The 144179-nt window shown below is 34.3% G+C and overlaps 4 protein-coding genes across 24 annotated transcripts; 2 read left to right on the top strand and 2 right to left on the bottom strand.

Moving 5' to 3' along the window:
• The first annotated feature begins 21460 nt into the window (after positions 1 to 21460).
• LOC7461307 (prohibitin-3, mitochondrial) lies at positions 21461 to 24049 on the top strand. Of its 3 annotated transcripts, XM_024588235.2 has the most exons (4): positions 21462 to 21901; positions 22544 to 23075; positions 23686 to 23725; positions 23839 to 24049. In XM_024588235.2, the coding sequence occupies exons 1-2, from the start codon at positions 21590 to 21592 to the stop codon at positions 23069 to 23071; spliced, it is 840 nt and encodes a 279-aa protein (XP_024444003.1). In that variant the 5' UTR covers positions 21462 to 21589; the 3' UTR covers positions 23072 to 23075; positions 23686 to 23725; positions 23839 to 24049. The 3 variants fall into 3 exon arrangements, with proteins under 3 accessions (XP_024444004.1, XP_024444003.1, XP_006373271.1); XM_024588236.2 differs by lacking the exon at positions 23686 to 23725 and having other exon boundaries at positions 21461 to 21901; XM_006373209.3 differs by having other exon boundaries at positions 23686 to 24049.
• An 8364-nt stretch (positions 24050 to 32413) lies between these two features.
• Positions 32414 to 38859, bottom strand: LOC7461308 (cell division cycle protein 27 homolog B). 6 transcript variants are annotated; one of them, XM_052448314.1, is made up of 4 exons: positions 38457 to 38859; positions 37405 to 37514; positions 33473 to 33531; positions 32414 to 32578 (listed from the first exon to the last, which is right to left on the bottom strand). In XM_052448314.1, the coding sequence occupies exons 1-4, from the start codon at positions 38668 to 38670 to the stop codon at positions 32521 to 32523; spliced, it is 441 nt and encodes a 146-aa protein (XP_052304274.1). In that variant the 5' UTR covers positions 38671 to 38859; the 3' UTR covers positions 32414 to 32520. The 6 variants fall into 6 exon arrangements, 5 of the variants coding, with proteins under 5 accessions (XP_052304274.1, XP_024444607.2, XP_024444605.2 ...); XR_002978710.2 differs by lacking the exons at positions 32414 to 32578; positions 33473 to 33531 and adding exons at positions 36347 to 36600; positions 37693 to 37825; XM_024588839.2 differs by lacking the exon at positions 33473 to 33531.
• A 23621-nt stretch (positions 38860 to 62480) lies between these two features.
• Positions 62481 to 72374, top strand: LOC7496638 (serine/threonine-protein kinase STY13). Of its 3 annotated transcripts, none has more exons than XM_024589220.2 (7): positions 62481 to 63000; positions 63135 to 63279; positions 63602 to 63734; positions 63871 to 64066; positions 66776 to 66900; positions 66979 to 67137; positions 71778 to 72374. In XM_024589220.2, exons 2-7 carry the CDS (start codon positions 63152 to 63154, stop codon positions 72090 to 72092), a joined length of 1056 nt encoding a protein of 351 aa, XP_024444988.2. In that variant the 5' UTR covers positions 62481 to 63000; positions 63135 to 63151; the 3' UTR covers positions 72093 to 72374. The 3 variants fall into 3 exon arrangements, with proteins under 3 accessions (XP_024444988.2, XP_052304562.1, XP_024444991.2); XM_052448602.1 differs by having other exon boundaries at positions 63144 to 63279; XM_024589223.2 differs by having other exon boundaries at positions 62481 to 62627.
• Positions 72375 to 101903: 29529 nt separating this feature from the next.
• Positions 101904 to 108296, bottom strand: LOC7461310 (uncharacterized). 12 transcript variants are annotated; one of them, XR_008057829.1, is made up of 17 exons: positions 107942 to 108147; positions 107144 to 107298; positions 106912 to 107023; positions 106638 to 106793; positions 105697 to 105801; positions 105275 to 105358; positions 105083 to 105198; positions 104891 to 104992; positions 104694 to 104807; positions 104535 to 104591; positions 104334 to 104400; positions 104198 to 104251; positions 104038 to 104112; positions 103914 to 103949; positions 103545 to 103726; positions 103320 to 103425; positions 101904 to 102209 (listed from the first exon to the last, which is right to left on the bottom strand). XR_008057829.1 is itself a non-coding variant. In XM_006373214.3 (16 exons), exons 3-16 carry the CDS (start codon positions 107161 to 107163, stop codon positions 103613 to 103615), a joined length of 1212 nt encoding a protein of 403 aa, XP_006373276.1. In that variant the 5' UTR covers positions 107164 to 107298; positions 107942 to 108035; positions 108154 to 108296; the 3' UTR covers positions 103427 to 103612. The 12 variants fall into 12 exon arrangements, 9 of the variants coding, with proteins under 9 accessions (XP_006373276.1, XP_052304739.1, XP_006373275.1 ...); XR_008057828.1 differs by having other exon boundaries at positions 101904 to 102214; XR_008057827.1 differs by lacking the exon at positions 101904 to 102209 and having other exon boundaries at positions 103146 to 103425.
• Between the last annotated feature and the right edge of the window lie 35883 nt (positions 108297 to 144179).

Raw genomic sequence — 144179 nt, forward strand, 5'->3', positions numbered from 1 at the left:
ATATAAACAAAACTTAAGCATTACAAAAATATAAAGAGAGAGCAAGAACATGATCTTGATCTAAAAACCAAGATGCCTAAATGCATGGCAAATGCCTCCTTTTATAGGCCAAAATTTGAAACTATTGATTTGATGACTAATTGTTGAGTGGGTGGCCACATCTTGACTTGGTGACAATCCTTATCTTTTTGTCTGAACAAAACGTCATTGATAACGTCAGAATTTGAACAGATTTTTGTCATGAAAGTTTTAGGAAATTGTCTTAGCTTTCCAACAAAAAAAAAGAATCAGTGCAATCGAACTTCTAGAACTCGAGATATGAACTGAACACTGAACAGTATCTAGGCTGCATGACATATTCCGACTTCTCCGTTGTTGCTAAGATTTGGACTTCCAAACAGCATAATTGAGTCTTTCACTCCCATGAATGTTTTAGGCTCATGTCTTAGCTTTCTAGCCATATAAACCAAATTGAAATTCATCTCCTAGTGTAGTGCAATCAATACTCATGTGATTTCACAATACAACATTATCATAAAAGAGAATATCATATACATATATTCACCACATCATGTTTACATGATCGTACTTTCACATTTGTTTTCCATTTCAATATTCGATAAAAGTCTTTACAAAAGTGTCGAATGACAAATATTCAACTGGTTCGTTCGTTCTTATCAAATACATAACACCTAAATCATATTATTACGTAACACCTTTCAAAATATGTGAACCCGTGGAACGGGCTTTCCTACGCACCTTGATTGTGTGATGTCCCTGTTACAAAAACAACATGGATACAAGAATTGTAAATAATCTAAACATGATAATAAGCAACTAGAAGTAATATTATTGTTACCTTTTGTTATCAACTTAAAATGGGTACATTCATTCTCTTACTTCTCATATGCATTGTACAATTCTTATTATTTCGTTTAGTGTATTATTCTCACTCATATGCCCCGACCTCTCCATAAGAGTTGTGGGGCCGAAGTTTAAACATGGTCGAGGTTAATTACTTCACTTTAACTTAGTCATCCACCTTGAATGTTTTTAGTCATAGCTAATCACAACATCCAAACTCGGTCATCCGTCTCGGATGCTATTAACTAAAACTAATCACAAAATCAAACATGTCATCTCTTATGGATACCATTAGCCCAAACCAATCATCACAATCAACTCGGCCATCCATCTAGGATGTCATTAGCCAAAGCTAAACGTCATATTCAACCCAACCATCCATAGCCAAAGTTAATCATCTAGGATGTCATTAGCTGAAATTAATCATTAAATCATCTTGGTCATCTCCTTAGGATGCCATTAGCCAAAGCTAATCATCAACGCAACCCGACCATCCATCTAGGATGCCATTAGCCGAAACTAATCATCAATTCATCCCAGCCATCATCTTAGGATGCCATTAGCCGAAGGTAATCATCAAACATAGCCCGGCTATCCATCGCAAATGCCATTAGTCGAGGCTAATCATCAATTCATCTCAGCCATCCCCTTAGGATACCATTAGCCGAAGGTAATCATCAACGCAACCCAGCCATCCATCTAGGATGCCATTAGCCGAAGCTAATCACCAATTCATCCCGGCCATCCCCTTAGGATGTCATTAGCCAAAGGTAATCATAATACTCATTCAACATTCTATAACAGTTTAACACTCATTATATCTCAATAGTAAATCATTCATAATACTCGTACAAATGTTTTGTATCAATTTAGTATTCCTTATAACACAATAGTAGATCCTTTATAATACTCCTATGAACATTCCAAAATAGATTAGCATTCATAATAACACAATGATAGACCCTTCGTAATACTCGTACAAACATTCTTTCATTCACTTCTCATATACATTGTACAATCCACATTATTTTGCTAGATGTATTATCCTCATTCATATGACCCAACCTCTCCTTAGAAATGGTGGGGCCGAAGTTTAACCTTCGGTCGGGGTTAATTTTTTTTATATTAAATGTAAGAAATTGTATAGATCAAAAGTGAAACAAAGCTGGAAACCAGCATGTCAGAATATACAAGCATGTACATACAAGCGAACGAAGGGAATAGGCTCCCTTGAACAAACCAAAAAAGGAACATGCTCCCTGAACAAAATGACAAAACCAGCAAGCAACAAAATCTACAAGCAGAACAACCATTGGTTAAACTCCAGCATCCAAGAATGTGATCAGCAACAAACCAATCAGGCAACCAACAACTAAATCTGCAACCACAGCAACTAAGGCCAGCCCCAAGAGGCCTTTCAAAAATAGAACAATTAGCAGAAGACCTGCAGAAATGACAGAAAAATCACCAACAAACCAACACTGCATTAAGTAGCAACCATTCAGCAGCACAACAACCAAAGGCAAAGAACACCAGCAGCCAACATTCCATTGCAAAAGAAGACAAGCATGAAGTCTTTCAACTCCAGCAAACCAAGCGAGACAGTCAGGACAACCTGAGAGAACAAGCTATCCGACCAGCAGATCCGCATACCACCTAACAGCTAGCAACGAACTTCCAGGAAATAGCACCCTAACAAAACAAGCACCAACAAAGCCATCGCCTAGCCAAGCAACAAGCCAGCCTCAACTACAACAGCCAGGAATTGAGCATCAAATAACAATGCACCAGCATAACTAACAAACTCTCAACTCAACCAGCAATGATATGCGAAGCCAACAACCAGGAGAAGACAAGCAGGAACCCTGCACAAAGGAAACCCAGCAACAGGCAGCCCTAGCACAAGGCCAAAGGGAAGCAAATAAAAAGATCCAAAAGCAAGCAAGTAAAGTACCTGCACAAAAGATAGCAACAAAGCAGTAGACTAATCCCAACGTAGTAGGAAGAGCCTACAAAGCAAACAGACAACAAGGCCAGATCAAGCCTAACAAGCAACAAGAAAAAGATCCAGAACCACAGCAAAGGGAAGTAGGGACTTGATCAGCTAGGATCAAGAATAACACAACAAATCCAGCATAAGATACATAATGAGAAAACAGAGGGAACAAGCTCCCTTACAAATATAATGAAACTAAAAGAGGAGATCAAAGAGAAGAGGATGCAGCAGAGTTAACAGAGCTTCTTCGATGCCTGAAATCAGCGGCAGCAGGGTTCTTAGTCCCCGGCTAGCCAATGTCAGTTTCATAGCCACTCTGCTACGAGTGAAATATTGCCTCTTAAGAGGCGCCGCATCTATAGTATGAGCATCAAAGATATGAACAACATTTAGGGAAGCAGGTTGTTTAGCACCAGAGTGCCCTGTTTTTGCAAGTTTGGTTCTCTTGCGCCTAGGGGATACAGGCCTTTCTTCCAAAGACATTGCAACTTCAGTAGTCATTGGATCAATGGATGGGTCATCATGAGGCCTTTCACTATATGGTTGTTGTTTCTCAATCGTAGCAGTATCAGCAAAAGGACTAGAACAGCTAGAGCGAACAAGAGGTTCATGATAGTGCTTTTTACGCTTGTGACCAGTCTCTTTGTTGCAAGTGGAAGCAATATGCCCAAGAACTTTACATTTTTTGCAAAAATGAGGTAGGGCTTCATATATAACCTGCTAAGTTAAGGATGAACCATTGGGTAGGACTAAATTGATAGAGGCAGGCAGGTCGGTAAGCATATCAATCTCTATAAGAACTCTGGCATATGAAAGTCAAGTCATGGAGGCAGTGGGAGCATCACATTAAATGGGTTTCCCAAGCATATTGGCTAGCTTTGAAAGGCAAATTGAAGACCACGGTGAAGAGGTAAGTTAGGAAATCTTACCCAGATTGGCATATGCATCATGTCGGAGGCTGCAAAATCAAAAAACTCTGGCATGATCTTCAGAATAAGCAGCCGGCCAAACACAAAGTAGGGACCTCCACCAAAAACCTCAAGCATTTCCAGTTCCGAAGAGAAAGCAAAAATTAGCCAGCCATAGCCATGCATAGTAAAAGATGTTCTGTGTTTCCAGTAACTGCTAATGAATTTAGTCACGGTTGAAAATCCAGGGAATTTCCCGGCAAAATGACCAATTAAACAGAACCACCATAGTTCTTTGTGGTCACCAAGATCGGTGTCGTGTAAATGACAAGATGTTGAAGATACATAGTTAGTAAAATGCACTAGTGTGTGGGAGACTGCAAGTTCGAAGTACCTAGTGGGTTGCTAGGGGAGACTCTTTGGTGGCTTCTAGAGGGAGCGTTACCGGTCTTCAAAGAAGGAAAATAAGCAGCGCCTACTGAAGGAATAACTTCAGAAGGACGAACAGGGGGGAGACCATGCCCAGAAACTGGAGGAATGGAAGAGTCTGCACTCGATCTCGGGTTAGGTTTTCCATTACTCAAGAATACACCGAGAGGACTAGAGCCAGCAGAGTGGTCATCTGAAGGACGCTAAGGTCTGGTACTACCAGAAGACCTATCATCTCGTCCACAAGAGGCAGGGGAGGAGGGTGGTGGTGCATTAGATGGTTTACTCTGCGCGTTAGACTTTCGACCTTTCGGCGAAACCCTAACCCCATAGGAGGAACCAGCGACATCTACAAAGACCATCGTTGTTCTAGGAGGGGTGGGGGCTCTATTAGGAGACAGGAGGTCACGCAAGACAGGCGAAGAACTACGAGACATAGCCCTTGAAGCACGCGGAGGAGACAAAGGGAGGGAAGATAATCTATAATCTTGTTGAGCAGTCCGCAAGACAGGTCGGGGTTAATTACTTTGCCATAACTTGGTCATCTTCCTTGGATGCTTTTAACCGTAGCTAATCGCAATATCTAAACTCGGTCATCTGTCTCGAATGCCATTAACCAAAACTAATAACCAATCACAACCCGGTCATCCATTTCGGATGCCATTAGTCGAAGCTAATCATCAAGCACAATCGGATGCCATTAGTCGAAGCTAATCAACAATCACAACCCGGTCATCCATCTCGGATGCCATTAGCCGAAGCTAATCATCAAGCACAACCCGATCATCCATCTCGAATGCCATTAGCCAAAGCTAATCAACATTCACAACCCAGTCATCCATCTCGGATGCCATTAGCCGAAGCTAATTATTAATCACAATTAACATTCCATACTCGGTTTGACATTCGTCATCAACCTAATTTGTTGCGATGTCGCGGTCGCACAAATTAATTACCCTAGCTTCAAATACAACACACAAGATAGTATAGAGCAAGCAAGGGGTCGATCTCACGAGGAAGTTTCAAGTCATATTTTTATGTTGTACGTTATGTAATTAGGGGGATTTGGTTTGTGATTATCTAAACTATGGCAGCAATTAAACTAGCAAACAAAATAAATTAAAACCAAAACTTATCAAGAAAACAAATCTTGGTCGCAAGCACACATCCACCAACGGAAATTAGAACTGATCCTTGAAACGAAAATTGCAGTTTATGTTCTGAAATTTTATCTTTTCTTAACGTTGATTAATTAACCGATCCTTGAAATGAAAATTGCAGTTTATGTTCTGAAATTTTATCTTTTCTTAACGTTGATTAATTAACCGATCCTTGAAACGAAAATTGCAGTTTATGTTCTGAAATTTTATCTTTTCTTAACGTTGATTAATTAACGGATCCGCCGTATAACTAATCCTAACCAACAAATAATCAAAGTGTCCGCACTAATGATTCAATTTAACGGCAGCTTTAAGAACTAGATAATTTCATCAAGATTAACATACAAGCTGTCCGCAGCTTGTGTCACTTTGTTCAAATGTTCTCCCTAAGTTCAATAACGTAGTTCCGCCATAATTATCAAGCTTAGTTGCTTCACAAGTTCATATATCACAACTCCAGTTTTGATATTAAACTTAGCAATAGATTGTTCACAACAATAACTTAGAGTCCGCTTTAGCAATCATCAACAACAATCATATGAAATATGCATAGGAAAACAATCATACTTATTCATAACATAAACTGAAAATAAAAGGAAGAATAAATCTCACGGTTCTTGAAATCCGAAGGTCTTTGCGTCTTTGCAACCAAGAAAAGAGCTTAGCCTTGCATAACTATTGAACAACTACTTCTAAAGATTGAAGAGAGCATGATTTTTGGGTTTGTAGAGGAGATAATTTGTGTTTATTCTCTGCTGGCTGCTGCCTCCTTCTGCTCTCCCTCCTTTTCTGCTGGCTGCCAGCCCCTTCTCTCTTTCTTTTTATATGCTAAGAAACCCTAGTCTCTATTTTACAAAATAGTCTTCCCTTAAGTTGGCAATTTACATTTAAGTACTTCAATAACTATTTTCCCTAAAAAGGAGAAATAGCCTTGCATGAAATCTTCAAGCTTTGACTTAGAAGAGCTAAATTGCTGAAATAAAAACTTGGACGCCAGTTTAGATGCTAAGAAACCTGTTTGCTGGCAGAATTCAGTTGCCATCTTTGAAAATTCATATCTCCCTCATATGATATCGTTTTTGGGTGCAATTTGGAGCGTTGATAAGTCTTTAAGTCAGGAATCCAAAAAAATTGAGTTTGCATCAATTGGACTTCTTCAGCTCCAGATATTGAATTTTGAATGGCCAAAGGTCAACATTGGCAGAATGCGAGATTTGACTTTGCAAGATGTGATTTCCATGATCTTTCTCTTTTTATTTTTCTTACATTAACTTTCCAGAAAGGTATGGATGTTAGCTTTTTAGTGCCACTGGAATCACTTCATTTCGACCTCTAGAACTCACGCTCTGCACAAAACATCGACTGAACGTCAAATCTGCCAATTACCTCCAATTTACTCCTTTTTGCATCTTTCATCCAAAAGTGCCTTCAAAACATAAAATAAGGAATATCAAGGCATTATATATATATAACATAGGCTAAACACTAGTTAAATGTGGGTGAAACTTTCGAATAATATGGTTGCATCACAATTTCATAACAGTTTAATTAACATCTCATAGTCGGTTTAATATTCATCGCAACACAATAATATATCCTCCTTAAACAAGTCATTTTAGAACATTAACATTTTCATCATCGTTTCAACATTTGTCAAGAATTCAATCAAACATTTTATCGTTGTTTCATCATTCATCAAGGATTCAATAATATATCATCCATAAGTAAATCATTTCAAAACATTAACATCATACGAGAAAAAGGTGGAAACCACCTACCTGTTCCACCCATGGGGTATCCTTGTCCTGATGAAGGTTTGATCCCAGTCGCACCACCTAAAACATCGATGGCCACAAATCAGTACATTCGTATTCAGTAATTGCACAACTCTTCACCATGCATGTCTCAAGCATACACAAGTTCATATTCAAGTGTTCCACATATTACAACCACATAATGCAATCATTTTAATCATTGGACCCATTTAAATACGTAACTCTGCTGCAGAAGTTAGTTAGCGAAAGCTGGTTTGCTAGTGATACAGATTCATCAGCGGACTGATTTGCTGAAACACAGAATCGTCAGCAAACTGATTCGCTGGCGACACCCTAATATGACAGCGAAAACTGATTCACTACAGACACCACAATTCGGCAGCGACCATTAATTCGCTGCGGACAACACAATTCGACAGTGAAAACTGATTCGCTGGAGACAACACAATTCAGAGCAAACACTGATTCATTGCAGACAACACAATTTTGGCAGCAAACGCTATTTCGCTGAAGACAACACAATTTCAGCAACGAACCCTGATTCACTGCGGACTATACAATTTTGACAGCGAACGCTATTTCGCTGTAGACAATTCGGCAGCGAACACTGATTCGTTATGGACAACACAATTTCGACAGCGAACACTGATTCGCTACAGACGACATAATTTTAGCAGCGAATGCTAGTTCATTATGGACAACACAATTTCAGCAGCGAACACTAGTTTGCTGCAGAGAACACAATTTCAACAGGGAACATTGCTTTTCAGTTCCAACATTACCTTTTCTTAAAACCCAGAAGAATCACACAATTTCAAGCATGAACACATGCATTTCAGTTCCAGCATTACATTTGTTCTTAGAAACCAGCAGAAACACACAATTTCAAGCATGAACACATGCATTTCAGTTCCAGCATTATATTTGTTCTTAGAACCCAGCAGAATCACACAATTTCAAGCATGAACACATGCATTTCAGTTCCAGCATTATATTTATACATTAACACATTTCCACAGAATTTTGTCAAAGATTTATTATAGAAATTACATCACAATTACATGTACGATTATGTTTTTAGCAAGGTCATCCCTCAAGCATTTAGCCACCTAAACTCCTAGTCTGTCCAGCCACCATTATTGCCGGCCAACTAACTAGATTTGCATCTGCAAAACCATCGATCCCCCCATACTGTCTATTCTGGTTATAGGTCCCTCATTCATCCCCTTTATTGTCTTTCTTTTTAGTTTAGTTTCTTTTCCCTGGCAGCTAGTGTAAAATCCTAGCCAATCCCTCATGGTTTTTCTTCTCCCTTTCGGTTCCAAGGCTCAAGAACAGCTAAAGAGAAGATTTGGTTCATACCGTACTGTTTGCAGTGGTTTTAGGAAGGAATTTAACAAGTTTTTCTCCCCCCTTTACTAACGTTTTTTGCTTCTTCTTCCTTTCTGGTTTTGGTTTTCCTTCCCTCCTTCTCTAGCTGTACCAGCTAGCTGTTACACACCCTCTGGTTTCAGCCATGTTCAGTACTCATTAACTCTCCTTTCCTCTCTAGGTTCAAGAGGAATGCATGCAACTAGATTATGTGTTTTTCTCTGGATAGAGGGAAAGGTCTGTTGCAGCTGTTGGGGTCGGTTTTGGGAAGAGAAGGGTCACCTTCTCTCTTCTTCTCAACTCTCTTACTCACTCTTCACTCAAGAGAGCTTGCATGCAGGTGGTCTGGTTGGTTTTTCTTGGGGGCAGAGAGGTTCAATTGCAGTAATGGCTGCAGCTGTTTCTGGGGAGAGGAAGAGTCACCCTTTCTCTCTCTTTGCATTTATAGCCCCTATAAGTGTGATGAGGTGTTTGGGCACTAGACCAAGGCTGTTTTTATCCCTTTTTTAGGTTATCTTGGATTGGTTACTATTCTAATTTTCCCCTAGGATAGGCCGATCCAACACTAATTTTTGTTGGGTTTTACAGTGTAGCTGCCGATTCAGAAATCAACAGCAGTGGTAGAGTCATTTCCAGCTTTAATTTACTCTTTTTTTGGTGTTTACAACTGGTGACATAGAATTCGGCAACAAAACTTATTCGCTGGTGGCATAGGATTCAGCAGCGAAAATTGATTCTCTAACAACTCAGAAATCATCACCGCAATCCAGTCTTATGGTTGGCGCTGAAATCATCAGCGCATATAGGCTACTACTGACTTATAAATTATTGACGAGAATTGAGTCATTACCAACCGAGAAATCATCAACGAAATTTGGTTTTACGGCTGACACTAAAATCGTCAGCGCACATGTCCTACTGTTAATACAAAAATCATTGACGAAAACTGAGTCGCTGTCGACTCAGAAATTGTCAACACAACTCAGTTCTATGGTTGACGCTGAAATCATCAACGCACATATCCTACTATAAACACAAAAATCATTGACAAAAACTGAGTCGTTGTCGACTTAGAAATCATCAACGCAAACTAAGTCTTTGTCGATTTAGAAATTGTCAGTGACAAGGTGAGTCATTTCTGGTTTTGCCTTCTCCCTAGGTTATGCTAAGGTTTACGCTACGTGTTTTTCCTTACACATATTCCAACCTAGCCGAGTATAATCATCACCAACCACACTCCAATCATCATACATCATTACGTAATACAAAAACAACATCTTTATAAGTACATTTACCAAGGTTTCTCCCAAGTCATCACTTCCAAGACCGGCACCTAACATTGCTATAACCATATATTCTTACATTCATAATTGTATTATGGTGATGCATCTACATAACTAATACAATTATTCAACACATAAGGGTTCTATTTCCAATTCATCTCATGTCATTCTAACTATGTTCATCATGTATAGTTTCCTTCATGACTCATTCCCCCTCTTCGTCGAAACCTTGTTGCCCATTACTCACTAGTTTGTACATGCAATTTCATCATATTTTATCATAAGTTTACTCACAAAAACATTTCTCAATGCATACCCATTCCCATGATTCATAAACATACATGTTCATTCATTATACAACAAAACCAAAGCATTAGATCATGATGTAATTTTCATTTCAGCTCCAGCATGATTTTAAGGCTTACTAACAATACAATTTTGCACTTAACATCAATCCAACACATTTTCACATAACTTCATCCACCATATATGCAGAATTTATGTCATTAACATAAGTATAATCACAACAATCATGGCACAACCTCATTCTCATTCACTTGAACCATATTCATGCAAGTTCATTAATCTCATAATAAAATCAAAGCATTAACATTAACATAGATTCTGTTTCAACTCAAATATCATTCTTAGGGTTCAACAAGATCATAATTCTGCACATTCTTAGATTTTATTTTCACATAACTATTCACTCATGCATGCTAAATCCATACATTATCATGAACACGAATTTTTTTACCTCAGCTCATGCACGTTTCCATGAGTTAAAAAAAGGTTACAAATTTCAGGTTTTATCATTTCATTTCATCCTTTTCCATTATTTCCCTTGGCCGACCCTTAATCTAGGTTTTGTTCATCATGTTCATCCATTTCTTTCTGTTAACGTTTCTGGAATAGGTCCCTTATCCAGCTCCTATTCTCCTTAATCTTTCTATTTAGTCCTCTCAAGTAATAGGTGTAAGAACCCTAGCCAAACCCTTGCGGTTTTCTTCTCTTTTCTGTCCTGAAATTCCAAGAAGAAAGTAATGAGGTGATGTTCTTTCCTTACCTCATGATATTAGGTTGTCCTAGGCAGGTTTCGTATGTGGTTCTTCTTCTTCTTCCAGACTATTGGTTTTTCTTTCGTCCTTCTCTAGCTCCACCAGACGACCTCCTTCAGTCCCCTTCCTTCCATGGTTTTGACCATTTATGTTTTTCTTTAACTCCCCTATCTTCTCTAATATTCAAGAGGGGTATATGCAACTAGGTTTAAGGGGTTTCTTTTTGGAAAAGAGGGAGAAGGTTTGCTACATGTAGCTAGCTGGTTTTTGGGAAGAGGGATTGCTACAATCAAGGCTGTTAGCCGACTATTTTTGGGGAAGAGGAAGGGTCACCTTCTCTTCCCCTTGTATTTATACCCCTCGTAAATGAGGTGGGGTGTTTGGGTGCTGGACAAGGTTGTTCATATCCCTCTTTTGGGTTATCTTGGGCAGGTTTTTATTCCAATTCTCCCCTAGGATAGGCCAGCCCTCCTCCTCCAGGATTTTCTCTAAGGTTGGCCAGTTTATATCCTTTAATTCTTCCTAATATTGGTCGGCCAAAAACTAAATTTTTTACTGGGTTTTACAAAACGCATGGATTCGTTAGCGCACACAGTCATCGTTGACTCAGAAATCATCAACAAAAACTAAGTCGCTACCAACTTAGAAATCATCAATGAAAACTGTGCCGCTACCGATTCAAAAATCATCAACAAAACTGCTTCCACGGCTGACACATTGATTCGTCAACGCACGCAGCCCCTATTGACTCAAAAATTGTCAATGAAAACTGAGTCACTGCCAACTCAAAAATCATCAACGAAACTGCTTCCACAACTGACGCATGGATTCGTCAACGCACACAGCCCATGTTGACTTAGAAATCGTCAACGAAAACTAAGTCGCTGCCGACTCAAAAATCATCAATGAAACTACTTCCACATCTGACGCATGGATTCGTCGGCGCATACAGCCCCTGTTGACTCAGAAATCATCAATGAAAACTGAGTCGCGGCCAACTCAGAAATCATCAATGAAAACTGAGTCACGGCCAACTCAGAAATCATCAATGAAAACTCTATCGCTGCCGATTCAGAAATCGGCAACGACGGTGGAGTCATTTCTGGCTTTACCTTCTTTCTTTTTTGGGTGTTTACATGGGATGTGTGTTAATGCAAAATGGGAAGGTAGTTGCTTATGCTTCAAGACAATTAAAAACTCATGAAGTAAACTACCTGGTGCATGATTTAGAGTTGGCAGCAGTAGTCTTTGCATTAAGAATATGGAGACATTACTTGTATGGAGCCCAAGTATAAATTTTTACAAATCATAAGAGTTTGAAGTACTTAATGTCCTAAAATGAATTAAATATACGGTAAAGAAGGTGGATAGAATTGATAAAGGATTATGACTGTGTTATTACTTATCACCCAGGGAAGACAAATATTGTAGCAGATGCCCTAAGCAGAAAGAACAAAGCAGTGATTGGTGGGATGATAATCAATAATGTAAAAGAATTGATAGAGTTAGGGGAATTAAGGACACAAATAGGTGTGGGACTTAATGGATCTTTACTAGCTCAAATGGTATCCCAACCAATGCTATGGGATAAGATCCTAGAAGTTCAGAAGAACGATGCAAGAGCGGAGAAGATAAAGGGTGAGATAAAGCTAAAACAGGAGACCCCATTTTAGTTAAGGGAAGATGGAATCCTAGCTATACAGAAATGGGTTTACATACCAGAGGATAAAGACTTGAAAGAAAACATTTTAAGTGTGAAACCCCCGAATAAATCTACACGGAATGGGAAATAAATATTTATCCAATACAGTAAATTGAATATTTACCTTAACGGGGGTGGTATTGGATTTTTGATATTATTCGGGAAAATTATTTTTATGTACACACCGGTGTAAATATTATGATATAAATGTAAACCTACAAGGATAATGGATTAAATATTACAATGAGCATGTCAAATTTATCTTTACCTTAGAGGAATGATATTGGGTCGAGAAATTTGGACATAAAAGTTTATGTACCGATTTTAAAAAATGGAAACTTGAAAAATACCAGGAAAAAAAAGACTAAAATGAGAAAAAAAATTATATGAAAGAAAACAAATAAATAAAAAATGGTAACATATAATTTAATGAAATTTGAATTCACTAGTTTTAAGTTTGGTATAGACCGGTGTCATGACCCGGGAAATATTACCCGTGAAAAATTAAAGACTTAATGTGTCATGGAAAGTAGGGTGTTACATTAAGGGAAGTGCATGAATCATGGCTCACAGTGCATCCGGGGAGCACAAAAATGTTCATAGATTTAAAAGAATATTATTGGTGGCCAAGGATGAAAAAGGAGATAGCTGAATTTGTGGCCAAGTATACTATTTGTCAGCAAGTCAAAATGGAGCATAAGAGACCCACAGGAGAACTACAACCCCTCCTAAATCCAAAATGGAAATGAGAAAATATTACTATGGATTTTGTGTCTGGACTTCCGAACAGGAAAAAGGGAAATGATGCAGTCTGGGTGATTGTCGATAGATTGACCAAGTCTTCCCTATTTTTACCAATGAAAATGATAGTATCGACTTCATAGAGTTCCAATATCCATAGTGTCGGACCAAGATCCTCAATTTACATCAAGGTTATGGCCTAGCTTACAACAAGCTTTAGGGACTGAACTAAATTTAAGCACAACTTTCCACCCACAGATGGATGGACAGTCCGAGAGAACGATACAAGTGTCAGAAGATTTATTAAGATCGTGCATCTTAGAGTTTGGGGGACAATGGGAAGATCACTTATCATTGGTTGAATTTACTTACAACAACAGCAATCAAGCGACAATTGAGATGGCGCCATATGGAGCCTTATATGGAAGAAAGTATCATACTTGTTAGGGTCTGAATTGGTGCAGGTGACTATAGAAAAAGTGAGAATGATTAAAGATAGAATAAAAGGGGCCCGAATAGACAAAAGAGCTATGTAGACAATAAAAGAAGATCGTTGGAATTTGAAGTTAGAGATCAAGTATACTTGAAGGTTGCCCTATGGAAAAATAATATTTGTTTTGGAATGAAAGACAAATTAGCACCTGGATTTATTGGTCCATTTGAAGTGGTGGAGAGAATCAGACCAATTGCTTATAGATTGGTGTTGCCCCTACATCTATCAAAGATACACAATGTATTTCACGTATCTTTACTTTGAAAGGTAGAAATAGATCCTAGAAGACTTTTGCCACAGATTCCAAGAGAAGTCAAGGAGGACTTGACCTTAGAAATAAAAACAGTAAAGATACTTGATAGGAGTGAAAAGAGGTAAGAAATAAGAAGGTTGCCTTGGTCAAACTTTTATGGAGAAATTCACAAATGGAAGAAGAAACATGGGAAAGAGAGTTAGAAATAAAGAGGAAATGTCCAAACTTATTCGTTGAAATAGGTAAGAAATTTAAATTTCGTGGATGAAATTTTATTAGGAGCGGAGAATGTGAAACCCTGAAAAATGAGTGATTAAAATGAATAGTTAAAAAATAATAATAAAAATAAAAAATAAAACGAGAAAAGTTGGATTTTTGGTGAAAAATAAAATAAAATAAAATAATAAAAAAATCATTTATTGACTACTTTTACGCTATTGAGCATAACACTGAATCCGACCATTATATCAGACTGAAATTTTACGAGGAATCTCATAACATATAGTCCTACATTCGATTATAATTTTAGGGCAATCCAAGTTTGGGAAGATATTTTAAAACTATTAACAGTCAGATAGTAAATAACATAAAATTCATCAATGGCAATTTTGTAAATATTTTGATGAGCTGGCAAAGTTCTAGCAATTTATTCTCCCTTCTTTTGATGCCAGAAACAAAGACATAATAGAGAAATAAACAAAGGAGAGAAAAACACTTAAAACAAAAAAAAAAAACCTTTAAAGATAGTAGAAATTGTGTAAAATTAAGGATCTAAAAGGTGTAAAACACAAATCACTCCCTCAAGTATGGATTTAAGAAGAAACTAAGTGAGGGGTATAAATGCAAGGGGGAAAAGAAGGTGACCCTTCCTCTTCCTAAAAAATAGTCGGCTAGCAGCCTTGGCTATAACAATCCCTCTTCTTAAAAATTGATCAGCTGCATGCAGCAAACCTTCTCCCTCTTTTCCAAAGAGAAACCCATAAACTCAGCTGCATGTACCCCTCTTGATTATTAGAGAAGATAAGAGAGTTAAGGAAAAACATAAATAGCCGAAATCATGGAAGGAAGGGGAGTGAAAGAGGTCGACTGGTGCAGCTGGAGAAGGAAGGAAGAAAAACCGAAAGTGGAGAGGAAGAATAAGAAGAACTACATAAAAAACCTGCCTAGGACAACCTAAAATCATGAGGCAAGGAAAGAACACCACCGATACTTTCTTCTTAGAATTTCAGGACAAAAAATAGAAGAAAACCGCAAGGGTTTGGCTAGGGTTCTTACACCTATTACTTGAGAGGACTAGATAGAAAGATTAAGGAGAATGGGGGCTGGATGGGGGACCTATTCCAGAAATGTTAATAGAAAGAAATGGATGAACACGATGAACAAAACCTAGATTAAGGGGCGGCCAAGGGAAATAATGGAAAAGGATGAAATGAAATGATAAAACCTGAAATTTGTGACCTTGTTTAACTCATGGAAACATGCATGAGCTGCGGTAAAAAATTCATGTTCATGATAATGTATGGATTTATCATGCATGAGTGAAGAGTTGTGTGAAAATAAAATGTAAGAATGTGCAGAATTATGATCTTGTTGAACCCTTAGAATGATATTTGAGCTAAAACAGAACCTATGTTAATGTTAATGCTTTGATTTTATTATGAGATTAATGAACTTGCATGAATATGGTTCAAGTGAATGAGAATGAGGTTGCGGCATGATTGTTGTGATTATACTTATGTTAATGACATAAATTCTGCATATATGGTTGATGAAGTTATGTGAAAATGTGTTGGATTGATGTTAAGTGCAAAATTGTATTGTTAGTAAGCGTTAGAATCACGCTGGAGCTGAAATGAAAATTACATCATGATCTAATGCTTTGGTTTTGTTGTATAATGAATGAACATGTATGTTTATGAATCATGGGAATGGGTATGCATTGAGAAATGTTATTGTGAGTAAACTTATGATAAAATATAATGAAATTGCATGTACAAACTAGGGAGTAATGGGTAGCAAGGTTTCGACCAAGGGGAGGGAATGAGTCATGAAGGAAACTATGCATGATGAACATAGTTAGAATGACATGAGATGAATTGGAAATAGAACCCTTATGTGTTGAATAATTGTATTAGTTGTGTAGGTGCATTACCATGATACAATTGTGAATGTAAGAATGTATTGTTGTAGCAATGCTAGGTGCTGGTCTTAGAAGTGATGACTTGGGAGAAACCTTGGTAAATGTACTTACAAGGATGTTGTTTTTGTGTTGCGTAATGATGTATGATGATTGGAGTGTGGTTGGTGATGATTATACTCGGCTAGGTTGGAATATGTGTAAGGGAAAACGCGTAGCGTAAACCTTATGTGTAGCCTAAGGAGAAGGCAAAACCAAAAATGACTCACCTTGTCGCTGATGATTTCTGAATCGGCAGCGACTTAGTTTGCGGTGATGATTTCCGAGTCGACAATGACTTAGTTTGCGTTGATGATTTCTGAGTCGGCAGTGACTCAGTTTTCATCAACGATTTCTGTGTTTGTAGTAGGATATGTGCGCTGACAATTTCAGCATCAACCGTAGAACTGGGTTGCATTGATGATTTCTGAGTTGGCAGCGACTCAGTTTTCATCAATGATTTCTATTTTAACAGTAGGATATGTGCGCTTACAATTTCAGCGCTAGCCGTAGAACCAGATTTCGTTGATGATTTCTGGGTCGGTAGCGACTCAGTTCTCATCAACGATTTCTAAGTCAACAATAGCCTATATGCGCTGACAATTTCAGCGCCAATCATAGGACTAGATTTCTAAGTCGTCAACAAATCAGTTTTTGTTGTCAAATGTTGTGCCACCAGCGATCAGTTTTCGCTGTTGAATTCTTTATCACCGGCAAATTAGTTTTCGCTGCCGAATCCTGGGTCACCAGAGAATCAGTTTCGCTGTCGAATTCTGCATCACCAGCGAATCAACTTTCGCTAACAATTTTCTACGACAGACTTCCATGTCAGAAATGACGTAAATGCTTGTAATGATTCCATTGTATGATTGTGTAATATGTGGAACACATGAATAAGAACATGTATATTTTTGGAATATGTATGGTGACGAGTTATGTGATTATCAAATGCAAATCTGTTGATTTATGATCATTGATGTGTTAGGTGGTGCGACTGGGATCGAACCTGTTACCATACAATGACACCCCACAAGAGGAACAGGTAGGTGGCTTCCACCCCTTCTAGCATAACGTCAATTCCCTGAAGTGAATTTATTACGAAGGGCCTTTTATTGTGTTATAGCTAGTACTAAACTGTTATGGAATGTTTGTACGGATATCACGAAATGTCTACTATTATGATATAATGGATTGTTAAATTGTTATTTAATGTTTGTATAAGTACTATGAAAGATTTTTATTGTGTTATAATGAATGTTAAACTGTTACATAATGTTTGTACGAATAGATGATTAGAAACCCTTTTTGTTTCCTTAGACATTACTACTTGTAATCAGTAGAGGTTTTACATATGGATAGCAAAAAGAAATTCTAAATTTCAAGTATTAAACTAGATTATTTGGGATTTATTTTTTCCTTGAAAAAAAAACTAAGAGAAAGTGAATTGTGAGAAAACTTGCTACAAAAATTCACAAGTCAAGTAGATTTAAAATTTCAAAAAAAAAATCAGAGACAAATCCTATCAATAATGAGTGATGCTATATTTTAATGATATGTTTTGCTAAAAGTTTTCCATTTAATCACATCAATACGTGTAATAAATATTTTAAGAATTATAGGTAGTTCATTAATAAATGAAAGCATACATCCTAATCTTAAAAATACTACCTTTTATATGATGTAAAAAATAGTTACATTATTCTTGCAATAAGATGTGTTTTATTTTCTTTTCTTTTCTTTCCTTTTTTCTTATACAAGAGGGACGTAAAGCCCAAGCAAAAAGAGACACTAACTACAAGTATGTCACCTATACCTCTACGGAAAGAAATTAATAAGTCTTTAATATGATGGAATTTAAAAGAAACAAGACAAATAATTTCTTAATTTCAAATGAGAAAAAAAAAACCCTAATTTTTCATTTCTATATGATAAGTATTTGGTTATAAATGTGTTCTAAATAAAGGGGTGTTATACATGTACCTAGGTCTTTAATTAGACAATGCCAGGAAACCAATAATAAAATACATTGATCTTCATAGGTGAACTTTGTCATGGATGGTAAATTTTGTTTTAATCTAGAAATTTGTAAATTATTCTAAAAGTAAAGTGCATTTTGGTGTACGAATAATAATTGATATGGTTCAGCAATGAATGTTTTACAAAGGGCTTTCAATTTTGTGTTTGGGTTTGATGAGGAGACTATTCAGTAAAGATTGTATTTTTCTTTGGAATTTAGCTTGTGTTCCATTCAGTCATGATGAATTTTTGGCATGGGATAGTTTTAACCAGCCTTGATTTGTAAATGATGATGGGTTTGGTTCAATCTCTTTGATGGTTCATTCATTCAAATCAGATCGGCCCATGTATAAGTTTGATTTAAGCGGTACAGTAGGCTTGTTGGAAGCTTGTATCAAGTCTAATTTTGGTTATATTAATGAGTATGAATTTGATCCATATAATGAGTATGAATTTGATCCATATAAGGTCCAAAGTTAGCTTGAGTTAATTAAGATGTTAGGATAATTTTTTTACAATAAAACCAAGACAATAAAAATCAATTAAAATAGTTTATTAGTTTCATCTAGATTGTTTGTCATATGACTTGTTGTAGCCAAGTCATCCAATTGGTGAGTTGATTTATAATAAGAAAATAAGTTGGCCAGAGAATGATTCAAATGCATATAAAAAAAGTTTGAGATAAAAAACCTGTCATTATAGGAGTATTTTTTCCTTTTTAACACACTTGGCCAAAAATTTTAGCAACATAGCACAAGCTAAAAAATTATTTGAAAAATAACATAGTTTTAACAAAGACGTGATTATGAATAACAACTCTAATAAAGACGTGATTGAAAATAATAACTTTAACCAAAAAACTCAAACCGCAAACTAACTCTAACTCTAATCCCAACCCCAAATACAAACACTAAACAATATCCGAACTTTAAATCTAAAACAAAACCCTAAACACTAACACTAATTATTTACCCTAAAAACAAACATTAATTAATAGTCATAATAACAAACCTTAACTAAATATAATAAAATCTTTTGGGTTTTTTGGTCTTTTTTTATGTATTTTTGGTTTGTTTAGGCTATCAACTCAATATTTAAAAATAAAATTCAATAAAAACCCATACTAAATAATGAAATTAAAAAATATTAAAAGAAAAAAAAACTAAAAAAAGCTAAAAGATTTTATTATATATAATTAGAAATTGTTTTTAGGGTTAAAGATTTGTGTCAGTGTTTAAGGTTTGTTTTAAAGATTTAGAGTTATGGTTTGAGGTTAAAGTATTGTTTTAGGGTTTGTATTTAGAGTTAATTTACAGTTTGATTTTTTTGTTGTCAAAATTGTTGTTTCCAATCACGTCTTTATTAAAATCATTATTCCCTATCATATCTTTATTGATAATATGTTATTTCTCATTATTTCCTATCACATCTTTGTTAATAATATGTTATTTCCCAAATGTTTTTTTTTACTAGTCCTAGTTTGTCAATGTTTTGGTCAAATTATGCTAATTTTCAACACACAAAAAAAATTCTCATGATAGGTACATGTCATCTTACTAAGAAGAACAACAATTAGATTGCTGTGTTTTAAGATTTTTAAATAACCCATAAAAAACATGAAGGATTGGACATTTGTACATCTTTATTATTTAACATTTTTTTATAATAATCTAGATTTAGATTTTTATCCCGTTAAATTATTTAGGAATAGTGGCTTTATTTCATAAGGCAAGTTACCATCAATTTATCGAATTCCAATGTAGATAGTTAAAATAAAATATAGTAAAGGCAAATATTTAAATAAAAGAAATTAAAGTGAATATAATTATTGAAAAACAATGTAAAGATACTCAAATAAAAAAATAAAAATAAAGATAATCAGAAAATTAAATAAACACCAGCACTAAATTTTTCATTACCTTCACATTTGGAGTGATGCCACAACACCTATCTACAGTTCAATCTCTTTTTCTTAGAATGAATTTATATTCTAATTTTAGAAAGAAGATTTGTAAAGAGATTGTTTTTAGAATAGATACACTCTGTTTATCTCTCGTGATATTGCTGCAAGTTGGATCAATTTTTTTAAAAAAATATATATATAAAATATTTAAATTGTATGTTTTTTTATATTGTTATTATATTCGATACAACAATTCAAATTTCAAAACTCTTGACTTGACTCTTTGTTTAGTCCAAGTTATAAATTAATTTGTGTGAGAATTACTTTGACATGACTTTATCGATTGAACAAGTCCAAAGAAAATAAAAATATGTTAGACCACAAAATCTAAGACCGATAAACTCAATTAAGTTGAATTAATTTTTTTAATTTATTATATGATAAAAATATAAAAATTGATTAATCATCACCCCCAATGCTAAATAATAAAATTATATGAAAACCTTTTATTAAAAATTAAAATTAAAAAAAAAACATAAAAAAAACCCCAAGGGCCTTTTACAACTTGTAGGCTTTAAAGGAGACCTAAAAGCTTGGTGCAATATTTTTTATATATAACGGGGCACGACCTATCATTTTTTGTTTGAAAGCAAATATTATTGCTAGTGGGAATTAAACTTGTAATCTTTAGGCATAGGACATGTATTAACTAACTAAATTACATTACAAAATTATTATAAAATATATATTAATATAATTCATTGTTCATATAAACAATTAAATTATATTAATATATTAAACCAATCTTAATTTTTTTAGTTATATTGATAAACATTACAATTCAATCATCTAAATTGACAATTCAATTGATTGGTGAGTTGAATTTTTTATTTTTATTTATTAATTTAAATTTTTAAGAAATCTCACTTGAAAACTTACACAATGTATATTTTTGCATATGGACTATACTTTTAAAAATATTTAATTGTTCTAGCTTCAATTTTTTTTTTTTGTGTTTTTTGAATTGTTTTGATATCTTAATATAAAAAATACTTTTTTTAAATAAAAAAAATATTATTTTAATATATTTCTAATAAAAAATCACTTTAAAAATATAATCTTTACAACAATTCTAAATAGACTCTTAATAAATTATACCCTATCAGGAAACTCTCAAATTGATAAATTTTTGAAGAGAAAAAAATCGAATTTCTTTCGAAATTTTGAATTGAATATCTTTTATAAAAGCAAATTCAGACAATAGGAGAAAAAAGAAAAATATTACTTTAGCAAGCAACCCAAACAAAATTAACCCGACCTGCCCCGCCCCATTTTATTCTAACGAATCTAACCTCTCCTCTAAGTCACGTCAAAATATCCATCTGTCATAAACCCTAAGACCATCTTCTCTCGAAACCCAAAAAACCCACTTCTCCTCTCTCACAATCACCTTCTTCCACAATGGGTAGCAGCCAAGCAGCGGTTTCCTTTCTTAACAACCTCGCTCGCGCAGCTTTCGGTATCGGCGCCGCCGCTACCGTTCTCAACTCCTCTCTTTACACAGTCGATGGAGGCCAACGCGCTGTTCTCTTTGACAGATTCCGTGGAGTCATTGACACTACCATAGGCGAAGGGACTCATTTTCTTATCCCTTGGCTTCAAAAGCCATTTATCTTTGATATCCGAACACGCCCTCACACTTTCTCTTCTGTCTCTGGTACTAAAGATCTCCAGATGGTCAATCTCACACTCCGTGTTCTCTCTCGTCCCGAGGTAATTCATAAAATCAAAATCATTTTATGTATGTTTTTTCTTTTGATTGAAATGGATGGAAATGGGTATTGCTTGATTCGATGGTTTTTCAAGGGTACTTTTTTGCTGTTTTGCTTTGTTTTTTCAGATGAGCTTTTTCTTCTTTTTTTTGTTGGGTTTGTGTTGATTTAAGCTAGTGAATTAGTTTTACTTGGTTTCGAGATGCATTTAATTGGTTTTAGCTATGCAGCAAAGAAAGGAGATGCATTTAGTCTGTGATTTTATTATTTTCTGTTGGGCAAAGTGTGTTCCAGTGGTATTTAGAGCGGTTTTGTGCTGTTTTTTTAATGTGCTGTATATGATTCTGTTAGCTAGCAAAACTTGGTTTTGAGACGGGTGTATAATTTAGATTGCTAGCAAAAAGAAAGAGGAGATTAATTCAGCTTGTCATTTTATTTGCTCAGTTGAGCTTTTCAATTATCGATTGAGATTTTGGCTTAGAAGCGAAGCATGTGGCTGTGGAAATTGAGGACTGAAGTTTTATATTTTTCACTCATTTCTTCTTCACTATAGTCAGAATTAAGCAGATTCTTAAATGGTGAGTGTGAATGCTTGTATTTTCATTTTGTGAAAATTTGATGGAAGAAAGGTTATTTTGAGCAGGTGTCACGTTTGCCCCATATCTTTCAACGTCTTGGGCTTGAGTATGATGAGAAGGTGCTTCCTTCGATTGGCAATGAGGTCTTGAAGGCTGTTGTTGCACAGTTCAATGCTGACCAGCTCCTCACTGAACGTCCCCATGTGTCAGCTATGGTCCGTGACTCGCTCATCAAGCGTGCAAGAGACTTTGACATTGTGATGGATGATGTGGCTATTACCCACTTGTCTTATGGAGTGGAGTTCTCAAGGGCTGTGGAGCAGAAGCAGGTTGCTCAGCAGGAGGCAGAGAGGTCCAAGTTTGTTGTCATGAAAGCTGACCAGGAGAGAAGGGCTGCAATTATCAGGGCAGAAGGTGAGAGTGATGCTGCTAAGCTGATCTCTGAGGCAACAACAAAGGCTGGTATGGGGTTGATTGAATTGAGAAGGATTGAAGCATCGAGGGAAATTGCTTCAACTCTGGCCAAGTCATCTAATGTGGCATACCTTCCTGGTGGTAACAACATGCTTCTGGCCCTGAATGCAAACCGTTGAATAGGTAATTTCTATATTTTTACCTACATTTGGATGCTTGAATTCGCCTGTGGGAGTTGGATTGACTTTTGGTTTCACCACTAGAATTTATTGGTTGGCAATGGAAATTTTATGCTGCTGCTTGGTGATTAGTATTAATGCTTTTTTATCCCATGTTTGGGTGCTTGAATTTGGCTCTGGGATTGGGATTGATCTTTTCTTTTCACCTCTTGGATTTATGAGTTGGCAATGGAGTTTTGACGCTGCTGCATGGTGTAATTATTATAAATGCTTTCTATCCTTATATTGGAATGATGTTTGGTGTTTGCCATTTGAATTTTTGGGTTGACAATCAAATTTTAGGCTGCTGCTTTGTGATTAGTGTTAAATGCTATGCCATTCCTATCTTTTGCCACCACATTTCACCCTGAAATCCTCAAGTCAACTGGTTTGTGGTTTCATTTAGCTTCCTCATTCCCTTTATTTCCATGTAAAATGTGGATGTCAAATTCCTTTCAAGCTAGTGTTAATAAGGTCATGGATCTCAATCCAAATAATTTTGCCTCTTCACATTGTCATTGACTACATCTACTTATTGTCTTTATAATTCTTGATTTCACTTCTATTTCTTGCAGGGGTTTGGTGTGATGGCATTACCTGATTGTGAATTGCAGGGTAGTACTTTCTTTATTAGTATAAAGTCCAAGCAATTTTGCATCTTCACATTGTCGTTGAATACATCGACTTTTTGTCTTCATAATTCTTGATTTCACATCTATTTTTTGCAGGGGTTTTGGTGTGTTGTGATTTCATTGCCTGATTGTGAATTGCAGGGTAGTATATCTTTTTAGTATAAATCTTTTGATTTTGTAAAGACCATATATCATTTGAATTCGTTTTAAGATCAAAAGTTTAGAGTTCAGGAATTCAGGATCTTATGCTGAAGGGAAGACTTGTGGTTTTTTTGTTATATTATGGCTATGATCAGCTATAGGGTAACTCAAGGTTTTGATTACTAATGTGCTTAAAATACGTGAATGAATGAGGTCCTTGATGGGTGACCATTTTTAATTGTTTAACATGTTTAACATGCGTAGGTGTGTTTGGAAGTGTAATTGCGGTTGCTTTTTAATGTGCTTTTCACTCATAAATGCATTAAAATAATAGTTTTTTAAAAATCATTTTTGATATCAACGTATCAAAACGATCCAAAAACACTAAAAATAAAATATTAATTTTAAGCAAAAAAAAAATTAATTTTTGGAAAGATTGGACCACGTTCCCAAACGGTTTTAATTTGATACAGTGCCCTTTACCATGATACCTCCTCTCCCAAACAGTTTCAATTCCATTTTGGGATATCTGATTAGATACTTGTTTTGATGGAAATATTGGTAACTATTATGGAGAGAGTGAGTAGTCATAAGCAAGGTTGTCAATTCTGTTTTGGCAGGTGTTTTGTTTTTTCAATTGGAACGGAATGTTTCGGCGTGCCGTTTCGGGGTTTTTCGAAGCGTTTCGGCGTGCCGTTTCGGGGTTTTACTGTTTATATATATATATATATATAATTCAACAAATCAAATTCAAATTCAAAATAAATTGATTATAAATTATGCATTACAAAATACAAACACAATGTCAAGCAAACATAATTTTAAAATTTAAAATATTTTTAAATAGTCAAAATTAAATAAAATTTTAATTTAAAGTTTTAAAGTAATTCAACTTAAACAAAATATCAAAATATTATGAAAGTAAAATGTTTTAACAAAAAAAAAATATAAATCAAACATCATTTTCATCATTAACATAGAAAGAAGGATCTTGATCTTCTGATGGTACGTAGGGAAAGTCATCAACTAGACATTTCAATAGTTGATCATTTCCACCAAGCTCATTCTGGTCATCAAAACATGTCTCTTCATCTTCTAAAGTCAAAGTAGACAAATGTGCTTCTATAGTCTTTCAACTTATATCATCTCCATCAAGAAGGCTAGGTTCTTCACAAATCCATTCATTCAATAGATCAATGTTATCGAGGCTAATGAGATCTAAAGCATCCTTTATTTTGCTCAAATTCCTACAAAGTATAAACATGGAAAAAACAACATGAATATAAACCACATATATATCAGTGATAAATTTAATTTTAAAAAATTAATATCATTGTTAATGAAAATAATAATAATCATTTTCAATATTATTATTAATATGATAATATCAATATTTTACCTCTGTTGAATCCTCAAATTATAACGAACAAATACTAGATCACTCAATCTCTTGTGCTCTAGCCTATTGCGCCTTTTAGAATGAATGAATTCAAATATACTCCAATTTCTTTCACACCCAGTTGCACTACAACATTGACTAAGAATTCGAATTGCAAACTTTTGAAGTTCTTGAGTATCATTGCCAAATTGCTCCCACCATGCAACTAGATAAGACAAAAGTTTAATAAATCAGATATTATAAATACAAAACAATATTATATTTAAAAAACAAAATGTTATTACCTGGATTTAACTTTTCTCTTTGACGAATAGCTAGGGGCATGCCAAAATCACCAGTTGCTTTCTTATACTCCTCAAGTTGGCCACTAATTACATCTTGAGTATCACAATCAGGGACTAATCTAATAATTGTGCTAAGCAAACCTCGAGTAACCTCCTTTTGTTTTGAAAAAGAAGGCCTAAAATAGATTCCAGGATTAAGAAAACAACCTGCTGCATGTAATGGACTATGAAGTTGCTTATCCCATCTAGCATCAATTACTCGAATATATGGTCCATATTGAGATACTCTATTTTTCAACCTTGTCTTGATGACTTCTTTTGCTTTATCCATTGCCTCATATAAATAACCCATTGATGGTTTTTCTTCACTATCTGCTAACTGAAGAACTCGCACTAAAGGCTCACTAACTTTGACTATATGTTCACATCGAGATCAAAAGTCTTTATCTTGTAAAATTATGGCAGTTATTTCCTTTCCAACTTTACTTTTACCATGACTTGATTCTACCCATTTCATGCAAGTAAACATTTGTCAAAGCTCTTTCTTAAACTTAAGTAAACATTGGATGCTTAAAAAATGGGTAGCAAACCTTGTAATGCCAGGACGACATAGATCATTTCCATTAGTAAAGTCTTTCCTCATCAAAGCTAAAACCCATGCATGATTATATATAAATTTGGTTATGTTTCTTGCCTTCTTAATGGTTTCATCAATCATCGGAAAATATTTTGGATCGGAAATATTTTCTAACATCAAATCAATGCAATAGGCAGCACAAGGAGACCAAAAGAAAGTGCCATACCTTTGTTGTAAAGCCTTCCCAGCAGCCTTGAATGCAGCCTCATTATCACTAACAAATTGGACAATATTTTCTTGCCCCACTTCTTTGACAACTTCATCAAACATTTCAAGCAATGTCTCTTTATCTTTTCGAAGACCCGAAGTGTCAACTGACTTCAAGAATATGGTACCTCTTGGAGAATAAGCAAGAAAATTCACAATTGGTACATTCCTTCTATTTGACTACCCATCTGCCATAATGGAGCATCCATAAAGTTTCCAATCAGCCTTGATTTCAAAAAGGTATTCATGGACATCATGAACTACATCTTTCAAAAGCGGTCCCCTTAAATCATGATATGATGGTCCTTTAAAACCAAGTCCCATTAATGTTATGGCGTCTATCATTAGTTGATAATAGTATGATTTAGCACCATTAAATGGTACATTAACATCATACCACCATCTTGCCATGACCTTCCTTGCATTATGTTCCTTCTCTTTAGAAGCCATTGCACTTTTAATGCTAGGTTGTGAACTTGGGGTAGTTCGTGGAACGAATGAAGTCATCTTTTTTCTATTTGCACTTGTGCCTTGCATTGTCAATCTCTTATTTACTTTTGAACTGATATTACTTAAAGTAGGATTTGCACTACCACCCTCTTCGACTTCATCATTGGAAAGTGATTGAGAATTTCCAATATCAGTTCTAAGTCTCTTTCTTTTCTCTCTCCATTGTTAAGTCCTCTATCAACTGCTTCATTTGCCATTTCACATCTGGAGGAACCTTTTTACAAGCTTCAACTTGGCCCTTAATACCAGCAAGGTGATACTTCAGACGAGTAATACCACCACCATTGATCCTTTTGCTACAATGAACATATATACTTGAGTTCTTTGCACCAACAACCACTTGCCCATGAGCCCATGCTGGATCATCTGATCTTGCTGGAGCTGAAGCCATAGAAGAAGCACCACTTGATGAGTTTTCAGCCATGTAATTTGATTTAAAAAAAATAAAACACAATTAATTTCAGCTATTACAGTTGGCTTCACAGTTCACACTTTAAATTTATTATTTGATACATTCGGTTTCATATAATAATTATGTATCCTTCCTTATAATTAATTATGGTTTGGTACATTTGGTTTCACAATTAGAATTTATGGTTGGATATTATAATTCTCAAAAAAACTATATAATCCGGTTATGGTCAAATTACTTATATTTTACACATATACATATAATAATTACATAGAAATTAATACAACATAGCAACAAACATATATATACTTTCGGTTTCATATAATAATTATGTATCCTTCCTTATAATTAATCCGGTCATGGTCAATCAAGTTACTTATATTATTAACTACCAGACTTAGCAACCTAGCAATTAATCCGGTTATTTTGTTCTTTGTTTCTTGAATTCTAATCTTGACGTATGCAGTATAATTTATTCCTTTAAATGTAATATTCTTATCTAGGCTTAACTCTGTTTAACTTTAATCTTGATGTATGCAGATTGTGGTATAAATAAAACAGATCATTAACTCTGTTTTATCAATTTCATTTACTTAAAGAGCTCTAACTTGATTTGTATACGCTTGTGCACCGATCATCATCAAACATCAAAGCAGCATTCAATTTCAGATAAAGCTTCAAAGTTCAAACTAGCTAGCCAAGCCCGGTGAAGCAATAAAATGATAAATACAATACAAAGTTACAAACCCAACAGTAAGATTATATACAAAGAAAAAGATTGCATGCGTTTTCCATTTCAGAATATTAAATTAGATACAAAGAAAGACCAAATTAAATACAAAATTTATGAGAAAGGTATTTGGTATTAACGTTCCAGCAGTGTAATAGAACTGAGTTCATGCGTTTTCCATTTCCCATTTGAACTTAAAGAGAGAGAAAAGATTGCACCTTAGCTCTGGAGAGACAATTATTCGAGAAGGAGCGAATGGCCACAATTAGTCCGGTATAAGTCTTCTGGTTCTATGTGATATAATCTTTACGGGGAGGTTAAGAATTCTCTAAAATTCATTGATAATTCTTTTCCAGGTTCCAGGGGGGGCTCCTTCTCTTTTTTGTCGATTGAGCCGCTTCGGTTGGGAAGTCAGGTTGCAGGAGCAGCAGTGCAGTATGCAAGAGCAAGACAGCAACAAAGAAGAGGGAAGATTGGAGGGGGAGTTCGTGAAAGACAAGATGCCGATTGTAATTGTTTTGGTTGGGAACTTGAGAGTTGAGTCTGCGAGGAAGAGAAATTAGGGATTTGGTTTTTAGTTTAGACTTTAGAGAAAAAGAGCATTTATACGTGAGTCGGTGGGTGTAATGTGTAGTGTGTAGTTAATGAAAATGAACCGGGTTCAACTTTGAGTCTTTGACTTTGACTCGGTGGCTTTAACCCGAAACGGAACACATTGAATTCGGCCGGAACGTTCCAGCCAGAATTTGATCGGAAAATCCGGATCAGGCCGAGATTTTAAGCGAGGTGAAAATTTTTCCGTTTTGTTTCGTTTTTTGAACTGGTACGAGATGTTTCGGGCATTCCGGCCGAAACGGAATGGAATTGACAACTTTGGTCACAAGTCTTGGTAGTCTGTTGGTACATAGATGCGAGTGTCTACATAGTTATAGCACCATTACTCGCATTGTGGATTTGGGACTATTCTTTTGCATTGCAGAATAGGTGTTGGTGTGTGAACCATAGGTAATAAATCTGGATTGGCCTGGCGGGTCAACCCGGGATCTGGTCGGCTTGGTGGTTGGACCAGTCAGGGTAAGACAAAAGATCGGTTAGTGTAAAAACCTGGTAAAACCTAGTTGATCCGGTGGGTCGACCCATGACCCGGGCGAACCCGGACAATATCTTTTTTTTTTTCAAATGTGGTTTTTCTCCTAGACCCCTCTTTTTTCATATTTTTAGTTGGTTATCCTTTTCAAAGTTCACTATAAATACTAGAAGAATGTTTTATTTTTTAATGTGGGATTTGAAATCCTTTAGTATATATATTTTATATTCCCAAGAAAAAAATTATTTTTTTAATGTGAGATTTGAAGCCCTTTAGTATATATGTTCTTTGTTCACAAGAAAAAAATTATGTTTTTTCAATATGAGATAAAAAAAACTTTTTGATTTAAATACTTCAACTTAAAATGATAACATAATATCTTTTCAATGTGAGATTTGAAACCCTTTAGTATATACACTCTATATTCACAAGCAAAAAAAAAATTTAATATGAGATTTAAAGCCCTTTATTATATATATTTTATGTTCCCAAGAAAAAAATTATGTTTTCAATGTGGGATTTGAAGCTCTTTAGTATATATACTCTATGTTCACAAGAAAAAAATTATGTTTATTTAATGTGGGATGAAAAAAAATTTTGGTTTAAATACTTCAACTTAAAAGGATAACATAATATCTTTTCAATGTGATATAAATTTTTTTTGATATATTCTTTTAAACTTCATTATTTACAACATATATAGTCTATATTTACATGAATTGTTTCTTAATTTTTTCATGTGAAATATTAAAATTTCAAATATTTTTTTTTAATTTTTCCAGGTTGACCCGTGTAACCTATGACCTGGCTCCTTGACCGGGTCAACTCCTAGATTGGGTTTGATAACTATGGTGTGAATGTGATGCCTTTAAAGACAGTATAAACAATGTTTATCAATACAAGTTACTTGGCTGTCTCTTTTTTCGTTTAAGTGATTTGCCCTTGATTGTTGTTATGAATGTTACTAGGGTGTTCACAATCCTATTTGGTCTAGTTTGGCCTAAAAAAATCCAACCGAATTGGGAAATGATATTTCTTGAAAATATGACCCGAACCGAATTGAAAACCAGTTCGGTTCGATCAAGTTTGGTTTTTTGACATTAAAAATCATAAAACTAAAAAGTGCTTATGAAGTTTTGTTATTTTTAATTTCAGATTTGAAAATGAAAATAATTCCATCCATTTATATCAATTTTTCCATTAGTTGCCTTTAAATTCATTATTGGTTCAACTTTCAGTTTATGTAAATAGAATACATGAATTTTAGTCTTCTTCATTTTAATAAACTAACTTTTTTATTATTTTAATAAAATGACTAATTTTTCATTTTTCAATATGATTTTCTTTTAGTAAGAAAGCACCTTCTAAAATAAGTTGTGTTTGTATGATATAAATGAAAATAATTTTTTTTTTAAGATGTAAACTCTTTTTGTACTATTTAAATATTTATTATTTTAATTAAATAAATGAATATCATATGATTGCAGTATAAATGAAAAAACTTACAAATATTTTTATATATAGAATTTGATTGACACAATTGAAAAAGTTGGCATATATAAAAAATAAAATTCGAAGTTCAATTGAGAAAAACTAAAATTTGGTGCCCCAACATTGCATTTTTTTTTCTTAAGTAAATATCTAAAGTATACATCATAAAAAACAGAGCAATTAATAGAGTGAAAATTTTGAAAAAAAAATGGTGTGATCAAATAAATAAAAAACAAACTATAATTCATATACTATATCACACTCGATGAACTAATATGATAGATAAAGGGTAAATTTTTTTAAAACAATTATCATATAGTTTTATGGTAACTAAAAAACACTAACAAATCTTTAAAAATTCTTGGGTAAGGAACTAATTATACCAAATGTAAAATACAAATCTCCTTATGACATCCTACTTAAGATAAGCTTCTTCGAGTTTGTTTTAAATGATGAAAATACTTATTATGCTTACATGCTAAAAGTTTGTTCAAACTAGTCACGTGTGTTTGTTATTTAAGGTAAAAGATTTTTGGTCTTAGACAATAATTTGACCTAGACGCTCAATCCTTACTCTTGAAATATAAGTATTGGATATGAGAGGATAATAATAGTTGATTAAGCTTTTCTCCATTCTATTTAATCATGTCCAAAATATGTACAAATGTCGTTACTCCTTATTGACGGGCTCTATAGGGTCATGTTGACACAACCCAGGTCTACTCATAATAATAGTGTATCTATTCTGAAACCTGAAAGTTTCTAAACAAACATTGGTAAATTTTAAACAATAATATTTACAAACAGAGATTAAAAGAATATTTACATGATATGTTTATTTTAAAAAAAATATATTGAAAAAATTAAGGGTAAAAAATGATTATGATAGCCACCACTCAACCTCTTTAGAATACTTTTTTCTCTAACTTTGTATAATAAATTTGTAAAGAAAAGAATGTTTTTTTTATGCAAACCTCGTGGATATAAAAATTCAAAAACTCACAGTCAAATAAACATTTATACCAAAATTGTTGCACATATAAGAATGAAATAACCTAAGATAGTATAATTCCCTAACTTAAATAGTCTTATAGTTGAAATTATATTTTAGAAAGGCTAGGATAACAATTAACACCCCTTAGAAATCTCATCTAAACTAGGAGAATCAAATTTGAAATTGATGTCCCTTTGTTTCCTTAATTGGTAAGGACAGTTTAATTTTAGCTTTAAATAATCTTCTCTAAGTAAAGAAGATTGTTGCCCTCGTTAATCTTCCTTATAGGACTAGAGAACTCTTCAAAATAAGTTATTGAATATTCTTGTATTATTAGAAAAAAAATCATTTCCAAATAAGAATTCATAAGTTAAAAGACAACATATAACAAAACTCGTACAACACTTTTTAACATGTATTGTGATACCTTTATGAAATTCAATTGACCTATAACAACTTAATTACTGGGACAACACACCAATTGTAATATAGAAAAAAACATAGTTAATTCTTTAAAAAGAAAACGAATTTATACAGAAATCTATCGAAATTTCTACCGAAATTTTAGCAGAGTTTTCCCTATACCGGGAAGTCCCAAGTTATCGATAACAACCTATTACACTTCTATTAATTATTATCTAATCATGATCCAATCATCCTAAGTCTCAATTCCAACAATCCACATCAACACAATCACAATTTTCTCAAACATTAATATAATATAAATGAAGTATTAAATGACACTAAATAAATAAACAGACTTACATGTAAAATATAAATACATTAAAATATAAATTAAGTTAATACATTCAATTTAAAATATATTAATACAATTTAAGTCACAACAGTTTCTTAAGATACAAAATACATAAACATTCAATTTAAACTAGATAACAAAAGGATAGAAAGATCTAATATTCACTCCTGACATGAGTGTGACGGACCTGAAATAAATATAACATTGGATAATAAATATCATGGAAAAACAATATTAACATTGGTAATTAAGTAATTTATTCAAGACTAAAATTCATTCATACTTCTTAGAACTCCCCACTTGGTCCTTTTAGGATTTCTTTCTCATGAATTCACTAACATTTTTCCATTCCAGTATCAATTTCTTACCAACATCATATATTAATACCAAAGAAAAATTTCTTCAAGAAAGTGCCAATGCCAATTTATTGGTATCATTAATTATTCTTCACTTGATAGCTAATCAAATCTTTTCTTTTCTAAGAATCTTTGGATGGTAATGTCAATACTAATAAATCTTATTAGTATCATTAGTCTTCCATACCGAGACTGACCAATCAAGTTTGTCATGAATGCTGATATCAATGTAACCCATTGATACCATTAATTATTCCTATACCAAATAGTTAATCAAGTTCCAACAATACCTTAAAATATCCTCGGAATTGCTAATGTCAAGGATCCTTGACATCATTAATCTCCATACCAAGAATAGAAAATCAAGTTTTCGTGGAAATGCCGATATCAATGTAGCCCATCGATATCATTAACTATTCTTAACCTGAATAGTTAATCAAGTTCAATATCCTCCATGTTCCATAGTGATCATGCCAAAGTTAACAAACTCTACTAACATTATTAGTCTCTCGTACTTAGGACCAACTAATCAAATCCAAAAAAATACTGATATCAATGGAACATTATCCATTCCTAATCGGGATAGTTAATCAAGTCTGTTTCCATTTCCCAGCCGTTTCATTAGGTGTTTTCTCTTTTTGGAAGCATATGTATATATAATCCAAAAATTAAAAAAAAACCATAATTACATACATTTTAAAAGGATATAGGTATAGAACATCTACCTATTATAGAAGCTTGACTCGCGCTCCCCTACTGTTGTTGTGCAGCTCCTGTGGTCCCTCTTGTATTCACAAGTATTCCACATTATTTCCTATTAAAGTTACATTTCTCATAATAACAATAATAATAACAAATGTTGACCTCCCTTCAACAAATTTTTCTTAACATTTGTGTTTCCCATTACATCCTTTAAGATTTGTTCTTTATTTAATCATAGCTAATATTATAAATTTCAGTTTCGAACACGGCTTATTTTATTTGAACGCTAAGACACAACACTACACATTTTTTGAGGGAAAGAAACCTAATTCTGCCCCTAACGTGTCTAAATTTCTCGTTTTAGTAACTTGTTGAAACTGTTAGTAGGGGTTGCAGCCTAACCTCTTCTTAAAGTTTTACTTATATTTGGAGTTCTAGAACTCCAATTTAAGTGAGGTTAGTCTTGTTGGAAAGCTAACACCTTGGATATAACTTCTATGAAGAAACCTCTCTCAAATTCTATCAATTTGAGGCTCGAATCCTTTTTAGAATCTAGGGAGACGAATCTGTCCAATTTTCATCAAAGGTTTAATTGAACCTTCAAATATCTTCATTTCCCACTCTTCCTCCAAAACAATAATTTCTACATTATATGTATGGTAACCTCACTAAATGTGACCTTCTACAACATACAATATATCCATTATTAACATACAAAATCTCAAAAACTCCTCCCTTTCTTTTAACCTTATATTGACCGAAACTTGGCCTAAGATAACCAAGTCCTTCTCATGCAATAATTATCTCCTTTAACCATTGTTCACATTATAAACAACACATCGCAAGCAATTAACAAGGAAAATCATAAATTCTCCTTTTCCCAATTCCCTCCCCTAATGGCCGGCCACCTATGATTCTTTAACCATTGAATTTTCTTTGATATTTCTACATATTTTAAATTCAAAGCAATCTACAATACTCTAATTAATTTAATTTCACACAATTCTATATTTACCCCAAATTCTCCTAAAAAACCCTAACTTATATTCAAAATTAATACATCAATTTCTAATCGAATTCAAATTGGTTTGCATAATCAAGTTTAGGGCCCCTCACCTAGTGATAAACTGGAATTCGATCCTTAACTAGTCGAAAATTGTTTTACTCCTCCCTTTTTGCACACCAGCTTCACTTGTTTGACTCTTCTCTTCCGCTCCCAATTTCTTCACTTGTTTCTTATTAATTTCCTTGCCTAAAGATGTTTTCCCTACCAATTGATCTAAATATTGTATAAACATAACAAGTTTTAGTGTTTCTCTCTTAATTTTTGGTGGAATTTTTTTTGTCTCTCCTCCCTCTTGTCTCCACTGCAACCAGCCTTAGGAGGAAGAAAAATGGGGTATTTATAGTATTATTTTTCTTAATTACACTTTGGCCTCACTTATTTAAATGTTTTATTTTTGCCCCATTCCTTTTTCTTTTTATAATTGGAGTTATATCTCTCTCTTTTTTTATCTATATTGTTTTCAGTTTAATATACAAGTTTATTTCCGAGGTTTACATGACTTGAAATTGTAACCTAATATAGAACAATACCTTTGGAAACATTTGGTAAAATTTTAGTTTGATCCTATGGTCGGATCAAGAGTTATGTTTGTTAGCATAAAACTGGACAGTAGAAAACATTACGCCAAAATCCAAATTTGATTATTCAACTCTTGCATGGATTGTATCATTTCCTTTCTTTTCAAGAAGATTCAACCTTGAATCACCAATAAGAATAATAGATACTTCATTAGCCTCTTGTTTAAGCCTTTAAAGCTCTTTTCTTGCCAACACTCACCTCCAACAACATTGTATGAAAGCAACAATCCTTCTCTTTCATCTTACATTCTTTTAGCGTTAACACTCCTCTCTTTTTGAAGCTTGCCAATCATTGATTTTTTTTTTTTAACTTATCAATTTCTTATTGCACCACTCTAGCATACAAGATAGGCTTTTGTGTTCTTTAGCTTGAACTTTTATCTATCTGTCTCTATCCCTTGGTGATATAGACCAGCCCACCAACACAAAGGATTCACTAGAGATGCCAATTAGATTAATCATAGGTGTAAATGTCATTTTGTTGGCTTAAATTAGTGAAGATCCTTTTATGATTAGTAAAAAGATAATTTAGCTAAGATAGAAGTTTATCAAGATGAGTTAGCATTATCTTCTCTGTAATTATCTGATTAGTTTAGATTATTTAAGAGACAAGATCAAATAGAGTAGAAAAAATTATCCAAAGATAACTTTATCAGTGTTTTTGTAAAACATGTTAGCAGTCTGTTACCAACGTGACAAACTAGGAAACTTGTAGATTATCCTTATCACATAAGACATGCATATAAGGAAGGTTAAGTCTAAAGAAAGTCTTGTGTTGTGTGCTTCGGAGGAGAGTTTCAGAACATAAAAGCATCAATTATATTGAAGCAAGTGTGCCAACCAGCTAAGGAGATTACACGGAGTTTCGCAGAACATACTCTTGACACACGAGGAGTGTGTAGGAAATTCTCGAGGAGAATTGGTCCTTGAAGAGTTGGAGAGCCTGCAAACTCCTAGGAGGAGTTCCTGTGTGAACTATTAGTAACTGGAGGTTCCAGTTAGGATGACAATAGTGTGAAGATTGTCAGATGTTGTAACGACCTGAAATTTCCATGTAACTTTCATATTTCTAATCATCATGTCTGAGTATAATGAAGTTGTAATAACCTGGCTTTTTTAAAGCCGAAACAACGGTAATTGTTTTTGTTCATCACAATATCATTCTAGAAATTGATAAACCGATTCCATTCATTAACGAGGCACAGTCCATATGTAATAACATCAATCAACCCATAAAAAGTAGTTATCACACATACACCTAACATCATATTTGCATAATTACAAGTTTACATTATATTATATGTACATAGTCATAAGTTTGCATTCATTCCTATACTAATAATAGTCATTAGGAGTTGAAACAAAAGTATCAAATAACAGTTATACATTTAATACATTTTGTTAATACAAAATACATCCTGATCTAAAATGCAACTACATGGTTCTTTGTAAAAGTAGGGTCCCGTGAGATGGGGTTCCTAGGTACCTCATTGGTGTGACATCCCTACTACAATACAAATATTTACAAGAATTATAAACAAATAATGATAAACAAATAAATAGTTAAAGGAAAACAATCAATTCTCGAAACTAACTTATAAAGCGTAAGTTTAAAGCGTAACAATCATAGTTCTTTCATATCTTTGATACAACATAGTACACATGAACGCATCAATTCTCGAAACTAACTTATAACTTTCAAATCTAGCCATCCACTATGGACGTCGTTAGCCGAAGCTAATCATCAAACATAACCGGCCATCCACTTGGGACGCCAATCATCAATCACAACCCGACCATCTGTTTCGGGTGTCATTAGCTAAAGCCAATCATCTATTCATCCCGGCCATCCGCTTAGGATGCCATTAGCCGAAGCTAATCATCAATCACAACCCGACCATCCCTTTAGGATACCATTAGCCAAAGCTAATCATCTATTCATCCTGGCCATCCGCTTCAGATGCCATTAGCCAAAGCTAATCATCAATTTATCCTGACCATTCACTTAGAATGCCATTAATCATCAAACTCAAAATGAACAATTCCCAAACGACTTGGTATTCATACCAACACGATATTATTTCATTCGTAATAAGACATTTCATAAGTTAGCATTATGTAATAGGAAGGTGGAAACCAAGGTTGTCAAAAACGCATTTTTGACACGGCATATAAAATACAAAATAAACTCGGATCGTAAAATCGTAAAATCATAAGGAATTGCATGCATCGAATAAAAACAGTCTGTTTTGTGGATGAAAGGTACTAAAGAAAAGGCAAACAATTTTTATTTAAGAGTTTCAATAGGCACCTCTAAACCAGGTTCATTAGTAGGACATAATGCAGCTTCAACTTCATTTAGAAGATCCATTTGAAAGCATGATATCGCAATCAAGTAGCGGGATTGAGCCATTTGTGTTCCTACAAATAATAACAAAAAGAAAAAAGCTGAAAGATACATGAATACACAATGCTTTTAATAGATCAATAGGAGAGGGAAAAAAAATCCACGACAAGAAAGAAAACAATGACTAAATAAATTAAGATCATCCTAAGTTAACAACTATCTGAAAGCTGAAAACACGAAGAAGCATACTACCTTTTAGAATATGATACGTAGAGTATGCTTAATTATTTTGCAGATAACACCCTGCTAACAATTGCAAATTTGTCCGCATAAACAAATGCAATTATTTTGAAGTCGGGTAAAATTTAGTACAACAAAAAGAAAACTGCATAAACATATAACATTTGTGTCAAAATAGATTATGAAGATAGAGGAACTGTTAAGGGATGAGTGAGAAAGCATATCCTCAAATTTTGAGGAAACATTGTCAAAATGAACATGCAACTAGTTAAGATATTTCGTAAACCAAGACTCCAGGTTTCATCTAGCTATCTTCGTAGTTTGATTCTATAGCAGCAGTGAAGCAAGCAGTGAGTAAACAAATCCAATAAAAATCGTCTTCCGATTAGCCCAAAATTCCATAACTTACAGGTATCAAAACCTTAGCCCTTTTTTAGATAAATTCTACAAATTTAGTTATTTTCAAATGTCAAATTCACATAACACATCAGAATTTCGGACGTTTTTGTTTCAGTGTTTCCCAAAAAAATAATAGGAAAAACTAAAGCCACGTGGAGCTCCAATCAGTCCCGAATCGCCATAAAATTATCAAAAAGAAAAAGAAAGATAATCAATCTTGCTAGTAAGACCCCTAACTGTTCTTGAGAAACCAATAAAAATTACAGACACTGTGTTTGCAACCTGTGAAAGATTATCCCTTCAATTTTCTTGTTGTTTCTTAGAGACTAAACAAAATGGGTCGAAGTTAAGAAAAAAATTGGAGCTTTTTGGGATACCTCGAAAGGGAACTCGGCGCAGAGCCGTTCGCACATGAATATGGCGTTTCGATGCATGAAATGGCGAAGACTGTGGTTTACAGTTTACACAGTCTACTAGTATCGCTTCCATCTCTTCTTCTTCTTTGATTGAAAGAGAGAAAAAAGAGAAAAAAAAAAAGAGGGGTTTTCTGGTTTTTGGAGGTTTCTTGAGGTTCAAAATGGGATGGCACATGTTAGCTTTTGTTTCAAATAATGCCTCATATACGAGAGAGTCCGAGACAGCAGGTGAAAGCTTCACTCCAAAAAGCCTCTTCCCTGGAGAAAACGAAGCCCTTTGAGAAGGAGATTAGAGATTTAATGTTCAAAGTTCAGACGGTGTTCTCATTGAAAAGTATGAAAGGAAGCCGTCTACGCGTTCACGTTCGCGTTTCTTAAAAAACACAGTAATTATCTGTTTGGTTACGAATTGTAAATTGTGAAAAAACGTGGGTCCCACCATTTTATTTGCGGCTGTAACTCAATTGTTAAGAAGCAGAGAATTCATGCTTTTTCGTTACTGTTCATGCAATTGCACTGTTCAGTGAACAGTGCAATTACATGAACAGTTTTTTTTTTTTTTAGTGTATTAAATTTTTTAACAGTTTTTTTTTAAAACAAAAAACTAGTTACACTCGTACTGTGATGTGAACAATATTTTTTTCTTGAAAAACTAGTATAGAGTGAATTAAATTCACTCGCACTGTAATATCAATTTTATACCTGATAATATTTTATCTAATTTTATTACACGCTCAAATAATTATGCAAACTGTAGTTTTTATCGGATGAATTTTGTACGTAATGGAATTATAAATAGTTTAATGGAATAATAAAAAATATTTTATATAAAGTATTATTTATTTCATGATATAATAGGAGTAATTAATTTTACAATATTTAAATTTAAAACCATCAATATTAATATATATTTTTTAAAATTATTTTATAATCTCAATTTCAAAAGCATTTTTAACCAAACACATTACACTACTTTTTCTTCAACCTCAATTTCAACCACAGTTTTAACCAAACACCTATTTTTTCAAACCAACCACAATACTTTTTATAAAACAACTTTTTTTAAACCACAACCACAACAGCTACCGCAATACCAAACACACTCTTAATGTTCAGCTGGTTAATAGCCAATAGGCGCTGGACAGCTGGAGCAAGGAAACATTTACTTTAGTTCAGTTCATGTATTTTGTTGAAATTGTTAAAACGGTCTGAAGTCGCGTTTTTTTTTTTTGTGATTTCACCCGATTTTAACGATTTCATCCAATTTCAACCTGATTCCAACCATTTTCAAGTTTTTTAAACGATTTAACACGTTAAACATATATTGACTCGTAAAATCATACGATTTTACGAGTCAAAACGCGATTTTAACATCCTTGGTGGAAACCCTACCTGTTCCTCCCATAGGGTGTCTTGTCCTATCGAAGGTCTGATCTCGGTCGTACAACCTAACACATCAATGGTCACAAATCAATACATTTGCATTCGGTAATCACACAACTCATCACCATACATATTTCAAGAATACACATGTTCACATTCAAGCGTTCCATATATTACAATCACACAATGCAATCATTATAATCATTGAACCAATTCTAATATGTAAGTCTGTCGCAGAAAATCGTTAATGAAAGCTGGTTCGCTAGTGACACAGATTTGTCAGCAAACTGATTCGTTGGAACACAGAATCGTCAGCGAAACTGGTTCGCTGGTGACACATACTTGTCAGCGAAAACTGGTTTACTGGTACACAGAATCGTCAGCGAAACTGGTTCCCTGGTGATGTAAATTCATTAGCGAAAAACTGGTTCGCTGGTACGTAGATTTGTCAGAAACCTGCTTCAAGGGAACACAGAATCGCCAGCGAAACTGGTTTGCTGGTGACACAGAATTCGACAAGAAAAATTGTTTCGTTGGTGCCATAAAATTCAATAGCGAAAGTTAACTCGTTGGTGCCACAAAATTTGGCAACGAAAACTAACTCGCTGGTGATACCGTATTCGACAGAAATCACCAGTGCACATAGGCTACTGTAACAACCCGACTTTTCAAAGCCAAAAACAACGGTAAATTTGTAGAGATTATATATATATATATATGATATCATTCCGAGAATTTATAAACTGGTTTTCACTCATTATCGTGGTATAATCCATAAGCGAGACATCAATTAACAATTCATTAAAAGCAGTTCGTACACATACACATCATATTACGTTTGCATGATTACAAGTCTACATTATAATATACGTACATAATCATAAGTTCACATTCCTATACTACTAATAGACATCACATATTTAAACAAAAGTATGGAGTAACAGTTATACATTTAGTACACTATGTTCCTACAAAATATATCGTGATTTAAAATGCGACTACATGATTTCTTGCATAAGTAGGTTTCCATGTAATGGGGTTCCTAGGCACCTCGTTAGTGTGACATCCCTACTACAGTTCAAATATTTACAAAAATTATAAACAATTAATGATAAGCAATTAAATAGTCTAATGAAAGCATTAACATTATTCTCTATTTAAGGAATAACAATCATAGTTCCTTCATATACTTGGTATATACAAAACATATTACACATGAACGTATCAATTCTTGTAATTAACTCATAACTCTCAAATCCAGCCGTCCTGCCATCCTCTTAGGTTCATCCCGGTCATACACTTAGAATGCCTTAGCCAAAGCTAATCATTTATTCATCCTAGTCATCCGCTTAGGATGCCATTAGCCGAAGCGAATCATTTATTCATTAACAAATACTCCCTTGATAGGTTGGTATTTATACTAACGTGATATTATGACATTCATAACAAAACATCTCATAAATTAGCATTAAGAAAGAGGAAGGTGAAAACCACCTACTTGTTCCACCCGTGAGGTTTCCTTCTCCTAACGAACGTTCGATCCTAGTCGCACCACCTAAAACATTGATGGCTACAAATCAGTACATTCATATTTAGTAATTGCACAACTCGTCACCATACATGTCTCAAGCATTCAGTATAATACAACAGTAGACCCTTCATATTACTCATCTAACCAATAATGACAGTTAATGTTCAATACAATGCAACAATAAATCCCTCATAATACTCATATAAAAATTCATAATAAATAACCTTCAACATAATATAATGATAGATCCTTCGTAATACTCATACAACCATTCGTGACAGTTAACATTCAATATAATAGAACGGTAGATCCTTTGTAATACTCATACAACCATTCGTAACAGTTTAACATTCCATGTAGCACAACAATAAATCTTTCGTAATAAATTCACTTCAGAAACTAACGTTACAATAGAAAGGAGGTGGAAATCACCTACCTATTCCTATAGTGGGGTGTCCTTGCCCGGGCGAAGGACTGATCCTAGTCGCACCACCTAACACATCAATGATCACAATAAACACATTTGTATTTGATAATCACATAACTCGTCACCATATATTTTCCAAAAATACACATGTTCACATTCAAGTGTTCCACATATTACACAATCATACAATGAGATCGTTACAAGCGTTTACATCATTTCTGACATGGGAGTCTGCCGCAGAAAATCGACAGGGAAACTGCTTCACTAATGACGCAGAATTCGGCAGCGAAACTGATTCGCTAGTGACATGCAATTCGTCAGCAAAACTGACTCGCTTGTGAGAAACAATTAATCAGTGATAATTGGTGACATGGACTCGTCAGCAAAACTGATTTGCTGAACCACAAACTCATCAGTGAACTGATTCCCTGTAATGCAAACTCGTCAGCGAACTGGATCACAGATCCATCAGCAAAACTGATGACACGGACTCGTCAACAAAATTGATTCGCTGCAACACAGATTCATCAGCGAACTGATTCGCTGCACCACAAACTCGTCAACGAACCTAATTCGCTGCGGACAACACAATTCGATAGCAAAAAATAATTCTCTGCGGACAACACAATTTGACAGCGAAGACTGATTCGCTGCCGACCCACAAAGTCATGCTGCAACCTATCTCCAATAAACGGTTAACCTCGGCTAATGTGTCCTACGAGGATAACCAGATTTAAAAGTTATGAGTAGTTGTAAGAATTGATGCGTTCATGTGTATTATGTTTATATGAACCAAGTGTATAAATGAACTATGAATGTTATGCCTTAAACAGATAGTAACATTAATGCTTCATTAAACTACTTGATTGCATATTATTAATATAATTCTTATAAATATTTGTATTGCAGCAGGGACATCACACCAACGAGGTGCCTAGGGACCCCATTATACGGGAACCCACTTTTGCAAGGAATCATGTAGTTACATTCAAAATCACAATGTATTTTGTATGGACAAGTGTATCAGACGTATAACTGTTATTATATACTTTTGTTTAAACTCGTGATGACTACTAGTAGTATAGGAATGTAAACTTATGTTTATGTATGTATATTATAATGTGGACTTGTAATCATGCAGATGTAATATTATGTGAATATGTAAGAATTACTTTCAATGAAATGTTGGTTGATGTTGGTGTATAGATTGTACCTCAATAATGAGGGGAAACAGGTTCATTGATTCCTGATATAATGTGTGCCAAAAACAAATTCCTGTTGTTTTTTGCTTGAAAAGTCGGGTTGTTCATGGAGTGTCTTAGAGATAGAGGCAACCAGATGGAATTTTGCCTAGGGTGCCAGCAGTTGCACCTAATCCATACTCTGATCCTACATTTCTGGAATAGATAGTGAAAGTTGTTGCAGTGGGGATGGCTGAAGCGTCAGGCTCAGCTCCTAGACAAGAGAGAGTAGTCACTTTGGTGCATTGGGTTAAGGGGATGAGAGATATGGGTTGTGTAACCTTCTCAAAAGAGGAGGATACTGAGGTAGCAGTGCATTGGTTAATGAGATTGGCCCAGTTTCTAGTCTCAGGAGGAGGTGAGAGTTGCACCTAACGTGGTGGCAGGTACATTACAGGTAAAATCAATGCAAGTTTATAATTTAATTGATCCTAGAGTTAGTCATTATTTTATAGCATATCGAATTGTAGATAAATTGCATGTATTGCCAAGCAAATTAAATATGGGGGTACGGTTGGTACACCTTTAGGGGAATACATAGATATTGATAATGTTTATAGAGAGGTAAAACTATACATCGAAGGGTTATAATTAGATTTAATATATTTGAAGTTATATGACTTTGATGTGATTTTGGGTATGGATTGGTTGAGTAAATACAGAGCGCAAGTGGATTGTTTCACCAAAACGATGACAATTCAAAGTATAAATGGAAAAAGGTAGTATTTAAAGGAGAGAGAAAAGTTGTTCCAAGTTGTTTAATTTCTGTCATGACCGCTGAGAAATTGATTAGGAAGGGATGCCCCACATTCTTAGCCTATATGAGGGAAACAAAGAAAATGAGTGTCGAACTAGCCAGTATTCCTATTGTAAGGGAATACTTGATTAGTACTTAAAACTGTATTTTTATCAAGGTTTTATATTATCATTTTGCACTTAAAGCATCAACAACTCCTTAACTAAAAACATGTTTTATAATAACAAGTCTGATACTATAAGATACCTTAAATTTATGGTAAATGTCCATCTTAAATGCAGGCCTATCACATAAATGAAGGGATTGATTGATGAGTTTAACTACTGAAATTGAGTAGACAAAGAGAGGGTTAAGCTTAAAAAAGAGATGCTGGTTCAGTCCAAACTTGAACACTGTTCAGTCATTGGGTCATATCTGGAGCTGTAGATCTTGGATTTCAATTTGGTTTATATGGCTAGAAAGCTAAGACATAGGCCTAAAACATTCATGGGAGTGTAAGACTCAATTATGTTGTTTGGAAGTCCAAATCTTAACAACAACGGAGAAGTCAAAATCTGTCCTGTAGCTCAGACACTGTTTAGTGTTCAGCCCATATCTCGAGTTATAAAAGTCCGATTGCACTGATTATTTTATTGTTGAAAAGCTGAGACAATTTACTAGAACTTTCATGATTTAAGTCTGTTCAAATTCTGACGTTATCAATGACGTTTTGTTCAGACAAGAAGATAAGGATTGTCACCAAGTCAAGATGTGGCCACCCACTTAACAATTAGTCATCAAATCAATAGTTCCAAATTTTGGCCTATAAAAGGAGGCATTTGCCATGCATTTAGGCATCTTGGTTTTCAGATCAAGATCATGTTCTTGCTCTCTCTTTATATTTTTGTAATACTAAAGTTTTGTTTATATTAATCTCTTGTTTATGCTTTTCATTTCCTTTCCTTTACTTAGTTAACTTATATCTTATTTATGTTCTTATCTTGTTTATTTATGTTTCTCTTCTTCATTATGTTTAGCTAAGTTTATCATGTCAAGGTGAAAAGGGTACACTAATAGTGTAAGAATAAGTATAATATAAACTCAACATGGACTTTAATGTTTGATATTAACATGTTTTGTATTTGTTATCTTATTCACTCTTAATACTTTGCTTGTTAAATGGTTAATCTAGATGTATGTTGTATAATCTTGGTACAACAAATACTTGGCACTTTCATAGCCCAGACCGTATGGTATAACCGACACATGTGCTATGAAAGGAACTTGATTTGTTGTTAACATAAGTTATAATCATGAATGCCTAACAACATTTACAAGTATTAACATTATTCAAATAAGATATCTAATGTAATCATGTTAACAATTTATAATCCAATTGGAACCTCCTTTGTGTGTGGTTTCCAGTTGAGTAATAAGAGTTTATTCTATACTTGTTTGAAATACCATTAGTGGATCTTCTAACCATGATAATTTTTTTTATCATTGTTTAATCCTTATATCAATATCACATCTCAAAACTCTCTTCAACTTATTATTATTATTATTATTATTATTATTATTATTATTATTATTTATAATTTATATAGTTAACCTCCATGTGGTTCGACCCCGGTCTTGCCGAATTATTTATTACTTCGACAATCCTACACTTGGGAGAAGATATAAATCTTTTGGTCGTGTCAATACTCGAATGTGTTTCCAGAGGAATTACCTGGATTGCCTCCCGTTAGAGAGATTGAAGTCTCAGTTGACACTTTCCTAGGAACTAGTCCTATAACATAATCCTCGTATAGGATGGAACCTATAGAATTGTCTGAACTAAAGGTTCAACTATAAGAACTATTGGATAAAGGATTCATTCGACCTAACAATTCCTCTACGAAGCTCCAGTACTCTTCATAAAGAAGAAGGACGGTACCCTTCAGTTATGCATTGACTATTGTCAATTGAACAAGATAACCGTGAAGGGTGTTATAGTTTTTTCGATGATAAATTTGAGGTATGGGTACCACTAGTTGAGGATTAAGGATCAGGATATACAAAAAACTACTTTTAGGACCCGTTATAGACATTACGAGTTTCAAGTGATGTCTTATGGGTTAACAAATGCCCTGATAGTGTTTATGAATTTGATGAATAGGGTGTTTCAAACATATTTAGATAAGTATATGGTAGTGTTTATCGATGACATACTAGTGTATTCTAGCTCTTACATGAAACACGAACAATATTTGAGTAGTGTGTTATATGTTTTTTAGGGAGAATAAGTTGTGTGCAAAATTAGATAAATGTAAATTTTGGCTTAAGGAGGTTGTAAGCCCCGGATAAAACAAAATTTGATAGGATATTAAAATAAATGTTAAGATAAGTAGCTATCTTGAATGGTTACCTGAATGGAAAGAAATGGATGGAAAAAAAATATTTCAAAAATAGCTGAAAAATAAAAAATACAGAAACACGAATAAATACCGAATGGAAATGGATTATGATGAAATAAATCTATAGGTATGTAAATTAATGAAAATCAAAATAACTCGGGTAAAAAGGTGGTCTAACCTGTAGTGTTACTCGTGAATTTTATGTCAAAAACATGAAAATTTACTATTGAGTGACATGAATGGAATTAATTAAATTGTTACAATTTATAGGCATTAACAAGGAGAAATGGCCAGCCATAGGAGAGAAAGGAAGGAAGAGTGTAATGACCCGACTTTTTTAAAGCCAAAATCAGTAGAATTTTTTTTTGGTTCTCGATACTTCTCACCATAATACTCTAAATAGGTTCCCTTCCTTATCATGACATCATACGATAATAGCTTTTGTAAATCAACATTCTCATAAGACGGAAAATCAATACACATGCCCACAATATTATATCTCATATTCATACACTTACATTACTTCATATTGACATACTCATGAGTTTGCATTCTTGTCCTAGTTTCGTTATCAACATGAGTTTACACCCGAGTCCTGAATATCAATTTTACACAACTAGTTCTTTCTTACATACGATCCTCATATGATTTCACAACACAACATCCTTATAAAAGAGAAAACCATATAATATATTGATAACATCGTATCTACATGTTCGCACATCCAAATCTGTGTTCCATTACAAGTCCTTATAAAAGTGTCGAATGTCAACTATTCAACATAATACCTAAGACATACTATTACAAAGCACCTTTCAAAATATGTGAACCCCTGGAACGGGCTTTCCTATGCACCTTGATTGTGTGATGTCCCTATTACAAAACAATATGGATACAAGAATTGTAAATAATCTAACATAATAATAAACAACTAGAAGTACATTGTCGTTACTTTTTGTTATTTGCTTAGAATGGATAGATTCCTTCATCAATTTCTTATGTGCATTGTACATCTCTTTTTATTTCGTTAAGTGTATTTTTCTCACTCACACACTCCAATCTCTCCATAGGAGTTGTGGGGCCAAAGTTTAACATCGGTTGGGGTTAATTACTTCACCCTAACCCCATCATCCACCTTGGATACTTTTAGTCATAGTTAATCGCAACATTTAAACTCGGCCCTTCACCTAGGGTACCATTTACCAAAACTAGTCCTCAACCACAAACCGATCATCCATCTTGGATGCTATTAGCCAAAGCTAATCATCAAGCGCAATTCGGTCATCCATCTCAGATGTCATTAGCCGAAGCTAATCATTAATCACAACCCGGTCATCCATCTCGGAGGCCATTAGCCGAAGCTAATCATCAATCACAACCCGGTCATCCATCTCGGATGCCATTAGCCGATGCCAATCAACACTCACAATCAACATTCCATAATCGGTTTGACATTCGTCAGTAGCCCAATTTCATAACAACTCAATTAACATCTCATAGTCGATTTATTATTCATCACAACATAATAATACATCCTCCTAAACAAGTCATTTCAGAACATTAGCATTTTCATCGTCGTTTCAACATTCATCAATAACTCGATCAACATTTCATAGTCGTTACAACATTCGTCAAGAATTCAATCAAACATTTCATCGTCGTTTCATCATTTATCAAGGATTCAATAATATATCGTCCATAAGTAAATCATTTCAAAGCATTAACATTGTAAACACACAAAAAAAAGAGAAAAAGCTGAAATGACTGCACCATCACTGCTGATTTCTGAATCGGCAGCGACACAGTTTTTGGCTGCCGATTTCTGAATCAGCAGCGGCACAGTTTTTGGCTGCCGATTTCTGAATCGACATCATCGTAGTTTTGTTGCCGATTTTTGAATTTACAGCGGCAAAGCTTTTGGCTGTCGATTTTTGAATCGGCAACGATGCAATTTTGGTTGCCGATTTCTGAATCGGCAGCGGCACAGTAAAACCCAACAAAAATTAGTGTTAAATTGGCCTATCTTAAGGGAGAATTGGAATAGGAACCAGTCTAGGATAGCTCAAAAGAGGGATAGGAACTAGAGATATCCAACACCCAAACACATCACTCTCATTTAAAAGGGGGTATAAATGCAAGGAGAAAGGGAGGGTGACCTTTCCTCTTCCCCAAATAGGCGGCCAGCTGCATGCAGCAGCCCTCTCCCTCTTCCCCCAAAAAGAAGACTGAAACCGACCAGCTACATGTAGATCTCCTAGGGTGCTGCGTGAGAAGAGAGCTAGAGGGAATGAGAAGTGACCAAAAAAATGGTGGAAGCTGGAGCCTAGACCTTCCTTCAGAACCGGCAGTAGTCATGGCTGCAGCACACACATCCCTCCTCCAAGCAGAAAACCGAACCCAACCAGCCTGTATGCTACTTTCCCTTAGCGTGGAGTGAGAAGTGAGTAAGAAGAAGTAGATGATTAGTACTTAAAAGTGCATTCTCATTAAGGCTTTATATCATCATATTGCACTAAAGTATCATTAAATTCCCTAACTAAAGCATGTTTTATAATAACAAGTCTGATAATATAATATATCTTTAATTTATGGTAAATGCTTGTTTTGAATGTAGGTATGTCTCACAATTCAAAGGATTGATTCATATGATTAACTATTGAAATTAAGAAGACAAAGAAAGGGCTAAGAGAAGAGATGCTGGTTCAAACTGGAACACCATTCGGTTATTGGATCATAACTGGAGTTGTAGATCTTGGATTTTGGTCTGCTTTATATGGATGAAAAGCTAAAATATAGACCTAAAACTTTCATGCGGAGTCTAAGACTCAATTCTGCTGTTTTCAAGTTCAAATCTTAGCAACAATGGAGAAGTCGGAATTTGTCCTGCAGCTCAGATACTGTTCGGTTTTTAGCTCATATCTTGAGTTCTAGAAGTCCAAATGAGCTCTGGTTTTTTTTGTTGGAAAGCTAAGACAATTGCCCACAACTTTCATGGAATAAAGGGCTCAAATTCTGATGTTAGCAATGATGTTTTGGCCAGCCAACAATATCAATAACCAACCAACAATATCAATAACCAGCAGCCAACAATGTCAAAAACTAGCCACCAAATCAATGGTTGGCCACCAACTATTTTCTTAGTCAACCAATCAATAGTTCTGAATCTTAGCCTATAAAATGAGGCATTTGTCATGTATTTAGTCATCTTGGTTTTCAGATTAAGATCATGTTCTTGCTTTCTTTCTTTATATTTTTGTAATGCTTAAGTTTTGCTTTCATTAATCTCTTGTTTATGCTTTTCATCATAATTATGTTCTTATTTAGTTTATTTATGTTCTTCTTCTTCATTATGTTTAGCTAAGTTAATTATGTCAAGGTGAAAAGGTTTCATTGATGGTGTTAGAATAAGTATAATATAAAATCAACATGGACTTTAATGTTTATATCCAAGAAAGATTGTTATTAACATGTTTTATCTTTTTATCTTACTAATTCTTAATACCTTGCTTGTTAAATGGTTAGTCTAGATTTGTGTTGTATAACACTTGGTACATCAAATGCTTGATCCTTCATAGTCTTCGGTCGACATCGTTATTATGATAGGAACTTGATTTGTTGTTAACATAAGCTAGCAACATGAATGCCTGATGATATTTATAAGTATGGTGTTTCTTAGATAAGATGATTAATATGATCATGTTAATAATTTATAATGAGCTAATAACGATAAATCATTTGATTGGAACCTCCTTTGTGTATGGTTTCCAGTTGAGTAATAAAAAGAGTTTATATTATATTTATTTGAAATACCATTAGTGAATCCTTTAACCTTGACATCTGTTTTATCATTGTTTAATCCTTACATCAATATTACATCTCAAAGTTCTCCTCAACATCAATATCATTTTATTATTTGTAATTTATATAATTCACCTCTCTGTGGTTTGACCCCGGTCTTGCCAGGTTATTTATTACTTCGGCACTCCTGCACTTGGGATAAGATATCAACTCTTTGATCATATCAGTAGACAAAACCAAAAACCTAGGAGAAAGAGGAGCCTAGAGGCCGGCTGGACAGCAAGAGAGGGAAGGAAGGAAACCAAAAAGGAGAGTGAGAGCAGGCCACCGCAACTTGTATTGAACTTGTTAAATTCATAAGGTATGAACCATACTACTTATCCACTTGTTCTTGGGGCCTTGAACTAAAAAGGGAGAAGAAAACCTAAAGTAAATAGCCTAAGATTCTTAGACCATGTTAAGGAAAACTAGACAAGGATGAGGGATGAAAATGGGGCTGAATGGGGGACCTAATTTCAGAACATTTAACAGAGGAAATGTATAATTTTGAATGCAAAAAACTTAGAGAGGTGGTCGGCCATGGTGTTTGAATGGATGACCAGGACAAATGATTGATTAGCTTCGGCTAATGGCATCCGAATGGATGACCGGGATAAATAATTGATTAGTTATGGATAATGGCATCTAAAGCGGATGATCGGAATGAACAAATGATTAGCTTCAGCTAATGGTATTCTAATGGATGACCGGGATAAAAGATTGATTAGCTTCGGCTAATGGCATCTGAATGGATGACCGGGATAAATAATTGATTAGCTTCGGCTAATGGCATCGAAAACGGATGACCGGGATGAACAAATGATTAGCTTCGGCTAATGGCATCCGAATGGATGACCGGGAAAAATGATTGATTAGCTTCAGCTAATGGCATCCGAATGGATGACCGGGAGAAATGATTGATTAGCTCCAGCTAATAGCATCCAAAACAGATGACCGGGATGAACAAATGATTATCTTTGACTAATGGCATCTGAATGGATGACTGGGACAAATGATTGATTAACTTTGGCAAATGGCATTCGAATGGATGACCGGGATAGATGATTGATTAACTCCGGCTAATGGCATCCAAAGCAAATGACCGGGATAAACAAATGATTAGCTTTGGGTAATGGCATCTGAATGGATGACCGAGACAAGTGATTGATTAGCTTCGGTTAATGGCATCCAAAGTGGATGGTCGGGATGAGTAAATGACTAGTTTCGGCTAATAGCATCCAAAGTGGATGGACAGGATGAGTAAATGACTAGCTTCAGCTACTGGCACCCTAAGTGGATGACCAGGATGAATAAACGATTGGCTTCGATTAATGGCATCCTAAGAGGATAGCCGGAATTGAGAGTCATGAGTTAGTTTCAAGAATTGATGCGTTCATGTATACTATGTTTTGTATATACTAAGAATACGAAAAAACTATGATTGTTATGCTTTAATGATCGGGTTTGAGTATTGTAATTAGCCTCGGTAATTAATGAATTATTAAAGGTGGTATTTACATAAGTAAGGAGAAATGATATAATTACGCTCTTTTGATCCTTGAATGAAATGTAACGCTAATATTGTTTTATTATGTTTTCTTAAATTGCCTATAATGCTTGAAATTACCTTGTGTTGTAACAGGGACATCATACCAACATGGTGCGTAACACATTTTGAAAAGAACTATATATTCGCATGTTATGGGTGATATGAGTTCCGCATGAACGGACGTGTTAATCACTCAATTAGTAGTCCGACCCCTTTTGTAAAGACTAGTAATGAAAAATTGAAATGGATCACGGATGTGAATGTACGAACAAGTTGATATGATGTGTATGAATATACATATGAGGTATTCATCTAATGAGGATGTCGTGTTGTGAAATTACATGAGGTCGGGATATCAAAAGTACTAGTTGTGTAACTTGTTGTTCGACACTCTTATATGAACTGGTGATGATAGCGAGACTAGAATAGGAATGTGAATTTGTGAGTATGTGCATATGATGTAATGTAAACCTATGAGTATGAAATATAATAATATGGGCACGTTTATTAAGAATTCGTTTTATGGGAATATTGATTTACATTATCCTATATGGATTGTGCCTTGTTAATGAATAGAATGCAATTATAAATCTACAGAATGATATGGTGAAAAACATCCAGAACCGTACCAAAAAACAAATCCATCGATTTTGGCCTTTAAAAAGTTGAGTCGTTGCATATGATGTCCCTGTTACAAAAAACAACATGGATACATGAATTGTAAATAATCTAAACATAATAATAATAACTAGAAGAACGTTATCGTTATTTTTCGTCATCAATTGAAGGTGAATACATTCTTTCATTCACTTCTCAAATACACTATGTAATCCTCATTATTACGCTAGATGTATTATCCTCATTAATATGCCCCAACCTCTCCATAGGAGTGGTGAGGCTGAAGTTTAATCTTCGATCGGGATTAATTACTTCACCTTAACCAGGTCATTCATCTTGGATGCTTTTAACCATAACTAATCGCAATATCTAAACTCAGTCATCCATCTCGGATGCCATTAACCAAAACTAATCATACAAGTCAACTCGTCATCTCTTACGGATACCATTAGCCAAAGCCAATCGTCATAATCAACTTGACCATCCATCTAGGATGCCATTTACCGAAACTAATCATCAACCACAACCCGGTCATCCATCTCAGATGCCATTAGCCGAAACTAATCAACAATCACAACCCGATCATCCGTCTTGGATGCCATTAGTCGAAGCTAATCATCAACACAACCCGGTCATCCATCTTGGATGTCATTAGCCGAAACTAATCAACAATCACAACCTGGTCATCCGTCTGGGATGCCATTAGCCGAAGCTAATTATCAACACAACCCGATCATCTGTCTTGGATGCCATTAGCCGGTCATCCATCTTGGATGCCATTAGCCGAAGTAATCATCAACACAACCCGATCATCTATCTTGGATGCCATTAGCCGAAGCTAATCAACAATCACAACCTGGTTATCCATCTCGGATGCCATTAGCCGAAGCTAATCATCAACACAACCCAGTCATCTATCTAGGATGCCATTAGCCGAAGCTAATCATGAAACACAACCCGGTCATCCATTTCGAATGTCATTAGCCGAAGCTAATCATTTATTCATCTTGGCCATCCATTCGGATGCTTTTAGCCAAAACTAATCATTTGTTCATCCCGGTCATCCATTTAGGATGCCATTAACCGAAGCTAATCATTTATTCATCCCAACCATCCATTTAGGATGCCATTAGCCGAAGCTAATCATTTGTTCATCCCGGCCATCCATCTAGGATTGTAACGACCCGGCGTTTTCAAGGCCAAAATTGTTGGAATTGTTTTTTAATCGTTCGGTTTCTAGATGTTTTTCACCATATCATTCTTCAGATTTATCATTGTATTCTGTTCATTAACAAGGCACAATCTATGTAGGATAACGTAAATAAACATCCCCACGGAACAAATTCTCAATACACATGCCCATAATATTATATTTCCATACTCATAGGTTTACATTACATCATATCGACATACTCACAAATTCACATTCTTATTCTAGTCTCGCTATAATCACCAGTTCATATAAGAGTGTCGAACAACAAGTTACACAACTAGTACTTTTGATATCCTGACCTCATGTAATTTCACAACACGACATCCTCATTAGATGAATACCTCATATGTATATTCATACACATCATATCAACTTGTTCGTACATTCACATCCGTGATCCATTTCAATTTTTCATTACTAGTCTTTACAAAAGGGGTCAGACGACTAATTGAGTGATTAACACGTCCGTTCATGCAGAACTCATATCACCCATAACATGCGAATATATAGTTCTTTTCAAAATGTGTTACGCACCATGTTGGTATGATGTCCCTGTTACAACACAAGGTAATTTCAAGCATTATAGGCAATTTAAGAAAACATAATAAAACAATATTAGCGTTACATTTCATTCAAGGATCAAAAGAGCGTAATTATATCATTTCTCCTTACTTATGTAAATATCACCTTTAATAATTCATTAATTACCGAGGCTAATTACAATACTCAAACCCGATCATTCATCTCGAATATCTTTTAGCCGAACTAATGTTATTCTCTGTTTAAAGCATAACAATCATAGTTCTTTCATATACTTAGTATATACAATACATAGTATACATGAACGCATCAATTCTTGAAACTAACTCATGACTCTCAATTCTGGCTATCCTCTTAGGATGCCATTAGCCGAAATCAATCATTTATTCATCTCGGTCATCCACTTAGGATACTATTAGCCGAAACTAGTCATTTAATTAATCGAAGCTAATCATTTATCCATCCTGGTCATCCACTTAGGGTGCCATTAGCTCATCTTGTTCATCCACTTAAGGTGCTATTAGCTGAAGCTAATCATTTATTCATCCCGGACATCCACTTTGGATGTCATTAGCCGTAGCTAATCATTTGTTCATCTCGGTCATCCACATTAGCTCATCTTGGTCATCCACTTAGGGTGTCATTAGCTCATCTTGGTCATCCACTTAAGGTGCCATTAGCTGAAGCTAATTATTTATTCATCTCGGACATCCACTTTGGATGCCATTAGCCATAGCTAATCATTTGTTCATCCCGGTCATCCACTTACGGTGCCATTAGCTCATCTTGGTCATCCACTTAGGGTGCCATTAGATGAAGCTAATCATTTATTCATCCTGGACATCCATTTTGGATGCCATTAGCCGTAGCTAATCATTTGTTCATCCGGGTCATCCACTTAGGATGCTATTAGCCGAAGCTAGTCAATGATTTGTCCTAGTCATCCCTTCGGATGCCATTAGCTGAAGCTACTCAATGATTTGTCCCGGTCATCCCTTCGGATGCCATTAGCCGAAGTTAGTCAATAATTTATCCCGGTCATCCATTTGGATGCCATTAGCTGAAGCTAATCATTCACTTGTCCGCTAATCAATCATTTGTCTCGGTCATCCATTCGGATGCCATTAGCCGAAGCTAATCAATGATTTGTCCCGGTCATCCCTTCGGATGCCATTAGCCGAAGCCAATCGTCAATCAATCAGACGTTCCAGAGGCGGTTTATGAAATCACTATAACATGGTAATATCCCTTAAATTACTCATTCAAACGATTCATAACATTCATTGCAACATAATAGCAGCCCTGTGTGATACTCGTACATGCGTTCCATAATAGTTTAACATTCAGTAAACACAATAATAGATCCTTTGTAATACACAAACAAACATTCCATAACAATTTAGCATTCAGTATCACAATAATACACCCTTCATATTACTTATCCAACCATTCATGACAATTAATGTTCAATACCATACAACAATAGATCCTTCGTAATACTCATACAACCATTCGTCACAAATACATTCAATAAAATACAACAGTAAATTCTTCGTATACTCATACAACCATTCGTCACAATTACAACCAATCAAATACAACAGTAGATCCTTCGTAATACTCATACAACCATTCATCACAATTACATCCAATAAAATACAACAATAGATCCTTCATAATACTCACAATTACATCCAATAAAATACAATAGTAGATCCTTCGTAATACTCATACAACCATTCATCACAATTACATTCAATAAAATACAATAGTAGATCCTTCATAATACTCATACAACCACTCATACAACCATTCATCACAATTACATTCAATAAAATACAACAGTAGATCTTTCGTAATAATCATACAACCATTCGTCACTATTACATCCAATAAAATACAATAGTAGATCCCTCGTATACTCACACAACCATTCGTCACAATTACATCCAATAAAATACAACAGTAGATCCTTCGTAATACTCATACAACCATTCATCACAATTACATCCAATAAAATACAACAGTAGATCCTTCGTAATACTCATACAACCATTCATCACAATTACATCCAATAAAATACAACAGTAGATCCTTCGTAATACTCATACTACCATTCATCAGCAGCCCAAATTCATAATAGCCATCAACATCTCATAGTCGGTTTAATATTCATCGTAACACAATAATATATCCACCTTAAACAGGTCATTTCAGAACATTAACAATTTTGTCATTGTTTCAATATTCAACAAGAACCTAATCGACATTTCATAGTCGTTTCGACAATCATCAAGAATTCAATCAAACACTTTATCGTCGTTTCTTCATTCAACAAGGATTTAATAAAATATCATCATAAGTAAATTATTTCAAAACATAAACATCATATGAGAAAAAGGTGGAAAACACCTACCTATTCCACCTGTGGTTTGTCCTTATCCTAACGATGGTCCGATCCCGGCCGCACCACCTAAGACATCAATGCCAAATCAGTATATTTGCATCCTCAAATCACATTCATCATCATACTTATTTCAAGAATCCATATGTCCACATTCAAGTGTTCCACATTTTACACCATCATATAATGAAATTGTTACAAACATTTAAGTCATTTCTGACTGGGGAGTCTATTGTAGAAAATCGACAGCGAAAACTGATTCGTTCCTGATCGCATAATTCAGCAGCGAAACTGCTTCGCTGCAGGCCGCACAATTTGGTAGCGAAAACTGATTCGCTGCAGGCACTTTAATTTCAGCAGCGAATGCTACTTCGCAGTCAACACACTTTCAGCAGCGAATGCTAATTCGCTGCGTGCAACTCAATTTCGGCAGCGAATCATAATTTCACTATAGTCAATACACTTTTGGCAGTGAACGATGATTCGCTGCAGAACAACTTAACTTCAGCAGCGAATGCTAATTCGCTGTAGTCAACACACTCTCAGCAGCGAAGGCTAATTTGCTATAGACAACTCGATTTTGGCAGCGAATCACATATTTGCTGCAGAACACACACTTTTAGCAGCGAATGCTGATTCACTGTAGACAACTCGATTTCGACAGCAAATCACAAATTCACTACAGACAACACAACTTTGACAGCGAATCGTAAATTCGCTGTAGAACACACAATTCGGCAGCGAATGCTAATTCGCTGCAAAGAACTCAGGTTCAACAACGAATCACAAATTCGCTACAGACAACTAAACTTCGGCAGCGAATCATAAATTCCCTGCAGACAACATAACTTAGGCAGCGAATCACAAATTCGCTGCAAAACACACAATTCGGCAGCGAATGCTAATTCGCTGCAGGTAATTCAATTTCGGCAGCGAATCACAATTTCATTACAGATAAATACCCTTTCGACTGTGAATCACAAATTCGCTGCAGAACACATAATTGGGCAACGAATCACAACTTCGCTGCAGACAATACAACTTCGGCAGTGAATCACAAATTCGCTGCAGAACACACAATTTCGTTGCAAACAATACAACCCTCTACCATGATTTGTTCTTTCCATTTTATGCATTTTTCTTTGTTAGATGTTCTGGAATTTGGCCTCATTTCATTTCTGTTTCCTTGTCCTCTTAGTTAATTTCAGTTTCCTTCACAACTAGCTTAGGTCTTAGGTCAATTTTCTTAGGGTCTTCTTCTTTATTTTTGGTTCTGGGTCTTAAGAACAACAAGAAGGGAGTTTCATGACCCATACCTTTCGAATCTAAGTAAGTTTGGGGAAGGTTTGATAGTATTCTTTCTCTTCTCCTGCTGGTTCTCCTCATTCTTCTTCCTCTCACGTTTTCTAGCCCCTTTTTCCCTTCCCTCTAGGCAGCTATCTAATCTTCTCTCAAAATCTCAACTCTCCCTCGCACGTTCACAAAGCACTCTCTGCTGGTTTGGTTTAGGTTTCCGTTGGGAAGGAGGAAGAGAAGAGCAACATGCAGCCGTTGCAAACAGCTTTGGGAAAAGGAAGGGTCACCTTCTCTCTCTCCCCCCTTGCATTTATACTCCCCATTAAATGAGGTGGGGTGTTTGGGGTTGGTTTAGATATGTTCTTGTCCCTGTTTTGGTATGTCCAAAATTGGTATTACCCCTCCCTCTTTGCTCCTTAAGACAGTCTGGTTTGTTTCCTAAACTTTTAATTAGACTTAGTTGCTGCCAATTCAGAAATCGGCAGCAAAAACTAAGTTAAAAATCGGTAGTGAAAACTGCATCGCTACTGATTTTTGAATCGGCAGTGAAAACTGCATGACTGTGTCGCTGTTGATTCAGAAATTGACAGCGAAAACTATGTCGGTGGCAATTCAGAAATCGACAGTCAAAAACTGTGTCGCTGCCGATTCAGAAATCGGCAGCCAAAAACTTTGCCGATGCCGATTGAGAATTCGGCAGCCAAAAACTTTGTCGCTGCCGATTCAGAATTCGACAGCAAAAACTGTGTCACTGCTGATTTAGAAATCGGCAGCCAAACTATGCCGCTGCCGGTTCAGAAATCGGCAGCAAAAAACTATGCCGCTGCCGGTTCAGAAATCGGCAGCAAAAAACTATGCCGCTGCCAATTCAAAAATCGGCAGCCAAAAACTGTGTTGTTGCCGATTCAGAATTCAGCAACAATGGTGGAGTCATTTCGACTTTACTTCTTCTTTTTTTGTGTTTACATCATACAATCAAGGTGCATAGGAAAACCATTCCACGGGTTCTCATATTTTGAAAGGTGCTATGTAATAGTATGTCTTAAGTGTTATGTTGAATATTTGCCATTCGACACTTTTGTAAGGACTTGTAATGAAAATTGTAATGGAACATGGATGTGAATGTGCAAATATGTAGATATGATGTTATGAATATATTTATGTGGTATTCTTGTTTATGAGGATGTTATGTTGAGAAATCACATGAGGATTGTATGAAAAGAGGTATTATTTGTGTAAGATTGTTGTTCGGCACTCGTGTATAAATTTGTGTTGATTACGAGACTAGAATAGAAATGTAAATTCATGAGTATGTCAATATGATGTAATGTAAATGTATGAATATGAAAATATAATATTATGGGAATGTGTATTAAGTATCTGTCTTATGGGAATGTCGATTTACAAAAACTATATTCATATGATGTCATAATAAAGAAGGGAACCTAATTATTAATTCACAGAATGTCATTGTGAGAAGTACCAAGAACAAAAAAAAATCCACCATTTTGGCTTGAAAAAGCTGGGTCGTTACACTTCTTCTCCCGGTTCTCCCTTTTCTTCTTCTTCTTCTTCTTTTCCCCTCCTTATGGTGGTTTCTCCCCACTGGTTCTAGCCCATTTCTCTTTCCCTCTAAGCAGTTGTTCAATCTTCTCTCAAGTTCTCAACTCTCTCACACACAAATTCAAAGAGGCACCTGCAGCTGGCTTGGTTTAATTTCCGTTGGGAAAGAGAAAGAGAAGAGAAGCATGCAGTTGAACATGCATTTGCTGCAGATAGATTTTGGGAAGAGGAAGGGTCACCTTCTCTCTCCTCCTTGTATTAATACCCCCTCTTAAAGAGCTGGGGTGTTTGGGTGCTGGTTTAAGTTTGTTCTTGTCTCCCATTTGGTTATTCCAAGACCGGTTTCACCCCCCTCTGAACTCCTAAGGTTGGCTAGTTTGCTCCCCTAAACTATCACTTAGCATGAGTCGACCTTTTAATTAGATTTTTTTCGGGTATTACAGCCACGAATGACACATGAATTCGTTAGCGCACATAATCACTGTTAACTCAGGAATCATCAGCAACAGTGGGGTTGATTTTGGCATTCATTTTTGTTGGGCCTGTTGAAAATCAATATTAAAAATATACTGGGAAGGGGGAAACAATACCCGATAACTATAAAAAATACTATTTGAAATGACATAGTGGGAATTTGACAAATTGTTGCCAATATAAGGCTTGTTTTGGCAACCATGAAGAATAGAAAAGGAAGAGAGAGAAAAACACCATTTTGTTTAAAAATTCTTGAGAAAATCTAGTTAAAAACAAGGAAAAAAGAGAGTTAGTGATACAAAATGATTTAGGCAACAAAATCCTATAGATTTAAAGTGTTTTGAGAGAAGAAATTTGGGGATAGAGTGAGGAGAAAGTGGTGGCAACAACAAGCAAGGAAGAAGAGGTGGAAATCCTTGATTGGTTAGGAATTGAAGCCTAGATTACTTTTTGGTAAGGTGTCCCAACATCCATTTAATAAGTTCTTACAATAATTGTTAAATTTCTATTGATTTTTTCATCAAATTGAGATTAGGGTTCATGATGAATTTTAGGGGAAATGAGAAATTGAATTGAATTGATGTTTGTGACATAGAATAAGGTTGAAATAACAAGTAATTTTGAAAGAAAATTTATAGCTCCTTACTAAGTGTGTGTGGTCGGCCATTGATGAAGGAAGAAGAAGAGTGTTTTATTTGAATATTTGACTTGATGATATGTGCTTATATGAATTAAAATGATGAGAAATGCATGAAAAAATAACAATGAAAGTGTTAAAGAGGATTAAGAAGAGTGTTAGTTGATTAGTTAATGAAATTGGACAAACAAATTCTTAGAAGATGTTTTTAGCATCATTATAGTGTATATAACATGGCAAGGAATTGGTTTGAATAAAGATAAGTTAAATTGGTGATGTGTGAGTGTTTACGGATTTGTCGATGAAACTGGACAATTTCATCTCTTGATCTTCCAGAGGGAATTCGAGCATGGAAATAAGAGAATTTGGACTAGGTCTCTGCATGGAAATTATAGCCTTTGATGTTATCTATCTAAGGGAGTTGACCTTGCTTAATTTGGAGTTTTAAAACTCTAGATATGGGCTAATAACCGAGAGGGGGTTAGGACAGGTCCTACTAGACAGTTGGTCATCTTCTCGATAACGGGTAGTTTTGAGGGCTTTAGGAGCAGAACTGAGTTTTTCTCCCATTAGTGGACTTATAGCCCTATGTCTTAGCTTTCCAAAGGAGAAATCCATGCCTTAAACCGAACTATATAATGTTTAGTTATGGATAAAACACAAAACAATGTTCGAATGAGGAATCACACCAATTGTAATGTTGATTTGCATTTTTGTTAAAGAACTTAAGGAAAATGATTTAATGGGAAAATGAGACGTAAATTTAGAGAAATAGGGATAATAACGAATGAGATGATTAACAAGGAATTGTATAGATTATTAATTTAGAAGGAAAAATGCTCGTGAGTAATGATGTGGTATGCCTGTTAATGCAAAGGGAGCCACAAGACCTAGACAACAGCTGAGGACTACCAATCAAGGTTTTCCGTCGGTGTTTGGTTTTTTTTTTTTATTTCCGACAGAAGTAGCAACGGAAAGGAGAATTACCGACGATCAATATTCCAACAGACGGATTCTGTCGGTGATGCCGTCGGTAAAAATGTTACCGACAAATGTTCTGTCTTACACTGACGGAATGAATCCGTCGGTAAAACTGTTTAATAGTGTAGTGTTCAATCATTAAAATATTATTTATTTTTTAAAAAGTAAGGGACTAAACTTAAGCAATTGAAGGATCATCAATCCCAAATGTGGTCTTGTGTAAATCTAAGAAAGCCCAACGGTGTTATCCATAAATCCAGTCTGGTATCAGGCCTAGTCATGTCTCCTCGATAACGAAAACGTATTATTCTTTGATGGCTTCTTGCTTGGTGCAAAGTTTGCATCTAAAGTCATCGTGATAAAGTAACCAGGCCTTTTTTTTTTTTATTCTTTTTAAAATTTTAAATTCTTTTACAATTACTAAACCTAATGGTTACTCATATTCCAATTATAATGGTCAATTAAATCCCATCATCGTTGTTGTTTAATTTAAAGATGATTTGAGAATTTTCTACGTATATGAGATAATAATAATAATAATAATTTTGTTTTTTAAAAAAACCTTGAATAGAAAAGATTAAAAATTTCAAATTGATATCAATAAAAAAACTGGTAATGACCTAGAAATTATATTTTATTATTTTTGTTGATTGTATTGTTTAATTTATATTTATTTTACTATCATAATTAACTAATTAACGAGTTTACACTTTAATCAAATTGTTATATTTCAAGATAAAGAAAAGGGAAGGGAATGGCACAAATACAAAACTTAATGATACAAGACACAAATTATCGCACTCCTTTCCTTTCAAAAATTGGAGTTTGTTTTTGTTTTTAAAAATATTTAGAAAATTTTTATTCTTTTTATTTTAAATTAATATTTTTTATATTTTCATATTATTTTAATATGCTAATATTAAAAATAATTTTTTTTAAATATTATTTTAATATATATATTTTAAATATTTTAAATAATAATCAATACTTATAATTCCAAACGTCCTAATAAAAACAAATATCTAATAAAAACAAATATCAATAATGATGGCAAGAGGGAGGTAAGCGTTGAAGATACACCGCATCCATGTGAAAATTATGGATATTTTTTTTAGCTCACTCATTTTAGTTCAATTACTACAACGACCATAAAACAAAGACACGGACCATGTCTTTCCTAGCCCACCTATATTTCCTCCTCCCTTCTCCTTTCTTTTTAATAATGTTTTGTTTATCTTATGTAGAAGGAGAAGCACAGACTCAAATCCTGCCGCGGCTTTTTCTACTGATCAAAGAAACAAAGGCACTTCCATACGCGTAGATTGCTTTAATAATCTCTTTAACTCTAAATCTCAATCTGTGCCATTCCCTTAGCCTCCTCTACTCCAATCCTCCCTTCATTATTTTTTCTTTTTCTTTTTTTGGTCATACTTTCTCCCACTTCTCCATATAATTTTATCTGCTCCTCACAGAGCTTCTTGGGGATATTTTTTTTAATGAGTACCCTTCGTTTTTTAAATTCTTGTTTTGGTAGTGACATTCTCTGAAACATGTAGGGTTTTATTCTTTGCCTCCCAAACAAAGGCAAATGCTAATCTCTTTGGATCTAAAGTTGTGATTTTTGGGTACAACATGGAGCATGTTTATTTATAGTTAATCTCTTTCGTATAGAATTGGTATCTTGCTTTCCCATTTCTTTAATTTGACTTGTTTAGCTGTTTAGTCTACTTAAAAAAAAGGAGTGTTATAAAAAAATAAATAAATAAAGTTTTGGTCTTTGTTTAGTTAGTTGATGATGTTTCATTTGCAGATAGTATAGGTTAAGAAATGGGATCTAGTAATGGGTTTTATTCTGAAGAGTTCGATTTGGATGCTAAGTGGCTTATTGATCCAAAGCTTCTATTCGTTGGGCCAAAGATTGGGGAAGGTGCTCATGCTAAAGTATATGAAGGAAAGTAAGTCACACTTCTTGATTTTTTTTTCTATTTCCAAATTGCAGCTCTTGAGCTCTGATTCATTTTATAACTGGATTTTTCTCTAATTTTCTTGACTAAACCAAGTTTTTTCCATTTCTCAGCGGATCAATTGAGATAAACTATTGTTTATATTTCAATCCCATGTTTATGTCAGCAGAATGTTCAACAGATATCCTCAATGAGAAACTGCAGACTGATTTCTGTGCTGCTGTTTCTAAAATGTTCTTTCTTTTTAGTTTAGAACATCAGATAAGTGGTTGATTGCTATGTTCAGTAATGTCATTCTGGAATTTATGAATAGGTACAAAAATCAAATTGTTGCTATTAAAATTGTACATGGAGGAGAAACCCCAGAAGAGATTGCCAAGAGAGAAGCGCGGTTTGCAAGGGAGGTTGCAATGTTATCTAGAGTTCAGCACAAAAATCTAGTGAAGGTTGTCTTTATAGCAATACTTTTTCATTGTAGTCGATTTCAGCATTTAGGGTTGGTAGTGAATTAGTACTATTTTCTTAGTTAACAGTTGTTGAAGTGATCATATACAAAATAACAGGGTTGTTATGTGTTACCAGTTTATTGGTGCTTGCAAGGAGCCTGTCATGGTGATAGTAACTGAGCTTCTTTTGGGCGGAACATTGCGAAAATACTTGCTGAACATGCGGCCAAGGTGCCTGGACATGCGTCTGGCTGTTGGATTTGCTCTTGATATTGCTCGTGCAATGGAATGCTTGCACTCCCATGGGATAATTCATCGTGACCTAAAACCTGGTATGATAAATTTCTGGCTTATGTTCATGATGTTTGAGCATATGAATATTGAACAAGTAGTATTTTATGACAGGCATGTAAACTTGCTAACCAATTCGACATGGTTCAATGGACATTTTTCAGTCTTTGTGAGCTTCGGGGCTTGTATGGTGCATACATTTAGTGCAAGTTTTCTACTAACTTGCTGCATAAAACAGTTGGAATACTGTCTACTGTAATTATTGTTCTCTTTTGCCTTTCCATTTGAATTGTAAAGAATGCATGTTGGCATGCTTTTATAATACCAGCACACAAAAAAAATTAAAATATAAAAAAAAGCTTTCATATAATACTCAACTTTTTTGTTTCAGTTTTTCTAGTGAAACTCATCCCACCTCAATATGACAAAGTTAGTTCCTTCGACTTTATAATTTCATGTATGATTATTTTGTATGAGCCTTGGATCCATAATATCTTTGTGGTGATTAAACTAAGTTGGCAACACAACTAAGCTGCAATTGTTTCTTGCAATTATGCATGTTGACATTTTCTAAGCCATTGTTTGTTTGACAACAACCTGCCCACAGTCCATGTCATATACCTTACTTTCACTTGAAAGATCTCAATGAGTTTCTTTCTCAAGATAACAAAATATCTGATGTGAACCCGGAAGGCAAAACCCTAGAATCCACAATCAAGAACAGAAATACTTCTCCTAGAAAGCTAAAATCAGATTATTAAACCTCAACTTGTCGATTTTTTGAATCAAGAACCAAAGGTATATGGTTAAAACGCCACAAAGATGATCTCTTTAATAAGTTCTGAAAAGTTTAATGAAGAACCAAAAGCAAGAGTGCTCACACAATTTTTATTCAAAAAAACCTATCTGTCTTCACATCCCAAAAATAAAAGGTATTTATATGTTTGACTTAAACAAAATAAATACTAATTAACTATGGGCTGAAATTTAAACCCAAATAACTAACTTAAAAAGTATGGGTAAAATAAATACAAAGCCAAGTCTTAAATAAATAAAAGCCCAATTCGAATAGTAACTTTTGGGTCTTATCAGAAGGTCTTCTTGATGTTTGATTGCTACGAAATTCTAAGCCTATAGGAAATAGGGTCTTTCAAATCTTCTAACAAAATTTTAACCCAATTCAACGGTTAGATTGAAAGTTATGATCATTAACATAAAACCGTGTAGCCAAGCTCTAGAACATGTTAATCAACCTCATCTCTTACTTGGATCACGTTGATCAAGACATGATCATCCTTTGAACTTAACTTCATGCTTGATGCCAACTTAGAAAGAATTCTCGAAGCTTGCATGGCCCGAATGTCATGAATCAGCCCATTGAATGACTCTTTGATCCTCTTAGCCTCTCGCCCTTGTAACCAATCCAATATCTCATCAATATCTCTTGGTAAACAATCCCTTGAGTTGTATTAAATTAACCCAAGTGTCAGATCAATTATTTGGCTTGTGCATTTGAAAGTTAATGAATTATCACAATTTTATATGAGAATAGAAGATTCTATTCTGGTCAGGTCTATATTGATTGTGCTACATCCACTTGTTTTTCTTGTGTGATGAACCAAAACTTGATGATTTTATTTTGCGATTATTTTGTTCCTTGATAAGGAATTAATCACCAAATTGCAAGATAGCAATTAGATTCGACTTATGTTATATGCTTGTACTAAGTTTTACATCTGCTGAATAGAGATGGACATATTTGGGAAACTGGTAAAAACTACATCTAAGCTTTGCCGATGATATTTTTACAAATATGAATGCTTGATCCACATTAGTATGCAGCCAAGAATTAAACTTCAAGAAAGGTTTACATGATGTTTGATGGAACCAGATTCAAAGCATTGAAAGTGTTGTCTTGGATTCTTCTTGTTTCAGCTCTTTGTTTCTGGACCTTTTTACTTGATTTCTTGAAATTATACTTCACAAAGATGTCCTTGTGCAGTGCTGACATGAATTGGTGGCCTTATAGCCTCTAGTTTGTGGAATTCAATTCTATTAGGGCCTTTCTCTTGTTTAGAAAGTTTAAATTTGCAGATTTCAATTCTACATGTCAAAATTTTAGATTTTTGCACAAAAGTAATCTGCACTTGTTCATTAGTAGATTCGATTTTGCATAATTTGTCATTAAATTCAGGTGTTTGGAATGTAATTGAATTCAATTCAATTAAGCCGGCTACCAGCATTCCCATATTGTAACTGTCCAAAGAAGGAAAAAGGAAATGCACCATCGTCACTGCATTTAGACAAATGACTAGATACATGAGCAAAAACATAAATCATCTTCTAGAAAAAAGTTAAGCTTCATCACTGTCTGCCATGAAATTATAAAATATGTTTTTGCCACAAACAGTCCCTTTTCTTTTCTCTGCAAAAAATTAGTTATCAAATTGAGAGATATAGGAGATAAGAAGACATAAAGATAATTTAGCTAGAGAGGATAGATGTAGCAGACAGCTAGAGAAATGGCTGTATATGGTTTTCTTGTGTGCCTAGTATTGTATCGAACTCTTGATTTTATAAATATATGTAATTGAATTATATCTTCAAGACAAGTAGGTTTTCTTGGCAACAGGCTGTCAAGCACTGATACAGTGTGATACTCTAAAGTTAAAAAAAATGTTTGATCACTTGCTTTTGGAATCAAGCATCAAGGATTTTTCTGACCCCATCATTTCCTTTCCTATTTACAGAGAATTTGATCTTGACTGCAGACCATAAAACAGTTAAACTTGCTGATTTTGGTTTAGCCAGAGAAGAGTCATTAACAGAGATGATGACTGCTGAAACGGGGACGTACCGGTGGATGGCTCCAGAGGTACTATATTGGATGATTGAGAATCTCTAGAATTTTTTTTATATGATGCAGATCATTCACCTTTCTATTTGGTGTCAGCTTTACAGCACAGTCACATTAAGGCATGGTGAGAAGAAACACTATAATCACAAGGTGGATGCTTATAGCTTTGCAATTGTGTTGTGGGAGCTCATTCATAATAAATTGCCTTTTGAAGGCATGTCAAATCTACAGGCAGCATATGCAGCTGCTTTTAAGGTGAGCAATGCTGTTTCCATTCTATCTTGAATTACTTGGATGGTGACAATGTTGATGTCTGGCTGATGGCAGTGCCTCTATTAAAGTGCTGTTGATCTAGATTTTATAATTGATGCGAACCTTTAAGGCAAAATTTTAGAATTCACAATCAAGAATTGAAAAAATTACCCAAAAAAACTAAAATCAAATTTTAAAACCTCAACCTGATGATTTATAAAATTTTAATTTTATAAAATTTCAGCCCAATCCAGTTGTTGGATTGAAAGCTATGACCTTTAACATATAGTTGTTTAGCTAAGCTTTAGTACATGTTAAGTAGTCTGATCCCTTGAATCACATTGATTAAGGCATTTTTTGAACTCCATTTCATGATTGACGTGACCTTAGAAGGAATTCCCAAGCTTTCTCGACCCAAGTGTCCTGAATCAGTCCACTGAATGTCCCTTTGATTTTTTTGGCTCATGCCCTCAATGTCCAATCAGCATCTGCAATGGATCCTATGGTATTGCTTGTTGATTCTCATTATTTCTCTTTTCTCAAAAGCATTTGACTTTGAATTATCACCTACATCAAAAGGAGAAAGATTAGAAACATTAAATGTAGCACTACTATTATACTCGTATGGAAGTTCCAATTTATATGCTTTGTTTTTAATTCATTCAAGGACTTTGAATGAATAATTCCCTCTGGATTGCAACTTAGATCGTCTATGGGTTAGAAATCTTTCCTTCCTTATAATCACCTAAACCCAATCTCTAGGTGGAAAGATAACATGTCTATGATCTTTGTTAGTTTAAGAGTTATTGTTCATTCTTCTTTTCTATGTGCTGCCGAACACTCATGAAGTTTCCTCACCATATCTGCCTCCTTATTTCTATCAATATCAATTCTTTCATCAATAGGTAAAGGCAACAAATCCAAGGAGTTAGTGGATTAAAACCATGAACAATTTTAAATGGTGAATAATTTAGTAGAATGCACTTTTATTATATGCAAACTCAGGAAATGACTGACACTCCCAACTTTTCAAATTCTTTTGAATGATAGTACATAATAAAGTAGTTAAAGTCATATTGACCACTTTTATTTGGCTATCTTTTTGTGGATGACAAGTAGTTAAAGCTCCCAACTTTACCTACAAAACCTTTTAAAAATATCAAAAGAACTTAATACCCTGATCTAAAACAATACTGGAAGGAACACCTTAAAGTCGTATTATCTTCCTAAAGAACAAATAAAAATATTGGTTGCATCATTGGTTTTATGACATGTTATGAAATGTGTCATTTTAGAAAACTCATCTACAACTACAAAAATTGAATTTCTACCTCTTCTTAAAGTTCATGGAAATATTTACTCAAGGTTCCTTTGGTACAGGCAAATGAGTATATAACCCATGATATAAGACCTTAGATTTAGCTTGCCTACACGTGATATTTTTTTCACATATTCTTTGTACATCATGTTTCATCTTAAGTTAAACAAATGTTCAAGCAATACGTCTAAAGTCTTTTTCACACCAAAATGACCCATCAAATTAACTGCATGATCTTCATGCACAAGCAGGTGCAAAATCATTATCATTGGCATACAAGGCTTTAATATACTCAAATCTCAATAATCTTGCATTTAAAGTAGTGATAAGAATGTACCTTCTAGATAGTGCATCGATCACTATATTTTCTTTACCTTGCATGCACTTAGTGACATATAAAAAGGTCTCAATGAACTCTATCCGTTTGGCATATCTCATATTCAGTTTACCTTGTCATTCAGTGCGTCAATGATTGTGATCTGTATGGATAATGAACTATTTCGGCTACAAGTAAGGGTGCCAAGTCTCCAAAGTCTTAACCAACGTATAAAGCCCATTGTCATAAGTTAGGTAGTTCAACGCTGCTTCGTTTAGCTTTTCACAAAAATAGTAATGATTAGGGACAAATCTTCTTTTCATAACAATTTTTATCTCATCCCAAGTCTCAATAGGCCACTCATGATTTCTCCAATTTAACAGAAGCTGATCCCACCATATAATTGCATGATCAATAAGCTCTATCACAACTAACTTAACCTTTTTCTCCTTAGAATAGTTACGACAATCAAAAATCAACTTTACTTTCTTCTCCCACTCTAGGTAAGTTTCTGGAATCATTCCTCCTTTGAAAATAGAGAATCTTCATTTTAATACTCTCGAGGTTTCGATCCATACCTTCACAACCTCTAGCATCTCTTCTGAACTTTTTATCACACATATCATAGTTTGGCCAAAACCTCTCCCTATTGTCGAATGATGCTTGATCAAATTCATCCGCATTTTCATCTTCATTCTCAACGCCAATCTCATCTATGGGTATGAGAGCACGTCTTTCTTGCTTTCTAGCATCAGAGACCTTTTAAGATTGTCCCTCTTGCAAATTAGCAATCATAGCATCTTGTTTATCCATTTGATCCCTTATATCACCAAATACAACATTCACACGCTTAAACTGTTGTTGCAATGCCTATAACACAAAGAACGTGTTTTCCTTCTCCTTCTTGGGTGATGATTTGCTATTGGAAGACATTCAAATCTAAAAAAAAATCTGTTAGTAATAAACCTCACACACTCCCTTGCATGTTTACACTCAAAGATTTGTCACTACACTCTTGTTTCACTCTTAACTTGTTCTTTTTGGACTTGTCTTTTATCCCTCTTAACTCCCCTTTTCAGATCTTTATTGAACCAAACAAAATCAATCAAAAGAAATATGATTTATAGTTCAAACCACCAAATTCAAAACGACAAAGACAAACACAATATGAAAAGAAATTTAGGAATAACTCAACAAACCTGAATTCAATATGGAATACCCCAACAAACCAATTTCAATATGAACTATCCCAACAAACCGATATCAATATGGACTTTTGATTTGTGATTTTACTTTTTCTTAAAAAAAAAATTCAATGAGATTGCAAATAAAAAAAGCAAGAAAATCAAATTCATTAACAAGATGAATTTGTACATTATCCTTAATATGCACACAAGATGAATTAAACCCTATATGGTGCGATTTTGATGCAAGGAATAAGCAATAACAAAAAACAAGAGTAAAACATAAATTTAAAATAGCGAACTTGATTTTATAGTCAAGCTCTGATACTAAATTGATGCAAATCTGGAAGGTAAAATACTGGAACTTACAATCAATAATTGAAATATTTACCTAAGAAGGCCAAAATCAGATTATAAAACTTTGACTCGTTGATTACTTGAATCAAGAGTTTAAGTATATGGTTAGAGCGCCACAAAGATGATCTTTCAGATAAGTTCGATAAAAAAACCAAAATCAAGGGTGATCATGCCAATTTTATTCAATATCAGTAATTTGTTTTTCACAACCAAAAATAAAAGGTATTTATATGTTTGACTTAAAAAAAAAATAAAATAAACCGTAATTAACTTTAGGCTGAAAATTAAACATAACTAAGTATGGAGAAAATAAAACACAAATCAAGTCTTGCATAAATAAAAGCCTAATCTGTATATTCTCGAATAGTTATTCTGGGATTTATCAGAGAGTTTTCCCAATGTCCGATTGCTATGAAATTTTAATTTTCTATAAAATAAGGGCTTTAAAACCTTTTAGTAAACTTTTAGTCTACTCTAACATTCAGATTAAAAGTTATGAACATTAACATAAAGCTTTGTAGCCAAGCTCTGACACATGTTAAGTAGCTCTATCTCTTGCTTGAATCACATTGATAAAGGCTTAATTCTTCTCTGAACTTAACTTCATGCTCGACGCTACCTTGGAAGGAATCCTTAGAGCTTGCTTGGCCCAAATGTCATAAATCACCCAGTTGAAGGTCTCTTTGATCTTGGCTCTTACCCTTATAATTAATCCATTCGGCACATGCAATGAATCCTGTGGTATTGTTTGTTGATTCTCGGTAATAACCTTTTATTATGTATTGGAGTCTCTGGCCTCAAGGTTGCTTTCTGCAAGATTGGATGCTGGATGCTGATTGCTTTATAACCTCTTATGATGTATTGAAATTACTATGGAGTCTTGGTCCTCAGGGTTGCTTTCTGCAAGATTGGATACCTATTGACTTTAGAAGTGAAGTCTTCTCATTAAATTGGCTGAGTTGATAAATCATAAATTCCAAACATAGGATATCTGGCCGTGGGGTGGCTGACGGACTGAATGATACAGGTTGTTCAATTATGCTGCTTAAAATTGAATGAATCGTTGTGCTAGGGGCAGTCATTGATTTGAACTTCTAACTAGCAAGATGATGAACGTGTTGGACATCAGTTAAATCTACCTCAACTGACTGCTATCTTTGTCATTGTGGGATTTTACCCCTATGTACACAACAATTTACTGAGGATTTGAATATAGCACGCTGTTTTTATATGAAGTTGCTTCAGCGCTGCAGCATGTGAGATATGCTTTTCCAGTTTTTAGGCAGGCATTTGGACATCAAAACCTGGACCATCTGACATTATTCTTCTTTTATTGCATGATTATAACAATTTAGAGGTATCCAAACTTTGATATGCCATAACTTGAATGATTATCTCGTCTTTTACTTATAATTATAAAGCTCAGTTGCAATTTCCAGCATCTTGAATTATGGTGTTGCTGTTTCAGAATGTGAGACCTAGTGCTGAGAACCTCCCAGAGGATTTGGCGTTGATTGTGACCTCATGTTGGAAAGAAGATCCAAACGCTAGGCCGAACTTCAGCCAAATAATACAGATGCTCCTGCATTATCTTTCTACCATTTCAGCACCAAAACCCGTCATCCCTGCTAGGATTTTCACATCTGAGAATGCCGTTTTGCCACCAGAGTCTCCTGGTACAAGTTCCTTAATGGCTGTAAGAGATGACTTAGGGGAAACCCCAAGAACCCAGATAGAAGACAAGCCGAAAAGTTTTTTTTTCTGCTTTAACCAATGTTACTGATCCCTCCTGATACACAAAAGTCGTCTCTGGAGGTGTTTAGGCACATTACAATAAGCAAGTCTTAAATATTAGAATACGCTTAAATCTTTATGAAAATGGTCGATCTAGTTAGTTCAGTTGCAATAGGAAGTTACTCATCATCTGATTGATGTCTTCATTAACCTTTGCACGCTTCTCCCCATGAATACTAGTTTGTTCTGACAATGTATTTAGGGTTTTGGAGTTGGGGTTGCTGTGATGATTTATCATCACCGAAATATAAGGTCCGTCCAAAGGCCTTCACTCCTGCTGCATACACCAAAACATTTTACAAATCCTGAAGGACTCAAAAGGACTACAGGATTAAAGTTTGCATCTGCATTACCTAGATTCTATAGGGCATATCTAACTAAAACACAAAAGCTAACAGATTGTATATCCTATACATGACAAGAAAATGGTACTATTTTTATTTTCAATCAAGCAAACATGGAGGCACTTCAACAACTGAACATAAACTCACACAACAAATCCGCCATATCTATGGAACATAACCAACCTCTGGGTTAGCAGCACTATCCACCCATATTCTAGTGAAGGTGGTGACCCAGAGCAACATAAGACCCTTGAGATTTTCATAACTACAACAAAACAAAAATATCATTCAGTAAGTAATTAGCAGATGGATGCTATCAAAAAACGAAGTCGGTGTAGCATGGAGAAGAAAAGGAAGATTGTAGAGGACACTCTCCACCACACCACATACCTTGTGAGAAGCTCCAAGTATAACTGATAACATTTCAAAAGCTTTCAACTCCACAACATTGTCACTTGGACTCCTCTCAACACTGCTGGAGTCCTTTCTTGAAAACTACAAGCATAAGGGAATCCTTAAATTGTCTGCCAATTGTTGTTGTAAGCTTACGTGCTCCATCTTTATGTGAATCCTTTATTGAAATGCATAATAGATGGAATAGTGTTAAATTTGTAAATTAGAAAGGTCAAAAACATGACATTACAATAACTTACCCTTGGCAATTGCTGTATCTAACGTCTCAACATCAGTGCCTTGACTAGAAACGTCGACAGTAATTTTCTCAAAAGAGTCTACAATTTCTTCAATCTTAACAGAGGAATGCTCAATCCCCTCATCTAAAGGCACCTCACCAAAGTCTAATAAACAAAAAGGTGAGTTAAACTTCCGAAACCAAATCGAATATCCAAGTTTCTGTAGTTCATAAAATTCAAATACACCGAACTGTCAATAGGCTTAGATAAAATGAAAGCTCTCACAAAGCTTAATGTACGCGTGGCATTGTTAAACCGACTTAAAGGTTATAATGGTTGAGAGAAAAAATAGAAAAACCATAAAAAAACACGCAACTTAAAAAACAATGAGAAAGGAAGAACCAGATTATTGAAACCAAGCATTGAATTTTAATTGAAAACACTAATCACAACCACTACCAGGTTAAAGAAAAACTCAAAACACCAATGCCAACACGTCCCGAGATCCCTTAAGAAACAACGATGAAAATGAACAACCAGAAGCATAGAGATAGCTCATTCCTATATTAAGAGTTGGTTTGTTTTTGCATTGCATTTTAAGAGTATCTTTGAAGAAAAAAATTTATTTTTTTCTTTACTTCAAATTAATTTTTTTGATGTTTTCAAATCATTTTGATATATAGATGTTAAAAGTGATTTTTTTAAAATAAAAAAAATATTATTTTAATATATTTCTGAGTGAAAAACATTTTAATAAATAATCGCTATTATACTTCCAAACACCTTCTTGTATAAAAGAAAAGGAGGCGCAAAAAATGATAGGCAATCTTTACAACATGTCATACAAGAGAAGAAACAGAAAATAATCAAATCAACAAAAAATGGCGACAATCATTTCTCCATACACAGGAAGCAAGTAAAGCATGATCAAGAAGAGAACAAAATGACTTCAAAAGAAAAAAGAAAATGAAAGAAGCACACGTGCTGGGCAGAAAAGAAAAAAGCACAGGTATGCATGTACACTGACGAAGAAGATCGATCACTTAAAAGAGGCTGGCTTGAATTTGACAGAGAAGATAAACATCCTGATAGAGGTTGGCTCGAATTCATAGTACAGATGGGAGAGGGTGAACAATGATCATGTTGTTTCTACATAAACCCAAACTTCCCTAAAACTACACCCTGCCTTTTTTACGGTGAGGGACTAAACAATGAAAGACCATTTTGTTTTAGTTGATTTATTGATACAAACTAATGGAAGGACAAATACAAGATAACTTCCCATTGCAAAGCAAATTAAAAAACTGGCAAATGAAATGAGGCAAAGGGTAATGGCATATTCAGAGGTGTTCTGAAACATGAAAGATAGCTTCCTAAAGAATCTGCTCGTTATATCCCATAAATTCCTTCAGTAATCTTTGCTCCAGATAGAGTCCCATTTTTAGATTCGGAAGCCTGCCTTACTGTGCTGCATTTCTTTAATCAATTCCACCAGTCCATATGACCATCTAGAGCTAGATCCATATGCAATGTAGCTATGATCTGGTATGATAAATCATTGCATCATTATATTAAGCAACCAAGGCAAATCTTATGTTTCACAAAAATATAATCTGAATCAATGAATCATACAGAATTTTAAAACAAAGTCTAGCATATAACTCAACTACTTGATACATATGTTCCATATAATAGAAAGTTGTTCATCTAAAGCAGTGGCTGCTAATATTGTATTGAAAGTCCACAAATCAAGTAAAAGAAGTGTGATTGCTAACAAAACAAAAAAATCACTTGCACCACAACGCGAAGAAAATTTGGTGAACGAAATCTTTTAAAGAGTTGCCGAGATGTGCTCATAAGAATATAGATTACTGAAAATTTGCATGATATTAAGTTTAAACAAGTTTTATATGAATATCACATCAATAAGCATATGGAATTGAATGAAAAAAATTCACTAATAAGTCCAAGATGCAAAGCAAGTGAAAACTTCGCTATGAAGAATTCATTTTAGAGTTTATTGTTAAATCTTTATATCTTACTGAATAGCAAACTAAAATGAACTCACACATTTCACATTGTATGTATAAACAAGATTGATACACATTTAAATGGTTCAAGTTTCACTAGGTTTGAAATAGCCAAAATTGATTTTTTAGCTAAACTGGTTGATCGCAGTTCATTCGTGATGAACACCTGAAAATTTTGCAAGAACTGATCAAGCGCTTTAGCCATCAAAAGCATTCCAACAACTATAAACGATTAGTTTCTTTTCAAAACATATATATAGCTGTCTTTTATGCAAAATTAAAGTGAGATTATGAACATACATGATAAAGAAGCTATTCCAAAAGAAAAACCAACTAGAAATCATCAATCCTAACATACTCTAAGTTGTGCTAAGTTAAATCTTCATATTCCAGTACAAGAGTATAAAACCTCACACTCATATTTATACAACTTCAATTATCCTAACTGCTATTGAGTGAGCTATAGAGATTATAGTTTTTAATTGTATAATCTACTCTTTGAGTGAGTGAGTTTTATTGTAAACAAATCATAATTGTAAACACTTAAGAGTTTAGATAAACTCTTGGCATTGGTGAGGTATTGTTACCAAGAAAAAAATCTTGAAGATGAGACATCTTCAAATGGTGTAACTGCTTGGTGTGGATTCATCAAGGGCATTGTATTTTTCACTTAGATTAGTAAAAGAGTACAATACTCAAGTACAGTTGGCCATTGAGGTATGGTGTAAGCTTGCCGAACCACCTTAAGAACCAAATTTGCAATCTCTCTTTCTTTATCTCTTTACTTTAAGCACTTTAATTATATTGTTAGTTATTGTGTTATATATGCTTAGTGTGATTATTTGTATTATTTAACATAATTAGTGGAGCACCTAATTCACTCCCTTTAGGTGTTATTGTTGTCTTAATCCTAGAACAACAATTGGTATCAAAGCCTAGTTCTCATATATATATATATATATATATAAGTTTGCAATCACTAGTTATAATGTTCAAAATGAAGGAGCATCTACCTCTAGGTCACCTTTATTTGATGGCAATGATTATGCATATTGGAAAGTTAAGATAATTATATATCTTCAATCTGTTGATTATGATTTATGGCTATCTATTGAAAATAGACATCATAAGCCTACTAAGATAGAAAATGATATAACAATTCTTAAACCTAGAAGTGAGTAAATCGATGGTTGACACGACCAAAAGATTGATGTCTTCTTCCAAGTGCACGACCAAAAGACCAGGGTCGAACCACAGGGAGGTTAATTGTATAAATTATAAACAACAACAACAACAACAACAACAATAATAATAGTAATAATAAAAAGAGCTTTGAGATGTGATATTGATATAAGGATTAAACAATGATAAAAACAATTATCAAGGTTAGAGGATCCACTAATGATATTTCAAACAAGTATAGTATAACTCTTATTATTCAACTGGAAACCACACACAAAGGAGGTTCCAATCGGATTATAATTGTTAACATGATTACATTAGTTATCTTATTCGAATAATGCTAATACTTGTAAATGTTGTCAGGCATTCATGATTATAACTTATGTTAACAACAAATCAAGTTCCTTTCATAGCACAGGTGTCGGTTATACCACACGGTTGGGCTATGAAAGTGCCAAGTATTTGTTGTACCAAGGGTTATACAACATAAATCTAGATTAACCATTTAACAAGCAAAGTATTAAAAGTGAACAAGATAACAAATATAAAACATGTTAGCATCAAACATTAAGGTCCATGTTGAGTTTATATTATACTTATTCTTACACCATTAGTGTAACCTTTTCACCTTGACATGATAAACTTAGCTAAACATAATGAAAGAGAGAAACATAAATAAACAAGGAAAGGAAATGAAAAGCATAAGCAAGAGATTAATATAAGCAAAACTTAAGCATTACAAAATATAAAGAGAGAGCAAGAGCATGATCTTGATCTGAAAACCAAGATGCCTAAATATATGGCAAATGCCTCCTTTTATAGGCCAAAATTCGGAACTATTGATTTGTTGACTAATTGTTGAGTGGGTGGCCACATCTTGACTTGATAACAATCTTTATCTTCTTGTCTACCAGAAACATAATTGATAACGTCATATTTTGAACAGACTTAAATCATGAAAGTTCTAGGAAATTGTCTCAGCTTTCCAGAAAAAAAAAGTTGAGGTCATTTGGACTTCTAGAACTCGAGATATGGGCTGAACACTGAACAATATCTGGGCTGCAAGACAGATTTGGACTTCTCTGTTGTTGCTAGAATTTGGACTTGAAAACGGCCTTTTTTAATCTTGGACTCCCATGAAAGTTTTAGGCCTATGTCTTAGCTTTCCATCCATATAAGGCAGACCTAAATCAAAGATCTACAGCTCCAGATATGACCCAATGACCAAACAGTGTTTCAGTTTGGACTGAACCAACATCTCTTTTCTAAGTTTGGCCCTCTCTTTGTCCTTTCAATTTCCGTACTTAAACTCATCAATCAATCATTTCATTTATGTGATAGGCCTGCATTTAAGATGAACATTTACCATAAATTAAAGGTATCTTATGGTATCAGACTTGTTATTATAAAACATGCTTTAGTTAAGGAGTTATTGATACTTCAAATGCAAAATGATGATATAAAACCTTGATAAAAATGTACTTTTAAGTACTAATCAATGGTGATAGGAAATTGTTTTCAATAGATGCTAAAGCTATAAACACTTTGTATTGTGCCTCGAGTATAATTGAGTTTAATAGAATATCATCTTGTAAAAATGCTAGGGATATATGACATGCTTTAGAATTAACTCATAAAGGTACTAATCAAGTTAAGGAATTCAAAATTGATATACTTGTACATCAATATAAGTTATTCAAAATGCTTCCAAATGAATCCATACCTAGTATGTTTACTAGAATGACAACTATCACTAATAGTTTGGATGCTCTTGGTAGAATTTATACTAATGCCGATATTGTGAGCAAAATTCTTAGGTCTTTATCAAAGACTTGGGAAGCAAAGGTGATGGCAATCCGAGAAGCCAATGATCTCACCAAACTGTCATTGGAAGAGCTAATTGGTTCACTAATGACTCATGAAATCACCATGAAAAATCAAGAACTAGAAGAGAAGCCAAAGAAGAATTTGGCATTCAAAACCGTATATCATGTTGATAGTGATGATGATGATGATGAAATGAAGGAGAACATCACACTAATCACAAGAAAATTCTGAAACATACTCTACTCTTTGAGTATAAAATCCTAACATACTCTAAGTTGTGCTAAGTTAAATCTTCATATTCTAACACAAGAGTATAAAATCTCACACTTATATTTATACAACTTCAATCATCCTAAGTGCTATTGAGTGAGCTATAGAGATTATAGTTTTTAATTGTATAATCTACTATTTGAGTGAGTGAATCTTATTGTAAACAAATCATAATTGTAAACACTTAAGAGTTTAGATAAACTCTTGGCATTGGTGAGGTATTATGATGTGAACCAGCCTAGAAACACCAGCAAGGACCCATTACATGTTCTAAATGGTCCAATGACTCGATCCAAGACAAATGCATTAAAAGAGGCATTGAATGCATTGGTTTTGAATGTTTCAACCAAGTCAGAATTGAAAGATCCATTAGAGTATCAAGAGGAGACCCTAGTACATCTTATCCATGTGCAAGAGGGGTCCAATACAACCTTATTTGGGCCATGAGGTGAGGACAGCAAAGGAAACAAAAGAATCCTACTACAACTTGGAAACAACATGGGTGGCTACCTTTTCCTTTTGTTTCTAGGATTAAGGGGCTACATGGAAGGCTATAAATAAGCCTTGAATCAGTTCTGTAATATTTTACTTCCTTCTCTTCTTCTCATAACAGAACATGGATTTAATATTAGGGGCTTTATTTTATTTTGTTAGCTACAGCCAAAGGCTTGTTTGGGCTTAATTAATACTTTGTTTTTAGTTAGGATCCAAGGCTTGTTTGGATTAAGTTGTGGGCTTTTCAGTTTAGGGTTTTGGGTCAGTTTTGAGTGGACCTCATATAAGTCCACATAAGGGGTCCATTAGGGTTAATTTTTCAAGAACTATTTAAACTCATGTAACCCAAAACTTCGGCAGCTTTGATGATAATTACTTCTGAATTTTTCAGTTTTAACGTGTGAGAGTGATTCTTGCATTCTTCAGTTCTTGAAAGAACTTAATTTGACTTATCGAAGATTAACTGGCTTTGTAGCGTCATTCTACTCAATCCAATAGTGTTGATGCCTTGGGGTAGGTTTCCATTGTGTCACACTCCTATCAGACCTATTTCGGCTTTCCGGGATCAGATCTCAATCTTGATTGTGGGTTGCGTGACCACGTGATTATGAGGTTCACATCAGTTGGTATTAGAGCTAGGCTCCGAAACAAGGTCATATCCTTCTGTTATTTTCGTTTTATTTAGTGTTCCTTTAAGTTTTTCAGTATTTGTGTCCATCTTCTTGTTCTTCGTGTCTGCGTCATCTAAGCAAAAAAGAAAAAGAAAAAAAAGGGTTATATTTCATCTTGTTACTGTCTCTAATCATATCAGTATATTAAAAAGAAAAAAAAAAGAAAGAGAGAGAGAAGGATTAGTTGAAATTTCAAGGATCATTCAATTTTTGCCACAGAAACACAACTCTTGGTGAACCATAAGTAAACCACCTTGGAATCAATTGAAACTTCATATTCAGTCTATTAGGGTTGAGATCGCATCATTTGTCAAATTTGGGCTTATTCTGATATTGTTTGCTTGAGGTTTTAATTCGAGGTTCAATTCTACCGTAGAAACACTGCTCTTAGTGAACCATAAGCAAACCACCTTAGAATAAATTGAAACTTCATATTCCGTGTATTGGGGATGAGATGGCACCATATATTAAATTTGGGCTTCTTCTGATATCATCTTCTGGAGGTTTTAATTGGAGGTTCAATTTTGCCGCAAACTGATCATACAAGGGGTTTGGGTACCTAGACATAAAAGAACGACCTATAAATTGGTTTTTGTTGTTTTTTTAGTATTATAATACTAAATATTGAATTTAAGGTTATTTCGAGATCGTTTGGTCTGAGTTTCAATTCTGTTACGTAAAAATTGCGTAACAAGTTAGATTTGTGTCAAGTTTCAAAACATGATCCTTACTGTTTAGTTTTGTCCAAATCTTTTTGTTTCTATTATATTTGGGTTATCTAGGAGTCAAGTAACTGTTTTAGCTAATATTCGCTTCTGTTTTATTTCGTGTCTTCGTTTCGTCCACAATTCGTACGAATTTGCATTGCTACTCGCAAAATCATAATCGTAGTTTTGTTTTGCTTTGTTTTCAGTATATTTATTGATTCTTGAGTCTGAAAATTATAATTAGAGTGTACTACGAAGGCTACTGACTTTGATTTGTTGATTTCAGTTCCTAAAGAACCAAAAGAAAGCAAATTGTGAGGTAAAAGACGTAGTAAGCTTATTAGAGTGAAAAGCCTTGATTTTTTTTTTGTGTGATACACGAGAGGTGTGAGGATATATTTTGTGTTACTAACCAAATTTTGCAGATTCAAAGAATGTCTGAAAACAACGAATCAACGACACAAAACGCTGACGTAGCTTTCCAATTGCGAGCTATAGGCCAACAACTTGAGCTGTTGTCTAGAACGTACAAGGATCTAAAAGATGAGGTGAATTCAATAAAGCAACAGAATAGTGGGGCTGATCGCCGAGGAAATACGGTCCGTATGGCCGTACGGAATGTCAGATCTGATTTTGAAGAGTGTGTTGACGAAAACGCAGATGCGGGTGAAGATGACTATGATTTTGCATCTGCTGGCCAAGGAATCAGGTCTAGACTGAACAAGGCTAGGAGGAATGTGAATTTTCGTGGCATAGGCACTTATGAAGATATGGATGGGGATTTGGACACCATTAAACTGAAAATTCATAACTTTCAAGGTAAAAACGATCCTGAGGCTTATTTGGAGTGGGAGAAAAAGGTAGATTGGATTTTTGATTGCCATAGTTATTCTGAACAAAAGAAGGTCAAATTGGTGATAATTGAGTTTACGGAGTATGCATTGATTTGGTGGGATCAAATCATAATCAGTAGGAGGAGGAATAGGGAGCGACTCGTTTAGACGTGGGGGCAGATGAAAGTCTTAATGAGGAGACGATTTGTGCCAAACCACTATTACAAAGACTTATATCTGAAGCTCCAAGGTCTGAATCAAGGTTATAAGACAATAGATGAATATCACAAAGAGATGGAGATAGTAATGATTCGGGCTAATGTTGTTGAGGATAGATAAGCCACCATGGCTAGATTTCTTAATGGGTTGAATCAGAGCATTGCCAATGTGGTTGAGCTACAACACTATGTGGAGCTAGAGGACATGGTTCACATGGCTACGAAGGTGGAGAGACAACTTCGGAAGGGACATGCTCGGCCTGCGTTTAATTTGGGCTCTTCATCATCTTGGAAGTCGAATCTAAAGAGAGAGGATACTGTCCGGCCGAGATCCTTTATTCCTTCTAGAACTGAACCACCAAAGGCTAAAGTTGATGTCCCTACTGATGCCAAAGGTAAATTTAAAACTCAACCTAAACGTACCCGTGATGTTAAATGTTTCAGGTGTTAGGGACATGGACATTATGCTTCAGAGTGTCCAAATAAGAGAATCATGATGATTAGAGATAATGGTGATATGGAATCTGAAAGTGACAGATCTGATTATGAAGGCATGCCACCATTGAAGGATAGTGATGGGGATGAGTTAGCATTACCGGTTGAGGAGTCCTTGGTTATAAGACGAACACTTCAGGTTCAAGTCAAGGAAGATGAAACTAATCAACAAAGGGAGAACATCTTCCATACATGTTGTTATGTACATAGCAAGGTGTGTGGTTTAATTATAGATAGTGGAAGCTGTGTTAATGTTTGTAGTACCACCCTTGTTAGTAAACTGAATTTGTGTACTATTAAGCATGCTAAACCATATAGATTGCAATGGCTGAATGATAGTGGTGAAGTGAAAGTGACTAAACAGGTTGTGGTTCCATTTTCGATTGGGAAATATGTTGATGAAGTTCTGTGTGACGTGGTACTAATGCAAGCAAGTCACATCTTGTTGGGGAGACCATGACAATATGATAGGAAGGCAATTCATGATGGGGTTAAAAATAAGTATACCATTGTAAAAGATGGTAAAACCGTCACTCTTGTACCTCTTACACCCAAACAGGTGTATGATGATCAAATAAAGCTAAAAAGTCGATGGGGAGAGAAAATCAAGGTGAGGAATAAGGGGAGAGAAGACCATCAGATTCGGCTAGAACCCAAACCACTACAACCCATTCGGCCACCCATCCAAACACAAACAAATATTCGGCCAACACTCCAAACAAATCAAACCATTCGACCACAACTCAAAAACACCCAAATCTGGCCGAGAATGGAGGTAAGACAAGAGGAGTGAAGAAAGTCAGGAAGGGTGATGAGAATTGTGTGGAAAAACTAAAGAAACAACCCAATTTTTATGCTCGAGAGGGTGAGGTCAGATCTGTATTTTTCACTAACAAGCCAATGATTTTACTTGTGTATAAAGAGGCTTACTTTAGTACTAATGATCTTGATCATATTGTGCATAGTGTTGCTATTTCTTTGTTGCAGGAGTTTGATGACGTGTTCCCCGACGATACTCCTAGCGGATTACCACAATTGAGAGGGATAGAGCATCAGATTGATTTCGTACCCGGAGCTTCAATTCCTAACCGACCAGCCTATTGAAGCAATCCTGAGGAGATGAATGAGCTTCAAAGGCAAGTTGATAAGCTGATGGAAAAGGGCTACCTTTGTGAGAGTATGAGCCCGTGTGCTGTACCCGTGCTACTTGTGGCTAAGAAGGATGGAACATGGAGGATGTGTGTTGATTGCCGAGCCATCAACAACATAATGGTAAAGTATAGACACCCCATTCCTAGGCTTGATAACATGTTAGATTAGTTACATGGATCTTGTATTTTCTCTAAAATTAACTTGAAAAGTTAGTACCATCAAATTAGGATGAAAGAAGGTGATGAGTGGAAAACAACATTTAAGACTAAGCATGGTTTGTATGAATGATTAGTAATGCTGTTTGGACTTACAAATGCACCTAGTATGTTTATGCGTTTAATGAATCATGTGTCGCGTGCATTCATAGGTAAGTTTGTGGTTGTGTATTTTTATGACATTCTGATCTATAGCAAGAACTTAACTGAGCATCTTGATCATTTGCGTAATGTACTTAGTGTGTTGCGTTGTGAGAAATTGTATGCTAATCTTAAAAAGTGTGCCTTTTGCATGGAGAAAATTATGTTTCTTGGCTATGTTGTAACTGCACAGGGTATCGAGATGGATGAGGAGAAAGTTAAGGCCATCCGGGATTGGCCTACACCCAAATCGGTAAGTGAGGTAAGGCGTTTTCATGGGTTAGCTAGTTTTTACAGGTGTTTTGTGAAAGATTTTAGTACAATAGCTGCACCCTTGAATGAAGTTGTTAAAAAGTCAGTTGGGTTTAAATGGGGGGAGGAACAAGAATTGGTTTTTCTTCTTTTGAAAGAGAAATTATGTTCTGCACCTGTTTTGGCTTTACCTAACTTTACGAAAGCATTTGAAATAGAATGTGATGTGTCTGGAATGGGAATAGGTGCTGTTTTGATGCAGGATCGAAGATCTATTGCATATTTTAGTGAGAAGTTAAGTGGAGCGACCTTGAACTATCCCACTTACAATAAAGAACTCTATGCATTGGTAAGAGCACTTGAGACATGACAACATTACTTGTGGCCTTAGTTCGTAATCCATTCGAATCATGAGTCCTTGAAACATCTGAAAGGACAAGGTAAGTTGAATAGGAGGCATGCAAAATGGGTTGAATTCATTGAAACTTTTCCTTACGTAATCAAGTATAAGCAAGGCAAAGAGAACATTGTAGCTGATGCACTTTCGTGCAGGTATGTTCTTTTACACACCATGAATACTAGATTGTTAGGCTTTGAATATGTGAAGTAATTGTATGCTAATGATTCTGACTTTGCCGAGATTTATAATGCATGTGGACATTCGGCTTTTTGTAAGTTTTATTTGATGGATGATTATTTGTTCAAAGAGAATAGATTGTGTGTTCCTGCTAGTTCTTTGCGTGAATTGCTTGTTCGTTAAGCACATGGGGGTGGTTTAATGGGTCACTTTGGGGTTGCGAAAACCTTGGATGTATTGCATGAGCATTTCTATTGGCCAAAGATGAAAAGAGATGTGCAACGAGTTTGTGAACAGTGCATTGCTTGTAGAAAGGCAATATCTAGAGTATAACCGCATGGACTATATACACCATTACCTGTGCCTACTGAACCTTAGGTAGATATCTTTATGGACTTTGTTTTAGGTTTACCTAGGTTAAAGAAAGGTAGAGACTCTATTTTTGTTGTGGTTGATAGGTTTTCTAAAATGGCGCATTTCATTGCATGCAATAAAACGGATGATGCATCTCATATCGCAGTTGTTTTTTAGGGAGATTGTACGTTTGCATGGCATTCCTAAGAGTATAGTGTCAGATCATGATGTTAAATTCCTTAGCTACTTTTGGAAGACCTTATGGGGAAAGTTGGGAACTAAACTCTTATTTTCGACAACATGTCATCCTCAAACAGATGGACAAACTGAGGTAGTGAATAGAATATTATCCCAACTTTTGCGTGCTATAATTAAAAAGAATTTAAAAAGTTGGGAAGAATGTTTGCCTTTTGTTGAGTTTGCTTATAATAGAACTGTGCATTCGACCACTGATTTTTCTCCCTTTGAAATTGTTTATGGTTTTAATCCACTAACTCCTATGGACTTAATTCCTTTGCCTTTTGAAGAAAGGGTAGGTTTAGATGGTGAAAAGAAGGCAAAGATGGTGAGACAACTTCATGAAGGAGTTCGACTGCAAATAGAGAAAAAGAACAGACTTTATGCTTCTAAAGCAAATAAGGGACGTAAACCGATTGTTTTCCAACCCGGTGATTGGGTTTGGGTGCACATGCGTAAGGAATGATTTCCTAACCAAAGGAAATCAAAATTACAGCCTCGTGGTGATGGTCCATTTCAGGTTTTAGAGAGAATCAATGACAACACATACAAAATTGACCTTCCAGGTGAGTATGGTGTTAGTGCTACCTTTAATGTTGCTGATCTTACGTTGTTTGACACAGATTTTAATTCGAGGTCGAATCCTTTCGAGGAGAGAGGGGATGATGTGAACCAGCCCAGAAACACCAGCAAGGACCCATTACATGTTCCAAATGGTCCAATGACTCGATCCAAGACAAAGGCATTAAAAGAGGCACTGAATGCATTAGTTTTGAATGTTTCAACCAAGTCAGAATTGAAAGGTCCATTAGAGTATCAAGAGGAGACCCTAGTACATCTTATCCATGTGCAAGAGGGGTCCAATACAACCTTGTTTGGTCCATGAGGTGAGGACAGCAAAGGAAACAAAAGAATCCTACTATAACTTGGAAACAACATGGGTGGCTACCTTTTCCTTTTGTTTCTAGGATTAAGGGTCTGCATGGAAGGCTATAAATAAGCCTTGAATCAGTTCTGTAATATTTTACTTCCTTCTCTTCTTCTCATGACAGAACATGGATTTAATATTAGAGGCTTTATTTTATTTTGTTAGCTACAGCCCAAGGCTTGTTTGGACTTAATTAATACTTTGTTTTCAATTAGGATCCAAGGCTTGTTTGGATTAAGTTGTGGGCTTTTCAGTTTAGGGTTTTGGGTCAGTTTTGAGTGCACCTCATATAAGTCCACATAAGGGGTCTATTAGGGTTAATTTTTCAAGAACTATTTAAACTCATGTGAGCCAAAATTTCGGCAGCTTTGATGATAATTACTTCTGAATTTTTCAGTTTTAACGTGTGAGAGTGATTCTTGCATTCTTCAGTTCTTGAACGAACTGAATCTGACTTATCGAAGATTAACTGGTTTCGTGGCGTCATTCTACTCAATCCAATAGTGTTGGTGCCTTGGTGTAGGTTTCCATTGTGTCACACTCCTATCAGACATATTTCGGCTTTCCAGGATCAGATTTCAATCTTGATTGTGGGTTGCGTGACCACGTGATCACGAGGTTCACATCATATTGTCACCAAGAAAAAAATCTTGAAGATGAGACATCTTCAAATGGTGTAACTGCTTGGTGTGGATTCATCAAGGGCATTGTATTTTTCACTTAGATTAGTAAAAGAGTACAATACTCAAGTACAGTTGGCCCTTGAGGTATGGATGTAGGCTTGCCGAACCACCTTAAGAACCAAATTTGCAATCTCTCTTTCTTTATCTCTTTACTTTAAGCACTTTAATTATATTGTTAGTTATTGTGTTATATATGCTTAGTGTGATTATTTGTATTATTTGACATAATTAGTGGAACACCTAATTCACTCCCTTTAGGTGTTATTGTTGTCTTAATCCTAGAACAATAATTGGTATTGATGTAACCATATTATTCGATAGTTTGACTCACATTTAACTAGTATTTTGCCTATGTTATTTATATAAATTGCCTTGATATTTTTTGTTTTATGTTTTGAAGGCACTTTTAGATGAAGATGCAAAAAAGGAGTAAATTGAAGGTAATTGGCAGATTTGACGTTCAGTCGATGGTTTGTGCAGAGCGTGAGTTCTAGAGGTCGAAATGAAGTGATTCCAGTGGCATTAAAAAGCTAACATCCATACCTTTCTGGAAATTTAAGACAAGAAAAATATATAAAACAAAGAGAGCATGGAAATTGCAACCTTCAAAGACAAATCTCGTATTCTGCCAATGTTAACCTTTGGCCATTCAAAATTGAATATCTGGAGCTGTAGAAGTCCAATTACTGCAAACTCAATTTTTTTGGATTCCGAACTTAAAGACCTATCAACTCTCCAAATTTTAGCAAAAAAAGATTTCATATGAGGGATATGTGAGCTTTCAAAGATAACAGCTGAATTCTGCCAAACAATGGTGGGTTGTTGGTGGCAGCTGAATATTGTCAAAAGAAGCTGCATCAACCATTGACAAAAGATAGCCACCATTGTTGATAAGTGTAGGAGGAGCTGCCATTGAAGCCTATAAATAGAGGCATCATTTGGAGAGAGTGCAGTAGAACAAAAGAAAGAGGGGTGGCAGCCATAAGAGAAGAAACACAAACTCTCCCCTCTACAAACCAGAAATCATGTATTCTTCCATCTTTAGGAGTAGTTGTTTAATAGATATACAAGGCTAAACTTGTTTTCTTGGTTGCAAGGACGCAAAAACTTTCAGATTTCAAGAACTGTGAGATTTATTCTTCCATTTATTTTCAGTTTGTATTATGAATGAGTATGTTTGTTTTCCTATGCATATTTCCTATGATTGTTTATCTTAATTGCTATAGTGGACTCTAAGTTATTATTATAAACAATATATTGCTAAGTTTGATACCAAAACCGGAGTTGTGGTATACAAACTTGTGAAGCAACTAAGCTTGATAATTATGGCGGAACTACGTTATTAAACTTAGGGAGAACATTCGATTAAAGCAACACAAGCTGCGGACAACTTGGTTGTTAAGATTAATGAATTTATCTAGATCTTAAGGTTGTCATTGGATTAAATCATTAGTGCGGACACTGTGATTTTTTGTTGGTTAGGGCTAGTTATACGACGGATCTGTTAATTAACCAATGTTAAGAAAGGATAAAAATTCAGAATATAAACTGGAGTTTTGTTTCAAGGATCGGTTCTGATTTCTGTAGGTGGATGTGTGCTTGCGACCAAGGTTTGTTTTCTTGATAAATTTCAGTTTTAATTGATTTTGTTTGCTAGTTTAATTTCTGTCATAGTTTAGATCATTACAAATCAAACCCCCCCATTGCATAACGTATAGCATAAAAATCTGAACTAAACCTTTCTCGTGGGATCGACCCCTTGCTTGCTCTATACTATCTTATGTGTTTTAAGCTAGGGTAATTAATTTGTGTGACCGCGACATCGCAATAGGTATTAAAGCCTAGTTCTTATATATATAAGTTTGCTTAAACTTCAGTAGAATAAAAATCACTAGCTATAATGTTCAAAATGAAGGAGAATCTACCTCTAGGTCACCTTTCTTTGATGGCAATGATTATGCATATTGGAAAGTTAAGATAATTATATATCTTCAATCTGTTGATTATGATTTATGGCTATCTATTGAAAATAGACATCATAAGCCTACTAAGATAAAAAATGATATAACAATTCTTAAACCTAGAAGTGAGTAAATCGATGGTTGACACGACCAAAAGATTGATGTCTTCTCCCAAGTGCAGGAGTGTCAAAGTAATAAATAACCCGGCAAGACCGGGGTCGAACCACAGGGAGGTTAATTGTATAAATTATAAATAACAACAACAACAACAACAACAATAATAGTAATAATAAAGAGAGCTTTGAGATGTGATATTGATATATGGATTAAACAATGATAAACACAATTGTCAAGGTTAGAGGATCCACTAATATTATTTCAAACAAGTATAGTATAACTCTTATTATTTAACTGGAAACCACACACAAAGGAGGTTCCAATCGGATTATAAATTGTTAACATGATTACATTAGTTATCTTATTCGAATAATGCTAATACTTGTAAATGTTGTCAGGCATTCATGATTATAACTTATGTTAACAACAAATCAAGTTCCTTTCATAGCACAGGTGTCGGTTATACCATACGGTTGGGCTATGAAAGTGCCAAGTATTTGTTGTACCAAGGGTTATACAACATAAATCTAGATTAACCATTTAACAAGCAAAGTATTAAAAGTGAACAAGATAACAAATATAAAACATGTTAGCATCAAACATTAAGGTCCATGTTGAGTTTATATTATACTTATTCTTACACCATTAGTGTAACCTTTTCACATTGACATGATAAACTTAGCTAAACATAATGAAATAGAGAAACATAAATAAACAAGGAAAGGAAATGAAAAGCATAAGCAAGAGATTAATATAAGCAAAACTTAAGCATTACAAAATATAAAGAGAGAGCAAGAGCATGATCTTGATCTGAAAACCAAGATGCCTAAATACATGGCAAATGCCTCCTTTTATAGGCCAAAATTCGGAACTATTGATTTGTTGACTAATTGTTGAGTGGGTGGCCACATCTTGACTTGGTAACAATTCTTATCTTGTCTGCCAAACACGTCATTGATAACATCATAATTTGAACAGATTTAAATCATGAAAGTTCTAGGAAATTATCTCAGCTTTCCAGAAAAAAAAAGTTGAGGTCATTTGGACTTCTAGAACTCGAGATATGGGCTGAACACTGAACAGTATCTGGGCTGTAGGATAGATTTGGACTTCTCTGTTGTTGCTAGAATTTGGACTTGAAAACGGCCTTTTTAAATCTTGGACTCCCATGAAAGTTTTAGGCCTATGTCTTAGCTTTCCATCAATATAAGGCAGACCTAAATCAAAGATCTACAGCTCCAGATATGACCCAATGACCGAACAGTGTTTCAGTTTGGACTGAACCAACATCTCTTTTCTAAGTTTGGCCCTCTCTTTGTCTTTTCAATTTCCGTACTTAAACTCATCAATCAATCCTTTCATTTATGTGATAGGCCTGCATTTAAGATGAACATTTACCATAAATTAAATGTATCTTATGGTATCAGACTTGTTATTATAAAACATGCTTTAGTTAAGGAGTTATTGATACTTCAAGTGCAAAATGATGATATAAAACCTTGATAAAAATGCACTTTTAAGTACTAATCACACACCCCCTAACTAGCTTATTAATAGTCCCTAGTAATCAAAGCATTAAAATAGAAATTTTTTTTGCAAATTCCACAAAGCAAGGCATTCAAATTCCATTAATCTATCCAGATAAACAAACTCTCATTAAATTTATATATTTGCTCAATACCTCTTAAACAAGATATTAATAAACCTTCCTTTTTATATGCTTAATATATCAACACATAGTTATGGGGCTTTACTTGAAAGAAAACAAAATTTTTTTGTTCTAGTGTTTAAGGTTAACTTCCTTGGGTTGGGATTATTATCTTTTTCTTCTTCTTTTTTTCTTTTTTTTTGTCCTTTTTTTTAATATATATACATATAACTTAAAGCACAATGCATCTTTAACCCATGTAACGAGCTTTCGGTTAATGACTCCCAGACCAGTTGGTCTTAGGGCATTAGGTGTTGAGACATACGAGCTTAGTAACTCGGGTTGCAGATACTGATACGTAGATAGTGCAATGTTTGATTCCCTTAAGCTTTTCTCCTTAACTCATGTAACAAGCTTTGAGCCAATAGCTCCCAAGTTAGTTGACTTTAGGGTATTAGGTGTTAAAACACCCATTCAGACTTAATTGCTTAGGTTATGGAGACTACGAAACCAAACTTATCTATGTTTTTATTATCATCAATATTATCAATTTGTTGTTTTTTGTTTTTTGCAAATTATATACTATCCCTTTCCCTTAGTTGTTACCTTTAATAAAAGAACATAAATAATGTAATAATCCAATGTACAATCCACAATCATATGTTAGAGTATGTGTGTGAAAATAAAGGTTTAAGAATACTTGTTAAATGAGTATATGAGCATAATCAAGTGATAACAATGCGAGAGTTTGTAAACCTGAATATTTTAAGAAGTATTCTGATAGACCTTGTTATGAATATTGCAAATAACCATTAGAAAATGTTTACTAAGACGCATCTCAAGAGTCAATAAAATTCCCCCTTACTTTGCCATCCTAGTAATAACAGTTTTGCCAAATGGTTTTAAAAACAAAAACAGTTAGTTGGTTAGTTTTTTTTTTTAATGTCAACCACTACCCTCTCCCCCCAACCAGAACGAGACATTATCCTCAATGTCATAAGGTAGAAAGATAGAGTATATAAGACATCACCTGAAACAACAAACACTGACAAACCTGAAACACACTTAAACAAATATAAGAAATAACAATACAAAATACTATGCTATTAATAAAACCAAAAGACATAAGGTTTCACAAACGAAGGCTCAAATTCAATCTAAGCTTTTTACGGCTTTTCTTAGTTGACCAATTTATGCGACTCATGGAGGGATCAGTTACAGGGATGAAAGATTGTAGTTGGTCAATCAATTGTTCAGCAGTAGCAGCAGAGATTATGATTTGTTATGCCGAAGATGTTAGAAATTCCTGTTTCACAGCTTGATCAAGAAAAGACAACAAATTATCATAAAAACCATTAACATTTAACAGACCTATAGGTTTATGGTGAATGTACAGTTGGGCCCAAGAGGAAATATGAAAGATCTCTTCTAATGTGCCCAGACCACCTGGTAAGGCAATGAAGGCTTCAGCATGGTTAAACATTGCATTCAATCGATCAGACATTGTCAAGACCTGTAGTTCCTCTCCAATTGTTTTTCCAATGATGTCCCCTTTTGCTAAAGCTTTGGGGACGACCCCCAAAACTTGACTACCTCCTAAAAATGCAGCTATTGACACACCCCCCATTAACCCAAGGCTGCCTCCTCCATACACTAAATGAATCTTTCTCTCAGCTAGTACCTGACCAAGATGATTTGCTGATTCTAAAAACTCTTTTTCTTTCCCAGGATTGGATCCACCAAAAACACAAATATTTCTTATATGATGACTTGAGGAACCTGCCATTTCTACACACTTCTATATTTGTTGAATGTATGGGTTGAGTAGAAATTAAGGGAAGGAAGAGAAGATTTTATAGATGAGAAATTGAAAATGCAATCATACCACCTATATGTAGGCCAGCTGGAGTCTCACTCTCTCTCTCTATTTATTTATTTATTTATTTTGAAAAAGCATGTGTATGTACAGGTAGTTGTGATTGTGGCTCACATCTTCCCTTGGTTTTACGTCCAAGAACGGCTTAAATGCCCTATATGGGTCGGGGATAGGCTTCCCATCCAGTTTTCTTAAAAACTGGCAAACATGGTCTTTTTTAGTCAGATTCCCAAGACTATGTCGAGCATGTTCTTTATGGAAATGGGGTCATAAGTCCTGAAATGCACAATGCACATCTTCACCAGGATATGTCTCAAAAGTCAATAGAAGATTATCTAAAGATTCCTTATGTTTTGAAATAAATCCTGACTTTTGACAATTTTCACAAGCTTTGCAGAACACATGTGTGTCTTTGAACATGGTGGGCCAATAAAATCCACATTGTAAGATTTTTTCAGTCGTCTTTTTTGACGAGAAATGACTCCCACATGCCTTAGAATGACAAAGTTTAATGACACTACTTACCTCATTGTCAGGAATGGATCTTTGAAATATTTGATCAGGACAACATTTGAATAAGTAAGGGTCATCCCAATAAAAAATTTGCACGTCGCTCAAAAAACTTTCTTTTGTCTTCGGTACTCTAGTGAGTGGCAAAAATCCTGAAGCAAGAAAATTGATATTTTTAGCAAACCAAGGCATTGAACTAAGAGAAAGTAAGGATTCGTTAGAAAAGTAATCATCGATTGGTGTGATGTCGGATGTCGAATATTTTGTCACTCTTGACAAAAGATCCGCATCAACATCTTCGGTGCCTTTTTCATTCGTGATTTCTTCCTGGGAATAAATCATTTGCAAATCTTCAGATTCATCTAAATCAATTTTACTCAAAGTAGATTCAAGTTAATCATAAACTAATTCTTCAATAAAATCTACTTCTTGTAAATCATTATCATCTCTAGGTTGCTTGCAAATGTTGAAAATATTCATCTCCAATGTCATGTTTTCAAATGATAGCTTCATCAGTCCATTCCTACAATTAATCAATGCATTAGAAGTTGCAAGAAACGGACGTCCTAAAATAACAGGAAATGAATTACATGCTTTAACAGGTTGTGTGTCCAAGACAATAAAATCTACAGGATAAATGAATTTATCGACTTGTACTAACACATCTTTAATTATTCCTCTAGGTACTTTTACAGATCTATCGACAAGTAAAAGAGTTATAGAAGTTGGTTTTAACTCACCTAGATTGAGACTCTGAAAAACTAAATATGGAAGTAAATTCACACTAGCTCCAAGATCAAGTAAAACTCTTTCAATTTTATGTCCTCCAATAAAGCATGAAATTGCAGAACAACCAGGGTCTTTATATTTCAAAGCATTATTGTTCTGAAGAATGACACTAACTTGTTCGACTAAAAAGACTTTCTTTTTCACATTCACTTTTCTCTTCACAATGCACAGATCTTTCAAAAATTTAGCATAGGAAGGTACCTGTTTAATGGCATCCAACAAAGGTATATTGATCCTTACCTATTTGAAAGTTTCAAAGATTTCAGAGTTGTGATTGACTTTCCTTTGTTTGGTCATGGCATGAGGAAATGGAAGTGCTGGCGGGGAATCAGTATTTTCTTTACAATGTTCAGATTCAATCCCTTCCTTACCCTCAGAGATTGACTCATCATCTTTCTCATAAGGTTCAAGAATGAGTTTTTCAATAACCTTACCTCTACGAAGAGTGATGACTGATTTGGATTGATCCATATGTTGGCTTCCAGAACTACTTGCATTTGCATTGTATTGCCCCTTTGGATTTTGTTGTGGTTGAGATGGAAACTTACCTTTCTCTTGAAAACTGAGAGCAGATGTCAATTTTGCAAGAGTATCTTTAAAATCTGTCATGCTTTGAGCAAGTTGAGTGTTGATTGTCTCTTGCTTTTCAATGAATGCATGCAATGTTTCCTCAAGATTTCTTCTAGGAGGTGGAGCATAAGGAGGTGCATATCAATGAGAATTTTGGAAATTATGGTGTGCTTGAAACGGTGCCTGTGAAGTTTGTGCATTATTATTATCACTCTTCCAATTGAAATTTGGGTGATTTCTTCAACCAGGGTTGTATGTTTGCGAGTATGGGTTATGATTGGGTCTTTGGAAACTATTTAAAGTATGGGCTTGTTCATGGAGACATTCCTTAAAAGAAGGCAAAGTTGGACAGTCATTGGTTGAATGTTCATTGGTTTCACAGATTTGACACACAATGTCTTGAACAGATTTTAGTTGACCACTCTTTTTTAATTCTAGTGCCTCAACTTTTGTAGCTAAAGATGCAAACTTGGCTTGGAGGTCATGATCTTCCCTAAGGTTGTACATACCTCCACTAGATGTATGAGGTTGGGTTTTACTTGGTGCCTTATAAGTTCCTGTAGTGTCCCAATTTTGCGTATTTTCAGCTAGCAAGTCTAGGTATTCCATGGCTTCATTAGGGTCTTTATCCTCAAAAGTTCCATTGCACATCAATTCAACCATTTGCCTATCTCTAGGAGTTAACCCTTCATAAAAATGTGAAACCGATCTCCATGTTTCAAAACCATGATGAGGGCAAGTATTAAGCAAATCTCGATACCTATCCCAATATTGGTAAAATGTTTCTCCTGATTTTTGAGTGAAAGTGATGATTTGTCTTTTGAAAGAGTTTGTTCTGTGAGACGGAAAAAACTTCTTTAAAAATTATTGTTGCATTTCATCCCAAGCACGAATAGATCCAGGTCTCAAATTTTATAACCATGTTTTAGCTTTATCTTTTAATGAACAAGATAACAGTTTTAACCAGATGGTGTTCATGCTACAATTTGAGTCATTATAGGTGTTACAGACCTCCTCAAATTCCCTTAAATGCAAGTATGAATTTTCTAAATCTAAGCCATGAAAAGAAGGTAAAAGTTGAATAATGTCTGGCTTAAAATTAAAATGAGATGCATCAGGAGGAAAAACTATGCATGAGGGTGCACTTGTTCTTATGGGATTCATGTGGTCTCTAAGTGTTCTCACACGATTATTCTCATTATTCTCATTATAAAGCGACTGATTATCTTCTTCGGTCATATTTTCTGAAAATCATGAGGATACCCTACAAATTCTACCACTTAATGTACGTGACCAAACTCTCATGCACGTGCAGGAAGAGAATAAAAGGAAGAAGAAAGCAAAATAAAAAAAAAAAGAAAAGAAACAAAGTTAGATACATGAAAAGTGAAAAGAGAAAATAAAATAAATATTATAATTTATACAAGAATTTACCTCCCCGACAACGGCGTCAAAAACTTGACACGACCAAAAGATTGATGTCTTCTCCCAAGTGCAGGAGTGTCGAAGTAATAAATAACCCGGCAAGACCGGGGTCGAACCACAGGGAGGTTAATTGTATAAATTATAAATAACAACAACAACAACAACAATAATAATAGTAATAATAAAGAGAGCTTTGAGATGTGATATTGATATAAGGATTAAACAATGATAAAAACAATTATCAAGGTTAGAGGATCCACTAATGGTATTTCAAACAAGTATAGTATAACTCTTATTATTCAACTGGAAATCACACACAAAGAAGGTTCCAATCGGATTATAATTGTTAACATGATTACATTAGTTATCTTATTCGAATAATGCTAATACTTGTAAATGTTGTCAGGCATTCATGATTATAACTTATGTTAACAACAAATCAAGTTCCTTTCATAGCACAGGTGTCGGTTATACCATACGGTTGGGCTATGAAAGTGCCAAGTATTTGTTGTACCAAGGGTTATACAACATAAATCTAGATTAACCATTTAACAAGCAAAGTATTAAAAGTGAACAAGATAACAAATATAAAACATGTTAGCATCAAACATTAAGGTCCATGTTGAGTTTATATTATACTTATTCTTACACCATTAGTGTAACCTTTTCACCTTGACATGATAAACTTAGCTAAACATAATGAAAGAGAGAAACATAAATAAACAAGGAAAGGAAATGAAAAGCATAAGCAAGAGATTAATATAAGCAAAACTTAAGCATTACAAAATATAAAGAGAGAGCAAGAGCATGATCTTGATCTGAAAAGCCAAGATGCCTAAATACATGGCAAATGCCTCCTTTTATAGGCCAAAATTCAGAACTATTGATTTGTTGACTAATTGTTGAGTGGGTGGCCACATCTTGACTTGATAACAATCTTTATCTTCTTGTCTACCAGAAACATCATTGATAACGTCATATTTTGAACAGACTTAAATCATGAAAGTTCTAGGAAATTGTCTCAGCTTTCCAAAAAAAAAAAGTTGAGGTCATTTGGACTTCTAGAACTCGAGATATGGGCTGAACACTGAACAGTATCTGGGCTGCAGGACAGATTTGGACTTCTATGTTGTTGCTATAATTTGGACTTGAAAATGACCTTTTTTAATCTTGGACTCCCATGAAAGTTTTAGGCCTATGTCTTAGCTTTCCATCCATATAAGGCAGACCTAAATCAAAGATCTACAACTCCAGATAGACCCAATGACCGAACAGTGTTTCAGTTTGGACTGAACCAGCATTCTTTTCTAAGTTTGGCCCTCTCTTTGTCCTTTCAATTTTCGTACTTAAACTCATCAATCAATCCTTTCATTTATGTGATAGGCCTGCATTTAAGATGAATATTTACCATAAATTAAAGGTATCTTATGGTATCAGACTTGTTATTATAAAACATGTTTTAGTTAAGGAGTTATTGATACTTCAAATGCAAAATGATGATATAAAACCTTGATAAAAATACACTTTTAAGTACTAATCAATGGTGATAGGAAATTGTTTTCAATAGATGTTAAAGCTATAAACACTTTGTATTGTGCCTTGAGTATAATTGAGTTTAATAGAATATCATCTTGTAAAAATGCTAGGGATATACGACATGCTTTAGAATTAACTCATAAAGGTACTAATCAAGTTAAGGAATTCAAAATTGATATACTTGTACATCAATATAAGTTATTCAAAATGCTTCCAAATGAATCCATACCTAGTATGTTTACTAGAATGACAACTATCACTAATAGTTTGGATGCTCTTGGTAGAATTTATACTAATGCCGATATTGTGAGTAAAATTCTTAGGTCTTTATCAAAGACTTGGGAAGCAAAGGTGATGGCAATCCGAGAAGCCAATGATCTCACCAAACTTTCATTGGAAGAGCTCATTGGTTCACTAATGACTCATGAAATCACCATGAAAAGCAAGAACTAGAAGAGAAGCCAAAGAAGAATTTGGCATTCAAAACCGTATATCATGTTGATAGTGATGATGATGATGATGAAATGAAGGAGAACATCACACTAATCACAAAAAAATTATGAAACTTAAGAAAAAAGTAAGGAAATAAAAAATTCTTAAACTTCAAGAAGGATGGAAATAAGAAAGAATATATCAAGGAGGCACTCTGATTCTACAAGTGCAACAAGACGGTTGATTGTCCTCTCCTTCAAAACAAGAAGAAGAACTGCCATCACAAACAAGCAATGAAAGCAATATGGAGTGATGACTCGAACTCTAGCTCAAGCTATGATGAAAAGCATATTACAAACATGTGTTTCATAGTAATTGAAAGCGATAATGAGGTATTTTTTTTTGGATGATGAATCTGACCTCTGTTATGATGAACTACGCGATGCCTTTGAATCATTGTATGATGAGTTTAAAAAACTAGGTCATAAATATAGTTCTTTAAAAAAGATCCATGCATGTTTAATTGTTGAAAAAGATGCATTAGTAAAAAAAACATGCATTGTTATTGATAATGACAAGGTTAACCAACTTGAAGAGGAAAATAAGGCTTTAAAAGAAAAAAGTGGACAAGTTGAATATTATACTAGCAAAGTTCATTCAAGGTTATGAGATTTTAGATACCATGCTTGTTAGTTAAAGATGTCTCTTCAACAAAAAAGGTCTAGGGTGTCAACCCAAAAACAACCAAAAATATTTGAAGAACTACTTTGTTAAAGCCAAACAATCATTTGATCCAAACCAAACATGTCATTATTGTATAAGCATTGGTCATTTGATTTACGTGTCCTATGAAAAAGGACAAAGTTGATAACATAACTTGGGTTCCAAAAAGAAACCACCACTAACCAAAGAGGACCCAAGAAGATATGGATTTCATAAATCTCATCTTGATTTTGTGTATGTAGGAATTAAGGAAATATTAGAAGTGATTCTTGGATAGTGCTTGAACACATAACCGGAGATGATTCATTGTTTTCAAGCATAACCAAGATCAATGGTGTAAAAGTCACATTTGAAGACAACTCAAAAGGAAAAATCATTGGAGTTGACAATATTGAAGGTGAGTCTTTTCCCTCAATAGAAAAGATATTTCTTATGAATAATTTAGAACATAATTTGCTAAGTATTCAATTATGTGATAAAGAGTACAAGATCATGTTTGACCATGCATGTTGTTTAATCCTTGAAAATGATAAAGTTTTATTTATTGGTAATAGAAAAGAATATGTTTACAAGATTAAAATCAATATATGCATGAGAATAGAAAATTACCTTGTTGCTAGCATTAATGATAGTTTTCTTTGGAATAGAAAATTAGGTCATATAAGCATGAACATTCTTTCTAAACTTGTCAAAAAATAAGCTTGTTAAAGGACTCTCTCATATTGAATTAAAAAGGGTGAAGTTATGTGATGCTTGCCAAATGGGTAAACAAGTAAAAACATCTTTTAAGAGCAAGAACCACATTCTACTGAAAGACCTTTAGAATTGCTACACATAGATCTATTTGGACCAACTAGAGCTAGAAGCATAAGTGGTAATAGATATGTGTTTGTGATTGTGGATGACTTTATAAGATATACATGAGTTTTGTTTTTAAAATCAAAAGATGAAACTATTTATGAATTTGTAAAGTTTTCAAAGAAATTTGAAAATGAAAAGGGTTTTTCAATCATAAACATAAGGAGTGATCATGGTGGTGAATTTATAAGTGATTTATTTGAAATGTTTTGTGAAGAGAAATGATACCACCATAATTTTTCAACTTCTAGAACTCACCAACAAAATGGGGTCATGGAAAGGAAAAAATCAGTCTCTTTAAGAAATAGCGAAAACAATGTTAAATGAATTTAATACCCATAATGTTTTTAGGTGGAAGTCGTAAACACTTTTTGCTATGTTTTAAATTGTGATATCTTGAGACTGGAGTTGAAAAAGGCTCCTTATGAGCTTCAAAGAAGAAGAAAACCCAACATCTCATATTTCAAAGTTTTTGGTTAAAAATGTTTTATTCTTAACACGAAGGATAACTTGGACAAGTTAGTATTTTTCTTGGATATTCCTCCTCTAGCAAAGTTTATAGAATTTATAACAATATAACACTTTATCTTAAAGAATCCATGCATATCGCCTTTGAGAAAACTCAAAATGATAAAATTGATGAGATTCTAGATGACATAAATGAAAGTGTTCAACATTTAAATTTTAATGATAAGACACCTATGGAGGACAACAATGAAGAGATGGACAAGGATCAACCAATCTCAAGCCATCAACAAGAAATGATAAGTAACTCTTTTGTGCCACCAAAAGAGCTAAGCTATGTAGACTCTCATCCTCCCGAGTTAATTATTGATAATCCATTTAAAGGAACTAAGACTATAGCATTTATTAGGAACATCAATGAACATTGTGCATATGTTTCACATATAGAGCCTGAATCCTTCCTAGAAACCAAAAAAGATGCAAATTGAATTTTAGCCATGTAAGATAAGCTAACCCAATTTGAAAGAAACGATGTTTGGGAACTAGTCCCTATACCTAAAAATCAATCCATCATAGGAACAAAATGGGTTTTTAGGAGTAAAGTTGATGAACATAGGACCATAGTGAAAAACAAAGCTAGACTAGTCATAAAAGGTTATAATAAAAAAAAATTAGGTATGAATGTTATCTATCAAATGGAACTAGTCTCGACTTATTTGGAGTTGTATAACTCCAGATATGAGAAAAATACTGAGTAAGGAGACTGACATAGTACTGTATAAATTTCTTATGCTATTGTAATGAGTGAGTTCAGACATGTAGATGAAAAAATTGGGTGTTGTGTCCTCTATGAAAGCTGTAGCCTTATATATTAGATTTTCATAAAGACAAACTACGCTCGAAAAAGACTTCTGAAACCTTAGTTACGATTAAAACACCAAACAGTGTTCAGGGTTGAGTGGACTAAACAAGCTAGGACTAATCAAGCTCTAATCTTTACTTTGTTGTTGATTAAAGGTTCTAACACTTGGAATGTAGTAAAAATTGATAAAATGAACATTTAATGTTAATGCTCATGTTCCGGCCTATAGAAATTTAGATGGGAGAATCCTTGAGAATGTACATGTTGAACTTGATTGTGTACTACTTGACAACATTGTAATGAACTTGATGAGGTTGTGAAAAAGAATATGATCCTTGAACATATTTAGTAGTACTTTGTAATTGGAATGCATAAAACACCTTATGCCACGTGATAATGAATGAGAATTTGATGTTGCCACATGAAGAACACAAAAATATGCTTGTTAAAGGAATGACATAGGCTTCAACCACCTTAAGAGAGGATAGCAAAGAAAGACCCTCATGAAGATAGTAATGAGTGATGGTTCCTCTTTAACAATGTTTTATGAATGTGTGATATTGTCATGGAATAGAAACATTACATGTTTCCCTTGCTTCATAAACTTTGGAAGTGAATTTGATTGTGGTTTATATCCTCGATTGTATAGTGGAAACCATTGTGTAAGACCATTAACAAATGCTTAAAAATGTATATAACAGGGGGGTTGATTAGCAACTTAAGACATGATACCGTTTGATGTACTACTACGTCAAAACAAATGTTAATGAGGTGATAATGTAACAAACGGTTGTGATACCTAGAAAATAGAAAATATGATAATGTTACAAACAAATTACGTTAAGCGATGATGGTGACGAGTAAACATAAGATTAATACGTGTGGTTACTTCAAGGATTGTTCCCAAGGAAATTGATAGCTAAGGAAATGAAATATTAATTATTGATTAGGGAATCAAAAATTAAGAAAATGAGTTGCTACGTGGTGACGTATAGTCAACAATCTTAGATTTGAATGTATTATATAATTCATCGTAAATGCAATACCAAAAGTGACAAATATGAACTTAGACGCTATAACAACTAGTGTGTAATTCAATATGTATATGATGTAATTGATGCTAAAAGAATTTTGGATAAACATATTGTTCTCCTTCTTATGAAAAACCGCGTACATGTATTTTATGGCTAAATGTTGAAGTTGTAATGTTATTTTAGTTGCAATGATGAGCACGAGTATTGTCATATGAGTAAAGGTATTATTGAACTTGAGTTGAATGTTTTGAGCAAGATTGTTAAAAGTGCTAATATATATAATGATTCATTTTCCTCATAAAAAAATCATGAGCATAAGTCTTCTTGACGACTAATAACTCTTACAATGCTATATATACTGCATGTCTATGTCACGAAGTGGACCAGCACTGATTGTGTCGTTTCACTATTTATAATTTTGTTAGGTACTTATTTTTATGTACTATGAATACTTAAAATTGTGTTAATAACTTCACCCTGAAATGTACTAAATGGTATGATTGTATTTATAGCATTTGATTATTGCATCTATTTATTTGTGTGTGTGTGTGTGTGTATCCATCATGCGTATGTTTTAAGTAAATTAAAAATGAAAAGAATACAAGATGAATTGTGAGAAGCGATGTGAAAGAATCAAATGAAGAAACAATTGAATTGGTGTGTAACCAAAGGTTACTACGTGTATGTAATAGAGTTATTTGATATTGTGTTACCCAAGAGGATAAGAAAAGAACTGAGGATAAGAAAAGAATATAGGGAGAACACTATTGTAAATTTGGTAAACTAAAGAATCAATAATGGTATGTATTGTTAGATAGATTACTAAAAAAAAATTACCCATTATACTCATACATGATGGTTAGAAATATGAAAGTTGCATGGAAATTTCAGGTTGTTACATAGAAAGCACACTGAAAGATTTTAGGACCGTCAGAAACAATGGCGATGCATGGGTCTCACGCGCCTCCACCACTGGCAGCGCATGCAGGTGACGCTCTGGTGTCTTGGGAGGTGCACGATGGCGTGGATTGGGCAACTCTTCCTTCCCTCTTCACTCCTATGCTGACAGTGTAACAAAGGGGAACTTGTAAAAACAAGAAACAAACACAATAAAATTCGGTTCTTTTTCTTTCTTTTCCCTCTTTTAGATTTGCTTATCTCTCACTATTTTTTCTTTAAATGGTCATTGTCGCTACTACCACAGGTGGAGCATAGTGCATGGGGAGGGCCAGTTCGGTGGTTGTTGATAGGTCATTGCTTCACGACTGGAAAGAGAGAAAAAGTCGTTGGCGATGGTATTCACAGCGGGAATGTTGTTGGAACTGGCATTGTTGGATATCTTACTGGCGAAGGTTGCTATGATGTTGAGGAGCTAGTGTCTGCTGGTGGAGGAATGTGGTCGACGGTGATGGTGGGTCGATTTGTGGTGTTTTAGATGGATAGATGAGAGGAGAACACCGTGAGGTAGAGGTTTGCATAGTGGGGGGCTACTCACGATGGTTATAAGTTGTGTTAAGAGGATAAAGGTCAGCACCGTGGTGAAAAGGTGTTAGCTTCTAGGTTTGGTCTCTTCATAATAAAAATGAGGGGCTGTAATGAGAACAATCTTCAACTATGAGTTTTAAAACATGTTATGAATCCTCATTGATGTTCATGTGCTGATCCACGTAATTTTGGTTACAGCTTTTTCTCTCTGGAAGGTGAATATTCAGCAGATGATGCTTGTGAATTCAAAGAACTGGAAGAGGGCATAACTAAAAATTATTTCTAATTGCTGATTGCAATCCGTTGCGCCATTCTGGAGCAACAGTGTGATAAGGAGGGGAGATATAATTTTTCAAAAGGTTAAGACATTTCTCCCCCTTTGGTTCCCGTTAATGGCAAATGCGATACCAAGTCATGGCTGGCTGCTCTGTTTTTAAAGGGGTGGAAGAGATCAGAACTAAATGTGATACCAAAGCTATGGTCAGTTCATCAGCATTTGAAAACGACCTGCAAGAAGCAATGAGTTGTTTTTAACTGCCCATTGCAGTTTATTTCGGTCTCCCAAAAAATTTTGGAGCCACAGTTCAGGGCCTGTTTGAATTCGATGCTGGAACTTGATACAAAGAGCAAAGAAACGACATGGAAAATGCTTTAGTTGAAAAACTGGCTTCGAGTGACTTACGAATTATCGTTGTGATCAAAACTTCATTTAGCAAAAGGTATTTGTGGAGCATTAAATGAAGTCAAATCATGTGATCGCTACAACAGAATGAATCCCTCTCATCCATCTGCAGAAATAAAAAGGGTCACAAGAATATATTTGGAAATTGGCCCATAAAAGTAATAGCAGTCTTTGTCAGGATAAAAAAATAATTTAACTATCACAGTCAAAATTGAATGAACATACAAGTATAAATATTGGACATGGTAAGTTATAAAATGTTTCTTGGGCCATTATTGTCCCCCCCCCCCCCCCTAACGAGCTGTTGAATTGGGAGGATCCATTTCCATTGCCTTATAATAGACATTTTCTGCATTAGTCATTCTATCTTGAAACATTGTCCATTCTTTCCGACACCTCTCTCTCACCTGAAAAGGAAAATCCGAGCTTAATTAATAATACTCTTCTTGTTTTTAAAGGTGATAATGCAACTTCACAGAAAATTATGCAAGGTCAAGGTTCAGTTCCTTGTAGCTAGTCCAGAAACAAGGAGGGAGATGGTGTTCGCAGTTGATTTTGATAATAGAGATTAGAGAGAACACATTAATTGCATACCCCTTCCCACGGTGCCTTTCCTTTCTGTGCTTGCCCCTGTGAAATTAACCACGAAAAAAAAAAACGGTGAAGAAAATATATTCCACAATCAACTAGTTCATATTTAATATTAACTTGAAGTTACCTGGCTCCCGAGTGAAGGAACGCCTTGGTGAATGATCCACTGAGCATCCACAACTCCTATTTTCTCATGAGCAGGCTAATTCCCAGTAAAGTCAAGTAAGTATAACTTGTTGTAGCAGGAAAGTGTTAGTTCAGGTGCAAGAAAGAAAATGGTTACCGACCTCAACACATTTCCTCATAGCAAAATCTAGACCCCAACCATGAACCAAGTCATTCTACAATAGAACAAGTTTCAGATTTCACACATTAAAGTTAAAGGAGTGACATTGGCAGGAAATTTAAGTTCACTCATTTTACCTGAATCATGTGCCAAACACAACGCCATGCATCTCGAGAAAATACAGTTGCCATGATCTCAACAAATCTGTTCATAAAGTATATAATGTTAGATACACTGAAACCCAATACAAAATGTATCTTCAGGGTGATTAGAAAAAGGAAGCCCAATCATTACAGTAATAGAGTAAATTGGAAATGGGTTTAATCATGTTTGCATACGCTGCACATGGAGGCAAATGTGGATCTGTACACCAACCAGGCCTCTCTTCAGTGTCCCTGAAGGAAGGGAAAAACAAATCAATATCATCCAGACACTAGCGTTGAGATTCATTTCACAAGAAAAAGTGAAGGCACATTAGGAAATTCTACTATTCTTACTTGTGCACTTCAATGCCATCTCTTCTCTTTGTCATTGCCCATGTTGTTCCTCTATCTGGATCTAAACCAGGCTGTGAAATCTCCAAACCATGTTTCCTTACCAGTTTAATGTATCTGAAACAGATTGGATTTAAACTTCATATTCCAATTTATTAAAATATGCATCTCTATTCAAATGGAAATTGAACTTCCAGTACTTCTCTGCATCAAAATGTTCCACCCCAAGGTCCTCATCCCAGAGAAAAATATAATCGTAGGGAGCAACAATGTCAGGATGAAGAAAACGTTTGGCATACCACCTGGACCAAATTTCAAGGAGTATTTTAGTAAATGCAGCTTAAGTATTTAGTAGAATTAACTAAAAGTTAAGAAAAGGTAGAATTTCTAACCACTTTGTTTGTTTGTGAGCACTGATGTGAACAGTTCGCTTTGACCACTCAAACTCATCCCATTCAGTTGTCCGTCCATCATAGTGAAACAACACAATGGTGAAGTTCTCGGAGAACTGAGACCATATATATAAATACATATATCTTGAGAAAGGGAACACGAGAAAAGGGTGAATGAGAGAAAGAGAGAACCTTTTTAACTGCCGCATCGATATTTTTTTTCTGATCATAGCCAACAGTAAAGGTTACAAGATATCTAGGTTGGATGGTAAGGTCCTGCAGACGCAATGTCCATAAATCAAAGATATGGATTAGAGAAGAAAATGATGAGTCGACAATCAAGAAAACTCAAAAGATCTAATCATATAAATGGAGCGCAGCACAAAAGAAAAGATTTTAAATCATTTTGAAGAGTCAGTTTGTTATGATGTATTATCCAGTTTTCAATTTCTATCTAAATACAACTAGATGTAATTGCAACTGTTTGATGCAAATCATCTTCAAATGATCTTTTTATCCTACACTGTTCATGTTTTTAGATCAAGCTACTAGTAAATGCAAATGCATGAAAGTAACCGACATAATAAGATGATTCATATGGGATATTTAAACACCTCACTAGGCAGACCCCAAAGTCGGCGGAGGTAGAAATCTGATTCAGAAGCAACTATACCAGGGGGTAGTCTTTCAGCACCTCGAGGATTTGTTGGAACCCAGATCTACATTAGAAACACAATGGTAAAAAATTGTGCCTGCTGAGAATCCATGCTGATACATTTTTTATTGAAAATTCATCATCATTAGTTACAGATAATTGCAAGTCAAAGTTAATTAGTTCCTTAAGGTAAAACGCAAGTAATCAAATAACATAAGGTAATTGACCTTGGTCCTTTATCACACTTATCAAAGCAAAAGAAATCAAATTCTGAAACAGGCAAAAGGTAGCTGCAAAAGGTATCAGTATTCCACAATTCTCAAATTGATGTCACTCTAATTTCAAAAGAGCAAGCTTCCATCTTTCCCTCAACTGTCGTGAACCATAAATCATTTTTAGCACTTCAAACCTTGTCAGTTTTTGGTCTATCTATCCTCTGTTCTCTCCAATTGTTTGAATCCAATCACTATGCCGCATAGATGCATCCATAAATCTACATTCTATATGTCAATCTTTTCAGACAATCTTCCTCATACTCATCCTCAAAGGGCACCACCTCCATTTTTACTTAGAATGAACTCGTATCTCCTTATTCTTTCATATATTTTCACACAGTTATCCCCACAATCAGATATCATCTACACTCATGACCAAGCTGCATACTAACCTACCAGCATCAGCATAAGTAGGATAATAGTTATATTAAGACAAGGCTATTTGAGTTGAGAATCACAGTTTCATAATAAAGAGGAGCTAATGCCTTCAGGTGTTCAGGTTCACCATTGCAGCACAAACTCTGGGCCCATTCACAAATAGTATCAGGTTTCTATTTTGCTTAAATGCACAACCAGCACTTAACCAATTTTTACACATCAGGATTAGCTTAAATAGACTATATACCTCAGTCTCGTTGTATCTGGGAAGTAAAGGAGAGGCCTCTTTGTTACCCTTTAGAGAAGACCAAGCATTGAACAGTGCTTGCTTTGAAAGACCAGAGTATTTGTCCTCAATATATGTAAGATCAATGGAAGGAAACAAACTGGATGGGAGATTCATCTGCCAATCATAAAACATAGAAACATGAGTTTTCTTGCCGCGTTAAACAACAGCAAAACCAAACGAAGGAGAAACATAACTATAAAGTAGAGATTGAAAAGGTTAAAAATATATATACCTTAGATAAGGACAGCGTTGGAAAGGATATTCCTAAGAAGAAGCCAAAAATTATTCCAATAAAAGTTGTCATGAAAAGCCTCATCATCTCACTAGGTTTTTTGGGAGTTCCACTGCAGTTCAGTAGAGGTCAAAGTCACAAATATAGGCATTGTTGTTAAAACTAATCCAGTTGTAAGTTAAGGAGGAAAATAGACCTGTGGCTGAAAAGAAATAACACAGTGTTTCTTTACCTCCGAATGGGGACTGGCATTATGGTAGAGATTTTCTAAGTACAGAATCACAAATATACAAGTTGAAATCCAGCAACAAATAGCTTCTTGACACACTCATCAAGTCCGGTTCTCAGTGCTTGAAAAAGAAATGAACTTCCTCGCGGCAAGAAAAGCTGACGAGCATCCTAGTACATTAGTCAAACTTGGAAGACCCACCGAAAAAGAAAAGGCAGTACGAAAACTGGACAATATCACATCTCAGTGACAGTTTAAATAAAGGACATAAGATAACAGCCTCATCAAGCCAGTGCATTCCCAGGATGTACTAAATCAGTAGGCATTGCAGTACCATAATGTGCCATGGATTCATCATTGGTATGTAATAATACCAAACAAAATACTCACATAGCGCATAGAAAAACTTTTAAAAATTGCTATCTGAGTGTGAATACGCAATGCAATCAACGCAATACAACCTCACGAACATGGGCCGTTACTTCTCTTCCGAGTGTAAATCACTTCAATATACAATCGAAAACGATGAAATTTGCCAATACTCTTCAAGAACGCATCTATTCATCTACTCCAAACCCAAAAAAATCTCAACTGATCTTAAACCTCAAGCCAAATTGAAAACTCCCCAATTAACGAGAGAGAGAGAGAGAGAGAGAGAGAGAGAGAAGAAAAAAAACTACTCCTTCTTGCATCTAACATAACATAACATGATTTGATCAGCTCGAGACTACCTTACAAGCAAAAATGAAATTAAAACATATGTAGAATACAAAAAAGGGTGGTGGTGGTGGAGAAATCTACCTGGGTATTCCTTGATTTGGAGGGAAAGATCGGATTATAAATCTAGAGATTTTATTTTATTTTTATCCTTTTCAGAAACCAAACACGATCTGGTCTGCTATTGCAGACAAGTAGGAAGTTAGTTTTCTTCGAGAGAGATATTTTAATTTAATCATCATAACGGAAACAAAACGCAGAGAAATGAGAATTTATAGTTTAAAATGCTGGGTTACCTACTATAAATTCCCCTCCTTCGTCAACTTATATGTTGTAAATGATTCAACGGGGTGGGTACCTATTATTTATTGTATCTAAAGCTCCTCCTTCACGATCTAGCATTCGGTCTTTCTTCATTGCTCATCAACTTTTTTGCCTTTGCAGATTTATCAATGCCTATAGTTTCGATTTCTTTTCATTTTTACCCTTGAGATTTTCAATTTTTCCATTTTATACTAAATAACTAAAATTTTCAGAATAACAAAACTAAATAAGTGAAAAATAATTTCTTTCAATTCAAAACAAAAATCATATCTTTCTCCTATTTTTTCATCTCATAAAAAAGTTTTTATATATATAAAGAAATTCATAGAGTAATAAACTGTTTAAGAGTCATTGAAACTTAATGAAAAATGTAAGGATAATGGTTGAAAGTCCTAAAATATAGCGGTGAAAGTTGAACATAAATGAATTTATAGTGGTAAAAATGTAGTTTTACCTTTTTCTTTGTAATATTTTTTTTTGTAGGACCTAGGTGGTGAGACCTCTTATATTACGGATATTGCATGTTTATTGATGTCAGAGGTGATTATTTTCTGTTTGATTTGATTTTTATCTATAAAATTAATCAAACTGAAATTTTATAAAATATTAAAAATAAAACCAAAACATAACCGAAATCAGTTTCAATAGATCGATTTTGGTTCGGTCCGGTTATTTTATATTAAAAATCAAAACCCAACCCACCAATTTCGGTTTGGTTCGATTATTTTATATTAAAAACCGAAAACTATATTGTTTTTTGGGATTTTGTTTTGGACTTTCTAATGGGTTTTATGATGGGCTTAGTTTCGGTTTGATTCGGTTTTTTCAGTTCGGTTATTTTATATGTTTTAACTAAATTGGTTCGGTTCGGTTGAGGTTTTTCGGTTTCAGGCTTATGAAACCAAAACCGAACCACACCAAATATTTTTAAAATATTCTAATTGGTTTAATCGATTTTTTTTCATGGTTCGGTTTTTTTAGTTATTTTTTTTGTTTTCTTGGTTCAATCAAGTTTTCAATTTTTTTGTTCATCTTTGGTTGTTGTCGAGAAAACGAGAATTATTGTGTGAGTTGAAAGACAGGAATTTATCCTATCTTTGTTTTGAAGTTTGAAGGAACTTGGCGAATGTGATTTTTTTAGATTTGGAGATTAGCTTTTGGCTTTTTGATCTTTCTTTTAATTTCATAAACTGCAGTTTTGACATTTTGAAAAATTTAGGAATATTCATGAATTCATGAAAAAAGATTACTCTATAATTATTTTCATCAGTAGTTTTGGCAAATGCAAATTGTTAATTGTTATTAACATAAACTGATCAAAAGCAATGCACATGTATTCTGCACGTGTCACTTAATATATTTTTTTTATCATAAAATCTTTTTTTATTGCATATTTTTATGAGTTGTTTTGGTATTTTGTGAGTTGATTGTCTCTTACATTCTCATGTTCTATTGTGATCTATGTATTTGAAGGTTTTTCTTCTTCAAGTTTCCAAACTAGATTGTCCAATTTAATTACTTATAATGGAAAGGTACAACAAAAAAAAAAAATCAATCTTGAAGTCAACGAGTTCTATTCAATAAGAGGAGTTTCATTTAGATTGTTTTTGTCATCTGCTCGGAAAGAAATAGATCGAGGCTAGAGAGTATTTTTCAATTCAGGTTAATTTTTTATTTTTTAACCAATTAAATGTTGATTTTAGACTTAAAATAGGTTTATTGAGGTTTTCAGGGTGTTAGTTAAGTGTTTTTATTTGAAAAAAAATGGTTGAAAATGTATTTTTTAGCATTTAAGGTGTGACCCTATTATATAGATAGACTTCTACAATTTTAATTTAAATTCATTAAAATAGATTAATAAGAAAATATGTTTGGTTTCTTATATTATTTATTGTTCAATTTTCACTTTGTTTTTTTTTTTACAAAAGATACACTCATATTATTCTATTTTTTTTAATACCTTACTCTATGTCTTTTATGCATGTTTTATGTCTTATAATAACATAACTTGTTTTATGTTTAGTAGTGCTATGGAGATGTGATGTATAAAAATGAGCTAAATGAGGTATTTTTAGTATAATTTCAAACAAATGACTAGAAAGAGCATATTAGGATGAGTTATTGGAGTTAAAAAGTGAAAAATTATAATTGCATTAGGAATCCAACTTGAAAAAAGAATCCTGGTGGAATCAGGATTGGTCTGAGCATTAATCAAGGGTTGAACGTGCATAGAAGTTCATGTGAACATGTGGTAAAAAATTGGATTAAGACTTGCAAACTTGTCAAACTGGACCTCTATGTACTTTCTAGACCATATATGTCACCACAAGCGGAATCTTACTCCATTTCTAGTTGGGTTCAAAACCATACATCTCAAGCTTTCCATTCGTATATGGTAGGCTTAGTAAATCATTAAGACGAGAAAGAATGACATGTTTGAAATCTACCAGGAAACTAACATGAGTCCAACCCATCTTTCAATATTGGGATAATGACATGGTAGCTTATTAATGACATGATAAGGGCTCCACATGATTAGGGAGACTCTTCAAGAAAATCAAAGTCAATGCACAAGTTATTAGAGTGAGATTAGTATAAGAAAACCTTAAAGTATGACTAGGAATTAGTTATTTACTAGAAAAACTACTCCACCTCCTTATTTTCCCGTAACCAGCCCTAACCTCTAAAAAAAAGTGACATTTAGAGAATATAAGAAGAGAATGAGGGGTTTTATTGTTTTCAAATTATTTGTTTCTGTCTTTTTACTTTTTTGAGATTGCGATACTCATGAATTTTATACGAGCTTAGTTTTTTATTTTATATGGTTAGCGCTCTTGAATCTTAAATTATTATGAGGATTTGTGTTTAAAATTATTATATATCTAATTGTGATATATGAATATCTTATGTTTTTTTATGATTAAACTCGATAATTTATGATTGAGATTTTATAGGAAGTGCATAGTATGTTTTTGGTTTTAAATTGATTGCTAGTTGATTAGTTTATGTTGAAAGCAAGATTACTTGACTTAAGTAGTAGGAGTATATAAGTTTCAAACCCATGTTTGATTATTTGTTACTTGAAAAATATAAGTCTTGATTAAATAAGTCTCCACGCGTGTTTAATTATCATGAACTAATAACACCTATCTTGATCTTAATATTATCACGTAATCAAATCTTGTATGCTTAACCAAGGTTATTATGTTATTAGAGTTAATTGATGCATGAATGCTAAGTTTACTAAAAAGCAATGATAGGTGGAAAAACGTTTGCTTATAGTTGGTTTATTTATGATCATAAATCAAATTAGAAAACATATCAAAATTCAATTATTGGTGTTTCTTTAAGGAATACTTTCTTGCAAATGAAGTTAAGCAATTCTTCTCTCTATTTTTTATATTATGCCGATTCTGCTTCTTACTTTAAAAAATGGTATTTTTTTTGTTTTCTTAGCTTTCTAAGTTGTTTTTAAGTAGTTTAGATCGTAAACAAACCCCACTTTTAATTACTTATCGCATATTAGTTAATTCAATCAAACTAGTATATTTCGTAGTTTTGTTTTTGTTTGATAATAACTAGCTTAAATTAGTTTACTTTTTAAAGATTTCAAACCACATAAATTCAGCCTTGATGAATGTTTGGATTTGAAATTTTGAATCTTTACTTGGTTTGCTTTAATTTAAATTTAAATAGTTTGTTTTGATTGCATAATAAAAACTCTATAAAGTGAGCAGTAATAGTTACCTTAGGGCAAAACAAATTCTTATAAAACTTGATGGCCTCTTCCCGTAGTTTAGAATCATCAGTGCACCAAGTCCCATCAGAGAGAAAACACCCATGAATCATGTTCCGTCCTCTTCGCATAGTTGTCTAAGCATGAAAGAACTTTGTATTCCTGTCACCATGAGTAACCCGCTATTCTCTAGATTTTTGGAACCAAAGAATTTCCTCTTGCTGAAGAACAACATTATAATCATAATGTAAAGATTTTTCTAGAGAAAGAAGTGAATTATCAGTATAGTGCTCAAGACACCTCTGGACACCATTAATCCGAGTTTCAGGTCGTCTTTTCCTGTGGAAAATATTCCCAAAAGTGTGTTGATTGAAAGAAATAGAACCCTATCGAACCTTCTGAATCCCTTGCAGGACATTATGATAGCCTTTATCCCAAGCACTACAAACAATATCCTGATAATCCGAGTGGGTAGTCCAGGCTGCTTCAAACCTAAAAGGTCTTTCACAACTCAGTCTAGGCGATCCCCACAACGAAGAATAATCAGGTTATGATCAAAGTGAAGCCTGCAAAGAGTTTCAACATAATCCTCAAGAAAACTAGTTTGCCAATTAACCTAAAGAAGCCAACACTCTGTCAAGCCGTTTGGCTAAGTAACAAACCCTATGAATATGTCTATGCCAAGTAAAATTAGGGCCCCGGTGGCCCAACTCTGAAACCTCATAATCTGACATCATCTGCAAGAAACGCGAAGCCCTAGCTTATGAGAAGAGACTTTCTCAAGTTTCAGAAGGAGAATATATTTCATTGAAGTAACCAATGAGGGCCTAAAGGCCTTGCACTTTCAACTTTATTGTATTCAAATAATCCCAAAGTTGAAGTTGAACTCCAGGAATGGGCGAGATATAGACCGCTGATAAGAACCAAGAGCTACTTCCCATAGAAACCTGAATGGTAACACATTGCCGAGTGATATCCAAGGTCGAAAGGGAGACATAACTAATAGAAGATATAATCCATATGCCACCGGCATACCCTTGGGCTTTAGAAAAAGCCACTAAAGTATAACCAGACAAAAAATTGACATGTATTTCCAACAAGGCAAACAAAGAAGGACGATACCTCCTTGCCAATTCTTTGTGGTGGCGTTTTCTTATCTTATTAGTGCCACCACAAACATTCCATGAGATTATAGAAAAATCCGTACACATATTCATAATAAAAAGATAGATAATAAGTAGCAAAAGCATAGTAAAACAATTACTGCCCACCATCCATCTGCATAGCTCCCCTCATTAAACCCCTAATCACCTGAACAATTCAGGGGCATAGTCATGCCCTCAACCCTAGGCATAGTTCCTTCTAAAGTTCAGGTAAAAGGAGAAAGCTCAATACCTAGGTAAAGAGGAGTATCTTTTAAAACAAAGGTCGGAGTATAAGCATTGACACTCGTCAAAGTTGAAATAAAACTTGGATTCAAATTCCCTTTTGCATGCTGCATTATTTCATTGCCTTTAATGCTCCCCATCATACCTTCATCAAACCCTCCAATAGAGAAAACGATCAGTTTACTTATTAATTCTTTTTGTAGAAATATCATTAACAGGCTTGGGGTTGATTAAAGTGGGATCATCTTGCCTAACTCTCTTTTTTTGTTGGGCCCATACATGTCGAATAGGATTTCAGACCATACCCTCCCCAACATGAAACTTTGGTCCAGCTACTTCCAAGCTTTCAGGATGCACGTCAACTACTCTATTAAAGCAGTAAATCTATCGTGTACATTTCCATAACCAGTCCCTTTATTCTTAGCTTTATGATCAATTTACGATTTATTTTTTCTTGTAACTGTCAACTAGTCACCATTTGTTGCGGGAACAGTTATGTCTTTCATGGGATTAGATTTTGTCATGGCTTCTACTACCTTTCACGATTCCTCCACCATGCACCACCTCCACTTGAGCAGTAGCATTTGACTCAACCGTGGTGGGTCCGATCCCCCTAACTAACTTGTAATCCCTGTCATAGTGGCCATAACATCCATACTTCCCACATATTATGTGAAGTCCTTCATACTCAACATTATACCAGTGATCTTTAATCCAAATTCTACCCACCACTAGTTTATTGAGCTCAATCGCAACACAAACTATTGCAAATCTGCCTCTCTACATTGCGAGTATGCATATCTTCCTTAATGGGTTTACCCGTTAATGTCATGACCATCAAGAGATTCTCATCATAAAATACTAGGTTTAGATTAGGGATACGAATCCAAACCATAGTACAATGTAATTTAGCAGATGATGATACAAAATCCACCGACCAATGACTAATAGTTAAGTAATGATCAAACCATCCGCCTTCATTGATAACTTTCGCTTTATCTTGTTTAAGATCAAATTTTACCATAAAGAAGCCATTCGCAACATCCATTAGTTCAAAATCACCTGTCAACTTCCATCATTTTTTTAATCTCATGTTAAACTGATAAAATCTAATCTATTTGCCAAGAAGCTTGATGACAAGTGAATCTTGCCATGGAAGGTAAAGATCATTGAAAAGGCCATCTTCTATGAATACCTTAGGCAAAAGCCTATTGCCATTCTCAAACTCGATTCGTACCAAATTCCTCTTGAGAAGATATGCATGATCACATGCCATATATCTATTGTAGTCCTTTAGTGGCTGCCCAGCATCTCTCCATATATCTAGGGGTTTCTTAGGTATAGAATCTGTCATAGTCGATAGTTAAAGGAAGTCAGTGCTCATACTACTAAAAATGTACTAATTTACTCAGCAAACAATATTGTGTTGTGATCTAAAACAAAAAGATTGATATCTTTATTTAGTACAAAGTAGATAATTTATCATGCATTACGCTGTGGATCATATCAATTATTTTAATGTTAATATTTTTTCTAGTAGAAAAAAATAAACTATGTAAGAATTGATTCGAAGTGACTCGGTCGTCTTAGCAGGTCCAAATGCAACCTAGATGACTAGTAAAAATGTAATTTAACTCAAAATAAATATTTAAGATGAGATTTTTTTATTAAACATTGAGACAACAATATATTGGACCTATTCAAGTCAACCTAAGTTAACCTGCCAATCTAGATACCAAGTTATAAGATCATGATAACCCCATATAAAACAAATCAAAATAAATTATAAAGTTTAATTTTCAATAAACTCAATGTTGAATGAAGAAACTGAAAAAAATTCAATTAAAAAAAGGATCCAAGAATGACCCAAGTCAACCCGAGTTAACTTATCAAACTTGTAACCCAGGTCATAAGACCTTGGTAACCAAATAGAAAGCAAATTGAAACTAATTATAAAGCTTAATTCTTAATGAACTTTGTATTGAAAGATGAAATTGAAAAAAAAAATCAATTAAAAAAAGGACACAAAACGACTCGAGTCAATCAGGATTAACTCGCTAAGCTCATGACCTGAGTCATGAGATGAGGATAACCTCATTGAAAATAAAATAAAACAAATCGAGTTAACTTGTCGAACCTACTATAGTGCGGGTCAAATCAATTTTTTTAAATATAAAAAATGTCTAGGCGTTGCTAATATTTTTTTTCTAGTAGAAATGTTTTTTTAAACCATGTAAGGATTGATTTGTTGTGACTCGGTCTCCTTGGCAGGTTCAAAGGCGATCCAGATGACCGGTAAAAACCTAGTTTGACTCAAAATAAATATTTAAGATGAGATCTTTTAAATAAAATTGAAACAACAATATATTGGATCGATTAGGATAAACCCGAGTTAACTTTTCAATCTGCATACTAAGTCATATGATCATAATAAACTCACAAAAAACAAATGTAAACAAATTACAAAGCTCAATTTCCAATAAACCAATGTTGATTGATGAAACTGAAAAAAAATCAATTAAAAAAGGACCCAAGTTAATGCAACAAACTCGCGATTCAGGTCATGAAACTGAGATAATCCAATATAAAGCAAACTGAAACAAATTATAAGGCTTAGTTCTCAATCAACCTAGTGTTGAAAGATGAAATTGAAAAAAAAATCGATTAAAAAAGGACATAAAAAACAACTTGAGTCAACTAGGATTAACCCGTCAAACTCGTAACCTAAGTAATGAGATATAGAAAACCTCATAGAAAACAGACATAAATAAACTGAGTTAACGCGTCAAACCGCAGTTCGGGCTATGAGTTCGAGATAAACTTATAATAAGTAAATTGAAAAAAATTATGAAGCTTAATCCCCAATAAATCTAATGTTGAATGATAAAATCAAAATTAAAAAAAAAGAAAAAAAAACTATTATAGTTAATAGTATTATGTAAGGGGGTACATTAAAACCCCCTCCTCTAGTTTTATTGTTAATTATAAAAAAAAACATTTCATATTAACAAAACAACTAAACGATATCAGGTTAGTTATATAACTCTTTATATGAATACTAATATATATATATATATATATATATATATATATAACAAATTCATGTTATAACTCAGCAGGTTAATGCGCGGGCTGAGCTTGAAGTCGCGAGTTTGAGCGACATTGACAGTAAAATATTCCTTTTAGATGAAAAAAAAATACATGCCCAGACACATTGAGCTCCCTCAAGCCTATGTGCTTTGTTGTAGCAGGCTTATGATTCTTTTTTATTGGTTCTTTTGGTATTGTTAGCCTTTTTTTGTTTTTTTATTTAATTTCATCATTTAATGTAGAGTTAATAAGGGAATTTTTAGCATGTATATTTTCCATTATTCATGCTTGAATTTTGAAATATTTTGGAGGTGTTGCACAAGTTAATTAGAATTTTGGATCCCCTTTTTGAACTATTGACCTCGTGGGAAATTAATGTGTTTTCAGATACTAGATTACTGAGTAGGCAGAATCACATAATCGATTTAGACATCTTAGCTTCAAGGGACTGAGAACTTTTATCTACAAGAAAATGGTGAGAGGACTACCAATTCTCCAAGCTTCATCAAAGGTGTGTTCAGACTGCATGGTGGGAAAACAACATCGAGAAGTTATTCCCAAGATGAGCCTGTGGAGAGCTTCACAACGTCTTCAACTGATTCATGCTGATATCTGCGGACCTATCAAGCCTGAATCACATAGTCATAAAAGGTATTTAATCAATTTTATTGATGACTATAGTAGGAAGACCTGGGTTTATTTCTTATCAGATAAATCTGAGGCATTTGATGTATTTAAGAAGTTCAAAGCACTTCTTGAAAAAGAAACTGGTAATTCTATTTGTTGCCTACATACTGATAGAGGTAGAGAATTCACCTCATTGGAGTTTAATCAGTTTTGCAGCACAAATGGAATAACTTGGCAACTTACTACCTCTTACACACCCCAACAAAACAGTGTGGCTGAGAGAAAGAATCACACTGTCATGAACATGGTACGTAGCATGCTGTTAGGAAAACAGATTCCTAAGGAGTTTTGGTCTGAGGCTGTCAATTGGGCGATACATATATTGAATCGAAGTCCAACTTCAGCTGTAAAGGAGGTAACACCTGAAGAGGCCTGGAGTGGTAACAAACCTTTTGTGCATTATTTTAAAGTATTTGGATGCATTGCTCATGTCCATATTCCAGACAAACGACGATCAAAGTTGGATGATAAAAGTGAGAAATGTATCCTGTTAGGTGTAAGTGAGGAGTCCAAAGCATATAGGCTATACAATCCGGTTTCAAAGAAAGTGATAATTAGTAGAGATGTGGTATTTGTCGAAGATGAGAAATGGGAGTGGGAAAGAAGCAATGAAGAGATAGAAGTTGATGTATTATAGTGGAGTGACGAAGAAGAAACCAGGACTCAAGAATATGAAAAAGGTGTGAATGCTGAGATTGAAGAAGTAGACGGTGTGAATGCTGAGAATGAAAAAGGTAGACAAATGAGGTTTTAATTCTCCATCTGGAGAATTAAATGCAAATGCAGAAGGTTCTTTAAATCCAGTTCAAGGGAGGAATAGAAGAGAGCCTTCTTGGATGCAAGATTATGTGTCAGGTGAAGGTTTATTAGAAGAAGATGAGATTGAAAATTTGGTGATGTTCACTGCTTCAGAAGACCCTGCATACTTCGAAGATGCTGTCAAGAGTTTGAAGTGGAGAGAAGCAATGAAATTAAAGATCAAAGTTATCGAAGAGAATGAGACCTGGGAGTTAACAACATTACCAGAAGGAGCAAAGAAAATATGAGTGAAATGGGTGTATAAGACCAAGCTTAACGAGAAGGGTGAGGTTGACAAGTTTAAGGCTCGTCTCGTGGCAAAGGGTTACTCAAAATAGCATGGTATTGATTACAATGAGGTGTTTGCTCTGGTGGCCAGATAGGATACTATCAGAGTGGTTCTTGCTCTTGCAGCACAAAAGGGTTGGTGTGTGTATCAATTGGACGTGAAAAGTATGTTCTTGCATGGAGAATTAAATGAAGATGTATTTGTTGATCAACCACAAGGGTTCACAAAAAGAAGAGAAGAATATAAGGTTTATAAACTTAGAAGAGCTTTGTATGGACCCAAGCAAGCTCCCCGAGCTTGGAATAGCAGAATTGAAGGGTACTTCATTAAAGAGGGTTTTGAGAAATGCTACTGTGAACACACACTGTTTGTGAAAACCGAAGATGGAGGTAAGATTCTCATTGTAAGCCTTTATATAGATGATTTGATTTTTACTTGAAACAATGAGGATATGTTTGAGAGATTTAAGGAGTCGATGAAGAAAGAATTTGCCATGTCTGATCTTGGTAAAATGAAGTATTTCCTTTGTGTAAAAGTCATACAGGATCATCACGGAATATTTATCAATCAAAAGAAATATGCTCATGAAGTGTTGGAGAGATTTGGGATGTTGAATAGCAACTCGGTGAAGAATCCAATCGTTCCAGGTTCCAAATTGTCAAAGAATGAGGGAGGAGCTGCTGTAGATACAACAATGTTGAAGCAAATGATAGGCAGCCTTATGTATCTAACTGCTACCAGGGCAGACTTGATGTATTCTATTTGCTTAATTAGTAGATATATGGAGAGGCCTACTGAAATACATTTGCAAGTTGCGAAGAGAATTCTAAGATATTTGAAGGGAACGGCTGAGCTGGGGATTGCTTATAAAAGAGGTGGTGAAGAAGACTTTGTGGGGTTTACTGACAGTGATTATGCAGGAGACATTAATGATAGGAAAAGCACTTCTGGATACACCTTCATGCTTGGAACTGGAGCAATTTCTTGGTCTTCAAAGAAGCAACCAGTTGTGACCCTGTCCACTACAGAGGCTGAATTCATTGCAGCAGCATACTGTGCATGCCAGGGAGTTTGGTTGAGACGAGTTCTTGAAAAGCTGGGATATATTCAAAGTAAATGCACAACCATTTTCTGTGATAACAGTTCGGCCATAAAACTGTCGAAAAATTCAGTCAGCATGGGAGGAGCAAACATATAGATGTAAAGTTTTATTTTTTACGTGACTTGACAAAAGAGAGAACTGTGGAACTGGTGCATTGCAGCACACAGGAACAACTTTCTGATATAATGACAGCCTCTCAAATTGGAAGCGTTCTTAAAGCTGCGTGACAAGCTTGGTGTGTGTTTGAAGTATTCAGTTTAAGAGAGGATATGTTGAAGCATGCAATAAGTTTTAATGTTTTTCAGTTAATAATCCCCTGATTGTTGGGGTAAGTTGTTAATGCAGAATATTATTTGAATTGGTTTAGATTTCTCACCATGTTTTTAAAAAGTAATAACGTGAAGTTTGTTTTTCTATTTTTCCTCTGTAAAGGCTTATATATACAGCCATTAGTGACCGAATAAAGTATGCTTCATTCTTTAAATATTGTGAGTTATGCATTTATCAGCAGGAGAGTTAACAATCATATTTAATGAAAATGTTAAAATATTTTTATAATCCAAATATTATTTTTTATATTTCAAAATTTTTTAGTTGAAACCGCAGCAATAACATGGAAAATAAACCAACATACTATATTATACTTGGCTATTGTTAAATGACGGGCAAAACAGTTTCCCCGCAAACGCATTAGTTAAATTTAATTTAACGTGATCAGGATCGTACCAGGTAAAAAAAAAAAAACTCGAACTGGATAAACTATGTGGAAGAGAAACAGAAACAGAAATAGCAATTGCAATATAGCCTTATTCAATCACTACACTCACTCTTGCCCCCTTCTCTCCCTTACTCATCCTCTAAAAAACACCTCCCTTTCAGACTCATAGCCCAATGCATCGAAACGACCAAAAAAACTGGAGTCATTGTTACCGGAGCAGGCCTTGCAGGTCTAGTTGCCGCAACCAGGCTCAACTCCCAAAACATCCCTTTCCTCCTGCTCGAGGCTTCAGATGCTGTTGGCTGCCGAGTTTGGACTGATTTGTTGATGGCTCCTGCCTTGACCGAGGCTTCCAAATCTTCATCATTGCATATCGTGAGGCCCAAAAACTTCTGGACTACAAGAAGCCATTGGATCTACAGAAGAGTTCTAGATGATGTTCTAAATATTACATCCTATGTGCACATGGATGCAGAAGGCTTTCTAACTTTCCATTGAGTAAATTCAAATGCACACATGGTGCATCAACTAATGGTAAGAAATAATGATCCCACGTGTCCATGCTAGCATGGCTTCTGCTGGTTTTCCTGACTGAAGTTCGAACTGAACAAGTAAAACGCAACCACAAATGCCCCCTTTTAAGTCTTCTCCCTCAACTCTTAATGGTTGCATCCTTTCTTCAAGAATAACGTTTGAGAACCTGAAATAAACTTCTACAAAGCAATTTTTAATCAATGATATGTGACTAGAAATTTGCCAATGGTCAAATGTTAGTGCCAACATCTCTAGCATAACCCTTTCTTACATATAATTAAAATTTAATGTAATTGGCCAACTGTAAATGACAATGTAAGAGTAGAAGGCCTCCACTGACTCTTTCTTCAAATAGGGCTTCTATATGGTTTTGGTTGAACAGAAAATTTGGTTAAAATTCTCCGTAAATACCACTTACGATTCTTGAGAAAAATAACAGGTAATGATTACATTAACCATCATGTATACTGAGATTTGGACATTCTTCAAAGTTTGCTGTTCATGTTGTTGGGACAAGTACACAGAATAGGAGCATCACTAACACATCATGAACTACTTACCATGTCCTCGAGTAATTATGGGGGGGGGGGGGGGTTCAAGTATGCGTAGAGATGGATAGGATATTGTGTTTAAAAATCTATGAAAAGGGAACAATTAAATCAATATTAATATCAGTTGGTATCAGCTGCTAACCTGAATTCCAGCCAGCTCAAGTTTAAATCCCTTGGCCAAGAGATCATCAACTGCCTACTCCGTATCAAATGTGATAAATCTAAACCCACGAGAACGATTGGTGGAGTGGTCCCGCATGATCTGATGTTCTGTAACCTCTCCGAATTGTGTAAAGAATTCCTTGAACTCATCTGTCCATTACAATAGATAAATCAAATGCCCAAACAGTCAAACAATGCACACAGTAATGGAAGGTAACCATGCCCAACTGCTTAAATTACCTTCAGTCGCCACCGCAGGTATTCCACCTACAAATATCTTCTTGGTTTTAAAATCCTTAGACCCAACAGCTCCCTTTGGTATTGTTCGCTTGATTTCAACCTAAAGAATCCGAAAACCACAACAAAGATCAACAAATCCAACCAAGTTAACAAGTTAAATTTAAAGGATTTTTGGGGGGGAAAAAAGAAGAAGAGAAAAGGATGATGTTCAGTATTTAAATCCAACTGCAAAATCCTACTTGTTTGCCATTGATAGTATGAGTATCTTGAATGACTTGATCAACAGCAGATGGATCTGAATAGGTCACAAGGCCAAATCCACGAGGCTGCTCTGTTTTCCGGTCCTTCATTATCACAGAATCTGTAATTTCACCATATTCACCAAAATGCTTGATGAATTGTGCTGCATAAACAAATATAGCCAAAAGAATAAACACTCTTTTTGTTAGAAAAAAAAAAAGGGACTCCATTAGTGAATTGGAACATGACGAAGAAACTAACCAGTAGTAGTCTCTCTCTTGCTAAACCTCCAATGAAAATCTTTCTGCAACACATGTTAAAGAGTAAAATCCAATCAAACTTCACTGCTAAATCTTTTCCAAAAGGTTCATATATAACATCTCAAAGAACATATAAGCACATTCCTATGACTACCAGAATGGATCTTTTTCTTTTTCTTTTTTATTACCATTTTATAATAAGAAGATTACTAGAGCAAAAGGGCTTAATTATTAAGCCAAGCCAAGCCAAGCCAAACCAAATCCTACTAGTTTGCCATTCATTATATATATAATATAAGGGGCTCTCTCCTCTATGAAATTCAAGCAAGCAATTAATAAAAGAACCCAACACCACTTAAGAGCAATTGAACTAATTTTTTTTTTTTAAAAAAAAAGACTTTAATTCCCTGTTTGGTTCCTGTGAAAGACACAGAGAAATTATAAAAGAAATTTATTTACTTTCAAATCCCACATATGCCCGACAAAATAGAGGCCTCAATTACAGTGTTATCAAGCTAAAAGTTAAACATTTACAGATTATTTTCTATGGGAAAAAAAACACAGATTACCCAGTGCTAGCTCCATCTCCAGAGAGTGGTCGAGTGAATTTAGCGTTGTTAGGTTCATCCTCGTGATTGGGTTCGTTATGGTGTCGGTCCATTGCTGCTTGAAGCTTTAACAAACGTCATCAATGGCTTCTCTTTCTATTATTTCTTTTTAATTTTCCCAAAAGAATGACAAAGAGCCCGTTTGGTATTGCGGTAGCTGTTGTGGTTGTGGTTTAAAAAAAATTATTTTATAAAAAGTACTTTTAGTTATGGTTGGTTTGAAAAAATAGGTGTTTGGTTAAAACTGTGGTTGAAATTGAGGTTGAAGAAAAAGTAGTTTAATGTGTTTGGTTAATAATGTTTTTGAAATTGAGGTTATAAAATAATTTAAAAAAATATAAATTAATATTGATGGTTTTTAATTTAAATATTGTGGATTTAACTATTGCGGTAACATTATGAAATAAATCATACTTTATATATAAAAAAATTTATTGTTCTATTAAACAATCTACAATTCCATTACGTACAAAATTTATCTGACAAGAACTACAGTTTCCATAATTTTTTAGCGTGTAATAAAATTAGATAAAATATTATCATGTATAAAATTCACTATAAATTAGTTTTTTAAAAAAAATTAACAAAAAAAAAACTTAACACACTAAAAAAAAAAAAAAAATCCATGCAGTGCAAGTGAACAGTGCAAGAAAAGTGCACTGTTCACTATTTTTAACATGAACAGTGCACTTTTCGTGCACTGTTCATGGACAGTGCATCATTTTGCACTGTTCATGTTAATTGCACTGTTCATTGAACAGTGTAATTACATGAATAGGGCAAAAAAAGCATGTAATTCTTGCTTTGCAAATACTGCGTTTCCAACGCAGAAAACATGTGTGACCCAGTGAACAGTAAAGTGCTTTTTTTTTTAACCAAACGGCTGCAACTGCGTTTTAAAAAAAACGCAGCCGCAGCCGCAGAGCCAAACGGGCTCAAAGAAGAAGGAGAAAAACGTAAGAAGGGTTTATTGCGCTTTAGTACTTTTTTTTCCCCTTATTTTTTAACCTTCAAACCCCTGCCCTTAAATAAAGAGTGTTTCTATTTTATTTTTATTTTTTAGTTAAAAAAAAAAAAACTATGTGTGCGTTGTGGTTCTACACTATATTTACTGTGGATTATAACGATTTTAGGCTTATTAATTTGGAAGGCTTGGTTATTCTGGAAGTTTATTTTGGGGTTTTTATGCAGTTTATTTTTTTTAATTTATTTTTCTTATATTACGCCACAGCTTTCTCTAAACCAAAAGGGCTTGCAGGAGGAGAAACGAAGGAGGCAAAAAGACCGAGGAGAAACGAAGGAGATGGCAGCGAATAAGAAAAGGGTTCACGAGCCAACAGAGTCACCCTATCAACCACGCAACCCATGTTCTCTCTCTTTGAGGAACACGCCACTGCAAAAAGAGAAATGGAGGAGGCTAAAAGACTGAGGAGAGGGAGACGAAGGAGATTGCAGCGAATAAGAAGAGGATTCAAGGGCCAATAGAACCACCCTCCCACCATCTACATCATACCACCAACCAGGCACACAACCCTTGTTCTCTCTCTTTGAAGATCCTGACACGCCGCCTGGGCACCAACAACACTTCTACTTGACAACGCTGAACTAGACCCCAATCATCAATTAATCTTTTCTTTTTTTGGACTGGTTTTTTTTATTCAACTCCAACATTGCAGTGTTGCTCGACTTTTGATTGTGGCTCTTTAATTTTCTCTTTAACTTAAGATTTTTACACTTCAGTTTAATTTTTTTTCTTAGGTTTTGAGCTGTGCATTCTTTTGTTATAGAACTCAAATCTTTGATGCGGTACAATAAATAATAAGAAGTAAAGCGAAAAAAAAAAAAGTTTTAGAGAAAAAAAGAAGCTAAAGAAAAGAAGAAAGAGGATTGGAGATATGTAAAGTTTGTAATATTTTCATTAATCATCAAAAACTGCTTAACATTTAGAAAAGTATAGTATTAATACTAAAACTCTAACTAGAACAAGCGATTGAGTTTATGGCTCACTAAATAAAATATTCAATAATAATAAAATCAAACCCAACAAATAAAACCAAATTAATAAACCTCAACTAAAAGTTCATATAAATTAAAACAAAAAACATAAGTTAAAGCCCAATCTCTCAATTGTTTGGGCTATCCTCCATCGTCTATGATTATACGCGTGCATAAATAATATTTCAGGTTCGGTGTCCCCACCAGTTCTCCTGGGGTTGGAAGAACTCGACCCCGTCAAGTATAGGTCAAGGCAACTCCGATAACACTCCCAAAGATAAGGATCAAGCTATTGTGATGTCTCTCTGATAATCCAAGTATAGTCCGAATCTGGTCGTCAAACCCATATACCGGGATTTGCTGAAGTTCACCATCCCTGGTAAAAACAACCTGTGCATTCAAAGTAGCATTAATATGTTCCTTTTGTGCCAAAGATATGGATAATGAAGTAGGGGTATCAAAAGAAGCATCAGGGATAGGTTGTATTTTATAAATACTGAGGTCTTTCATGTTAAAAGTAGAGCTAATATCAAAGTTTAATAGCAATTTAATGACATAATTATTTGATTTAATCATTTGCAACACTTTGAATGGTCTAGCACCACTTACTTGCAATTTATGATCGGTTTTCGAAGGACACCGTTCAGGTCTAATCTGTATCATGAAATAATCTCTAACATTAAGTGTATCATGATACTTAAGTAAATTAGCTCGAAATTTGTATTGTTAATTACTTGCTTGAATTTGTTTCATGATCTCAATATGCAAATTATGAACCCTACATGGTAACGACTCAGCTGACTTAGACATCCTATCGTGAGGAGATATATGAAGGTGTTCTATAGGCTTCTCAGGTTTGTAACTATGAACACTAAATGATTGAGGGTGTGGAATGAGACAAACATTGTTTGAAACCTATGTAGATATGGTATGAACACAATTAAGTAAACTAGGATTATCTTTATCTTCCTCATCACATGCATGAGGTAAGGGGTCAAGAAGTTCAACATGTTGCTCTAAACTTATAATGTGCTGGACACCAAGCCTGTGGGGTGAGGAATCAGGTAATTTAGGAGGACTAATATCATGAGACTCTTCTAAGACCATACTTATCTCTATAGGCGATTCAACTGAAGAGTTCCCTAAAACTTCCTCTACCATTAAAGCAGACATATCAGACTCTTTCTTAACCTCATTCTCAAGCTCATGTGAACTCATTGTGTTAGATCCTTCTTCTTGCACATCCTTATCATCTAGGTCACTAAAATCCTTAAGATTAGGCTTATACACTTCAACACTACAATATTCCTCTCTATCTATATTCTTATATTTTTTTACGACTAAGGGTTTAGAGGTGCAATCTAAAGAAATATGACCAAAACCTAAACAATTACTACACTTATCCTTTGAACTCACCTTAGACACTTCATTGACAACTCGTTTGCCTTTATCTTTCTTACAAAGTTGGGCGCTACTAGGATTAGGTCTGTGGGGTGGAGCACCTAACAAAGAATCACTACTTCTGAATTGGGACCTAGTAGGGATACTATAAGAGCCTTAACGATTCATCCACTGATTCTTCGTGACCAACTTGTAATTTTGAACTAAGGTATAAGCTTGGTTAAGGGTAAATACACCTTGAAATACAACTTCTCTTCTAAGATCATCATTTAAGCCTTTACAAAATCTACGCAAAGTCATTTTCTCTTATGGCACATCTAATCATGTAATCGTTAAACTGCGTCATATACTCATTGATAGACTTATTCCCTTATCTTAGATTGTTCCATTGGTCTAAGAGTTTATTCCTATAAGACTGGGGTAGGTACTTCTCCTGAAGTTTTTGTTTCATTTTGATCCAATCAGTTATATGAGGTTTACCTCTCATCTCTAAACAATCCTCAACATCTCTCCAATAAATTTTGGCTTCATCAATGAGTTTCATCTTAGCAAATCTAACTTTCCTATTATCAGACAAGTTATGCCACTCAAAGAATTTATCCATATCACAAATCCACATATCAAATATCCAAGGGTCATGATGACCGTCAAAAGTGGGGGCTTCTATTTTGTTAGGACTCAAGACTCGCTTAACAAAGTCATAGTGTTTAGAGTAACCTAAATGATAGTCATATTGGTAGCGCTCAGAGTAAACTTATCCATAATGATTATTCTTATGATATTTATTGGTCTTTGAGTGCCTTATTCGAAAACTCTCTTAGGGCTCAATTCTTCTAAACGTGTTGATCACCTAAGTTTGCAGTTCCCTTTAAATGGTCGTTGAGAGTATCACTAAAGGTTGAGTCTACAGTAAGTGTAAACTTAAGGTTGGACACTAGATGATCATGACACAAATGCATGCAACATTAACTTGTAAATGGAATTGAGATCACAAATGGTTCTTGCATGTAAAATCACAATAAAAAAATAAAGCTAATTTTTTTTTAATCTTTTTTTTTTTTACTTTTTTTTCTTAAATGTGGAGATTAATCAAGAACAAATTACACTAATAAAATTGTAAGCATGTAATACTATATTCTTAAGTATAAATGATTAATCAAACACAATGTCACAAGCAAGAACTCATAATTATCAAATAGAATAAGATATTAGCTATCATTGATGAAAGAGGTTGATGAACAAAAATTAACAATTAAAAATGTTAGGTAATATTTTTTTTATGATTTTTTTTCTTTTTTTTGGCACAAAAGTAATATTAATGATAATTTTGAATACCAAGTACAATACCAAAGAGGTAAAATCAACAAACCGAAAAGTAGAGTAATTTACCGACCAAGATTTAAATTGTGGAATTGATCATGGATGGACTGCAAATTACGTGTCAGCTGACGTGGCAATAGCGATGACATGGCGATGCCAGCTGACGTGGCATCCAGTGGCGTGGTTGATTGGCATGATGTGGCTCCGAGGTGCTGACGTGGATCCAAATAGTTGACGTGACGGATGACATGGCAGGGTTAATTAATTTCGCCTCAAATTTCTTCTTCTATGCTGCAATTGCTTTGTTGAGTTTCCTTTGTCTTTTGTGATTTTTCGGTTGCTGTTGTTGGCGGCGAGGCGTGATTGTTGGAAGCGAGGACAAATGTAGTCTGTTGAAGGTAGTGGTTGCCGTCGGCCTGTTCTACTGCTCTGTTTGTTGCTAATGGTTGAGGGCGATGACGCTGTGGATGGTGGCAGCTGAAGAGGATGACACTGGCTGAGGCGCTACCTTTGCTGGGAGGAACCACTAGTCGGTACTGGCGGTGATAAGTTTGTGGATGGGTGGCTATGGCTGATGGTTTTGTGCCGCCGGTTTGGTTGCCGAAGCCGCAGGTTTGCTGTGGTCCTGTGGAGGCGCCGCTGAAGACGATTTGGTGTAATTTGTCGGTGGCGTGGGGAGTGGCCTTCTGTAGGAGAATTTTTCGCCGTGGGTCTTGGTGTGACCGGCGATGAGGCAGAGTTTCCCATCGGCATTGATGAACAGTGAATGCTGAACAATGAACTTTTTTATGATGAACAATGACAATTTTGATTTCGGCGGCTGTTTGTTGTGGACAAGATGAACAGTGTTTCCCTCTTTTTTTTTCAAATCAGAATAGTAGGTTTTTTTTAACAGTGAACAATTTTCAAAAAAATTTTAGATCAAACCGGATCTAGGGTTTAGCATAAACATTGTGGATCGTTTAATTGTAAGAACAATTAAAACCCTAGCTCTGATACCAAATTTGATGCGGGACAATAAATAATAAGAAGTAAAGCAAGAAAAGAAAGAACCTTTAGAGAAAGAAAGAAGCTAAGGAGAGAAGAAAGGGGATTGGAGATATGCAACGTCTGCAATATTTTCATTAATCATAAAAAATTGCTTAACATTTAGAAAAGTAGGGTATTAATACTAAAACCCTAACTAGAACAAGCGATTGGGCTTATGACCCACTAAATAAAATACCCAACAATAATTAAATCAAACTCAACAAATAAAGCCAAATTAATAAACTTCAACTAAAAGTTCATATAAATTAAAACAAAAAAAACATAAGTTAAAGCCCAATCTCTCAATTGTTTGGGCTCTCCTCCATCGTCTATGATCATACACGTGCATAAATAATATTTCGGGTTCGGTGTCCCCACCAATCTTCTTACTGGGATGTGGTTTTTCAGGGCTGTTAGAGATTGGATTATTGAACTGGAGTGCACAAAGAGAATTACAAAAAAAAAAAAAGCTTTCACTGCTGCTGTGTAAGTTTGTCTTGGTGCTTCTATGTTTATGTGTTTTGGGCTTTCTTTGTTAGTTATTTGTTTGGCTCATTTAAGTTTATAAGCTTTTAAGTACTTGAATCTGGGTCTTGAGGATAACTGTTAAAGTTGCCAACTTTAAACAAAATTTGTGAAAGGGTCTTTGATGTATCTTGCCAATGCAATTTTATGTTTTTTTGTTTTATGTTTGTTACTACTTATTCCTAACTATTTTATATTTTTTTTAATGTATGGTTGATGTTGTTGTCTTGGGTCTTACTCTGCACCATTAAGCTCTTGGAAAGTATGTTCTGTTATTTCAACTTCCATGATGATTGCGATGACTGTTATAGGCTTTTTGCAGCTAATTTAGTCACTGTTGTCTTAGTTAAACTTTTTTATTGTTGTTAATGTATGCACGTGAACAACTTATATGGTTGAAGTCGTTGAAATAGGTGAGCTGTTTGATTTTTTTACAATAAAAGATTGATCAAAGACTTGGAATGCTTGCTGCTGCTGCTGGAATTTTAGTTCTTTGATCTACTTATTAGAGGGAAGGTCTCTTTTTATCAACTTAGTTCTTTTAGATTCTTTTGACTGCATTTAAGTGAAGGACTGTCAGTTTTTTTACCAAAAAGAACAGTACGAAGAGAAGCTAGCATTTTTTTTTCCTTTTCTTATGTTGGTCAAGATGATTGACTGATGTTGTTATTGTGTTGTATTTGTTTATACATAGGGTTTTGATTGAAGAAAAATAGAAGAATGGGAGAAGGAAGAGCTAGCAAAAGCTACTGAGAGCGTTGGTTTGACCACTGTGTGTTTTGAATTTTTTTTTCCATGTGAATGCCAGTAAAGATTTTTGTTAAAATTGTCAGGGAAGAGGAGCTTAGGTTGCAGAGACGAGGAAAGAGGCTTTGCATTGGGTTATGGACTTTGAGAGATTGTTTGGGGCTTTTTCTTTCACCTTCTTTTCCAAGCATAGGTTTCTTTTCTCTTTTAGTTTTTTTTTCATGTGCATTCACTGGTTTTTCTCTCTCATTTGGTTTCTGCTGGTGTGTTTTTCCTACAGAGTAATTTCCTTTCATTTCATGTTTTCTCTTCTGTTGTCCCTGTGGTTCTTAATAGTCTTTCCTCTGATGTTTATTGTTTATATGATGGGGTTTTCAGTTCTGCTTCTCTGTTCTTTAGAGGATCCATTGCCTCTGTGTGTTTCTGCTGAAGGGTCATTGTTGGGGCTTGAGGACCATTCCTGGGTTACTTTTCCCAAGTTTATTAGTCTTTATTTGTCTTCTCTGCTCTTGTTGTTATTAGTTCTTAAGTTGTTGTCTGCATTTAGGCTTTTTTTTCATCTGGTTGTTGTTCTTGGTTGCATTTTACTTATCATGTTCTTATTGTCTTATTTTATTAACATCTACTTGATTAATTTCAGTTGCTTGTTCAACCATAGATATTGGTGTTTTCCTTTATTGTGATAAAATGTACAAACCATAACAATAATATCAATCTTAATTAATCCACTCTGTATTGTTCACAGTTATGCTTTCATATGGTTATACATTTGGTGTTTTTATGTGTTTTATGGATTCTCTTTATTACATATCATTTAAGGAGAGATTTTTCAAAATATTAGTATAGAACTTCAGAGTTTGTTTTCTCGATTGATTATTTTATGGATCCTCTTAATTAAATGTAATGAAAATTTTAAATGGATGGTAATTATGATGGTAAGTATGAAAATTGCCTCTTGACTTAACTCATTGAACTCCTTTTGGATCCACTTCATTTTAGGCCTTAGAATAGACCTAATGGACATTTTTAATGGATCATTTGATTTTGTGGTCAAGATCGCATCAATTGTCAATGTAACTATTGATGTAATTATTCTAGCTATACTAGTATCATACATAGAATTAGAATAATCATAGTGGGAATCATCACTTCTAGACCCTTTATTTAAATAACTAGAATTTCAATAACTAGAAAATTCTTTTTCTAATTCAATAAAAAAAAAAAGAATGATTATTGTCAATCCCAACAACTTGATTTTCAATATCAAAATATATGGAATTACCATTTTTTTTTATTATCCCTACCTAAAACTAAAAATATGTCATCCACATTTAAATTCCAAATGTCCCTAACGCTGACTAGATGATTAACATTATTACTATCACTATGAGTCCAATTATAGGTGTTCTTTTCTGTATCATTTAGAAAAGTCTTCACTTACACTGGTATTTTCAAGATGACCAAGATTTACTTATCTCACACCTGCATTCTAACTCCACGTTACAAAACATTGAACTGAACCAACATTTTTTCATTTAGCTTTCTTACTGCTATTTACATCAAAATAAATTGATGTATAGTCATTCAATGAAAAATCATTTGAATATTTCATTTCCTCTCAGAAAAAACATATAATCCAATCACTATGTTGAGCTTGAAGCTATGGTTTATATAACTACCAAGATAGAGAGGCAGTTGAAGAGAACATTTCATGGAAGTAATTCAAGTTCCTTTTCAGCTTAAAGGCTGAATTATAGGGGGGGAGGACTACCATATCAAAGCTGAATATTGTGGGCAACAATGATCATCTAAAGCTTGTTGAAAATATTTGGCCACTGAAACAAAAGGTAAAGCCAAGACCCCATCTAATCATAATCGTGATATTAAGTGTTTCAGGTGTTTGGAGAGGACATATAGCTTCCAATATCCAAACAAAAGGATTATAGTTATGAGGAAGTATGGAGAGATTGAATCCGAAAGTGGGGGATAGGATGCCACCACTTGGGGACTGTAGTGATGTTGAGTATCCAGTTGATTGAGATGCTTTGGTGATTAGGAGACCACTTAATATTCATATTAAGAAGGATGATGTAGAGCAACAAATAGAGAACATATTCCATACTAGATGCCATATAAATAATAAAGTATGTAGTATGATTATTAATAGGGGGATTTGTGCTAATGTTGCTAGTACTATATTTGTTAAAAAATTGAATTTTAATACTTTTAAACATGAAAAGCCTTATAGATTTCAATGGTTGAATGATTGTGGAGAAGTAAGAGTTAATAAACAAATTTTGGTTTCTTTTTTAGTTAGAGAATATAATGATGAAGTTTTATGTGGCATTGTGTCTATGCATGCTATTTATTTATTGCTAGGGATACCTTAATAATTTGATAAAAAAAAAAAGTATGATGGGCTTAAGAATAAATATTCTTTTGAGAAGAATGAGAAGATATTCACACTTGTACCATAGTCCCCTAGACAAGTGTATGAAGACCAATTGAAGTTGAAAGGAGAAAGTGAAGCTAAAGAAAAAGATCAACCATGTGAATGGGGAAGAGTGAACAAAGTGAGCCAAGAGAAAAGGTTAGATTTGGCCAAAATTGGAATTAATAAATAAGGATTTGACCGAGAGAGGAGAGAAGAAAATAGGAATGAAGAAAGGAAGTTGAGAAAAAAAGAGTATGTGGAAAAAAAAAAACATTGTTTTTATGCAAAAGGAAGTAACATCAAGATTGTTTATTTTTCTGACATGCCTATAATTTTACTTGTATTTAAAGAGGTATATTTTAATACTAATGAACTTAATCATTGTATTGTTAGTGTTTGTGTTTCTTTATTGTAGGATTATGAGGGTATTTTTCTTAATAAGGTGCCTAGTAGGTATGTCAAGTGGGTTGAGTTCATAAAAAAGATTTTTATATGTGATAAAGTAAAAGCAAAGTAAGTAAAATATAATGGTTGATGCATTATCATGAAGATATGTATTTCTTTTAACTTTAAATGCTAGCTTATTAGGATTTGAGTATGTGAAATATTTATATGATGATGATTTTAACCAAGTATATAAAGCATGTGAGAATTTGACATTTGATAAATTTTTTAGGTTTGATGGTTATTTATTTAAAGAAAAAAGATTGTGTGTCAAATTGTTCTATGCATGAATTGTTTTATTCGTGAAGTTCATGATGACAAATTAATGGGACATTTTAGGGTTGTTAAGACTTTAGATGTTTTACATTAATATTTTTATTGGCCTAAGATGAAAAGAGACGTGCAAAGAATTTGTGATACCATAACATGTAGATAAGTTAAGTCTAAAGTTTTATCCCACGGTTTATATACTCCTTTGCTAGTGCCTAAAGAACCTTAGGTTGATATATTTTATGGATTTTGTGCTAGGCTTATATAGGTCAAAAAAGGGTAGGGATTCTGTTTTTGTAATTGTGAATAGGTTTTCTAAGATTGCACGTTTCATATTGTCATAAAACCGAAGATACAACTAATATAATAGATTTATTCTTTAGGGTGATAGTTCAACTCCATGGGGTACCTAGGAGCATTGTGTCTGATCGTGATATCAAATTTCTTAGCTATTTTTGGAAGGTTTTGTAGGGGGAATTAAAAATAAAATTTTATTTTCTACTACTTGTCATTCACAAACAAATAGTCAAACTGAAGTAGTTAATAAAACTTTAACTGCATTATTAAGAGCTATCATCTAAAATAATTAAAAAAAAATTAGAAGATTGTCTATCATATTGTCTGTCATTATTGAATTTGCTATAATATAAGTGCATTCTATTACTAATTATTCTTATTTTGAAATTGTTTGTCTTTAATCATTTGACTCTTTTGGATTTCTTTCCTTTATCTATTAATGAAAATATTAGTTTTGATGGTAGTAGAAAAACATAGGTAACGAAGGCTTTTCATGAAAGTGTACAACATTTGAATAAAGAAAAATAATTAACAATATGCATTCAAAGCTAATAAGGATAGTAAAAGGGTTATCTTTAAACCAGATGATTGGATTTGGGTGCATATGTGTAAGGAAAGGTTTTCTAAACATAGGAGATCTAAGTTGATGCTAAGAGAAGATGGTCCATTTCAAATCCTTGAAAAACATTAATGAAGATGCTTATAAAGTGGATCTACCAAATGAGTATGGTGTTAGTGTATGTTTCTAATATCTTTTTATTTGATGTAGGTGACAATTCGTGAATGAATCTTTTTTAGGAGAGATAGGATGATGCGACCCAAGTTTTGACAAAAATATCCATTAGAAGTTATAGTTGGGCCAATTATAAGATCAAGAGTAAAACAATTTAAAGATCCATTTAATAGGGTTATTCAAAGTATTTTGGACAAAGTGAATTTTAAGGTGTGAATTTCAGGTAGGACATATTTTTAATAAGTGATGATCAAATTTTAGTCAATTTAATTTGTGTACAAGAGGGGTTTGATCCATCTATTTCATAAGTTAATTAATTTGGTAGTTAAAGGCTTATTTTTTATAATGCATCGTTTTAATCTAACAAACATATTGTTTTATCTATCTATTAAATCAAGCTAAAATTTTAACGAAAGATCTCAAAGGTCTTGTTTTATATTAGGTTAAAATCTTAAATCAATTGGATATTGAGAAGGTCTTGCGATAAGGTCAAGAAGCTAATATATAAGAAATATAATAGTTTTCTAGTTGATTTAGTTTTTATTTTATTTTATTTATAATTTTTTTTTATTTTTTCAGTATTGTTTAGGATTTTTTTTTATCTAGTATAAATTGAGTTAGCTTATAATTAGAGTTTTTCAGATAAGATTTTGATTTCAACAATTATTATTGTGTGTGAGGTTTTACTCGTACTTTTTTTTTCCTCAAAGCACTTCGCTTAACTTGACTTATTGAAGAATTAACTAACCTTTGTGGCACCTTTTATATTTCTGGTTCGTGTCTCTTCATAGGCTTTAAGTGGGGTTTAATTACTTATAGTCTTGATATCTCTGTACAGGTTATTGTTGTATCAAGTTCAATTACAAGTCTAAATTTAACTTTTTTTAAAAAAAGTCAATTTGACTATGAATTTATAAGTCTTTATATCCACAAAGTTTATATCAAGAAAAATTGCAATTAATGGTGAAATTATGAAGAAAATTGATAAAATTGTTGAAATTTTAAAAATTAAAAAGTCAAAGATTGAATTGGAAAAGATGGACGAATTGAATGGCTATTTTCAATACAATTAAAGATAAGAATGAAGAAAAATTAAGATAAAAATGTTGAAATTGGTCAAATGTATAAAATTTCAAAACCAAGGATTGAATTGGAAGAGACTGAGAAAGTAGAGAGTTGTCTAAATATGCAATTAAAAACTAAATTGAAAGGAAATAAAAGAAAAAGGTTCCAATTTGCTGTAATATATAAGAATAAAAATTCAAGGACCAAATTAAAAAATAAATTCCTCCTGACATGAAACGATGTCGTTTTACACTTGGATTAAATAATGTTGTTTTATCAAATAAAATAACTCAAAACAACACCATTTTATGCATCTCGTGTTGCGATAATAATTTTCACATGGCTGTTGGCTGACTTTAGATGTAATTTGATTTGTCCCATGCCTACCAAAAAGTTTTTTTTAAAAAAAAAAACACACCACCGTTTATCTTGACATTTTTTTTTACGACAACCCCTACCCACAACTAGAAAACTCTTGAAACAACCATATATAGAGACATCTACATGAGGCTAGACAACCATAATTGTTTTTGTTAAGGAATTGACATATTTTGTTGGGATTTATATCAATGGATCAAAGGTCCTGATCAAGCCACCTAGAAGTCCTTCCCTCTCTATAAATACCTAAAAAAAAAGGGGGGGAAAAGACCCTAGAATGGAGAGAAAAAAGGGCCCATGTGAGAGGAAGAAACTACGATGGAGAGAAATAAAAATAAAAAAGAGAGTTAAGCTTAAATGGGATTGATGATAGTTATGAAGAAAAGGAAGAAGAAAGAAAGAAAAAGAAGAGAAAACAAAAAAAACCCAGAGAGAGAGGGAGAGATAGAGAAAGAAAAGAGAGTTTTAGCTATGAAAATAAAAGGGTATTTGAGCTAAGAACCAAGACTAGCAATTGTTTTGTTGGAGGTTAATTGACAAGATGAAATTTACCTTTGAATAGCACTTGTAATGGCAAGATGATCTTCCCCTTCTGTAACGCTTGGAAACATGTCAAGGATTATAAAACAATTAATGACATTTATGCTCATTTATGTGAGAATTAGAAATGAAAAATTGAAATGATGAGAACATCTGAATCAAAGGATGCAAAATGATTGCTTGTTAAACGAGATGTCTCTGAAAAATGTTCCCGGTGATATCGTAACACCATGATCCAAGATCGTAGTTTGTGCTGCAATACAATCCGGCCATGTCCGAGGAGGAATAAGATCAGGGCCCCAACATGCAAAGCAAGCATCTCCATCTAGATTTCATGTGTACGAGGTCAGTCTGATCAAGATTTAACTGGTATCAGATAAACAAATTTAATGCCATCTCCCCTTTTTTTTTATCACATGAATCTAAGACACATTATGAAAAATATTCATTAATAATTTACAGGAAAGAGAGGAGTGCTATTCATGATCATATAAAGAGAATATAATTAATGTCTCGAAGCAACAAGCATATACTTGTATCCAAAGATTTATTTTCTATATATGTGATTGAAAAATCTCATTATAATACGAGTATCTTTAATTTGTGGATCAATACTCACAATTGCACCACCAATATAGAACACAATATTCGATGCCCTAATAAAAAGAAAAGGATTAGAGCATAATCAATACGGCAGTAGTGGGGTTTTGGGATTTTTTTAATAAAAAATTAGCATAGTAAAAAATAGAAAAAATGACATAGTCCACAAAGTATTTAGAAAAAAATAATATAATTTGATAAGTTATATGTGACATCTGCAATTTATGAGTCTCATATCATAGACCTATCAAATTAAAATCCTAAATCCATTTTTCTTTCCCTTTCATTTTTTATTATCCGTCTTCTTCTCTTCCCCTACTATCACTACCCACCCATCTCTCTCTCGGGAGATGTTATGTAATCAAGTTGGGTGGAATCTATTTGGAATTGAAGTTGATTCAATAGGGCAGACAACATCCTAATTGTAAAAAAGACAACATCCTAATTGTAAAAAAAAATAGACGAAATGTCGTTTAAAACTCCTAGAATCCAGCTATGGTGTAGCCAGAAAAACAAGGTTCATGGTTTTTTCACCCACAAACCTATTTTAAACCAATTTTGACCCAAAACACTTAGGAAACATCCTATGAACCTTGTTAATCTAATTCATGGCATCCAAAAGAGCGAAACAATTGACGCAAAATCCGAAACGAAAAATCTTCTCGAGCTCAAATATATTTTTCTAGTCGTTTCCAAGGTAAAAGAAAAATACATAATCTTAACCCCCCTTATTATATGGAATTATTTAACATAAAAATTGATCATTTTGATAGCTAAAATCATCACCATGGTAACTTTCTCTCTTTAAGCCGGAATTTGGCAACCACCTTCTCTCCATAAAAAAAGGACTAAAAATGATGGGAATGAAATTTGGTTTCAAAATTTATTTTTCAAAAATTATAGGGACCGATCATTTATTAGCTAAAAATGACGGGGAACAAAAATGAACTTTGCAAAAAAATCTTGAAGCCGCCATCTATGTTACCCGTGTTTTTCACTTCAATCATCTTTCTTTTAATTTAATCATTTCTTAAAAAAAAAACATGTAATTATGTTTAAATTTAGACTCAAAATAGCTCAACTATGCAAAAAAAAAAAAAAATTAAAGACCAAAATGAAATTTTTTTAAAAATATATACTATTACAATTCATAATAAAATATGAAGGGTAAATAGTAAAAATTGCTAAGTATTTTACCGGTAAGCTTTAGTTTTTAACTAGTTACATGACCAGCACGATGTCGTGGGTCAATTTGTTTTTGCATAAAAAATATCAAAAAAAGCTAAGATTTAAAAGTGTTAGGTCTTTCTGCAAAACTATACCTAAGAGTTTTGGGTTTGGCTGCAACGTCTGACCTAAGAGTAATATTTATAATATTAATAATAACATTAAACTTGCATGACCCAAGTTTAAGTGGGTTTGGCTGCAATACCAGACCCAATAACCTTGGATGTGGGTCTGGCTGCAAGGTTGTATCATAAAAGTGTAATAATTAAATAGATTAAGTAAAAAGAAAAAAAATAGAAAAAAAACCAACATGAAGAAAATAACTAATGAAGAAAAAGAAAAAAATCCGAATTAACTGGGTTAACTCTTCAAACCAGGTTAACCCGTCAAACATTGAATTTGTGTCGTGAAAGTTTGATAACTAAATAGAAGAAAAAAAATTGACGGGTTACCCCAGAATTAACTGGGCTAACCTGTCAAACCCGGGATCCGTGTTATAAAAGTCTGATAATTAAATAGAAAAAATTTAATATTAAGAAAGTAAATTAAAAAAAATAATTAAAAAAAAAGAAGAAAAAAGCCAGAAAAAAACTAAAGGCATCAGCTTTTTCACTGTGGACTGCACTGTGCAGTCCACAATAAAATGATTAAAAAAGGAAAAGAAAAGGAAAAAAAACAAAGGTATACACACGGGTTAATTTTATTTTCTTGCATAAAAAATATAAAAAAGGTTAAGATCTAAGAGTGTTAGGTCTTTCTGCAAAGATATACCCAAAAGCTTTGGGTCTAACTGCAACGCTTAACCCAAGAGTAATATTTATAATATTAATAATAATATTAAACTTACATGACTCAAGTTTAAGTGAGTCTGACTGCAACACTAGATCCAAGAGCCTTGGATGTGGGTCTGGCTGCAAGATCGTGTCATAAAAATATGATAATTAAATAGATTAATTAAAAAGAAAAAAACAAGGAAAAAAAACCAACATGAAGAAAAAAATTAATGAAGAAAAAGAAAAAAATCTGAATTAACTGGGTTAACCCTTCAAACTAGGTTAACCCATCAAACTTGGGATTCATGTCATGAAAGTTTGATAACTAAATAGAAAAAAAAAGTTGATGGGTTAACCAAGAATTAACTCAGTTAACCCGTGAAACCAGGTTAACCAGTCAAACCCGGGATATGTGTCATGAAAGTCTGATAATTAAATAGAAAGAAATTTAACATTAACAAATTAAATTAAACAAAAAAAATTAATTAAAAAGAAAAAAAAACTTCGGGTTACCTTGTCGAACCAGGTTAACCTGTTAAACCCGGGATCCATGTCATAAAAGTCTGATAACTAAATAAAAAAAAATAACATTAACAAAAGAAAAAAAAACAAATAAAAATGGACGGGTTAACCCTGAATTAACCAGGTTAACCCGTCAGACCTGGGATATGTGCCATGAAAGTTTAATAACTAGATAAAAAGAAATTTAACATTAACAAACTAAAGTAAACGAAAAAAATTAATTAAAAAGAAAAAAAAACAAAAAAAAACTTCGGGTTAACTCGTCAAACCAGATTAACCTGTTAAACCTGGGATCCTTGTCATGAAAGTCTGATAACTAAATAAAAAAATTTCAAATTAACAAAAAAAACAAAAAAAAAATGGACAGGTTAATCCAGAATTAACTAGGTTAACCCGTGAAACCAAGTTAACCCGTGAAACCTGAGATATGTGTCATGAAAGTCTGATAACTAAATAGAAAGAAATTTAACATTAACAAACTAAAGTAAACGAAAAAAATTAATTAAAAAGAAAAAAAATCCGGGTTAACTCGTGAAACCAAGTTAACCTGTTAAACCCGGGATCAATGTCATAAAAGTCTGATAACTAAATTAAAAAAATATTAACATTAACAAACTAAATTAAACAAAACAAAATTTATTAAAATAAAAAAAAACAAAGAAAGAAAGAAAAAAGCTAAAGGCATCAAAAAAGAAAAAATAAATAAAAATGCTTAAACTAAATTAAACAAAACAAAATTTATTAAAAGAAAAAAAAAACTAAAAGCATAAAAAAAAAAATAGCTTATAAAAAGAAAAAAAAAACTCAGCCTTTCACTTTGAATTGCTGAGCAATTTTAGTATATTTCTAATAGTAACGGGTGTAAGGCCGATGAGAAAATGCCAATCACAAGTTCCTTTTCTTTACGTGAAATCACGCACCAAAAATGACAAATCAAGAAAGGCATCTACTACCTTTCAGATTCTTTTTCTTTTTCCTTTTCTTTTTTGAGAAAGACCTTTCAGATTATTCTTCTACCAGACATTATTAGAATTAAATATTTTTAAAAGTTGACATTTGGTGCCTCTCTCTCTCTCTCTCTAAACTCTCATGTTCCTTTTACAATCTATAATCTGATCTCTCCTCGTTTAAAATGGGGAGTAATTAATATGATATGCTTGTGCTAAGATTTTTTATTTTATTTTGAGTTTTAAAAAATAATAAATTTATTTAGTTCTTATAAATTTTAGTGATATGAGCCTTATATATTAATATATAAAGTTTTGTTTTTAACCATATATAAATATCGTATTCTCGATAGCTACTTTCTCAATAACCTAATTCTTAATTATCACATTTATGAGGATATCGAACAATCTGCGTATAAAATGCCGCTAACAAATTGGCTGGGCCGCCACCTCTCAAAGTAAAAAGAAATTAAAAAAATCAAAAATTCTTGACGGAAATTAGAAGTGAATGAAGGGTATAACAAACCCTTATCCAATACAATATTATTATTATCCACATCTAGTAAATTAGAATTAGATCAGGTTGGTCTCCATGCTACTTTGCGGATCCGTATTATTGTTTTATAAAATATTTAGAAAAAAAATCCAATAATTCAGATTATAGTCCCAACCAACTAAAAAACCTGACTTTATTTGAATCATATAGAAAAAAAAAGACAACAATAATAAATAAGAAAACATATATATATATATATATATATATATATATATATATATAAACCGATCAATGATAACCAAAATAAATAAATAAATATTTAATCTATATAAAATATACAAGAAAAATTACATATGAATTACTTATGCAAAAATTAAACACATCCAATATAATTAAAAAATAATTGCTATTCAACAAAGGCTAAAAAACCTAAAAAAATCATAGATAATGGATATTAATTAAAACATAAACTTTAAAAATAATTTAAAAAGCACATATAAAAAAACCATTCATATAAAAAATAAAAGTTTTGAAAAAGAAGAAGCAATTAGGTCAATTGTTGCAAGGTGTGGTAAGCCAGGCCTATAACCTTGTCCAATCAAGAAAAGACCCGCGCGAGAGCATGCAAGGCCATGCCCTTTTTTTTAAAAAAAAAACAAATTAATGAGATGAATGACGTATTGTCCATCCTAGTTGCCTGAGACAAAAATAGACGATATGTCATTTGAAAATCCCAGAATCTAGCCACTACTGTGATTGAAAAAACAAGGTTCTTTTCTCTTTTGATCCAAAAACTCATTTTGAACCTATTTTTGACCTAAAACACTTAGGAAACACTTTAGAAAACGTAAGAGGTGCTTGTGCACTTCAGGCGACGCATATGACGCCTCCCGCGGCCAAAATACCTTTTCGTTGTGTTATTGAAAGTGCCTCCACGTCCTCTTCCTGTTGTTGCGACGCTTGTCGCCGGTGGTGAGGTGGTTTGTTGTCGATGGAGCTCTTTTTTTCCCCTTCTTTTTTGTCTCCTCCCTTTAAAAGTACAACTTGGTCCATTTTATTATTGGTATTTCGACTTCAATTGTAACAACCTCAAAAAAATTCAAACAATATATATTAGTTTAACTCCTACATAAAGGGTAAATGGAGCAATTTTTTTTGTTAAGTTCACCGAAATTTCTAACGAAATTTCAGCAGAGTCTCCCCTATACCGGGAGATCCCAAGTTATCGACAATTTATCCTGCATACAATTATAATCACATCCCACCCATAATCACATCCATAATTGGTACATTCAATCATTTTATTCATTCGAGAATATACTTAGGACAAATCTTCATTCTCAATCTCCATCTCATATCACATACATAAGTTAGTAATTAAGAGAACCATCCAAGCACTGAAATTTCATATATAAGCACAACACATTTTAGCGTTCTGAACATAAGCTATTACGCTATAATTTTTCAAAGTATAGATTAATACATTAATATTCCAAAAACAAAATAATATAAGGAGTATACTATTCTATTCAGGTTACATGTTTACTATATAACAAAATTACATAAAAAATCCCTAAGTTCCTAACTTATACAAAAGGGATAAGGAACCTAAATTCTACTCCTGACATGAATGAGAGAGACCTGCAAAACATAAATTTTCCATACAATTAAAAATAACTAAAATACAAACAATTCACGGAAGAAAATTTATACATCACATCTACCTACTTAAGTCATATGCAATTTCAATACACCACCACCAACCCCTTTTGAGGGTTATCCAGTTTATTTCCTTTAAGTACTTCTCCCCATATTAGGAAGACTGCTACCGACACTAATGACCTCCATTAATGTCTTTAGTTGCCCATCCCGGGGCCAACTAATCAGATTCATGAAAATGCCGACACTAACACGACCGTTGGTGTCATTAACTATTTTTGGACCGAAATAGTTAATCACTGTTCTATGCTACCTTGAGTGGTCCTCGGGTATGCCGATGTCAAGGATTCTTGACATCATTAGCTTTCACCTCGGAAAGCTAATCAAGTCTATAAGTTTTGCCGATATCGACGTCACCCGCCGATATCATTAACTATTCTAAATCCGAATAGTTAATCAAGTTTATAAATTTTGCCGATATCGACGTCACCCGCCGATATCATTAACTATTCTGAACCCGAATAGTTAATCAAGTTTTATATTTCTCCTCCCACGTACCGGTAATGCCGATTTTAACCAGCTTGGCTAACATCATTAGCCTCCCATATCAGGGACAGGCTAATCAAATTCGAGAAATAGTCATTGCTGAAATTCGTTGTTACTGTTCATTTCCTCCAAAAGAACCCATAATTTAAATTTAGTCCTCCATTTCTATTTTCCCATCATTTAACCTTTCCTTTCCTCCTTTTCTTTTCCTCATCAATAGGCACCAAATTTTTATAGTTCAATAATTAGTTAAAATAATTATTAACAAGAGGAGATATAGGTACCGAGTACCTACCTGCTGTAGATGCTCGACTTGCGTTCCCCTGTTGTTGTTGTACTCCTCCCGCAGTTCCTCCTAAAACCACAAACACCCATCATTGTTCCATATTAGTCCACATATCACAGCACAACAACAACAATGGCAATAATATTCATTTCTCTTTTACCAATCTTTTCTTTCTCACTTACATTCCTCATTATTATCCTTTCACATTTTCAGCCCATTAGTAGTCCAAGTGGACATCATGAATTCAATTTTGATCACAGTTTATTCTCTTTTTTTTTTAAGATCAAGACACACTTTACGAAGGGCGAGAAAACAAATTCTACCCTTAATACGGCTAAATTTCACCGTTTTATCGACTTGGCCGAAACTGCCAACAGGGATGGCAGCTTGACCTCTCCTCAGATTTTCATTTGTATAGAGTTCTAGGACTCCAAATTAGGTGGGGTCAGACTCGTTGGAAAGCTAACACTCCCAGCTACAACTTCTATGAATGGACCGTCCCTAGATTCTATCATCTTCAGGTCCAAATTCCCTCATGAACCAGGGCAACGAACTTGCCCTGTTTTGTCAAGGGAGAAAGTACCTACAATTTTTATCTCCAATCCTACTTCCCCATCAATTTCAGCCATGTTTTCACCTTACCTGGAACGTAGGTTCCTCTCCCTTGTAAGTTACAATTTGTAACTACACTACATCAACACATCTAATTAATTAACAGGGGAGTCATACGTTCTCCTCCTCTGTTTTTTCTTTCCCTCCAGTGGCCAGTCCTTAAATCGGTTCCTTCTCTCTTTATATATATATATATATATACACACTCAATCACCACATTTCCTTATTATTCACCTCCTGAAACCTGTTTTAATTTTGCAATAAGGAAAACAACGCAAACTATCAAAATTTCCTTTCTTTCCTTACAATCCCATGGCCGGCCACTATTTCCCCATAGTCTTTGATTTTTTTGAAATCTTCTTTGCATAATTCCATCCTTTTTAGGCAACCTATGCTGCTCAACTCATTTAGTTCCAATCCATTCCACATTTCCCCAAATTTTACTCAAGGACCCTAATCTTTCAAACTTCAAATTAATGCACAATTCTTGCATGAATTTAATTTGGCTTTCCCAATTGGTTTAGAACTTCATACCTGGAGGAAAATTTAGGTTTGATTTCTGATTTGATTAAAGTTTCCTAACCCTTTTCTTCTCTACAAGCAGTCGGCCTCCCACTCCCTCTTCTCTTAGCAATTCCGTCACTTCTTGCAAATCTCCTGCCCAAGTTTGTCTTCCCACGTAGAAATTCTAAGGTTTGTGTAGGTATAGAAATTTAGGTGTTTTCTCTTAGGCTTGGTTAAGGAAAATC

This window comes from Populus trichocarpa, chromosome 17, assembly GCF_000002775.5.
Source record: "Populus trichocarpa isolate Nisqually-1 chromosome 17, P.trichocarpa_v4.1, whole genome shotgun sequence".
Lineage (NCBI taxonomy): Eukaryota > Viridiplantae > Streptophyta > Magnoliopsida > Malpighiales > Salicaceae > Populus > Populus trichocarpa.

What these genes read in the sequence shown, in the direction of transcription:
- LOC7461307 (XM_024588236.2), top strand. Translation starts at nt 21,590, where the DNA reads ATGGGTAGCAGCCAAGCAGCGGTTTCCTTTCTTAACAACCTCGCTCGC. An exon ending in GTGTTCTCTCTCGTCCCGAG is followed by an intron (nt 21,902 to 22,543) that starts GTAATTCATAAA and finishes TATTTTGAGCAG; the next exon opens with GTGTCACGTTTGCCCCATAT.
- LOC7461308 (XM_052448314.1), bottom strand. Translation starts at nt 38,670, where the DNA reads ATGTGCCATCCCATTTTGAACCTCAAGAAACCTCCAAAAACCAGAAAA. An exon ending in GCGCCGAGTTCCCTTTCGAG is followed by an intron (nt 37,515 to 38,456) that starts GTATCCCAAAAA and finishes TATTATTTGTAG; the next exon opens with GAACACAAATGGCTCAATCC. An exon ending in CTAATGAACCTGGTTTAGAG is followed by an intron (nt 33,532 to 37,404) that starts GTGCCTATTGAA and finishes TGTGAATACAAG; the next exon opens with AGGGACCACAGGAGCTGCAC.
- LOC7496638 (XM_024589220.2), top strand. Translation starts at nt 63,152, where the DNA reads ATGGGATCTAGTAATGGGTTTTATTCTGAAGAGTTCGATTTGGATGCT. An exon ending in AGCACAAAAATCTAGTGAAG is followed by an intron (nt 63,735 to 63,870) that starts GTTGTCTTTATA and finishes ATGTGTTACCAG; the next exon opens with TTTATTGGTGCTTGCAAGGA. An exon ending in ACCGGTGGATGGCTCCAGAG is followed by an intron (nt 66,901 to 66,978) that starts GTACTATATTGG and finishes ATTTGGTGTCAG; the next exon opens with CTTTACAGCACAGTCACATT.
- LOC7461310 (XM_006373214.3), bottom strand. Translation starts at nt 107,163, where the DNA reads ATGCCAGTCCCCATTCGGAG. An exon ending in CCAGATACAACGAGACTGAG is followed by an intron (nt 105,802 to 106,637) that starts GTATATAGTCTA and finishes TTTCTAATGTAG; the next exon opens with ATCTGGGTTCCAACAAATCC. An exon ending in GAACATTTTGATGCAGAGAA is followed by an intron (nt 104,808 to 104,890) that starts GTACTGGAAGTT and finishes AATCTGTTTCAG; the next exon opens with ATACATTAAACTGGTAAGGA.